At 33.7% G+C, this 144,179-nt stretch overlaps 1 pseudogene; it reads left to right on the top strand.

Moving 5' to 3' along the window:
• Positions 1-2,763: 2,763 nt before the first annotated feature.
• Positions 2,764-2,884, top strand: LOC143398733 (small nucleolar RNA SNORA40; annotated as a pseudogene).
• The last annotated feature ends 141,295 nt before the right edge of the window (positions 2,885-144,179 follow it).

Below are 144,179 nucleotides of genomic sequence, written 5' to 3'. Positions count from 1 at the left end.
GTACCATCAACTTTAGGGTTAAAATCCAGCCATAGCTTAGGTTCTTAAGATTCATAACCATCTCCCATATTATTTTTCATCTAAAACCTAGTCACATAACTGCTTCTGATATGGGGATATGTCAGTGTTTTGAGAAGCTGCTTTGATACCACATACCTAAAATGTTTTCCCCTCCCTCGATTTATAGCATGGAGGAAGGCTTTCTGTTTCATGTTAGTTGTCAATATTAACTGCAACATATTTGGGGGGCATTAATCTGCAAATTTGTAGAGTTCCTTTGAGTACCACTTAAAAATAAGATCCACAAGTAATGTGACTATTAGGTCAGCCTTTTATTCAACAACAAGGTTTTAAATTAAGGTGAAATTAGGGCATACACATTTTTACTCTAATCATTTTTTTTTCTTATTAGAACCTATAATATTAAATGACATTTATTTTTCAAGAATTATAATTCTGCTTGTGACTTAATTTTGACCATTTTAAAGGTAAATGTGTGGAAAATCTATCTAATACCTGATCTCTCTGGTTTGACCTCTCCTTCTTCACTGGTTTTGAGTTTCATCCTACCTCAATCATTCATTTCCATGGGAAAGTCCTAGAGATCCTGTCTTACCATAATTTAACCCCTGCAAATGTAAAAGCATGCATGTGTCCCCTTTCTAACCACATTCCTCTTTTATTCCATTTCATAATCACTACCTAGAACTCAAGTCTCTTGAAATCTAATCAGTACCTCTGTTCTGCTCCATGGGCACTATTATACTGTCCTTTGCCCTCCTGATAGCTTTTCCATATACCAAAATTAAAATCATGGTCTCTGATTTTGGTTCCTTTTATATATTCTCCATTCCTTTTTAAAAAACGTTACTCTTGCTTTATTTTATTCCCTTGGAAAAACAGAAATCTTTTCTAATTAAACTTTTCTCCTATACCAGGCTTACAACCATGCAACACCAGGTTGGAGGAAAATGCACACCTGAGTGAGTTAACTTGTCTCACTTTAAATGCATGACTTTTAGTACTTCATTGAGAAAACTGTAGCAATCATTAGCAAACTTTCACAGAAAGTCACTACCACGTCTAACCATCTACCAGTGTTAGCACATGCATGCTCCAACCATCCTACTTGTTAATATGAACTCTTAGTGATTCATTTTAAAGACAGCCCCTCTACTCATTGATGAATCCTATCATCCATCACCTATTCCATTTCATTGTTCCAGAGATCCTCCTCTCGCCATCATTCTTAATATTTTTTTTTCTTTTTTTCTTGCTATGAGATCAGTGTGCAAATATTTTGTTATTTCTTCAATCTGAAATATTTTCTTTCCTCACTAGCTCTCATGCCATTTTTTTTCTTTTACGTGGCAGGGAAACTCATCAAAATCTTTGTCTTTACTTGCTGTGTCCAGACTTCTTTGTCTCTTCTCTGAAATACACTCCAATCAGGTTACCTCCAACACTCCACCAAAATTGCCCTTACAAGTTCGCTAATGAACCACATCGACAAGCCCAGTGGTCTATTCTCCATCCTCATTTTTTCTGACCTATGAGCAGAATTTTTAAAAACTTACCATTCTCTTCTCATGACACTTTCTTCAGAGCACGCATTATGGGTTTTTGTCCCGCTACAAGGATGTCCTTTTCATCCCCTTCACCATTTCCTGCTCTCTTGTATTCTTAATGTTACAGGGTTCAGACTACTTTTCTCTGTGAACACATCCCTCTGGAGATCACAGCCAGTCCCCTGGCTTTAAGTATTATCTTTCCTTTGACAGTTCCCCTTTATTTTCCATATAAAAACAGAAATATTCATTATGTTTTTTATTTATTAGATGTTAACTAGGATTTTGCACGTGCTCATCTAAAAATAATGTAATCAACATTGTAAGACCTGCTCTCAAACAGCATAAGAAATACAGAGTCCATTAGGTCTGTTTCTGTCATACCAGACATTATATTAATTCTGTCTTCAACCTTAAAATTAGATTTTTTTTTTTTTTGGTAATAGGGATTTAACTCAGGGTCACTGCACCACTGAGCCACATCCCCAGCCCTACTTTGTATTTTATTTAGAGACAGGGTCTCACTGAGTTGCTAAGCGTCTCATCATTGCTGAGACTGGTTCTGAACTAGAGATCCTCCTGTCTCAGCCTACAGAGCTGCTGGGATTCCAGGCATGAGCCACATGACTGGCTTAAAATTAGATGTTATGATTACTGTTTTATGTGGACTGTTCCAATTGCATACTCAGACTACTTTTTTCTTTTCAAATTCAACCCACAGAAATAACTTAAGTGAAAGATTATCAGTGGTGATTTTTCTCAGTCATATGCATTTTTTTAAAGTATTTTTAATATTATGTATTTTTCTAAATGTGATGTTAGTATCAAGAGTGATGTTTATATTTATTTAATACCACTAGATGTCATATATTATGTAGGGTACCCAGTATGTAGAAGAAAGCAAAACAGAGGTTGTTTCTGCTCCATCAGTTTTAAAATAGCATGAAATTCATTATTCCAAATTAATTATTTTTTATAGTATATATAAAATATTTATATTTTATATGTACATATTTATAAAATGTTATATATGTACATATTTATTCTATATAAATATAAATCCATTTATATGTAAAAGGATTTAGCCTCTCATTTGCATATTTTTACTTTCTAATTGCTTTCTTAAATTTTATTACTTTCTCATGAAAAATGCTTTATATTCCAATTTTACATTAAAAACTAAAAAATGTGATTTAGCACTTGTGTGTGTTTAACTTGTGAACAAATATTTATATGCAGGTACAAGCATAAATCCTTTTTTTCCAATCCATAACTCATTGTTCATTATGAGTTTGGTACATGCAATCAGGGATATTATACATAAAACAGCTTGAAGTTATGGGGTTTGATAATTTAAAAAGTTGATTATAAGACTAAAGACTTGATAATCCAAAAGTACAGGTCATGAGCAAAAACATAATAACAATAACCTAATAACTATTCCATAACAAATTGGTAAACCTGATGTTGCATATTTATCTGGTAAAAAGTTAATTGTTCAAAGAATGTATTTGTCAAGACACTGTAAACATTTTATTTCAATCCTTATTTCTGTCCTCACATGTCCTTTTTCAATATGCTATAATGTATTTAATCCATCTGAAAATTTGTTAAAAATTTTGCTAAATATGAAAAGGAAGTTGATCTTAAGAATTACTATAAATGGGACACATTATTCTATAGAGAGGAAATATCTCATTTATGTCATGTGCCTGCTTATTCTATATATAATCAGAGATATCTTTGGTCTGCTCAAAATAGATTCTTGCTAACTCACAAATTAACAGTGAAAATGGGAAGAAAATATGGAATGGGCAGTTCCTGCATAATGGTAATGGAGAGTTATTATAAAGTTTATTTACATATGTTTGCATGATTTTTGATGGATTACATGCAACATATATTTGATATGCTTATTGAAACATTTAATTTACAAAAATGATGCCATGCTTAGAGTAGCCAGAGCTTCTAGTTAATAGAAGTATATTTGTTTACCTGGAAAATGATCTAGGTACTAGGTTTCATTAGATTATAATTTATAAAGTTATGGATTATTTCATATATATTTATAAAAAGGATGGTATGACATTTAAAATATTTTTAGTATCTTTTAAAAATTAATTTAAGATTCAAGTTTATGAGTGATAAAGAATGAGCCTGATAATTCTGGAGTATAATTCATTCCATTTCAGTGGTTTCTGCATTTTATACATATTAGGAAAACAAGGTATAATGAATATGTATGTGTATATGTATATGTATATGTACATATATAGGTCTATGTACATATATACGTGTATGTATATATATATATGTATGCCCTGTGATTCACTTGATTATAAATATGTCTGACTTTTTCAGCAATCACATGTAGTTTTATTTATAATTCTGACTTTTTTTTCTCAGAGACTAGATAAGAAGATGATATCACAGAACTTTTTAAACTGAAATAAAATAACTATGCTGAGTTTTATTTTCGAAAATAATCACCACTGGTGACTTTGAATTTATGTAAGTAACAGTCGTATTTAAAATATTCTAGAGAAATACTTTCAGAAATTTTTTAACAGCTAAATTTATGAATGATTGAAGAATTGGCTTTATATTATACTTCATATGTAGTGGAAATGTTGTGGAAATTATAGCTATAATTTTAAAGTTAAAAGAGATATATGAGATGTTAGTCTGGTGACTTTGGGCCACATATTAGTTTGAACTAAGAAAACTTCCAACACCACAGAGAAATAAAAAGATTAAAAACAGAAAGAAAAAAGAAAGAAAGAATCAGAGGAGGAGGGAGGGAAGGGAAGAAGAGAGGAGGGAAAGCAAGGAAGGAAGACCACTGAATTGGAGTTCCCATCAAATCCTACTAATTTGTGTGTGCATTGCTTCAGGAGGATAATTGGAGAACACTTCTTAGTGAACATCATCACCTTGTGTAAAAATTACCTGACATTATAATATAAGTGCAGTCCAAATCAGAATCCAGTCATCAGTTGTACCATATTTTCTTTTCAACCTATCCTAGGTTTGAAAGACCTCAATTAGCTATAGGCACTATCTATTGATTTCCATTTTCTAGAAATAAGTAGAATATTTCAGTCAAGCCAGTTCACCTTTACTAAACATGTTTTTCTGACACCTGGACAATATTCATCCTGGTTTATTTAGAAAACCAATTAAAGTTAGGTATCAAATCAATTGCTGATCTCTTTCTGTTGTATTAAAGTCAATACACTCATATTCCTCCTTTTATTTTTCACATTTTAATTTTGTTCCATAAGGGCAGTAAAAAAGAATATGTCGTTTCATCTGTATTTTCTTTTCATCCAAGATTCACTGGATCTTGGAAACAGGAAATAAATGAATGATCTTTAAAGAAAAGAGAGAAATTCATTAATAAAATTTTTAAGCCTGACATGTTGTTTTGATCCTGGGGACCTGAATTTTGGGGTGTGTCAGGGTGTTCTCTCTAAATTAAAAGACTCATTTCTGTACCTTACACAACACATCCTTTAACAAGAGGACAGCAACTGTTGAGGCTATTTAGACTGTGGTGGTAACTTCTTGCACATTTCAGTGTCTGCTCTTCCTGTTCTCTGAGTAATAATACCTAAGCTTTGAATGAGTTCCAGAGGGAGAGGAATCTGTGGAAGATGCACACTGTGAGGCTGCCAGTTTCGTCTCAAGAACCTTATGACCCATAAGATCCAATAATATCTGCCTCATTAACAAAATTTTCATGTCTTGTATTTGTGTAACTATGTGAGTTAAATTAAAAATGAGAAAGAGAAATAAACAGCAAAAATATTGGTTGAGTGCAAAATAAAAGAACAAGAAATTAAACCATTCTATACAATTGGTGAAAATGTGAAAGAACAACTTCTGGAAAACAGCATGGAGGTGCATGTATGTGAAAGAAATGAAATTAGGATCCCAAAGAGATATGAACATTTCTATCTTCATTATAGCATTACTCACAATAGATAATGGGAATAATCCAAATGTCCATATACAGATGAATGGATAAAGAAAGTACCCCCCCAACCCAAGTGTTATCAGTCTAAAAAAAATCAAAAGAAGGAATCTTATCATTTGCAAAAGCATAAATGAAACTAGAGGATATTATATTAAGGTAAAAGTCAGAGAAGGACAAATCCATCATGATTTCTTTTTTAGATAGGAGGTATCTAAAATAGTCAAAGTCATAGAAACAAATAGAATATTGGTTTCCAGGGGCTGATATATAGGGGAGAATAAAATAGGGAGCCCTTGCTCAGTGGGCCTAAAATTTCAATGGTGTAAGATGAGTAAGTTCTTTAGACCTATTATATAACATACTCTCTCTAATTAGTAATATGATATTATACACTTAAAAGGATAGATTTCATGTTCCATGTTCTTAATACATATAGACACATACACAAACCAACAAAGGGACATGAGGATCCTCTTGGAGGTAATGAACATGTTTAATATCTTGATTGTAGTTGATAGTATCATGAGTAAATGCATATTTCCAAGTTTATCAATTAAATAAGCACTGTTTAAAAATATTAACTATACCTCAATAAAACTGATAAAATTTCTGAAAAAATAAAACAAGAAGTGAATTTCATTTTTTGGAAATTATCCTGTCATAAGACATAGAAAATAGGTCCATAAAGAATTAAACTATTAGCTGGGTGCAGTGGCACATGCCAATAATCCTAGTGGCTCAAAGAATGAGATAGGAGGATCATGAGTTCCAAGCCAGCCTCAGCAAAGGCAAGGTGCTAAGCAACTCAGTGAGACTGTGTCTCTAAATAAAATACAAAATAGGGCTGGGGATGTGGCTCAATGGTTGAGTGCCTTTAAGCTCAAACCCTGTACCCACTCACCCCCTAAAAAAGAATTAAAATCTTTATATCCAATTAGTTAATTAGTCCATGGGATCATTAAGAACATGGTTAAATATTAGTCAGTTTCAACTAAAAATTTTGTTATCTATTCACAAATCATTTCAGCAGTACATGTTGATAAAGACTTAAAAATTTATTTGTGAGAGAGATTTCAAATGTCAACATTTTTTATACTTTTCTCATGCTACTACTGAATCCTTTTTATTGTGAGATATGAGGTAGTATGGTATACTCATTTAAGTTTTTAGGCTTTTTAGTTAACTATGTATATTTTGATAATAACCAAATAGGAACATTAAATCTGACCAAGGTTAAGTGTTGTGGTGTTTTGTAGTTTTCTTAAATTCTCTGAACCTCAGTTTTCTACTGTGCAAAGTGGAAATTTTAATGGTGCTAGATCAGAAATTGGTGTGAAGCTTAAATGAAATAGTCATGTTTAAGTATCAGCAACAGAGAAAACCTTCAGTAAATATTAAGTATTAATATTCTGGAGATTGGATGCCAGTTTCTTCAGCTGTAAAATTATAATTCTTTTCTAGTGTGAAAATGGTAGATTTCTGTCATTTAACTCATATGTACTAAAGTGAAATGAAGATTTAATCAGTCATTTTATTAAAGGTAAAAAACTACCTTATAAACAAAGCTTATGAGCAAATTGTTACAAACTGATTGTATATTAATGACTTAATGAATAAATTTTTATTTTTAAATGTAGGAAGTCAACCTGATTAAACATTCTTTAAAACCATTTAATTTTTCAAAGCTCTAGTTACATTGTACTAAATTGTGTTATTAGCTCCCAGCTACCACATCCTTCTTTTGAAATTATATTTTTCATGTGTTTTCACATTAAATATTTTGCAATTTAACAAACAATGTATATAATTAACAACATAATTTATGTTAGAATGCTATTTTCACTTGTGTTTAGTGAAAAGACAACTTTTTTATTTTCTAAAATATATTCTCTTTTTAATAATATTAAACATTTGTTAAAGATAATGACATTAATGAAAATAAAGATCCATTTTTTCCAATAGAAAAACAAAACATAAAAGTCCAAATAACTTTTGCCATTGATTGAGGGTCTCACAGTAGAAAATAACTGAGTAACTGTTTTGCTGGTTTAGAGATCACACAAAGAATTACAGCATGTGTTTCATTTCACTCTGAATTGATAGACTAAGCTATTTGGGGGAAGATTTTGGTCTCAAAATACACTGTGAAATTTCTCCATCAAAATCAATATCTCTAAAAAAGGTATGCATAATAAATGAAATTTTGTGCATTTCATGATAACCTCCATAGTTCTCAACTGTTCCTTACTGTGAAGGACAAAATAGTTATCATAGAATAATCTTGAGTCAGGCTTTCCATTTCTTTCTTCAAATTGTAGGCTAATTTCTCCCTTTTGAATTTCACTGCCTGAAACAAATTGGCTCATTGATTGTGATACATTTTTCTGTGCTTCTCCTAATAATTATTTGACAGAGAATGTGACTTAAAAGGATGAAGACATATCAATAATGATCTCAAGAATCAAGTTTATGGTATATAATAAACTATTGATAATTTTAAATAAATAAATAGCACGATGACTGGCAATATCCATTAAAATCCTTGTAATTAAAAGTGATCTTAAAGTCATGGTCATCCATAACTCAAATATTACTAAAAATTGTTATCCAAAATCTGGAAAACTTTAATGTGTTTTTTAAAGATGAAAGAAAGAATCAAAGATATTCTATTGTTAGAAAATCAGCCATTTACCTGAGATGGCAAGAAGAAGGCTTGTGGCTTCTCTCTGACTCTTCTGCCACTTTTAAATATGGACCAGAGCTCACAAACTTAAGTGCCTAGGGAATTGTACTGATTGAAGGACATCAAGCAATAAATATACTTATGCCTGATGTCACTGCTGCTCATATCAAACAACAAAATAAAGATCACATATGGGTTTAAATTAGTTTGCACAATGTGGTTTTGACCATATTTTTGTTTGTCTGACCTGTAGCATGTTATATCTCCGGCTTCCACTGCCAATAACTCTAGTACACACTGCATACAACTCTGCTGGTCCAAACTTCTCATATCCTTTTCTTATTCAAAGTGTTCTCTGTCTTTTTTCTGTTACTTGATGCAAACACCTCATTTTCCAAAACAAGTTCAACCTTTTGCTTCAATCTGGTGTCCTGTGCTCTAGCCATATTGAATGTCTTTCTGTAATCTTTCAGTGCCTCATGACTTTTATGGACTATTATATGCTTTTTAACAACTCTCACTCTTACAAATTGACAATTAATATTGTGAATCCTTCCTTTAAAATCAGCAGGTTTTCATTGAGGACCCTGCTTTTGACTATTCCCACCCCACCTCTTATATGGTATTGCAATATGGAATCTCCTATTTCCACTCCTTCAATTTCAGGACAGAGAAAATTCTTATTTATCTTTGCTTCAAAACTTTACAATACTTGCTAGTAAAGAGGTTTTCAAATAATGTATGAATGTGTGTGTGTGTGTGTGTGTGTAGAACTGCATGAATGAATAAGCTAGCAGTGTGGCAAAATTAAAATTCTAATACATTTCAAAGCATGATAAATGCTTTCTACAAATTTTCAGCTAGTGAAAAGTTCTTTCAACAAATGTGAGCATATGGATGAAAACAATGAATACATTGAGAATTTTCAAAAGGAAATGTATTTTCTACTTTCACATTAACTAAGATTATTCTGTACACAATCCATATATCTACGATTGTTTCTTATCCTTGACATAAGTGCTTTCCAGATCTGGTTCTCTGATGATTTGTTGCTTTTCTGTACAGTTTTCACCTGCTTTCCATTCAAAATAACAGAATAACTGTCCTTGAAATTTGAATGTTTTAAAAGAAACTCAGAAATGTGTAGCACTCTGCTTCTGAGACAGCAGACTCTTCTATGACACCCTGTACCTGGGTCTCAGAATCACAAGAAAAAAACAATGAAAAGCACAATGGTCTTCCATTTGGTGCGTACCTGTGTATATCACTGTGTTTAAATAGGATCGACTTGAGCTAGAAATTTGAACATTCAAAGCATAGCGTTCTACAACATGTATTATTATTCATGTATAGTATTTCCATGTTCTTTACTGAACATAAGTATTGCTAGTACCTATCTGATAATTGTGCTCTGTTGCTGTAATATAATGTTAATTAAACTACCCTAACATTAGTTTCAGAAAGTGATGGACGCACATATAATAATTGTCTACCTTTTTGAATGAAGATAATCACATATATGTAGTACATAGTTTAGAACTTTCTTTTTTTCCCCCACAGGTTTCAATATTTTTCCCTGAACTCTTATGATATATCTACATTTTTGTTAAGACATACCTTATTTTACTAAAAAATATTTTCATCTCATTTCTGAATTATTTCAATATTTCTCTAGCCTTTTCTATTTCTTTGGTGCACTGAAAAACTTTAACACTGTTTTCTGATTCCTGTGTTCACCGAGAGCTCAGGCTATGAAACCAGGCTTTGGAATTAGATCCAGCTTGAATAACCTTCGGCCGATTATCACCTCTGTCTTGCTAAAGTGAAGATATTATTCCCTTAGAGAATATGGAAATAATACTAATACTCATGTAATGGAATTGAAAGGATTAAATAAGACAGTGCATGTAAAACAGGGTACACGTTTTCTAGAACATGTTTAACAGTCAATAACTGTCAGAGATCATGGTGATAGTAATGATATTTTCTCATTGCCACTTATACCATAATCAATACAATTCAGGTTCTGCCTATGTTGTTTTCTCATTATATTCAGTGCCTGTGATGAGAAGTTTTCATTGACTCACTCAATAAGGTCTTCTGCAGTGTAACCAGGTACTGCTCCAGTGGATGGAGATATGGCAGTGTACAAAATATAGACACAAATTCCAGTAACTGTGAAACAAATTTGATGTTGGGACAGATATAAATAAATAAATAGATAAATAAATAAATGAGTTATTTTGTATTTTAAGTGATTATTGCTGTGGAGAAAAATAAAGGCTGATTAAAGTATAGAGAATTAAATGTATTTTAAATAGGGTAGTCATGGAAACTCTAAGATGATTTTTGGATAAAAACAAAAAGAGGAGAGAAAGCAACTGTCTCAATATCTCAGGAAAATGAAATCCATAGAGTCAACGCTTGTGAGGTGCAAAAACGTCAGTAAGTCCAGAGGGCTATAGGAGTGAGAAAGAGACCAGACATCACTGTAATGATACAGGTCATTATTGTATTTGCCTTTTCTCAAATCAGTGGAGGATTTTTTTTTGTAATATTCTTGTCAGATTAGGATCACTGTATATGTCTGTTCACAGTAACAATGGGGCAAATGTATATTAGGAGACAGTCAAGTGGAATGCACATTTTTCTGCACATTCCCTGTCCTCTTCTTGTAGAAGCAGCTGGATGAACTGCTGATTGGAGTCATCACCCCTGTCAGCAAAATGAGCTCTTCTTGTTCCCAGCTAGACCTTTGACACAGGAAATTCAAAACCCAGAGAACAGTCCTAACTTAGAGCTCAGTGGGCCACTTGTGTGTCTCTTAACCAGGGTGTTCCCTACTGGGGCTGGGTGGTCGACCACTCAAGAGCCCAGAGTATTGGAACCAGGAAGCACAAAATCCTCCAGTGGGTCTTTGGAAGAAATAATAAGTGAGGTCATTCCTGCTCCCATTTCTGATAGAAGGATCTGTATATCATTCATGCCATGAAAATAATACTATACCATAGTCTCTGGTTTAATGAACCAGAGACCATCTTCTATCTGGAAGATATAACATCATCTCTCCAGGTGGTTTCTTGAGTTAAACCTTCAGAAGCCTATGACAGCATTATGTATAGCTGTCTGCTGTGAAGTGAATCCCTTGGACAGGTAGTATGCCATGTAGATTCCATTTATATAAATTCCATAAGTTTCTTTGTAGTAGTATTGGCTGAGGCTTTGCAGAGAGGAAGAGAAAATTCACCTCAAAATAATTAGCTTATAGACTCTTCAAGGATGAAAGGGGCCTGGTGCAGCCAATTTGCCACCTACTTGCTAATTAGCCTTCTATCTGGAGCTCAGTGTTGGAAAGTGGTACAATTGGAGGTATAAACAGATGAATTTGCCTTAGAAATTAGAGCCCATAATTTTGGTGTTAATATGTACTCTTTGTGTACACCACTGTGGTCATTCTGATCCAGTTTGAACAGATGCGCTATTACCATCCTGTGATGGACTCTTGTTGCCAGGTATCTTTAATGACTTTAGGACTTGGCAGGCCTGACAGAAACCAATTTACAATGAGTAGTTCTGGACATATATTCACTTGGAATCCCATTGGTTAACCACTTACTTTCTACCAGGTCCCATACAAATGTCAAGACTTGCTTCTCAAAAGGCACATTGTTATTATCCTTCCAATACTTAGCTTTGTGGCCTGCATTAGATTCTTTCAGCATAGCTAACTGCAAACCCCACATTGTATTTTTCCTACTACTGTTATGTTTGACACCATAAGGTTTGTCAGATCACATGATGCAAGTTTCAGGGCTAACTGTACTAAGACCAGGACCTACTATAAAATCCTTTCTACCCCAGGTCTGCCTAAGTTTGGAAGTCTTAATTTCATAGGGTATACGAACCAGAGCAAAATTCCAAGCTATAGAATATGTTGGCTCCAGATCTAAAGAGGTTTATCAAGCACTGTGCTTCATTATTTGTATAGGGAATGAAGTAGATGATGACAATGACAATGATAACAAAGATAATGACAGAATCTCACCATGATTATGATATCTGGACACTTAAAATTTCACTGGAGTGACACTTCTCTGAAACTTCTTCAGGTTTGTTTCTTATACAGTTTCTAGCATACTAGCCATAAATTTCTCATCTTGCACAATCAACATAATGTCCACCAATGCAATGGTTGACTGAGATATTCTGTGAAATATACAGGTAGTACAGATCTTTTCAGACTATAACAGGATAGAGGGTGGAATAATTATCACTGCCTTCAAACAAAAGCATAACTGTAAATTATTATCCAGTCCATATGAGTGCCAACTATTTTTAACCTTATTCTTAATCAGAATACATTAACCAAATTATCTTAAAATACATTAAATAAATAAAATATCTTAAGTACATTCAGCAAATTATCATGCATCATTCATACCTGAGGCTTTCATAATTTGCACTAGCAATGATACCATGTACACAACTGCTACAACATTACAATTTTAAATCTGATAGAGTCTACATCTATTTTCCATATTCATCCCATTACTTCAGGGACCAGATTGGTGAAGCAAATGAAGATAAAATATGGGGCAACATTCTTGTATCTGTAATATCTAATGGCAGTGCCCATATCTGCCATAACCCCTGGAATAGAATTCTCATTTTTATATACTATCTTGGCTAGAGATAGATGAGTGGAGGGTGGATAGTTTCAAAGGTTTCCATATGGTCTTTCCTAAAATGATAGTTTTTACTATATGAACTAGAGACTTTGCATGGCCATGCATAACAAAACCAAATAGTCCCTCTGGTGCTGAGGAAATGACCACTAATTTGAGTCTCTGGGCCCACTAGGTACACTGTGAGCTGGAATGTAGACAAGTGTCCCTTCATTAGTTGCTTCCCAAAGATTTTCACTTTTAACAGGAAGGCTCTAATGCAACTTGGAACTTTCAGGCATTGGAGTCAATTTGGAACCTTTGTCTAATAGTCACAAAAAAGTGGTTATTTCTATTTTTACTGAGATACTTGAGTAAATGGTCATATGTAGATTTCTTTATAGAGAACTATCATTATTTTTTATTATATACTTGCATTGGTGTTAGTCAGATTTTTCTTCCTAGGGACTTGAACTTTCGTTCAATGAGTTCCAGATCTGAAAATGGGCTCAGGAGCAAGAAATGATAATTTTTATGGTGACAACTGTTCTCAGTCTCCTCCTCCTCCATTCTTGTTCCATTTTTTAAACCTTTATTGGTTTCCATTTATTTTTCTCCCTGGGACATCATATTCTGTTAATTATTTTTACAACTCCCATTGGTCAAGTCCCCTTACCTACTCCTAGTCTCAGAGGTGAAAGGAAAATTGTGAGGAAGAATCTTATTTCCTACTGAAATCTAAGAAATTTTAACAAGATCACCAACGTTTCTTGGAGCCAAAGCCAGCTACCAGAAGAGCTGTAGGTCTTTCAGTAATAAACCTGTTTCAAGATCCCTGTGTGCTCCATCATTTACTAGAGATAGCTAGTAAGAAATGTATGGTAGATTTAAAATTTGACAGTGATGCGTTTGGCCAATTAAAGTCCCTAGAGTTGGAGATCTGTAAGGAATATTCTCAGGATTGAAACATTAAATGAATAAAAATAATTGATTTTCCAGAAATAGGGAGGGGTGGGATGGAAATGCAAATAACCATAGGAATGAAGCAAGTGATATAAATGAACAAAATATGTGGCCTGGCTTCTGGAAAATAATATTGATCAAGCTTAAAGATAACTTGTCTCCTTCCTCCCCTTTGCTCTATCTAGAGTTCAATTAATCTTCCCATGCTCCCTGCCCCACCCAACTCCTTATATCAGAGAGAACATCCAGCATTAGGTTTTTGGGATTGGCTAACTTCACTTAGCATTATATTCTCCAACTCCATCTATTTACCTGCAAATGCCATGATTTTATTCTCTTTTAATGATGAATATTATTCGATTGTGTATATATACCACATTTTCTTTATCCATTAATCAACATCTAGGTTGGTTCCACAATTTAGCTATTGTGAATGTGCTGCTATAAACATTGATATGGCTGTGTCCCTATAGTATGCTGTTCTTGGGTATAGCCCAAGGAGTGAGATGGCTGGGTCAAATGGTGATTCCATTCCCAGTTTTCCAAGGAAAATCCATACCACTTTCCATATTGGCTGCACCAATTTGCAGTCCCACCAGCAATGTATGAGTGTGCCTTTCCCCCCACATCCTCACCAACACTTATTGTTGTTTGTATTCTTAATAGCTTCCATCTGACTGGAGTGAGATGAAATATTAGATTAGTTTTTATTTGCATTTCTCTAATTGCTAGTTGTTGAACATTTTTTCATATATTTGTTTGTTGATTGAATATCTTCTTCTGAGAAGTGTCTGTTCAGTTCCTTGGCCTACTTATTGATTGGGTTATTTGTATTTTTAGTGTTAAGATTTTTGAGTTCTTTACATATCTTGGAGATCATTTCTCTATCTGATGTGCTTATGGTAAAAACATGTTCCCAAAATGTAGGCTCTTTCTTCACCTCACTGATTGTTTCTTTTGCTGAGAAGAAGCTTTTAAGTTTGAATCCATCCCATTTACTGATTCTTGATTTTACCTTTTGCACATAGGGGAAAGAAAGATGGTGGAATGAGATGGACATCATTACGCTAAGTACATGTATGAGGACATGAATGGTGTGACTCTACTTTGTGTACAACCAGAGATATGAAAAATTGTGCTCTATATATATAAAATGAATTGTAATGCATTCTGCTATCATATATAACAAATTAGAATTTAAAAAAGTTAGGGTTGAAGCCATAAAAACAGAAAAAAATAGCCTCATGGGATTCAAGTTAAATATTGGAAGAAATAGACATCATATGTAATTTCTTATTCATTAACTAATGTAACAAAATAAAATGTTGATGTTAGCAAATAAAAAAAAGATAACTTGTCTCAGGTGTTAGAAAAAGAAACCTGCTTTGGTGCTGTGAATGAATGATTGCTTCATGAAAACTTGGAGTCTGACATTGCTAAATCTGATTTTTTGGAAGAAGCCAAATGTATGTTTATTACACAATGAAAACTAGTTTCTAAAAACCCATTGGAAACAAAATCAAATGCATCCAAAAGTTTATTTTGTCCTAAAATATGTGCTTCTCCATTTAACTATCTTAGTAGATGATCTGTTCTTTTCATCTTCTCTCCTTACATTTTATGGGAAAAAATGCTATACCCAGAGAATTCACTCTGCACTCCTAAATTCAAGATCTAATTGACTTTATTTCCATTTTTCTTCTCTTTGCCTCCGAGTACTTTAATTCTTGATGTTGCTGCTCAAGGCCAGGGAATGAAAAATCTTTATCCTTGTGTTGTACCAATATCATGGTCATTGCAAAGGATGCCTCCAGTAGTCCCTATTAGTTGCCACTCATACATTTGCTAATATCTTTACCAGTCCTATGGTACAACTTTATATCCATCACCATTTCAATCCTAAAACCAGTAATGTTACTTTTGCTCTTTTATTTATACAGAATACTTTCCTATAACTTGCCAATGCTTTTATTTTTCAAATTGGCATACTGAGAGAATTTAAATTCCTGAGACATTTTTATCCTTGTCATAGAATCTCAGTGTCAACATTTTTCTAAAGCCAGGGTGGGCTGAGAGCTGTGGTTTGCTACGTTAGGATGTAAGTAATTTTTTTAAATCTGAATTTTAAAGGAGTTCTTGACCTAAAAAGTATATGCAAAATTGTTATTTTTCTTCTGATTTAGAAACTCTTTTACAAGAAAAATGTTGGCTCAAGCACCCTTAGGGCATTTTTTTGTGTTCTCTATTTCAGAGCCATGATTTTCCCATGCACTAATAATAGTAACTTAAGGAAGTATGTTTTCTATCCCACATACCTGTTCACACCATGACCATTCCTCCCTTAAAATTAGTCTCTCTGAACAAGTATATAATTACATCATTTTTCCTTTCTTCACTTACATGTCAGTCCTACTAAAGAGCGCTGAGAAACTGGATACCATTCATGGATATTAATTCCAACCCTTAGCAATCCCATTATAACCTACTTATTTATTCATTCTCAGTGTAAAAGAAGTTTAAAATAATAAATGTTTTTATTGCAACATGTGTATCTATTGACAATTTATTCATCCATTTAAAAAAAAACAATGCCAAGGAGCTTATATTTACAGTAAAAATGTTATTGAGTATGTTGCTCAGGGTATTAAAGTGTCTTTTATGAGAGTCTGCAGAATAGATTTTACTGTAGTCTCAGAACCCGGAAGAGTTATTGCTCCCCTTGAGAAACTAGATGTTTTTATCTTAAGACATGAAGAATTATGTAACTGAATAAATACCATTGCAAAATTTGGAGCCAATATGTGAACCCTCCACTAAGGTTGATGGTATTTATTTTGTTTTAAACTCATTCTGGTGCCATTTTACTTTTCCATTCTTATTTCCACTTTGCCTTGTTTTTCTTCTCTTTTTAAAATTTAGTCTTGGCTGAATGACATACTTTTCATTGTATATGTTCTTAGAAGTCCTTTCTGGACAAAAAGAACATATCAATAAATTATACATAAATGAAGTCAGCACTCTTCCAACTAACAAATTACAAATTACATCGCATGACTGTAAAAGAGACCTAAATCAGGCAAGATTTCATGGGAAACTTTATCTTGTCTAAATTAAACACAGATAGGGTTAAGTTTAGAATTGTTTCCCAAGCATATAGTAATTTTTGAGAACAGTTTTCATAATGAATGTATGGGGTAAAGTATGGTTGTGTCTATTGGCAGAAAAGTTGGGAAGTATGGTTGCAAATGTTGATGGTCTCAAATCCCTGTGTGTCACAGTGTCAGGATAGTCCTGTGAAATGTGAATGTATAAAAATATAATTTGGCTTTCTTCTAAACCTAGACACTTTAAAAGAAGAGTGTGATTTGCAGCTCTTTCATCCAGATAGGGGTAAGGAGAAGAATGGCATGAGCGAGGCAGGGTTTCATTTGAATCTGAGGCTTAACACCTTCCTGAGATAAATAACTTCTCAAAGAATACTTGAAAGTCTACCCTAGTTGATGTTTTCTTTAAATGTTTTTTTTTTGCATGTAATATAATGAGTGTTGAATTCCTCATTTTTTCTGCAAACTGTTAAGTTTTCATTTCAATGTTTACAAATTTGTCTTTTTTACATTTGTTTTGTAATTTGAAGTACCATTCATTCATATGACAAAGTTTAGTCAGACACATTTAATTTAACACATTAAATTTTCCTGGAGAATTTTATTTTTTAAAACAACGGAAGTCACATCCCCATTGCCTAGAACCCTTCAATAGTTTCCTGTGAACTTAGAATGAGTTCAAACTCTTGTGTCATAACTTGAATTCTCCCCCATTCTAAGTCTGACCTCACTTCTTGCTACTCTCCCTTTCATTCCCTGGGTCCAGTAATCCAGGTCTTCCTGTTATTTTTCTAAGGACAAAATTGATTCCCTCTCCAGCATTTGCACTTAATCTTTCCTTTCATGGAAATTTCCCTCTGGATCTTCAAATGACTATTTCTTTTTCTTTATTCAAATTAAGAAAGAGGTATTCCTGGAACATCCAGGTTACATTATACTACCTCTGGGTCCCCACACAACTTCATTCATCACATCATTATGCTTATTTTATAAGGCTAGTTATACTAACTGGTTTATTTCTTACTTACTCATGCATTGTTCGATTTCCTGTGTTTGAATGTAAGCTCCTTGAAGAGGTGAACTTGTGTATCTTGTTGGTTTTGCTATCTTCTATGATAGATCTGGTACAGAGTAGATGTAAGTGATTTTTAACTATCTCAGTAGATGATCTTTAATCTTTATGAATGATGTAGAAACAGAATACACCGTCGTGTAGAAACAAGGCCTGGTATTAACTTCAGTGCTGTTTTGCCAGGCTGGTGAGTGGATGTCCTGTGAAGGTTTCTTGTTCTCCTCTCCAGCAACAGGGATAAAGAGAACTGGGAATGCTAGAAGCTTTTTTCTGCAGTGATTGTTTTTTTTTTTTTTTCTTGGAAAATTTGAATCCCTGAAACATCTCCACTGGCACCATGAGGCATCCTGTAAAATTTACTTTTCAATTTGTTGAATCTCAATGGTCATACTTGAAAATCCTTTGTACTCTCACTTGAGTCCTTTAATTAAAAATTACATAAATTTACTTGCATGCATTATCATAAAGTTAGTCTCAAAACCATCAAACCCTGAATCCTAGTATTGTACAATGTATATAAATTAGAAAATTACTTGGACAGAATAGCTTTCCAATTTTACCACATATTTGATGGTAAAACTTCTTTATAATTTAACCTTATATTTTTTCAATCTATATGGGAAATGGTTTGTGAAAAAACATCATGTGAAAATAATGTGAATTGAGTCTATATCATGTGCTTAGTACTTTTCTCATTTGATCTTAATCCAAACTCCTGTGGTACTATTGCTACTAATTCCATTTTACAAATGAGGGAACTGAGGCAAAGAAATCAGAGATAGTGTGGAGCAAGAATTTGTCTGATGACAAACAAAGCCTGTCTGATGAACCACCTTTGTGGATTTCAGAAAGAGAAGGAAGTGTGCTTCATCAATCTCAGCACAGGAGCTTGGTAGACACTTCTCAGATGCTGTCTGCAAGGGTCACAGTCTGCTGATTGTCAGGTCTTTTGCTCTAGGTGCATCCTCTAGGATCTCTCTTCCTAATTGTATTATATTTGGATATGACATCCAATTCTGTAATTCTTTTTCACATTTTTAATTATAAAAGTATTTGCACACTGGAAAATTTTGCAAATAGTAAAAATATGTTTTAAAAATCCCTTATAATCTCTATATAGTTAATAATTAATTATTCCTTTTCCTCCAGTTTCTCATAATATCTTTCCTCTATAATTATACCCGTGGTGCCAATGTCTTCTTATGTGTTTTCTTGGGTCTTCCTAAAAGCAAATGCAAGATGAGGTTAGATATGTAAAAAAGTTTTTTTTTAAATGGCAATGCCTGTACTGGCACAAAGATGCAAGAGCTGGAGAAGATGGGGAGACTCTTGAGATTGTGATGCTAGTCTGATCCCTTCAATCTAGAAATTTAGTGGTACATTTAGAATATGTCCTTCCATTGTTCCATGAAGCTAGTTATTTCTGGATGCTAAGATACGTGTTTTGATGAGTCCATGGGCCTATTCTCATGCCACTCTGCTACAAAGTACATGCTTCAAGGTTTGTTTTCGCATGCCTGTGGATCAAGTATTCTGTGAGCCAGGACAGTGGTAGTGATTGAGTCTAAGCAAGCAGGAAAGAAGAACTCAAACCCTGAGTAAATCTCTATGGAGATGAACCACTGCCCCACTCAGGATAAAAAGAGCCCATTGTAGGTGATTTTCCATCAGTGTATAGTGGTCTCTTAAGGAAAAGTGCTCATTGACTAGTATTATGATAGATTGAATTATGGTCCCCTGAAAATTTCTATATTGAAACCCTACCTTCAATGTAACTGTATTTTAAGATAAGGACTTTAAGGAGGTAACTAAGATTAAATGTGGTCCTAAAGGTTGGGGGTGTATTTTGATAGGATTAGTCTCTTTATAAGCAGAGGAAGAGATACCAGAGCCGTCTCTGTGTGTGTTTGTGCATGCACACAGAGGAAAGACCAGAAGGGATATAGTGAGAAAATGTTCTTTGCAAGCCAGTGAGAGAGGCCCTACCAGAAACCAACCCTGGTGGCAACTTGATCTTGAACTTTTAGTTTCCAGAACTGTGAGAAAATAAATACCTGTTGTTGAAGCTATGCTGTGTGTGGTATCCTGTTAGAGTAACCCAGCAGACAGATATGATTGCTGACATGATAGAAATTCATAGATTTGGCAACTGGGAATGTACAACAATGATGTTCTCCTCAGCAGAGGGTCTGAGTGAATAGTACATTTTCAAGCCTACTTTTTTATATTAACATTTATTTGACAGGCAATTTGGGAAGAGTTGGAATTGTTTTAACTATAAGAATAAACCATAAAATTCTAATAGCACACATTTTCCACTCAAATTCATATTGAATTTAAACTAAGTAGTAGGTAAGAGATGATTAATGTATTTTAGCCCTTAGAACTTATAGTACATTGTAAAGAATTCTAGCATGTTTCTGCAAGAAAGTATATTTCAACTTCAGCTCCAAGGGTATTTGTTGAAATTTCCAAAAATAACAAGAATCATCTTGAATCTGTTTTTTATGGTTTATTAATTTTTTAAGACCAATAAACATGAATTTGATGTTTTTCAAATGTCAAAATTAATACATATAAAAACTATTTTTTACTTTTTTGGAGTTGACAACTGCAAAACCTTTTTATTGTACATCTACTGTGGACTCACCTCTGTAGAAGGTGTGAATAAAATAAAGAACATGGGTGCTTATGCCACCCTTAAAGAAATTATAAGGTAATAGATCTCTGTCAGAGCTTCACTTAAGGTGTCAAGATCAAATATTTTTATGTCTACTGATGAAGCTTTTGAGGCTTGTGCATCTGCTTTAACTCCATTAACTTCTGATAGTCAGGAAGTATAGCATAATGAGAGGAAACAATTGCAGAGTGTCTGTCACTTTATTTAGCTGACACACATAGTGAACATAAATGCTATTTGTAGTGGAGTGAGCAAGAATGGGAATTGTCATTCTGCTATAGCACAAGCTGAAAGTAAAGGCTTAAGGCAGAAAAAATGTAGCCATCATAGCAAGCCCAGTTCCAACCTGATTCATGGCCTATAGAGATAGGATCTGGACACACTTTTCTAATTGCTTTATATTATTATTCCTATTATCTTAAGTGATTTTTAGACGTTTTCTATAATATGCTTTAATGTTGCAAGACCCTCTGTAAAATATAAATAATTCTTAGTGATGAAATTCTTATCCTTAACACTTGCCAAAGATATTTTAATTTCTTAAGGCATTACTATTATTTTTGCACTGATTATATTTTTTTTCTAGAAAATTACTGGTGTGGCATATGTGTGTTTGTTTGTGTGTGTGTGTGTGTGTGTGTGTGTGTGAGTGTATATACATGTGTGTTTGTGCAATGTGGAGTAGAAATCTTATATTCCTTGCTATATTATCTAGTTCCTCTTTTTTATACTCCATACATTCTAGAGTTTATGCTGAACTATTACTGTTCTATATTAAATTGCTAATCCTCATGAGGACATGTCTTTTCTTTCCCTAAATATATTTAATATTGTCGTATTAAAGTTTATTCCCAAGACCTTTAGCTCTATCCAATAAATATTTCCAAGTTAAAGCATGCATTATTTTTCATATCATCAACTCAAGGACAATATCACCAGGGCAATTTACAGAGTTCTTCAAAATTAAATGCATATAACTCTTTTGTTGCCGTTGCCTAGGAACGGATTGCATTTGAAAATGTTTCTAAGAGTCAAGGTAGAATTGAGGCAAGCAAAAGATTTCACTCTATAAATACAGTTAACAATAAACCCTTTCAAAAAATATACCATGAGATATGGTGGTAATTTTGCTTCTGAATTAAATTAGAAAAATCTTACCCCATAGTCATATTCACGAAAATACTAAAATTATCACATCTTGTCTCATGGGCTGTGGTTGCTAGATAGCACAGTTCATGATGTGGACTTTATGAAGCTGTGACAACTCTCTTAGGAACATGATGATTGTTTCAATTTTTTTCTTCCTTCTTATAATTTATCTCTTATTTTGAATGTGTGATTCCAGTAGCAAAAGGTTTATGAGTAAAAACAAACTCTACTATATGTGTTGCTTTCTAGGTGAGGAAAAGTGTCTGGAATGGGTAAAAGCAAAGAAATAGCTGGTGCTAGGGTAAAGTACCAGCAGGGCTAGTCCTGCTATTTAAAATGCACTTGCTTTTCTTTCTTTCTTTTTTTTTTTTTTTTTTTTGAATCATGTGAAAAAAAAATGTTCATTGCTGCTGTAATCTAACCTTATTACTTTATTATTAGTTAGAAAACACTATTTCAATTGGTTTATATTTTGTACAAAATGTTCTATTAACTAGTACTCACATTAGTGAAATAAAAAGTGATTCATATGTGACTTTAATGTAATTGGAGTTACATAATTATGTAATTAAAGTTCTGATTGGTTTATTTGATTTGAACAGGCAGTAATCCACAGCCCAAAGATGAAGGAAGCACAAACCATTCCTGCAGCAAAAATACTATTGTATGAGTTTTATATATCATAACTTATTTGTTCTATAGAATTAACTAACATGGAAATAAAACAAATTCTGCAGATGAAATAACCCAAAACATCAGACACATTTGTCTTTTATCAGTAAGCCAGATGTTTTCTTGATAGAGTTCCCTGCTTTTTTGAAATTACTTGAGAGGGCTCCAAGCTCCAATTTCATGACCTGTGGAAATTTTCACCCTTTCTCCAAGAGGTATGTAAACTCACCTGGGTCTCTTTAGGTTCTCCTAGCTTCAGCTTGCGCTGTGTATCACACCATTCAACTCATAAGTGAGACTCATCCCATGCATAAGATTTAGGGGGGGAAATCCTATAAGAAATCACTTGTAACTGGGGTGGTTCCCTGGAATATTAGTTAGGAAGGATATTATAATTAGGTGTAGGCGTTGCAGAGGTGAGTCCGTGTGTTGAAGTGATACCAATAACCAGAAAGAGGACAGTTTTGAATGGAATATTGTGTATGGAATCTTGTGTATTCCAGTTATACCGCATCTCTGCTTCTTCTGAGTCTCTGGTTATTCTCTATTTGCCTCCATGTCCTTCCCTCTCAAGAGCTGAACAAATTCCTGTCCATGTCTCTTAGAGAAGAGTTTAGTCCTGATTCTTTAAATCTTGATTTCCCCTCATCCTAAGGTCCATAAGACTCATCCTCTGCTGAAAGCGGCTTAGCCAGTTAGTTAACCCAAATACATTTTTTTTCCTAAGTTCTTTTTAAATGGAAAACTTTTTATGAAAACTTGTTCCCATGCAATGGCTGAGTTTGATGTCTCCAGACTAGGAAGGACTACAAAAGGCATTTTGAGGCTAGAGATTGACACAGCTCTTCAGAGTGATGGCTGGGTGTTCCAAGTTGATCTGATGATACAGCTATCTCTGCAGAAATAGAGCAGCATTTTCACAGGCAAATAATTCAAAAGCTCCTTCCTCTGGCTAAAAAGGACCAGATTCACTACTCATGTTTTTATAAGAAAAACGTGTGTTCTCCTTTGGTTTAAAAAGTGACGAGTACGTTCCTCGATTTTACTGTTGTAGTGAAAACCTACACTAATTATGTAATAAATTACTGTACTTTAAATGTTGGATCTTTATAATAAAATTGTACTAATTATGTGATAATTCCTAAATTGTCCTAAATTTCCATATGTTGATGTCAATTGTTGCTTTCTTGTCATGTTTTTCCAGGCATACTATCTGTAAAATGCCCTATTTTCAGAGTAGGTTCATTATCCTAGAAAAGCTGAATTGCTCTCTGTTTAGAAGTGCTTCAAGAGTGATCCAAATGTGATTGAGATTGTTCTTACTATTTCATATTGTATCCATCTAATTTCTTCTAATACACACACTCACATACAAATCTAATCTTTTATTTTAAAAAAGAAAATACAGAAAAATTTTTTTTGAAAAAATATGGACCAAGTGAAAATATATATGAGTATGCAAGGTCAAGTACCTTTGACCTTGCATACTCATATTTTAAGGCTGTTCCCACGTTTAAAATTTTTCATCCTTTTGTTTAGCAAAATTATGGTCATTTAATTCAAACGCTATTCCAAATTTCCATAGCCTTTTGTGAGAAATGGAATCAAATAATCTGATGTTTTTCCTATACATGAAAAAATGCAGAAAAAGTCTTCTGGTTGCATAAAGAGACTGTAGCATTAAAGTCTGGGAAATAAGGTTCAGACTGATTCATTTGTTGTGATCATAATTTTGTTTGTTTTTTTCAAGATATTCATAACAATGGAGTTAAATAGTCTTTTCTCTGATTTTTTAGTTCCTGGCTAATGTAGCATCCAATTAAAGTCCAAAAGGTTAAGTGAATATAGGAGCTAATCTTTTAAGAAATGCCAGATAAAAAAATTTTTCCTTTGTTTTTATATTGCCTGAGGATGAAAAGTTAATTAGGGGACCTAATATTTAAAGAACATATGTTATAAACACAAGGCTAATGCATCTATTATAAACACTGCATTCTGCCTGCTATTGGAATTTTATACATATTTGATCACCATATTTTTGTCTGTACTCATTAAAATCAATTGCTTTTTTTTAATGTTCCAGAATACCCATTCTAAATAGTTATTTATATATTCATTTACTTTTGTGTTGAGGACATTTCAAGTATCCTTATTCATCTTTGAGTAATCTAGTAGTATATTATTTATAACAGGCACTTCATAAATGTGTCAAGTTAAATGTATTAATGATAGTAGTAACAATAACATTTTGAGTAGTTATCTATGCGTTATATAGTTTATCAAGTATTCTATTTTAATGGTGAGGACAATGATGGTTATTTTTAGTGTTTCTATTAAGGACAAAGAAGAAGGAATCTTAAATTACAGTAATTGTAAGGAAGAACACTGAAGTAGGTGGCGAAGGATTTGCATTCTTCCATGTTAAGATAAATAAGGTAAACTGAGATGTTAAATTTTAAGTATGAATGAGTTTAGTAATTGTCTCTCACAAACAGATTTCAAAGAACATCAGTAATAATTGGTCATATTTTATTGTAATGATGTCTGCTAATTTGACCTGTGCTATGCTTGTTTTCACTTCTAGTGACAATACTCTATTTATTCCCCTCTTGGGGCATCTCTTCTCTGCCACTCTGAGTTCATGTGGGTTATAATGGGACAACCCCATGCCTTCATTCTAGGGGAAGAACATCATTCAGGCCTGGTTTATGATAGTGGCCTTCTCTTTGGCCATGATAATTCAGTAATACATGATTCTAGAAAAAGAAACTATTGACAGAACTAGATCTTTTGTTGCAACCAGAGAATGAGGTGTGCTCTTTTTATTGAGATTGCTGAGCTTGTTTAGATGAAAGTTAGAGCGACTTAAGGTCATAATTTCTTTGGCAAAGTCTTCCTGAGAATGCAAGTAACATAGAAGAAACAATTGAATAAGTGTTATATACAATATCCACCAACAGATGTGAAGACCGCTGGGTGAAAGTTTGAGGAGAAAACTGATATTGGCTTAGTCTGTGTGTCTTCCCCAAAGTGATTTATCAATTGCAAAGGGAAAATTCTAACTTTACAGTGTAGGAGTCTGGTAGCAGAACCTCAACAAAATGATCATTGTTATCTAATTATAGGAAAAAAATCATTATTTCTGCTATATTGTCAAAAGTGTATAACTTCAATTCAAGCACAAAGAAACATCCAACAAACTCAAATCAAGATGCATATACAACATGACTGATCATTACTCATCGGAAGTGTCAAGGTAATGACAGACAAGGAAAGAGTTTAGAATTGTCACAAGCAGAAAGACTAAAGATACACATCAATGAAATATGAGGATGTAAATGCAATACAACAGTCCAGAGTGATCTAGGGGGAAAAAAAAGTCTTTAGGAAAAAATAAAACTTGTGAATTCAAATAAAATCTTTAGTTTAACTAGTAGTATTGTACCAATGTTAATTTCTTGGTTTTAAACATTGTATTTGGCTATCCAAAATTTTAGCATTAGAGAAAACTGAGCATTCTATAATATTTCACAAACATTTTTGCAAATCAAAAATTATCTCATGCTAAAAATGTTTTTAAAGATACAAAAAGGTAAGAGTATGAAGATTCCTAGCAATTCTGTATACCTCTGTCCAGCTATGTTTGATCAAAAAACCTACCATGGACTTTTCAGATAAATGAGTCAAAATATTGTTTAATCATTTTAGTTGTATTTCTCTTTCTTCTAAGCAAAAGAGGTAAATATATGTTTTGGTTTTTTTCCCCCAGTGAGTTAACTCTGGCATGTCTAGAAAATGCCTCAAGACCAATGAAGTATTTCACATAAGGAATTTCTCATATTACTTTTATACTCAAAGCAATACTTTTGTTCATTTTAATGATTCTGCATGGGCAATTTTCTATAATATACTTCATTTTCCTGTCTCTATTGTAGAGTGTATGGAAGAAAATGTTTTGTTCTTTCAATGACTCTGAGTCATTATGCTGAACATAAATCACTTTGCATAATAGCATGTGATGGCATCATGATTGATCGAAGTTTAGAAATGTATGGTTTTACATTAACTGACCTCTGATTGCTAAGATGTTTTGTCTATTGTTATAGTTATATGACTATAGTTTTACGCACATATTTCTGCTTTTAAACTATTTATAACAGCTTCTTACCCCTTCAGAACTTGCTGATGTAAATCTATTGTTGGAGAACACAATTCTATTGAAACCACAATGAATCAGAAGTCACACTCTGAATGAAAATCTCTCAGATGATCAGATTTCATGGATTTTGTGATATGTATTTTGTTTAAGGAGTTTTATTGGTGTTGTTTCCTCATACTCATAAGAATGCGCAATGCTCAATAGGGGTGAACTCACTGAATGCATGCCTTTGGGACATGGTATTGTGATTAAATTAGAAATTAGAGTTTATAACTTACATTTTAATTAATATTTCTAAGCCTTAGTTCTTAATAAGCCATCAGTACTTCTGTTCACCATAATACTTTTCTCAAAACAGCCTAGGAAAAATGCCCATCACCCGATGATGAAGAGAAGAACTAAGGGTAACTCCCTTAGGCAGATTACATATTTATCCAGGTGCTGGGGACTGTGATTACTTCTTCCTGCTTCAGAACTTTCAGTGAATCTCTCTCATGACAGGTCCTTTGTCCTTGCTGTTATGAATATAGAGATTTTTCTTTTTTTGCTTAAATATGTCAACTACCTGCAGCCCTAAATGCCTATCCCCTTTTATCTTGGTCTCCTTCAAAATTTGTCCCTTGCACGTGTATCCGATTTGTAATTAATCTGAGCTGATTGCACTTTTCTTCATTGCCCATATGAATCTATTATTATCCATTCTTTCTTTTTGTTCCCCTTCCTTCAAGTCAGCAGTAGCTCTACTATGTTGTCATTGCCTTGGCTTGGAATCAATTCTCTTTTTCTGCCAAGTGCCATAGATCCTACAAAGTGCTTCTGTTGCAGTAGTAATTTCGTTACCTAATATAAATGAACAGCCAAGCTTCAGAACCTTTGCTATTAATAGCATGGAGTTTCTCAAAGGTCTCCCACTGATTTTTCACCAGACTGATTTAATCTGTACTAATAGGCTTAATTCATAAATTGACATTTTAGCATTGTTTTCTGAATTTTTTCCTAATTGTGTCTACAGCATTGGCTATTCATTGTTTGTTTGTTTACAGCACTTACACATACATATGTATAATCTCAAAGAAAAGGAATAAGTAAGAAGATTTGGGATTTTCTATTGTCTCTTATTCTTGCAAACTATTTGTCTATCAACCTTCTGAACAGGATATAATTTGGAGGCTCTCTGGTATATTTTGTCACTTGTGATCATCAGTTGGTAAGCAAATATGTTGATCACTGACTGGACTCAGAAGATTCAGTAAAAGGGAAATGATGTGGGAATGTAATAGCAAAAGCCCTGGGCAGTGAGCCAGAAGAGGAGTTTGGTCACAACAATGTCAGTGCATTTTTGGGTGCTAATATGTAGGTTTAGCCCCATCTTCTAAAAATAGTTATGTTTGATTATTTGAATTTCAACTACTTTCATTTATAATACTTTTTAAGATATAATACTATGTTTATTTAGGAATTCTCAATTTAATTGAAATGGAGAATGAGAGGAATATCAATCCCCGAATTTTCCTATAAGAGTTTTGAGTTGCTGTTCCAACTCCAGGCATAGTCTTCCATTGAGATTTCAGTTTTTACCACAAAGACACAAATTGCAGATGACATTAATATTTGCAACACACACTCATAGATCTGCAGAGTATTAGAAGCCCATCTGTGATCAAATGGTAACTTTCACCTCTCCTCTGTCATTAAATTTCAATGATACTATCGAATCTGCTTTTGTTTATTTAAACCTCTTTTTCAGGTATAATGGATGCAAAATAAACTGTACATATTAGAAAGTACAATTTAATAGGTTGGCGTATGTATATTTCTGTATAATTTTTCCAACAGTCAAGATAATGAACACATCTGCCAACTCTTACTATCTCCTTCTCAAGCTATTTTGTGATTACTCGGGGGTGTGCTCCTCCATCATCCTTCTCCATCCACTGTCACCTATTTATCTGATTTATGTCAATAGAGGTTACTCTGAAATTTCCAGAATTTTAAACAAATTAGATCAGGGAACGGGAAGATACAGGGGGATCCAGCATTTTGTTTTGCATAATTATTTTGATACACATCTTCTAGTGGGTCTAAATATTTTGTTACCTTAAAAGAAAAAGACACGTTTTAGAGTAGTTTTAGGTCCACAGCAGTACTGAGTAGAAGGTATAAGGATTTTCTGTATCCTCCCTTCCCTCACACATGCATAGCTGCTTTCATTACCAACACCTGCCACCAGAATGGTACACTCTCGAAACATCACTCAGTTAACTCTGGTTACCTCTAGAATTTATTCACGGTGCTGTACATGCTATGAATTGGGACAAATTTATAATGACCTGTTTTCATCATTATAGTGTCATAAAAGGTAGTTTTGTTTCTCTAAAATTCTTCTGTGACCTTTTTATTTATCCTCATCAACCTGTGGTAACCAATGAATATTTTACTGTCCCCACAATGTTGCCTTTTACAGTATGTCATCTAATTTGAGTGATATAACATGTGGGGATTTTACACTGACTTCTTTCAGTTATTAATATGCATTTAAGTTTATACCATGTCTTTTAATGGCTATGAACTACAGTTTGTTTTTTACCTACAATTTACCTACAATTATGAGTAAAGCTGTTGTAAATATTTCTCTGTGGGTTTTTGCATGAAGATAAGTTTTCAATTCCTTTAGGTAAATACCAAGGAGTACAACTGCTAGATTGTGTGTTGGTGGTTGTTTAGTTTTGTAGGGGAATCACAAACCTGCCTTCCAAAGTGGCTGTAGCAGTTTTCATTTCCACCACCAATGGGTCTGTTTCTGTTGCTGTTAAGTTCTCACTAGCATTTGATGTCGTCAGTGTTCTGCATATCTATGTACTTTGCATACTGTTATGGTTTGGATGTGAGGTGTCCGAGGAAAGTTCATGTGTGAGACAATGCAAGAAGGTTTGGAGGAGAAATGATTGAATTATAGTCTTAACCTAATCAGTGGATTAATCCCTTATGGGGTTAATTGAGTGGTAACTGGAGGCAGGTGGGTTGTGGCTAGAGGGAATTGTTCATTGGGGACGAGGCTATAAGGTATATATTTTATATCTGGAGAGTGAAGTCTCTTGCTCTCTGCTTCCTGATCATCATGCAAGCTGTTTCGCTCTGCCACACTCTTACGCCATGATGTCTTACCTCATGTGAGCCCCATGGAGTGAAGCATCTATGGACTTAGACCTCTGAAACCGTGAGCACCTAAATAAACTTTTCCTCCTCTACATTTTTTTCTGGTTGGGTCTTGTAGTCGCTGCAGAGGAAAAGCTGACTAAAACATATAGAAAGGTTATGGTGATTTCATTATTTTTTAAATTTTCATTTCTCTGATAATGATGTGGTGTATCTTTTCATATTCTTATTTGCCATTTCTCTATTGAGGTACCTGTTAGGGTTTTTTGGCCCACTTGTTAATTTAGCTGTTTCATTGTTTTTTAGTTTTAGAATTTCTTTGTGTTTTGAGTCCTTTATTAGATGTTTCTTGAACAAATATTTTATCCCAGTCTTATGACTCGTCATTTTTATCTTTGCAGAGAAGAAATTTTTAAATTTAATGAAGTCCAGCTTATCATAGTCTTCATTCTTTCATGGATTGGGTCTTTGTGTTGTATCTAAAGAGTCATCACCAAACCCAGTCATCTAGGTTTGTTTCTATCTCATCTTCTAGGAGTGTTTGAGTTTAGATTTTACATTTATATCTATTATATCTGAGTCAATCTTGTGAAGGGTATATGTTCTGTATAAACATAAATTAACATCTGGAATGTGGGTACCATGTTGTCCCAGCTCCAATTTTTAAAATTAGAGCTTTATAGTTATACATGGTAATTGGATTCATCCAGATAAACTCATACATGCATGGTAATTGATTTGTTAATGATTCCCCCTTTTCCTTTCCCTTTTCTCTCCCATTCTCCCTCTTCCCTGTTCTCTTTCCTCCACTAGATTTCTCTCACTTGTCTATTTATTTATATTTAATTGGTTCTTTTTACTTATACATAAGGGTGTAATTCCCTCTGGTATATTTATATGCTCACGTAAAATGTTTTTAAAGAATTCATTCTGCATTACCTCCTCTTTTCTATCCCTCTACTCTGCCTCTCCATCTTCTTCTACATTACTGATCTTTATGACATTCTATTCTTCTCTCCCCCTTTCCTTTTTGCATTTTTTTCTTGTACCAAGGATTAAACCCAGGGGTGCTTAATCATGGAACCACATCCCCAGTCTATTTATTTATTTATTTTTATTTTGAGGCAGGGCTCGCTAAGTTGCTGAGGCTGGCTTTGAACTTGTGATCCTTCCACCTCAGTCTCCCAGACCACTGGGATTCCAGGCATGCACCACTTGACCAAGCTCCAGCCTCACTCATTTTTTAAAGACACTGTATTGCAGTTGCTCTTTTTTCAAAGATCATTTGAATATATAAGTGCATATATTTCTGGGTCCTCTATCCATTTCATTGACCTCTTTATTCTTTCACTCATACCACACACATTGTCTTGATCACTGTAGATTTATAACTAGTCTTGAAGTCAGGAAGTGATAGTTTTCCACTTCAATATCATGTGGACTATTCTAAATGTTTCACAACTCAACATGACCGACAGGACCTTTAGAATCAGTTTGTTGAGGGGTGGGAGGAGAAGGAAGGGGTTAGAAATGATGGTGGAATGTGATGGACATCATTATCCAAATTACATGTATGAAGACACAAACTGGTGTGAATATACTTTGTATACAACCAGAGGTATGAAAAATTTGTGCTCTATATGTGTAATATGAATTGTAATGTATTCTACTGTCATATATAAATTAAAAATTAATAAAAAGAAAGAAAGAATCAGTTTGTTAATATTCACAAAGTAACTCCTAGGATTTTGATTGGGATTGCACTGATCAAGCTGGAAAAAAACAAACATCTTGACCACACTGAATTTTTCTACCCACAAACATGATCTATTTATTCATTTCTTTTAAAATTTCTTTGATTGAAGTTTTGTTGTTTCCCTCATATAGAACATGTACATATTTTGTTAGCTTTATGGAAAAGTATTTTACTTTGAGGGTGCTAATGTAGGTAATATTTTAATTCCAATTCTACTTGCTTATTCTAGTTTATGGGAAACTGGTTGACTTTTGCCTCTATTCTATAACTTCTATTCTAGAACCTTGCTATAATCAATTATCAGTTGGTCCCTCTTAGTCTGCCAATTGTTTCCCTTTCTTATTATTAATTAGTTAGAATTTATAGTAAGATGTTAAGAATTTGAAAAGAACAGGTTGGCGGGAACAACCTTTCCTTGTTCCTGATTTTAGTGGGAAGGATTTGAGTTCTCACCACTAAATATGATGTCACCTATAGACCTTTTGTAGATATTATTCTTTATCAAGTTGAGGAAGTCCCCCATTCTGGCTTAATCTTATTTTTTTGTGGAGCTGGGAATCCATCCCAGGCCTCATTCATGCTAGGCAAGCAAATACTCTTCTACCATTCAGCTACATCTCCAGCTGAGAGGAAGTTTCTTCTTATTCCTAGTTTACAGAAAGTTTTTTTTTTTTTTAATCATCGATCATTGTTGGATTTTGTCAAATACTTTTCTGTCTGTTGGTATTATTATGTGATTTCTCTTCTTTGAACTATTGATTTGAGAGATTAAATTAACTGATTTTTTCTATCGACCCAGCTTTATATACTCAGGAAAAATTATACTTGATGTATAATTCTTTTTTATATATTGTTGGAAATTTTTTAATTTCTATTGTTGAATAGCATTATATTGTATGAATGTACCTAATTTTTAAAATCCATTTCTCTGTTGGATATTTGGTTGTTTTCGGATATTATTCTACTGTAATATAAAGTTCCTGTGGAAATTTGTGTATAATTTTTGTATGGACTTAAACTTTCATTCAGCTTTGTAATTGTCAGAAAGTAGAATGATTTGATCACATGCTAGGTATAAATTTAATTTCTTAAGAAATTAATAAAACTATTTTCCAAAGTAGTTATTCCATTTTATGTTTCTGCTAACAGAGCTAAAGATTCTCTATATCTTCATCAACATTATGGTCAGTCATTTTGATTTTACCTACTCCAACATCATCTTGGTCAATTTGCATTTTTTTTTTTTGTTGGGTGAGGTACTGGGGATTGAACCCAGGGGCACTCCACTACTGAGCCACATCCTCATCCCTATTTTTGTATTTTATTTAGGGCTGAGGATGTGGGTCACTGAGTTTCTTAAGGTCTCACTTTTAATGAGGCTGGCTTTGGACTCACCATCCTCCTGCCTCAGCCTCACAAACTGCTGGGATTACAGGCATGTGTCACCACGCCAGGCTGCATTTTCTTAAGCACTAGTAGCAAAGAGTATTTTTTTATACTAGGTACTTGTGGTAGTTCTCTGATACATCTGATCAAATATTTGACCATTTTTTGAAATTTGTTTCTTGTTGGATTTGTTATTGAGTTTTGAGTATTCTTCCCATATCAGAGTTTTTTGTCTTAAATTACATATCATATTTTTTGAATATATTTTATGATTTAAATATAATTTATAAAATTTATATTTAATGTTTTTATCTTCATTTTTATAGTTTCCTGAGGAGTAAAAATTTTATCTTTATTTATTTATTTGTACTGGTTCTTTTTAGTTGTATATGATAATAGAATCCATTTTGAAGTACTTATACAAATATGGGATATATCTTATTCTAGTGAGAATCTCATTCTTATGGATGTAAATGGTTGTGAGATTCACCGTGTTGTTTTATATATTTACATGGATGGAAAACTATGTCAGATTCATTGTACTCTTTCCTTTGCTTGTCTCCTCTACCTTCCCTTCATTCCCCATTATTTAGTCTACTGCACTTATACTCTTTCCCCTTACCCACCCCCCTTATTTTCTTATTTTGGATTAGCCTCCTCCTATCAGAGAAAACATCTAATCTTTGTTTTTTGGGGGATTGGCTTACTTCACTTAGCATGATAGTGTCCAGATCCATCCATTGATGGCAAATGTCACAAACTCATACTTCTTTATAGCTGAGTAATGCTCCATTGTGAATATATATCACATTCTCTTTATCCATTCCTCTATTGAAAGACGCTTAGGTTGGTTTCATAGCTTATCTATTGTGAATTAAACTTCTATAAACATTTATGTGGCTGCATCACTTGTAATGTGATGATTTTAAGTCCTTTGGCTATAGACCAAGGAGTGGGATATTTGGGTCAAAAGGTGGTTCCATTCCAAGTTTTCTGAGGAGTTTCCGTATTACTTTCCAAAGTGGCTGCATCAATTTGCAGTCCCACCAGCAATGTTTGAGTGTAACTCTTTTCTCCCACATTCTTGCCAACATGTATTGTTACTTGTATTCTTGATAATTGCCATTCTGACTGGAATCTCAGTGTTGCTTTAATTTGTATTTCTCAAATTGCTAGAGATATTGACCGTATTTTCATATATTTGTTGACCATTCATATTTCTTCTTCCATGAAGTGTGTGTTCAGTTCCTTTGCCCGTTTGTTGACTGGGGCATTTGGTTTTCTTTTGGTGTTAAGTGTTTTGAGTTCTTTATATATCCTGGAAATTAATGTTCTATCTGAGGTGCAGGTAGCAAAGATATTCTCCCATTCTGTAGGTTCTTTCTTCACTCTTTTGATTGTTTCCTTTGCTGTGAAGTTTTAGTTTAATGTTATCCCATTTATTGTCTCTTGATTTTTACTTCTTACACTTTAGGTGTCTTATTAAGGAAGTCAGTTCCTGTACCAATATGTTGGAGTGTTGGGCTTACCTTTTCTTCTATAATGTGCATGGTTTCTGGTCTAATATCTATGCCCTTGATCCACTTTGAGCTGTTTTTGCAGGATGAGAGATATGGGTTAAATTTCATTCTGCTACATATGGATTTCCAGTTTCCCCAGAATAACTTGTTGAAGAGGCTATCTTTTCTCCAATGTATATTATTTGTGCATTTGTCTAGTGTGAGGTAACTGTACTTTTGTGGGTTTGTCTCTGTGTCTTCTGTTCTGTTCCATTGGTATTCTTGCCTATTTTGGTGCCAATACTATGCTATTTTTGTTTCTATAGCTCTATAGTATATAGTATAATTTTGGGCCTGGTATTTTGATGTTTCCTGCTTTTTTTCCCTAAGAATTGCTTTGGCTATTCTGGGCCTCTTATTTTTCCAGATGAATTTCATGAGTGCTTTTTTAATTTCCGTGAAGAACATCATTGGAAGTTTTATGGAAATTTGCATTGAATCTGTTTAGTGCTTTTGGTAGTATGGCCATTTTGATAATATTAGCTCTGCCTATCCAAGAACATGGGAGATCTATCCATTTCTAAGATCTTTCTCAATTTCTTTCTGTAATTTTCTGTAATTTTCAATGTAGAGGTATTCCACCTCTTTTTTTAGATTGATTCCCAGGAAATTCTTTTTGAGGCTTTTGTGAATGGGATGATTTTCCTAATTTCTTTTTGAGCTTATTTGTCATGTTAACATGAGTGTTGGTTTTGTATCCTGCTACTTTGCTGAATTCATTTATGCGTTCTAGAAGCTTTCTGGTGGAGTTTTTTTGGGTCTTCTAAATATAGAATCATATCATTGGCAAGCTCTTTTTTTTCCTATTTGTATCCCTTTAATTTCTTTCTTTTGCCTTTGACTAGAGATTCTAGAACTATGTTGAATAGAAGTGGTGAAAGTGGGCATCCCTGTCTTGTTCGTGTTTTTAGAGGGAATGCTTTCAGGGTTTCTCCATTTAGAATGATGCTGACCTTGGGTTTTTCGTATATAGCTTTTGCAATGTTGAAGTATAATCTTTAATTTCAAGTGTTTTAAATCATGAACGAGTGCTGTATTTTGTCAAATGCTTTTTCTGCATCTATTGAGATAATCATGTGATTCTTGTCTATAAGTCCAATGATGTGGTGAATTATTTTTATTGATTTTTTTTTGTTGTTGTTCAATCAACCTTGCATACCTGGGATGAACCACTTGGTCATGGTGCAAAATCTTTTAAATGTATTTTTGTATTCAGTATAGGAGCAGAAATTCTAAATGTTGTTCTCTAAGTTATTTTAAGGCAACAAACATTTTCTCAATCCTGGAATTTTGTTAATATTGGCAAATAATTTGTTGCATGTCTTACAGTAAATCATGATGCACAAGTATGTACTATGCAAGAAAATTCTGAGATAGTGGAGTTCTTGCTGGTGGTGAAGTAATGATTAGACAACCCTTTATAGAATTAAAATATTAAAATTTGTACTGGTTACATAAGAATTTCTATTAGTCCATAGCCTCTTAAGAGGCCACTTAAAAATAGCTTAGGATAAATGTTGGAGTAGATGAAATATACAGATTGTGTAAACCTAGCGTGCACATATGTCAAGGGAAAGGGTATATAAATACTTCCTTCATAAAATGGTAGATTCAGTACTTTATTTTTAAATTATATTGAAATGTAAAATTTTCCTTGTAAGTTTTCTTGTTATTGGAAAAATAAGCAATTATTCTGTTTGTTTTTGTTTTTAGTTTTCTTCTTTTTTGGTGCTGGGGATGGAACCCATGTCTCTGCACATTGGAGGCAAGAGCTTTACTACTTAGCTACAACTCAGCCCAGAAATTATTTTTTTTTTAAGAAACAAAAGTTGTATATATTTTTGTCCTATGCTGTGATATTTGGATAAATGTGTGCATTTTGAAATTAGACCTAACTAGTTAACATATCTACCACCTAATATAGTTATTGTTTATATTTAATAGTCAGAATATTTAAGATCTACTATTTTAGCAATTACTAAGTACACAATACATTATTAACAATAGTAATCATGTTTTAAGATCTCTATAACATGTTAATCCTATCTATATGAAACTTTGTACCTTTTTTTATTATTGGTTGTTCAAAACATTACAAAGCTCTTGACATATCATATTTCATACATTTGATTCAAGTGGATTATGAACTCCCAGTTTTATGCCGTACACAGATTGCAGAATCACATCGGTTACACATCCACGTTTTTACATATTGGCATACTAGTGACTGTTGTACCAGCCTCTGAAAACTACTATGTTACTCTACTTCTAAGAAATCAAATTTTTTAGAGTCCACAAACAAGCAAGATTATAGAGAATTTGTCTTTCTATGTCTAGTCTATTTTGCTTAGCATAATGTTCTCCAGTACCATTCATACATATAGTCCATATTTTCTTTATCCATTCAACCATAGATGAACACTAAAGTTGATTCCCTGTCTTTTCTATTCTGAATAATGTTGCAATGAACACAAGAATACAGATATCATCTCTTGGATATACTGATTTCATTTTACTTGAATATATACCCAGAGTGGAATTTCTGGTTCATATGGGAATTTTAAAGAAATTTTGAGGACCTCCATACTGTTTTGAATAATGACTATATTAATTGACATTCTGACTAACAGTGTACAAGTATTCTCTTTTTTGCTACATGCTCTTTTGCATGTACTATGTTTTACAGTTTGGGTAATAACCTTTTTAACAGATGTGGGATGACATCTCATTGCATTTTAAATTTGCATTTCTCTAATGATTAGTGATAGTGAACATTTTTTCATATACCTATTGGTAACTTTTTTTTGAGAGAGAGAGAGAGAGAGAGAATTTTTTAATATTTACTTTTAGTTTTCGGTGGACACAACATCTTTATTTTATTTTTATGTGGTGCTGAGGATCGAACCCAGCGCATGCCAGGCGAGTGTGCTACTGCTTAAGCCACATCCCTAGCTCAATTTTTTTTTTATGTCTCTTTTGAGAAGTGTGCACTCAGCTCCTTTGTCCATGTTTTAGATGCGATTTTATTTGTTTTCTTCCTGTTGAGAGTTTGAATTCTTTATATATATGGAAATAAACTCCTTATTAGATGAATGTTTCACAAAAATCTTCTATCCTGTAGGTTGTTTCTTTACTCTGTTGATTGTGTTCTTTGCTGGATAGAAGCTTTTTTTGTTTGATAACATCCCATTTGTCTATTTTGTACAAGTGAGGGTAACAATTTTGAACTTGGCCTTTTATAAGTGCTGGCCACCTGGGTTCATGAACTAGTCAGGTTACCACACTTTATGAAGGCCCTTTTCATAGGCTTTTGATAATTTTTATTTAGGTGAGTGACTTTTATGCAAGCAATTGGCTGTTTTTACATCTGGAAGATTGTGGCATTGCCTTCGAAAATGCTCGTGGATAGTATTTCCCTTAGTAATTTGGCATAGAAGAAGCAAAGATGCAATTAGAGAAAGAGAGTGTATTAGTTTTCTATTGGCATTATTTTGGTTTAGATTTGGAATATTCCAAAGGCTCATTTGTTGAAGGCTTAGCACCAACACAGCAATGTTCTGAGGTGGGGCTTCAGGGAAGTGATTGGATCATGAGGTGGCTAACTTCATCAGAGTGTTAATCCATAGAGTAATTAATAATATGAATAGACTACAGAAAAGTGATGGAAACTTTAGGAACTGGTGCTATTTGGAGAAAATTTGTCATTGGGAGCATGCCCTGGAAGTGTGTGTTTTATCTCCGGCCCCTCCCTTTCTCTCTTTCTCTGCTTACTTGCTGCCAAGGGCTGAGTAGCTTTCCTCTGCCAACCCCTTCTATCATGATGTTCTTCCTGACTTCAGGCCCAAAGCAATGGAGCTAGCTGGCCATGGACAGAAAACTTCAAAACCATGAACCAAAATAGATCTTTCTTTCTCTAATTTGGTTTTCTCAGGTGTTTATCACAGCAATGAAAACCTAATACAACTATGTAATATCAAAAGTACAAAACAAAATATACAAACCATCCCAAATAACCCAACTAAGAATGGGAAAGGTACTTTAATGGACATTCTTTCAAGAAGAAACACAAATAGTGAACAGGTACATGAAAAGATGCTCAACATCATTCGTTATCAGGGAAATGCATATCAAAAAGCACTATTAGGGATCACTCACACCTGTTAGAATGGCTATTAGCAAAACAAAACAAAAGAAAACAAGTGTTGGTGACTATGTGGAAGGATTGGAATATTTGTACATTGTTGCTGAGGAAAAATGGTACATTCACTGTAGAAAACGGTATGGAGTTTCTTCAAAAATCGAAGAATAGAATTACCATATGATATATGGTAATGTATATCCAAAGTTATTGAAGTCAAGATCTCAAAGAGATGTTTTCACTTGTATGTTCAGTGCAGCATTATTTACAATAGCCAAGGCTATGGAAACACCCTAACTGCTCACTAATGGATGAATGGATAAAGATAATGTACTATATACAGATGGTATTATTTCATCTTAAAGGAAATGTGTCACATTATTTTTGGAAGGAAACACCTTTTAGAGAAGGTATATACACCAAGGATTGAAAATTTGGAGAAGCCAGGACAACTTGGCATTCTGCCTGTATCAGGAAATCTTTTTTAAGCAGGCTTTTAGACAAAGAAAAGAAATTATTTTAAGCCATTTTAAATTTTTTTAGGGTGGGGGTTAGGCTTTTCTCAACCCAAAGTGTTGAAATCTATCTAATGACAAAGAACCTAAGTGATTAAAATAATTCATGCCAGGCATTCAGTGCTAGGTAGGCTGCTACTAGGTCAACAGTCACCTTCAGCCAATTCTTTAAAATTGCTTCTGAAATTTTTAATTACCATATTCTGAAATTAGTTATCTAAATTACAGTATGTCATTCTGGAAATAGAGTAGGAATAGATAGATATTGGAAACAAATAAAAGGGAAGTATTTGTTTATTATAAAAACAACAATTCACCTTTTCGTGGTTTTCATAGCAGAAAAGACACAGTCAGCTTTGGTCAGCCCCAAAGAGTAGACATGGGCAGCTCTGACATAAACAAAATGATAAAGCAGTCAGGAGCTTAATAGAAACCCTGGAAGGAGACAGTCAAATGGGACCCTCTTAGGATCATAGAAAACTCCAGGGGTTGGGAAGACTCTGCCATATACCAAGTTAAGACTTTAAGAGGCAATCAGATTAAAATGGGGGTATTCTTGAAAGAACCTCTCAAGCCTCACACAAATCAGAACCTTTCTGAAGCTTCTCTAGCAAGGAAGCTTACACACAACCTCATACTGAACACCAACAGAGCAACAAGCTACTTTGACTCAGGGCGATTCCTGAGAAACCAAGTGTTCAAATAATATTATCATCATCCCAGACAGTCTCAAATATCATGTGCCTGCCTGAGGCTATCCTCTCAGGAGTGACCAGAGTGAGAGCTTCTAAGCTACTATCCCTGATGAACTGGGGGAAACTGTAAAATCCTGGCACGAAATTCCAAAGTACATACATACAAACATACCCAATGGTAAAGGACCAGAATCCAACTGAGAAGGAGGCTTAAAGGTAAAAACAAAGGGAGAAATTAAACAGTGACATCAGAGGCTTTCCATGGAAAAGAAAAACAACTTCATAGGATTACTTCAGCCAGGTCACTAATAAATTAATAAATCACAAATAAACAATAAGAACAACCCCCAGGAAAAATCAGTACAAAAAAAAAAAATGGTGCCTTGTATTATCTTAAGTGACCCCCCCCTTTTTTAAACAAAAATAAAGGGACAAACCAAGATACAAGGATATGTTACTCATACAAATGAAAAAAATTGGCAATAGAATCTGTCTTTGGAGTGGCCCAGATGCAAAGATTTAAAGCAGCTATTTAAAGTAATTTCAAAGAACTAAAGGAAATTATGCTTAAATAATTGAGAAAAGCAATGATGACAATATATCATCAAATATATGATACAAGTAAAGAGTTATAAATTATTAAAAAGAATCAAATTAAAATTTGCTGTTGAAAAGTTAAACAGCTGAGATCAAAGAAAAATGGTAGACTAGTGGCATCCAGCGTACTGGCTGCTCCCTGGGATAGAATCAAATCAACAGTTGTGCAGCTGCATGATGAAGTAGGGAAGCAGTGGGAAATGGTGAAGTCCAATTCAGGGAGTCAATGACCAGACAAAACACAAAAATACTATTTTTCAGAATAATAACAGAGCTAGAAACAGAAGGAAAATAAACAGATTGCAGCAGTACCAGCACATGGGTGCTCAGTGGGGGAGAGAAAGGGGAAATCCCTCTGCAGAGCTGAAAGAGGGAATAATAAGGATTTCCACCATCAGGCAAACATGCTGTCTGAACAGAAAGGAGACTTCGATCCTATGAAGCAAGATGTGGAAGAAGAGGTTATCTGCATTTCCCTGAAGATTGAGTGAGAACTGGGAAGGGGAGCCATCTTAAAAGGGACTTGACTTTCCAGATGTTCTGCATCCATGTGAGAAATCCCTTCATTCTTTTTTCTTCCTTCTTTGTTTTTAATCTCCAAGATCCAATGGCCATTTTTTTATTTGGTCAGTAGGGACCTGAACCAAAATCAGCCACACACCAAAAGCCACAGGGAGTGAACCTCCCGGGATCTCTGGATGGTGCCAGGCATGATGGCAGGTCATTTAAATTGTTGATCTAAGCTTTGTGACAAGGTCCGAGAGCAGCTGGGTTTATATCTGAAACAGGTTTGAATATGAAAGTGCTGAGACTGGGTCTGGTGCAAATCATATTTCCAGCAGCAACCCAACCAAGCGTAGACCCCTGATTCTGGCCACATTTTTTTTTTTTTTTTTTGGAGGAGTTGCTCCATGACTTAAATACTTGCCAACCCTCATTCCCCAGTGCATGAACTGAGGTTTGATCCTCAGCACCACATAAATGTAAAATAAAGATATTGTGTCCACCTAAAACTTAAGAATAAATATTTAAAAAAAAACTAAAACAAACATGTGGACAGAAGGGCACCTATCAATAATAGTGAAGAGTGCATGGACAGGGAGGAGCCAAGGAAAGGAGGGAATTCAAGAGACCCTAAAATGAATAGGCCCAATCTCCCCCATTGGGTTCCCAGCTCTGGGGCCCTTTCTGATTGGAGAAGTTTATCTCTGTGCCTTTGTTGCTTTTGTAATAAACCTACTTCTTGCTTGCTCTTTTTCTGTCCTGCTCTTCAATTCTTTGCTGAATGGAGACAATGAACCCAGCACCCTTAGATGGTAACATAATGTTCCCTCACCACCTCCTGGCAGGCAAGAGTGAGTACAACTGAGCATACAAAATCCAATAAAAGGTTTGGCCTGTATGACTTGGAGCTGAGAAGAAAAAAAACTGCTCTGAAATTGTGTCCCACAAATCTCCATATAGGTATGAATCCTGAAATGAAAGTCTTAGAAAGTAGTGTCTCCATTCTATCACCTCAGCAAGGGAAAATTTCAAAATTTTGGTTTGTTTGTTTGCTTTCACTTTCTAAAAAACTTCTTTTTGTTGTCCTTCATTATTTCTATTTTCATATTTTGAGTTTGATGTATTTTATCAACCAATCGTATTTTTCTCAAAATTTCTTTTTCTTCTTTCTTACTTGTATTCACTTTTCTTTTGCTTCCTTTCTTTTTCAGTAGCTCTTTTCCCCCCTTTTTTGCTTTGTTCCTTTTCTTATATACATTTTGCTACTACATATACTATCACAAATGCATAATCTTTCACCCTATTCCATATTATTCATCTTCTGTACTCTTTGTTAATGGAGTTGTAGAGATAATATTTTTTAAAGTTTTTAAAATTATATGCCGATATGTGGTTTGTTCTTAAAATACAACTGTAACTGAGGTTTATTCTGTCCTCTCAAAGTGGTGTTGGCAGATAACTTAGCACTTATATTATGCTGAATGGGTACTTCAGTGCTGAGATATATCATCAGCCCAGGGCATGCTGTAAGAAGATAACTGACCACTTAAAAACCCCTTATATAATTAGGGAAGAAAAATATTTCAACACGAGAATAAAAGCCAATAAGATCCCTCCAAAGGTTCATAACTCCTCAATAACTGAATCCATTGATAGCTAGATGGATGAAATGCCAGGCAGAGGATAAAAAAAATTGTTAAAATAGCTACTAAAATCAAGGAAGATGCAAAATAAACAGCTGAATTGTTTATGGGAAAAATACAGGTTATGAATGAGAAAGTCAATGAAAAGATAATGGTATGAAAAAAGAAACAGAAGAGTAAACTCTTTTCAGTGTTTATTGCAAGTCCTGAAAAAAAAAATACTGCCAACATAGATTGTTATAACCAGCAAAGGTAACTTTCAAAATTTATGGTGAAATAAAAAACTTTCCAAGATAAAACAAAAACTAAGGAAACTCACGATCACCAAGACACTATTGCATAAAACACTTAAAGGAATCCTATAGTCAGAGGAAGAAGACAAAAACAACCAAGACAGCATAGGAAGAAATAAATTTTATTAGAAGAGCAAATCAACAATTAAGAACAAATCAAACATTAGAAATAAAACAAAATTACAGGAAGTAATACAGAGCTGTCTATAATAACACTAAATTTAAATGGTCTTAATTATTCCATTAGAAGACACAAAATAGCAGTTTGGATTAAAAAACAAGACCCAACTCTATGTTGTCCGTGAGAAATACACCTCACTGGCAAAGATATCTATGGACTAAAAACGAAAGGATGTGAAATGATTCTTAAGTCAAAAAAAAAAAAAAAAAAAAGCAGATTTTAAATCAAAATTACTCAAAAGAGACAAAGATGGTCAGTACATATTGGTAAATGGAAAAATCCAAAAAGAAGAAACAATGAATGTAAACATTTAAATCCTGACTACTGGCACATGTAATTTGATAAAACAAATCTATTCAATATTGAGGGGCAGATGGACCAAAGTATAGTAATAGATGACTTTAATGCACTATTCTCACTACTGATTCATCATTCAGACATAAAATTAACAAAAATGCATTTAAATTAAATAATACATTTATTTAAATAATTTAAATTAAGTAAGTTAAATAATATATTTGATCAAATGAATGTAACAGACATGTACAGAATATTCATCCAATAACAGATTTGTTTTCATATAGTCATGGAAAGTTCTCTAAAAAGTAATACATTTTAGGCCACAAAGAAAGCTTAGCAAATACAAAAAAATATTGAAATAATCCCTTGTATCTAATTAGGTCACAATGGAAAGAAGTTAGAAATCAAAATCAAGAAAAACTACAGAAACTATATAAGTACATGGAGACTGAATAATACTCTTTTTCAATCACGAGTAGGTCATCAAAGAAATCAGAGAAGAGATTAAAAATTCTTATAATCCAAAGACAATACAAATACAAGAAATTATGACATATAGAAAAGGCAGTTCTGGCTGGGGATGTGGCTCAGGTGGTGGCACGCTCGCCTGGTATGCGTGCGGCCTGGGTTCGATCCTCAGCACTGCATACAAACAGAGACGTTGTGTACGCGGATGACTAAAAAATAAATATTAAAATTCTCTCTCTCTCTCTCTCTCCCCCTCTCTCTTTAAAAAAAAAAAAAAAGGAAAGGCAGTTCATAGAGGGAATTTTTTAACTCTGAAGGTATACATTTAAAAAAAAAAGACAACCAGGAGAATGTCAAATAACTAATGATGTATCTCAAATTCTTTGAAAAACAAAACAAAACAAAAAAATAAACAAAAACACCAACCCTAAAGCCAGTAGAAGAAAATAAATAATAAAGATCAGAGCCATAATTAATGAAATAAGGAATATAAACACAATACAAAGCCTTAATGAAACAGGGAGTTGGTTTTTGGAAAAGATAATCAAGATTGATAATCCTTTAGCCAAAATAACTTAAAAAAGAGAGAAGACCCAAATTAATAAAATTAGAGATTAAAAAGGGAATATTACAACAAAGAATCATTAGGGACTATTTGAAAAACTAATATACCAATAAATTTTAAAAACCTAGAAGAAATGGATAAATTTCTGGGTAAATATAATTTACAAAAATTGAACCAAGAAGTTATAGATAAAATAAATACACCAATAAGGAACAATGAGATTTAAGCAGCAATAAAAAGCGTCCTAAGAAACAAAACAGCATACAACCAGATGGATTTAGAGCTTAATATTATCAGATGTTTAAGAAGAACTAACACTAATGTTTCTCAAGTTATTCAATAAAATAGAATGGGAGGGACACTTCAAAATTCTATGAAGTCAGTGTCACCCTGATAAAAAAACCGAATGAGGAAATGTCAAGAAAATAAAATTATTACGTGAAATTTTTGATGAAAATAGATGCAAAAATCCTTACTGCCATACTTGTAATGTTAAATCAGCAGCACATTTAAAAGATCATACAACATTATCAAGTTGCTTTCATTCCAGGGATGCAAATATGGCTTAACATTCACAAATCAATAAATGTAATACATCTATAAATAGAACCAAGGTTAGAAAAATACCCACATGATCATTTAATAAATTCAGAAAAACCTTCTGGAAAATTAAACAGCCCTGCATAAGAAAAACCCTAAAATAACTACGTCTAGAAGGAATTTATATCAATATTATACTGAATAGAGGTACACAGAAAACACACCTCTAACGTAAGAAACAAGACCGGGATGTCCAATCTTACTATTATTTAATATACTACTTGAAATTTCAGCCTGAGCAATTAAACAAAGATAAAGACATAAAAATGATACAAATAGAAAAGGAAGAAATCAGATTAGCTCTGATATGCTCTTAGAATTAGAAGATCCTAAAGGCTATAACCAGAAAACTTCTAATTATGATGAGCAAATTCTGCAAAGTTGCAGGACAAAAATATATCAATAAAGAGAAATCAATAACTTTTTTATATTCCCAAAATCAACCAATTGAAAAGACATCAAGAAAATAGTTCCAGTCACAATGACTTAAAAAAAACCTATGAATAATCTAAATAAGATGGTAAAAAGACCTATATAAGGAAAATTACAGAACACTGACAATAAAACAATTAAAAAATACGAAAGAAGATGGAAAGACCTCAACTAGGCAGAATAATATTTTCAAAATGATTATATTAGTGTTTAAGTGATATACAGATTCAATATAGCACCCATCAAAATGTTGATGATGTTCTTTACAGGACTAGAAAAAACTCCTAAAATTCACATTCAGGAACAAAAAACCTAGAAGAACTAATGCAATTTTGAGCAAAAAGAGCAATGCTGTATACATCACAGTACCTGATTTCAAATTACAGTACAGAGTCCTAATAACAGAATCTACATGATATTAGAATAGAAACAGACACATAGACCAATGGTATAGAATGGAAGACACAGAGATAAATCCACAGATACAAGCATCTGATTCTTGTCAAAGGTGTTAAAACCTATGTTGGAGAAAAGACAGCCTCTTTAACAAATGGTGCTGGGAAAATTGGATATCCTCATGTAGAATTAAACTAGATATGTACAAAAAATTCAACTCAAAATGAATCAAATACCTAGTTTATGTTCTTATAGAACATAAACTTGACAACTGCTAGAAGAAAACAAAGGCGAAACCCTCCAGCATATGGGCACAGGCATTGCCTTTCTGAATAGGTCTTCTCTAACTTAGAAAATAATACTAAGAATCAACAAATAGAATGTTATCAAATGAAAAAGCTTCTACAAGCAAAGGAAACAGTGAAAAGTGAAAAGATAGCCTACAGAATAGGAGAAAATCTATGTTATCTACTCTTGAAGTAGAGAATTAATACTCAGAATGTACAAAATGCAAAACACTCAACACCAAAACAACAACAACAACAACAAAAAACCCAACAAAAACTCCCAAACATCCCATTCAGTAAGTGGGCAAATGAACCAAACAGACAATTCTCAACAGCAATACAAATGGCCAAATATTGTAAAAAAAATTCAACATCTTAAGCCATTGGGTAAATGCAATTCAAAACTACATTGAGATTTTGTGTCACTGCAATAAGGATAGCAATAATCAAGAGGACAACTATCAATAAATGCTAGTGAGGATGTGAGGTAAAATCAATTTTTATACACTATTAGTAGAAAAGTAAATTAGTATAGTGACTATGAAAATCAAAATGGAGGTTCTTCAAAAACCTAAAACTGGAAGTACCACATGATCCAGCTATACTAGTCATTGGTATTTATCCAAAAAAAAAAATAATAATAATAAGCATACTTCAGGGATACATATAATTCTGTTTATCGCAGCATAATTTACATTATCCAAGTTATGGAGTCAGTCTAGCTATCCATCAACAGATGAATGAATAAAGAAATTGTGGTATATATACTCAAAGGAGTTTCATTCAGCCATAAAAAGAATCAAGTGGATTAAAAAGAGATGGAAATGTAGGGCTTTATGTTAAGTGAAATCAGTAAGACTCAGAAAGACAATGTCATATATTTTCTCTAATAAATGGAAGCTAGAGAGAAAAAAAGAATCACATGCAAGTAGAAGGGAGACTCTTAGGGCAGAGGAAGGGAATAAAGGAGAGGGAGAAGCAGGTAAAGTGAGGTATTAGGGATTGAAATTAATCAAATTATTTTATGTGTACATATGAATATGTGAAAATAAAAACTTATTATTCTATGTAATTAATATGTACCAATAAATATATAGCTGAAATGAAAAATTCATTAGAAAGATTCAACAGTAAATTTGGGCTTGTGGAATAAAAAAATCCGTGGATTTAAGGGTAGAACAACTGAGATTATATAATCCAAAATGGAATAAAAAAATAAAAATTAACTAATCCTCAGATAAGTGTGGAACAATGTTCAATGCATCAACACACATGTAATGGAAGTATCAAAGCAGATAATAATCAAGTTTTGAAAACTCTCCAAATTTGATAAAAAAAAAAAACGTTTTTGTTAGCTCTCTGTCACTGTAACAAAATACCTGAGATTATCAGAGATGATCAATTTAGCTCATGGTTTCAGAAGGTTCAGTCCATGGTTGGGTTAGTCCCATTGTTTATGGAACCTATGGTGAGGCAGAACTTTGTAGTGGGCAGTGCATGATAGAGCATAGTTGCTCATTTTGTGGCAACCAGGAAGCAAAGAGGAAGGGCCAGGTTCCTAGTGTCCCCTTTAAGAGCATGATTCCAATCACCAAACTTCCAATACTAGGTCCTACCTATTAAAAATTCCAACACCTCCCAATAACACTGTAGGCTGGTAGTCAAGGCTCTAAGTACACAAGCCTTTGAGGGACATTTAAGATCCAAATAGTAAAACATTCACGTACACTGCTAAGAATCTCTATAAACTCCAAATAGAATATGTACAAAAAGCAAACACCCAGACCATCATAGTAAAAATGTTGAAAGATAAAGACAAAGAGAAAATCGTGAAAAGAGCAAGGGATAAAGGAATCATTGCATCAAACTGACTGCTCATCAGAATTAATAAAGGCTAAAAGGCAATGAGATGTCATGTTCAAAGGACTGAAAGCAAAAACTGTCAAAAAATTTAATATCTACCAAAACTATGGTTCAAAAACAAGTGTGAAATAAGATGTCAAATAAACTAAGACAGAAATTTTGGCTAGTACATTATATTTAAATCAAAAGCATTAAAAGTTCTTCAGAGTGAAAACAAGTGTCACTAAATAATTACACACACACACACACACACACACACACACACACACAGAGAAAAATGTGCCTATAATATAATTATTTAAGTAACTTAAAATAAAACATTTGACTGAATATACTTTCTTCTCAGCTGAAAACATGGATCCTTTTCTAATATAGATCATGTTGTAGACCATATCATATATATTGTAATACAATTGCAATATTTCCTTAATATATTTTTAGCATCTGTTATTTTGATAGCTCCCTTTCCATTGAAATTAATTTTTGTGTTCTTGTTATTTTCTTGATCAGACTTATTTGATTTTTATCAAATTTTAGCTGTATTATTTCTTCTCTGTCATATATTTCTACTTCTACTCTTATTTTTTTCTTCCTACTAGACAATTTGAATTTATATAATATAATATATAATATAATATTATAATATATATATAATAATTTTCAAATAGTTATTGTTATTCTAGCTTTTTTCTGATACAAGTATTTTAAGTTGTAAATGTTCATCTGAGTACTGTTTCATCCCAGAGATCCTGATATTTTCAGGTATTATTATCACTTAATTCAAAACACTTCTTATTTACTTCTCTTGTGCTTTCTAACTTGACCTCTGAGATATTTAGGAGTGGTCCATTTAATTTTGAAATAGTTGACATGTGGGGGTGGGGTTCTATATATCTTAAGGTGATTGATTTCTTTCTTTCTTTGGGGCAGAGGGGCAGGGATTGAATCCAGGAGCACTGGACCACTGAGTGACATCCTCAGCTCTATTTTGTATTCTATTTAGAGACAGGGTCTCACTGAGATGCTTAGCACCTTGCCATTGATAAGGCTGGCTTTGTCTGAGGCTCTAGACTGCTGGGATTACAGGTGTATTCCACCAGGACCAGCATGGTGATTGATTTCTAATGTAATAAATTATGCAGGAAACACAGTCTGCATGATTTCAAATTTTAAAAAAATGGAGATCCTTTTTATATTGATCATATTGGTTACCTACATGTCAAAACTGATCAAATTTCATACTTCAAATGTTCATTATATTGTATTTCAAGTTTACCTCAATAAAGCTATGGGAAATAGAGTTTAAAAAATAAAACATTTTATCTAGTTCTGATTTCTTTGCTTGACCAATTTAAAACTTAATTATATACTACAGCAATTAGTCATATAAGACACAGAGATGTGATAGATTTCACAATAGGAACACAAAGGAAGTGGTTGGGAATGTGGTTATGTTTAAGAAAATGACACCAATTGATACCTCAAATTCCACATTAAAAATAAATCGACCGAGATAGAATAATTCAGACTGCTTCCTGGCCAGGCAAGGTGGCACATGCCAGTAATTCCATCCATTTGGGAGGCTGAGGCAGGAGGATCGTGAGTACAAAGCCAGCCTCAGCAAAAGTGAAATGCTAATCAACTCAGTGAGACCCTGTCTCTTAATAAAATATAAAATAGAGCTAGGTATGTGATGTGGCTCAGTGGTTGAGGGCCCCTGAGTTCAATTCCCTGTACCCGCCACCCGTGAGAAAAAGAATGCTCCCATAACAAATTGTTTTGTTTTAGTTTTTAAGCCTTTAAAAATGTCTGATTATATAAAATAATTATTATATAATACTCAGTTTGTAAAGTATGTATATTTAGTATATATGATAGGGCAGATGTATTTCTAGCCACATAAATAATTTCAGTATATATAAATGGCTTATACAATTGAAACAGAAAGTAAAGATTATCAGATTGGATTTAAAAAGCATGATCCAAGGGCTGGAGTTGTGGTTCTGAGGTAGAGAGCTTGCCTGGCATGCATGAGGTACTGTGTTCAATCCTCATTACCATATAAAAATAAATAAATTAAATAAAGGTATTAAAAAATGATCCCATTATATTTTTGTCTAAGACACAAAGACACAAAGTAACAGGATGAAAGCAGATATACCATGTAAACAACAAAGGAAAGGAGGAATTACTCTCATGTTCTTTGAATAACAACAATATTGATAAACCTTCAGTGAGACTAATAGTGGGGGAAAAAGAGAAGATTTAAGTTACTGACATCAGGAATAAAAAGTGGACATAATTACTGACATTACAGTAACAAAAGGACTATAAAATAATATTATTATGACCCCTGTATACCAACAAGTTAGATAAGTTGGATGAAATGGATTAACTCATAGAAAGACACAAACTACTGAATTCCAGTGAAGAATAAGTAGGAAATGTGAATGAGGCTAACAGAATCTCGAAATGATCAAATTAATCATATTAAAATGTTCACTGGTGATATTCATCAAACACCCAAAGAGAAATAACTATAAATTCTTCACATTTTTTTTTCAAATTAGATAATTTGGAACCACTTTCCACTTCATTCTATGAGGCCAGAATTACTCTGATAGTAAAACAAGACAAAAATTATAAGAAAATTATAGTATAATATGCCTTATGCATACATTTGTAAAATCAATTAGTATAACAAATCCAACAACATATTAAAACTATTATACAACACGGACAAGTAGGAATGCATGGTTGATTCAACATCTAAGCATCCATTACTGAAATTCTCCATATTGATAGAATAAAGAACAAAAAAGCATATAATCATCTCAAAAGCTTTTGAAAATTTAACTGCATTCCATGATACATTCAAGAAGTAAAAGGGAGCTTTTCCAAAATGAGAAAGAGTGTTCACAAAATACAGTTAAGCTTAATGATAAAAGAAGAACACTTTAAACCAAAGACCAGGAAGCAGGCAGGAATGTCAAACCTCATCACATTAACATTGTAATGTGTCTCCTGCCACACAATTAGATAAATAAAAGTATCTAAATTATAAAGAAATAAGTGAAGGTATCTTTATTTGCACATTTCATAATTTTATACGGAGAAAATCTTAAGGAATACTTTAAAAATCTGTTAGAAATAATAACTTCATTAAGTCTGTAACATATAATAATAACTTCATTAAGTCTGTAACATAATATTCATTAAGTCTGTAACAATTACAAAATTCAATTATCTCTTGGGGTTATCAGTAAAAATTTACATAAATAAGTAATTTCAATAATTTATAGTAGCATGAAAAATAATAATAATTTTAATAAAAGGGATGTGAGAATTAGAGATCTGCCCACACCAACTTGCACAGGACCCAGGCCTAGGTCTATCCTGTCACCAGCAGACACCGACTAGAGTTCAGGCTAAGGCATAGAACCACCTCTGCAAACAAGCAGACCCTTGCCAGAGCTCAGGTCTGACCCAGATTCACCCACACAAACATACGCAGGACCCAGGCCCAGGGTAGGTCCTAGTTTGCTACACCCAACCCCAGCACCTGGGAGCCCAAGCCTAACCCAATTCCATCTTTGGACACTGCAGACATTACCATAGGCTTTTCCACACAGTAGCCCTTACTTTTTTGACAACAGACAGGGCCTAGAAGCAGCTACATCTCAGAGCAGGCATCCCAAAGACAGTGTAAGGCTCACCCTTTCAGCCCCCTCTCTGTAAACATTGCGTCCATCTTGGGGCACTTCCACTCTTGAGTTACCTTGGCTATTGCCCCCAACACCGTTAGATGCAGTCTAAATAGAGGGGCACCAGCAGGGTCTGGAAGTCCAACATCAAGGTGAGGTATAGACAATCTGCATGGGTACTACAGGAATATAGGGAAGAAACTGTAATCTCTCAGATCCACACTGCAAGAAAGGAAGTCACATAGACAACATGAAAAAACAAGGCAGGAAAGTGCCCCCAAACAAACCAGGATACTATAATAAGAAAAAACCATGGACACCAAAATTGATGAAATGTCAGAGAAGGAGTTAAAAAGGTTCAAAATTAAAATGATCTGTGAATTAAAGAATGACCTAAATGAGAAAATAGAGTCAAAAATTGATCACTCCAACAAAGAGCTAAGAGACAAAATACAAGTAGCAAAAGATTACTTCAAAAAAGAGAGAGAGACTCTGAAAAAAAAAGTCAGAAATCCTTGAAATGAAGGAAACAATAAACCAAATAAAAAACTCAATAGAAAGCATAAAGCAACAGTCTAGATCACTTGGAAGAAAGAATGTCAGATAATGAAGACAAAGTGTACAGTCTGGAAATAAAGTTGACCACACAGTGAAGATAGAAAGAAACCATGAACAGAACATCCAAGAAATATGGAACAGGATCAAAAGACCAAATCTAAGAATTATTCGGATAGAGGAGGGCACAGAGTTTCAAACCAAAGGAATGCACAATCTCTTTAATGAGATAATATCAGAAAATTTCTCAAGCATGAAGAATGAATTGGAAAACCAAACACAAGAGGTTTACAGGACACCAAATGTACACAATTACAACAGATCTACACCAACTCACATTATAATGAAAATGTCTAGTATACAGAATAGGATACAATCAAAAGCCACAAGAGAGAAGAATTAGATCACATATAGGGGGAGAGCAATTCATATCTCAGCAGATTTTTCAATCCAGATCCTCAAAGCCAGGAGATCATGAAACATATACCAAGCTCTGGAAGAAAATGGATGCCAACCAAGAACCTTATATCCAGCAAAATTAAGCTTTAGATTTAATAAATAAATAAAAACCTTTCATGATAAACAAAAGTTAAAATAATTTACAACTAGAAAGCCTGCACTACAGAACATCCTTGGCAAAATATTCCATGAAGAGGAAATGGAAAATAATGATGAAAATCAGCAGAGGGAGGTATTACACTAAAGGAATCAGAAGAGAAACAAAATCAAGTTAAATACAAGAAATAAACAAAAATGGCTGGGAAGACAAATCTTGTCTTAATAATAACCCTGAATGCTAATGGCCTAAACACACCAATCAAAAGACATAGACTAGCAGGTTGGATCTCAAACAAAACAAAACAAAACAAAACAAAAAACCAACAATATGCTGACTCCAAGAGACTCATCTCAGAAAAAGATATCCACAGACTTAAGGTAAAGGGTTGGGAAAAATCATGCCACTCACATGGACTGTGGAATCAAACAGAGGTTTCTATCCTCATATGGAATAAAGTAGACTTCAATCAAAAGTTTATCAAAAAGGATAAATAAGGACACCACATACTGCTCAAGAGAACATACACCAACAAGACTTAACAATTACAAATATATATGGAGAATCTACATTCATCAAACAAGCTTTTCTCAAGTTCAAGAGTCAAATAGACCACAACACAATAATTTTGGGTGACTTTAACACACCTCATTCACCACTAAATAGATCTTCCAAACAAAGGTGAACAAAGAAACTATAGAACTCAATAATACAATCAACAACTTATACTTAACTGACATATATAGAATATTTCATCTTTCAATGAGCAAATATACTTTCTTCTCAGAAGCACATGGATTCTTCTCTAAAATAGACCATATATTATTCCACAAAGCAACTCATAGCAAATATAAAAAAGTAGAGATACTACCCTGCATTCTATCAGATCATAGTGGAATGAAATTAGAAAACAATGCTAAAATAAGAAATAGAAGCTACTCCAACACCTGAAGACTAAATAATATGCTACTGAAGGAACAATGGGTTGCAGAAGACATCAAGGAGGAGATTAAATAATTCTTATAGGTGAATGAGATACAGATACAACATATCTAAATCTCTGGGGCACTATAAAAGCAGTTCTAAGAGGAAAGTTCATTGCATGGAATTCATTCCTTAAAAGAAGAAAAAGTCAACAAATAAATGACTTAACATTACATCTCAAAGCCCTAGAAAAAGAAGAGCAAATCTAAAGTAAAAGCAGTAGAAGACATCAAATACTTAAAATCAGAGCTGAAATCAATGAAATTGAAACAAAAGAAACAGTTGAAAAAATTGACAAAACAAAAAGTTGGTTCTTTGAAAAAATTAAAGAAATTGACAGTCCCTTATCCATGCTGATGAAGAGAAGGAGAGAGAAAACTCAAATTACTAACATATGTGAAAAAGGAAATATCACAACAGACACTACAGAAATACATAAAATAATGAGAAATTATTTTGAATACTTGTGCTCCAATAAAATAGAAAATATTGAAAGCTTCGACAAATTTCTAGAGTCATATGATTTGCCCAAATTGAATCAGGATGATATACACAATTTAAACAGATCAATTTTAAGTGATAAAATATAATACACCATCAGAATACACAGCTGAGTTCTACAAGACTTTTAATAAAAGCCAATACCAGTACTCTTCAATTTATATCATAGAAAATGAGAGAGCACTTTCAATCTTATTCTATGAGGGAGGCCAATATCACCCTGATGCCAAAACCAGGCAAAGACACATCAAAAAAAAAAAAAAAAAAAAAAGAAAACTTCAGACCAATATCTCTAAGGACCATAGATGCAAAAATTCTCAATAAATTTCCGGCAATTCGAATACAAAAACACATCAGAAATTTAGTATAGAATGATCAAGTGGAGTTCATTCCAGGGATGCAAGTTTGGTTCAACATATAGAAATCAATAAATGCAATTCATCACATCAATAGACTTAAAGATAAGAACCATATGAAAATCTCAATAGATGCAGAAAAAGCTTTTGACAAATACAGTACCCATTCATGTTCAAAACACTAGAAAAATTAGGGATAACAGGAGCATATCTCAACATCATAAAAACTATCTGTGTTAAGCCCCAGGCCAACATGATTCTAAATGGAGAAAAATTGAAAAGCATTCCCTCTAAAAACTGGAACAAGACAGAGATGCCCTTTTTCCTCACTTCTATTTAATATAGTTCTTGAAACACTGGTCAGAGCAATTAGACAGACAAAAGAGATTAAAGGGATATGGATATGAAAAGAAGAACTCAAATTAGCAATGTTTGCTGACAATATAATTCTATACCTAGAAGACCCCAAATTTTTACCAGAAAACCTCTAGAACTTGTGAATGAATTCAGCAAAGTAGCAGGATACAAAATTAATACCAATAAATTAAAGGCATTTATGTATATCAGTGACAAATCCTATGAAAGGGAAATGAGGAATACTACCCCATTTAATATTGCATCAAAAAAAATACTTGGTAATCAACTTAGTGAAAGAGGTGAAAGACCTCTACAATGAAAACTACAGAATGCTAAAGAAAGAAATTAAAGAAGACTTAGAAGATGAAAAAAAAATCTACCTTGTTCTTGGATAGGCAGAATTAATATTGTCAAAATGACCATTCTACCAAAAGAACTATATAGAGTTAATGCAATTCCAATCAAAATCTAAATGATATTCATTCCACATAGAAATAAAAAAAGTAGTCATGAAATTCATCTGGAAAACAAGAGACCCAGAATAGCTAAAATAATCCTTAATATCTGAAAAGTGAATCCGATGGCATCACTATACCAGAGTTTAAACTACACTACAGAGCAATAGTAATAAAAACAGCATGGTATTGGCACCAAAATAGACTTTTAAATGAATGGTACAGAATAGAGGACACAGAGACTAACCCACATAATTACAGTCATCTTATTTTTGGCAAAGGCACTTCTTTAACAAATGGTGCTGGAAAATTGGAAATCCATATGCAACAAAATGAAATTAAACCTCTATCTCTCAACATGCACAAAACTCAACTCAGAGTGGATCAAAGACCTAGGAATTAAACCAGAGACACTGCATCTATTAGAAGAAAAAGTAGGCCCATTTCCATCATATTGGATTAGACCCCAACTTCCTTAATAAGACTCCTATAGCACAAGAATTAATATCTAGAATCAATAAATGGATAGATTCAAATTAAAAACCTGCTTCTCAGCAAAAGAAACAACCATTGAAGTGAATAGAGAGCCCACTAATTGGGAACAAATTCTTACCACACACAAGTCAGATAGAGCAATAATCTGTAGAATATATATAGAACTCAAAAATCTTAAAACCAAAAAAACCAAATAACCCAATCAATAAATGGGCCAAGGAACTGAACAGACACTTCTCAGAAGATGATATACAATCAATCAACAAATATATGAAAAAATGTTCAACATCTCTAGCAATTAGAGAAATGCAAATCAAAACCACTCAGATTTAATTGTACTCCAGTCAGAATGGAAGCTATTAGAATACAAACAACAATAAGTGTTGGTGAGGGTGTGGGGAAAAAGGTACACTCATACGTTGCTAGTGGGACTGCAAATTGGTATAGCCAATAAGGAAAGCAGTATGGAGAATCCTTGGAAAACTGGGAATGGAACCACCACTTGACCCAGCCATCCCACTCCTCAGTCTATACTCAAAGGACTTAAAATCAGCATATTCAGGGACACAGCCTCATCAATGTTTATAGCAGCAAATTCACAATAGCTAAACTGTGGAACCAGCCTAGATGTCCTTCAGTAGATGAATGGATAAAGAAAATGTGGTGTATATACACAATGGAATATTATTCAGCATTAAATGACAATAAAATCATGGCATCCACAGATTTATGAATGGAGCTGGAGAATATAATGCCAAGTGAAATTAGCCAATCCCAAAAAACAATTGCTGAGTGATTTCTCTGATTTAAGGATGCTTATTCATAATATGCTGCGGGGGTCAGAGGCGGGGACAATGGGAGGATTAAATGAATTCTAGATAGTACAAAGGGGAAAAGCAGATGAAGGGAAAAAGAGGGGGCATAGGGATAGGAAAGATGGTGGAATGCGATGGTCATCATTACCCTAAGTACACGTATGAAGACATGAAGGAGGTGACTCTCCTTTGTGTACAACCAGAGATATGAAAAAAATGGGTTCTATATGTGCAATATGAATTGTAATTCATTCTGTTGTCATATATAACAAATTAAAATTGAAAAAAAAGTCAAAAAATAAAAGGGATGTGAGAATTATACTCTGAAAAATACCAAAAAGAAATTGCTGAATGATATTTAAAAAGACTTTAATAAAAGGAAGATACTTCAGGTTCATGGACTAGAAGACTTATTGTAAAGATGACAATAGTTTCCAAATTGTTCCAAAATTCAACATAATCCATATCTAAATCTCTGCTGACTTTTTGGAAGAAATTGACAAGTTGAAGTTAAAATTCATGAGGAACTGCAAGGGACCTAGAATAGCCAAACAATCTTGGCTCATGTTTCCTGATTTCAACCCTTCCTGCAAAGCTACAGTAATCAAGACAGTGTGGTACTGTCATAATTACAAACATATGGTCAATTTATTTTTGAAACTGTACCAAGAAATTTAAATGGTGAAAAATAGTCATTTCAACAAATGCTGCTGGGGAAACTGAATGACAATATGCAAATGAATGAAGTTGGAACCTTACCTCAAATCATATGCAAAATAGAAATCAAACAAATAAAAACAAACAAAAAAAAGCAAAAAAAAAAAAAACCTACAAACCTCAAAATGGATCATGGATTATAAGCCTAAATGTAAGGACTAAGCTTAAACAATTCTTAGAAGAAAAAAAAGAGTAAAATCTTAATGATTGTGAGTTAGGTAATAAATTCTTAGGTAGCCCATCAAAAGCAAAAGCAATGAAAGAAAATACATAAATTGGAATGTATAATTTTAAAACTTTTGTGATGCAAAGATACCATCATGAAAAGTAAAAATAAAAGAAAGAATAACCAAGAATGGGAGGACATATTTGAAAATCCCGTATCTGGTAAAGAAATTGTGTCTAGATATTTAAGGAAGTTTTGTTTTTTGATAATAAAAAGAATAACCTTAAAAATGAGCAAAGGATTTGAATAGACATTTTCTCTAAAAGGATGTGCATGACCATTTAATGCATGCAAAGATTCTTAATATCTTTAGTGAAAATAAAATCAAAACCTTAAGGAGATGCCACTTTGTACACTAGTATGACCATGATAAATAATGCAAGCAACAAGAAGTTGGGAAAGGATGAGAAAAAGAAGAAAACTCGCACATCACTGATAACAAAATGGCAGAGTCACATCGAACATCTGTTTGGTGGTATCTCAAAATTTAAACACAGTGTTACCTTACAAACTTACAATTCCACTCCAATGTATATATCCAAATGAAATGTAAATATATGTCTTCACAAAAACTTACAAAATGAATATTCATACTAGTTCAAGAGTATCAACCAAAATGTCCATCAACTGATTAATATATAAATACAATTTGGTATGTCCATGCAATCAAACATTATCTGACAATAAAAAATGAAATATTAATTCATACTTTGACATGGATGAGGCTCCACAAAACATTCTTAAGTTTGAGAAGGTAGTTACCAAAGAACACATATTAGACTATTCCATTTACAGTAAATGGCCAGAATAAGAAAACGTAGAACGAGGGAAAATATATTAGCAGCTGCTAGGGCTAGAGTAGAATGCGGGCAAATGGGGATTGCTGCAGATGAGAACAGATTCCTTCCTTCCTTCCTTTCTATCTTTTTCTTTTCCTTCCTTCCTTTCAGCAGGGTTCACAAAAGGTTCTGAGATTTGATTGTGATAATGGTTGCACAATCCAAGGAACATACTGATTATATGGTGTGTGAATTCTACTTCAATAAATCTATATGAAACCAAAACAACAGAAAGAGAAGTGACACATAAGACCCAGGACTTTCAAAAGTTGGCAAAACAGCACATTAAGAAACATATGACAGAACCTGGTTGATCTTAGACCTCTGAGGTTAAAAGTTACTGGAACAACCAGAGCAATTTTACCTCGGAAATATGCTGAAGGTGATTCTGAAGTTAAAATAAATGAGAGTAGAGGAGAAACCGTTTTTATGTCATTAGAAGAAGGTAGCAATAGCTCAAGTGTTGTCATGAGGCTACAACATGAGTATGTGGATTTCCTTCCAAAAAAACAATTCTTATTTAAAAATAATAACTCCTCACTGAGAACTTTCTCCCAAGTGTGTTTCACACGTGTATATTTAAGTAAGCCCTACCATTGAGTGCATAACATCCACTATGGCCTCCTAATGTTGTTCCTCATTTTGTCTCCTTTTCTCAAGTATCATTAACTTTCTGCTATGGCCTAAGGCAGAGAGTTTTAACTCATGGTGGGAAAATGAAAAATATCTTGGGCCAAAATGTCCATCAATAGGTGAAAAGATAGACAAACTGTTCATCCATTAATTGGAATATGATTTGGTAATAAAGAGAAATGAACTCTCAAGCCTCCAAAGGCACAGAGGAACCTTAAATGCATAGAGCTAAGTGAAAGAAGCCAACCAGAAACAGCTACATATTGTATGATTCCATCTAGTGAATTCATCTGGAAAAGGTAAAACCTTGAGATGGTGAAGAAAAGAAAGAAAGACCAAGATTCAGATAGTTAAGTCCCACAAGTCTCAAGTAGAAGGAAGAAGCAATGAATAGGTGGAGCACAGGGGACTTACAGGTCAATGAACCTATTCTGTAAGTTACAATAATGTTCAATACATGTCAATCTTTGACGCATTTATCAAAATTCTTAGAAAGTATAGCACAAAGAGTGGACTTTCATGTAAACTTACTTTGTAAACTATGTACTTTAGTTGATAATTATATATCAATATTCTGTCACCAATATAACAAATGTTTCACACAAATGCGAGATGTTAATAATAGAGGGAAAATTGGGGCAGGCAGATGAGGATAAGGACTTATATGCAAACTCTCTGTATTTTATATTCATTTGTTCTGTGAACTTTAAATTGTTCGGAACAATAAATATATTCAGCTTATAAAACAAAACAAGCAAAACAACCCTGGGGAGCTTTTTTTAGAAAATACATTTACACAACTCCTCATACAGAGATCATGTTAGTTTTCCATTGCTGTGACAAAATACCTGACAAAAACAACTTAAAAGGAAGGAAGATTTATTTTTGCCTCTTAGTTTTAGGGTTTCAATTCATGGTCTCTTGGCCCTATTGTTTTTCGAGCTGTGGCAAGGATGAACATCATGGTGGGGAGCCAGAGGTAGACAAAGCTATTTACATCATGGCATCCCAGAAGTAAAGAGTAAGAAAGAGGAAGAGGTTGGTGTTCCAATATGCTCTTCAAGGGCATATTACTAATGATCAACTTCTTCCAACTAGGTGTCACCTTCTAAAGTTTCCACTACCTCTCAATAGCACCAACAGCTGGGTCCCTACCTTTCAAAGCATGGACTTCATGGAGACATCTGAGATCCAAACTATAATAGAAATACTTATTTAATTATTTCTGAATAAGATATCAGTATTTTAAAAAAGAACTCATGATAATTATAATATACATTCAAGGAATAAGAACAGCAGGTGAATGACACAAAGTATTATAACAAAATTTCATCAGTTCTAGGTGTTGAGAACTGGTTTTTATCTAAATTTGTCAGGAATAGTCAAGTACTATTAAAGTATGGTATGTGCTATTAATGATTTGATTGTTTATGAGGCACATTAGACACTTTGGCTAAGTTTAACTTTATTGGGTTTTGGGATTTATAGCTTTACCAATGGGTAAATACTGATACTAAGGTTGTAAGTATTAAAGACCTCTTATGAGAAGTCTTTTGAGAGATTAAATAGAATGAGGAAATGGAGGATCTTTAGGCTTTAAATTTAGGCTTTAAATTCATTAGGCTTTAAATTCTTTCACTTGAATAAGATATTTTATTTTAAATGTGAAATTTCTTCAGACATTTTAAAATGACTTCCTGTGACAATATAATGGAAGGGAATTTATGTCCAAATATGGAGCATACCTAAGGTGTTACTTTATCATTCTATACTTTAAAGTTATTTAATCTTATTGCAGAAACTATAATTAGCTGTGATGAGCATGGACTGACATAATTTGGCTAAGACAAAGTAAAGGGTATAACTTGAATTGAGCAAACCCTGTAGTTGATTTTTTTGATGGTTTGTGGAGCTTCCTGTCATACTAATCAGAGGATCCCAGTAAAGAGAAGCAGTTGTTTTTATTTCGCTTTGGGCTTCTTGAGTATGGAAGCAGAATACTCCACAAAATGTAATATGATTCCCTGAGAGAGACAATCACAACCCTGAATGAATGACCAAGAGTCAGATAATTAAGTCCCACAAGTAAGGGTTCAAAAGACTTGGATGTTTGACAATGGCCATGCCCTGGAAAATCTTATCTACCCAGAGAACCTTCTGATAGCTTGCACATTCGAGTCAACTGGGGAGCTTTCAAAAGTCACCAAAACCAATTACATGAGAGTTTCCATGATGAGAGCTAGAATCACAGAGAAGGCATGATTCATTTGGTGATTTGAAGAATGCCATTCTTTTCTGCTCTCATTTTCAGCTTTGCCTAACGGCAGTGTGATGCATTACCTTTGCCTCTTTGCTATGATCTTTACTGGGAGAGACCATCCTGGGTGAGACCTACAGTATTCCTTCTGGGTTTGTGACAATAGGTAAATCTGAAATTTTATGGTAAGTCATTAGCAACTTGCCCTTGTCCAACTTAGCTTGTCACTGATTAAAGCTGACAATTTGAACTCTGTCAAACTTCCAAATATGTCTCTCAATTGGGTTAAAAATAAGGACCTAATTTATAAACCCTGTACAATCCTTCACAGATATTATGTCTGCAAAGCATGTAAGAACCAGAGAAATCTCTATGAATCTGGTGGCTGGAAATACAACTGGGGTTCATTTGCACTGGAAGGTTAACAAGCAGCCTTTGTCCTGTTCTGTTGTCCACTCTCTTACGCTCGAGTTCCCGCTTGGTCAGGCTCATTCTCTAGGCCACATACTGCATATTCAGCCTCATTCTCTTTCTTTCAATAGGCCTGTCTTTGAGTCTCTTGATGACTCATGGTGACACCAGTTTCCTATGGCACTGATTCTAACACCAATTGAACAATACCTTGTCACTCCAAAAACCAAGGTCTATAAGCGTTGTCACCAAATCTCAAAATATAAATTTCCAAGACAGAACAGGATTATCTTGTCTTGAAATACATGCTCAATTCTGTTCCCATCACTTATAATTGGGGGAAAGTCACAAGTTTCACAGAGGGCAGCTGACTTTGAGGATTTAGCTGAGAAGGATGTTGGCTAGGAAGACCTCCTGACATATATTCACTCATTCACCAGCTTTCTTCTGTTTTTATATTTATTCTAGGTCTCCTTCAAAAAGTCCTTGATACCTTTTTTTAAATATATATTTTTTATATGTTGATGGGCCTTTATTTTGTTCATTTATTTATATGTGGTGGTGAGAATGAACCCAGTGCCCCACACATGCTAGGCAAGTGCTCTACCACTGAGTCAAGGTATCCTTGATACCTTTATATTCCTTAATTGTAAAATTATCCAAATTCTCATTGTGAGAGTAAGTAAGAATTCTATGTATCTTTTGAGAATTTTAGATAAAACAAAATTCATGGTACTTTTAGGTGGTTCAAATGTACTTGTCAAACATCAGGTAAAATAAGAATGGTGGTTTAGACTCCAAAGTTGTTAATATTTTCAATATAAAATAATTACTGTAAGTTATGCTACCTTGGGAAAAAGAATAATACCAATCATTTCATTTGTCTAATGTTTCTTTAGAAACTAGTAATGATTCTACAACATTAAAAAAAACCTCTTCAAAACACTAATGAATATTTAATTTTGTTTAAAAACAGTCTCAACTGAATTTTGCCTCTGGAGTGAACAAACTAAAAGTTGATTTTTGCTTTTCAAGAAGTGTTAAAAATGTAGCTTGTTAGGGAAACATTGTTCATTTTGTTTTCTTCTGTATTTTCTTGTGTTTGGTTTAGATTTCTTTTCATTTAGCTTTACTTTAATGTAGTATAATTTGAACATTTCCTACAGAGATGAAAGTGCACATTTTGGCTTACCTTCCTATTAATGAAGGATTGATGACAGACAGAACTATTTTTAAGTGGCAGTAGCACTGTGAGAGTTTTAGATCTGTATTTTTTTTTTTTTTGGAGTTGTAGATTGACAGCATACCTTTATCTTATTTGTTTATTTTTATGTGGTGTTGGGGTTGGCAATGACATTTCTGAACCTGTCTTCTTATCTGTGAATAGAGGTAGTCTGAATATATTTCCTTCATTAGTCTGCATGCATTTAGTCTCTCTCTAGCTTCAATATATTCTTCTATGAATGACCATGTGGTATGATTATTGGTCCCTGGTTATTATGGTAAACTATTTCATGACCATAGAATTATATTTAAAATTCCTATGCAACACCATTCAAGATTCCAGATAGAGTCTTGTACCACAAGAACTTGACAGGAAATTCTAAAATGCATTAGTATATTTTTACTTATTCACACACATAAGCATTTGCTTCTGATCCCAATAGTCATCCAGTTTTCCTGAAGAATTGGAAAATGATGGCAAAATGATAAAGGTGGATAGTGGCATGTATACCCATGAATGAAGAATATGAGATTTGACACTACTACAAAGAATGGAGTTTTTTCTGAGGAATCTGAAAATAAGTCCCACAAAATTTAGGAAAGCTTCATGCTTGTGATCAATTCCAATTTTCTTCCTTGGTTTTGTTGATTTGCTTTGACTGATGGGGATATGGTAGGAGTAGTGCAAAGACAGATGGTGAGGCTCTGCATGGTTTGAAGGTCATTCCAGCTGTGTTTTATTGGTCAAAGGAAGCCACAGGAACAAGCCTTGTGAAGAAATAGCATTCCTCTGTTGGAAGGAGATGAAAAGTATAGAAGCCACTTTTGAAACCTTTCACACCCTCGCGTTCTCATAAAATTGACAAAGAATATATACTTCGCAAAGTTTTCATGAGGTTTGAGTAAAATACAGTATGTCAATTCTTGGCGTAGAGTAGCCACTGTATAAGTAATATCTGTTTGTCAACTAAATAGTCATTTTTAGAAAATCATAACTGAATTTAGGTCACCAGAATGACTAAATCTTGTAACTATTCCTATATTAACAAATGAGTACATTTTTTCTCTACCTCAGCTGCCACTGCTTCAATTTGTTCCTCATCACTTCTGACCATGATTATTGAAAACCTCAGAGCTGTTTTCCTTGGCATAAGCAATTAACTATGAGAGGGATTAGAAACTCCATGTGGACAAGTACCCAGCTTGTCATTTATAGCTGCATTTTTTATTTCCTGATATAGTACACCGCTCACAGTAGAAGCTCCACAAATATTTGTTAAATATATACATAGAATATATCAAACTACACATGTAAATAAAATTTATAAAAATGCCAATCTTATTACTATGCTTTCTTGTATTACTTAAACTGCTTCCCATGTTGTCAAGATAAAATTAAGGTTCTTAGCTTAACTGAAAGGACTCTCCAAGATCTGACCCTTGCTGTTAAAACTTCATCTCTCATTTTTCCAGTACATGGAACCTATCTTGTACCTGTCTCCTATTATTCCTAATTGCTGGTGACCTCTCTGGAGGAATGACTTGAGCGCCTTTCTTTACCTGGCTTAATCCTCCATTTCTTTAAGAATTTGGTCAATATTCTTTTTCCTCTGAGACATGTTCTTTCGTGTTTCTGGAATTATCCAGAGATGGCTCTTTGCATCTTTTGGTATTCTGTTCACAACTCTGTCACAGTAGCTTTCAACCCATAGAGCAGGCACTACATCTTTCATCTCCACAACACCAGCAAGTGTCTGGCATGTAGTAGATGCTTTGTAATTATTGTGTGAATGAATTGAGGCAGGATAGCACTGGTGAAGGAATGGTAGTTTAAAATTCATTGCCAGGAGTTTGATGGAGTACTCCACTTAAGCCTGGGGACATTTATTTCTTCCATTATTAAAGTCTCATTAGAGTGTTCTTCCACTAAATGGGCTAAATTGCTTTTCTTTGTTCTCAAAATAATTCTCAGTAGTGAGCTTGGTGTTACTCTATCCCCAGATGACTACTGTCCTACCCTTTCTTTTCACTGAAGCTTGACTTCATTTCTCTTTGATTGCTTTTGTTGATTGAGCAGGTGGCTTATGTTTTATTCCTGAATGATCTCAAAAGACTCAGGCTAGTCCAAGTAAAGCTATGTTTGTAAAATGCTAAACTATTCATTTGGCGGTGACTAAATTATTTTGGCATCTTGAGCACAGAAACAGTCTCAGCTTCTTCCATAATAACGATGATATTGTGCTAGTATAATGGCCTTCAGGAATGAAGAGAGATCCAGCATCGATTTGACAAGACTAATGTTTAAGTGGATCCTGCTGCATTTGCTTTTGAAATAGAAAGAGAAAAAAATGATAGTTATATACCCTGTGCCATGTGAATCTTGTGTGTTCCATTGGTGCACAAGATAAAGTAGCCCCAGGCAACTTTTTTAGTCATTTTTCTTTGATTTACTCTCTTTCCTAAAATGGAACACAAAGCATTCTAAACAATTTGAGGTCACCTAGTGCTTTTGCTTATTTGCCAACTATAGACCAATTCCCTTAATTCTTCACTCTTTATGGGAAAAGAGAGAAGCAAACAAGACACAATTTATTAAAACAAAAATAACAATGCATTAAATCATGACAAACCACGATGATTTACTATTTCTTAAGAGTAAACTAGGAGTACACCTTCATAAATATGTTTAATGATTTCAGAGGTTAAAGGAATTCTTTTTAGAAACAAGGCATCCTTTGTTTTTCGTGGTAATATTGCCTAAGGTTGAGCAGGTGCTTTCATTATATATCAATTAGTTCCTATCCTTATTGCACTAAATAATAGCTGACATATTTAAAATGAAACTAGGAGTAAGTAGAATTTGCTTAATGAAAACCAACATCCTCTTTAGCCATGTGGGAAAACTAAAGCCCAGGGAAAGAATGACAGGGCCAAGCTCATAAGGCTCATATAACTTTCATGTCAATACTAAGCTCAGGGCAAAGATTTCTGTCTCTTCACTGTACTTTTTCTATTCCATTTCTATAATTTTTCTGCTACTTGTGCTTTTGGTGCTATCTTTGTGAATGAGTATTTATTACTAATTTTTTAAAAGACATTAGTACATTCAAAAAAAAAGGAGTGAGATTTTTAGCTTAATGAACTTGGTTTTGAAAACATTGATTTGAAGATGCCTAGGAATTTTCATCCTGCCCTAATTTTATGAGTTGTATTTTGTTCTAAAGCATTTTACCTACACAAAATTAATTTATATTTAATTAATGAAGATTGAAAGCCGTAGGTTATTTTGGGATGCATGCTGTAGGCAAGATGTATGATAGAGGTAAAGTATATTATCGATCACAAATTTAATTTTTACTTGATTCTCTAGGAATTGCTTAAGGGTATTTCAAAGCATTTTTCTGGATCTGCTTACAGCATCTTATTATGTTCTACTCAGTATTTAACATACCACCTACATATACAAATGGGTATACTTATGAGCAATCCAATTTTGCATTTCCAAATAAATCAATATTCATGCACTCCAGACACAAATATGTCTGGGTAGTATAGGAAAAATATCTGTGTTAGTTTCTTCTTTACATTAAATCCTTTGTATGCATGTCAAGGTATGTAACACATACGAATTCTGTGTAGTCTTGCTCTATTATATACATTTATATGAAAAGACTCTTCAGACATTTATTAACAAACCTCTGGTCTGGAGAAAGAAGAATCCAATTACTCTGTATATATATATATATATATATATATATATATATGTGTGTGTGTGTGTGTGTGTGTGTGTGTGTGTGTGTGTGTGTATACGTGTGTGTATATGTAGTATATATAAATATATATTCTTTATATATAAATATATATTTCTTTTAAGAATTCATTTATTTTCTTCTTTTAAGAGAGAGTGAGAGAGAGAGAGAAAGAGAGAGAGAGAATTTTAATATTTATTTTTTTTTAGTTTTCGGTGGTCACAACATCTTTGTATGTGGTGCTAAGGATCGCACCCGGGCTGCACGGATGCCAGGCGAGCGTGCTACCGCTTGAGCCACAACCCCAGCCCAAGAGCTCATTTATTTTCTATTACCTAATATTCTTTCATTTTATTATATATCTCTCATTTAAGATATCCTAAAAAAGCATTTCTCATTTTTCACTTTCCAAAACGTTTCACAGTTTTTACTAGTAAGGCTTTCATAACAACATATGAGGAGCAGATATAATTATTATTAAGGAAGAACTACAAAGCAGAATTTTTTTAAAAAGGTGTTTTTCTACCTAGATTTCTTATCAAAATAGGCAGGATTACATCTCAGATTTTTTGTATTGTTTCATTGCAAATAATACTGAAGTTCTCTTCCTTTCCCTCTCTCTTACTCTCTACTGAAACTGGAGGTCGGTGTTGGGATTAATTCTGATAGTTACACAAACTAAACTGTTTATTCAGAACAAAATGATAATTAATACTTTGAGTGTTTTATTTTTTTAAATTTTTTATTTGTTTTAATTAGTTATCCATGACAGTAGAATGCATTTATGCACTTTGATATTTCATACATAGATGGGATATAATTTCTCATTTTTTGAGGGTACATGTTGCAGAATCATATTGGTCATGTAGTCACATATATACATACAATAGTAATGTCTGTTTGATTCTACTATCTTTCCTATTCCCACATTCCCTCCCCTCCTATCACTTCCTTCTACCTAATCTAACACTATTCTTCTCTAGTGCCCCACTCCCGCCTTATTGTGAATTACTATCAACATATTAGAGAAAACATTTGGCCTTTGATTTTGTGGGATCAGCTTATTTCTCTTAGAATGATATTCTCCAACTCTAATCATTTACTGGCAAATGCCAAAATTTCACTCTTCTTTGAAGTTGAGTAATATTCCATTGAGTATATATACTACATTTCCTTTATCCATTCATCTATTGAGGGACACATAGATTGAATCCGTAGTCTAGCTATTGTTAATTGAGTTGCTATGAACATTGATGGGTCTACATCACTATAGTACGCTGATTTTAAGTCCTTTGTGTATAAACCAAGGAGTGGGATAGATGGGTCAAATGGTGGTTCATTGCCAATTTTCTGAGGCATCTCCATACTGATTTCCATAGTGGTTGCACCAATTTGCAGTTTCTCCAGCAATGAAAGTGTATCTTTTTCACCACATCCTTGCCAACATTTTTTGCTGCCTGTATTCTTGATGATTCATTCTGACAGAAGTGAAATGAAATTTTAGAGTATTTTTGATTTGCATTTCTCTAATTGCTAGACATGTTGAACACTTTTTCATATATTTGTTGATCAATTGTATTTCTTCTTCTGTGAAGTGTCTGTTTAGTTCCTTAGGCCACTTATTGATTGGGTTATTTTTTATTATTATTATTATTATTATTATTATTATTATTATTATTATTATTATTATTTAGTGTTAAGTTTTTTGAATTCTTTATATATCCTAGAGATTAATGCTTTATCAGAAGTGCAAGTGGTGAAGACTTTCTTCCAATCTCTGGGCTCTCTCCTCATGTTATTAATTGTTTCCTTTGCTGAGAAGAAGCTTTTTAATTTGAATCCATCCCATTTATTGATTCTTGATTTTACTTCTTGTGCTTTAGGAGCCTTGTTAAGGACATCAGATCCTAGGCCAACGTGGTGAAGATTTGGGCCTTCTTTCTTCTTTTGTTAGGCACAGGGTCTCTGTTCTAGTGCCTAAGTCTTTGATCAAGTTTGAGTTGATTTTTTGTTCAGAGTGAGAGAGAGAGATTTAATTTCATTTGCTACATATGGGTTTCTAGTTTTGCCAGCACCATTTGTTGAATAGGCTATCTTTTCTTCAGTGAATGTTTTTTGGCACCCTTGTCTAGTATGAGATAACCATATTTATGTGGGTTGTCTCTGTGTCCTCTATTCTGTACCATTGGTCTACAAATCTATTTTGGTGCCAATACCATGCTATTTTCATTAGTATAGCTCTGTAGTAGAGTTTAAGGTCTGGTATTGTGATGCCTCCTGTTTCACTTTTCTTACTAAGAATTGTTTTATCTATTCTGGGTTTTTTATTTTTCCAAATAAATTTCATGATTGCTTTTTTTATTTCTATGAAGAATGTCATTGGGATTTTAATAGGAATTTCATTAAATCTTTATGATTCTTTTGGTAGTATGGCCATTTTGACAAAATTAACTCTGCCTATCTAGAAGCATGGAAGGTCTTTCCACCTTCTGAGGTTTTCTTCAATTTCTTTCTTTAGTGTTCTGTAATTTTCATTGTAGAGGTCTTTCACCTCTTTTGTTACATTTATTCCCAGTTTTTTAGGCTATTGTGAATGGAGTAGTTTTCCTAATTTCTATTTCAGTGGATTCATCGCTAATGTATAGGAATGCATTTGATTTATGGGTGTTGATTTTATATCGTGTTACTTTGCTGAATTCATTTATTAGTTCTAGAAGTTTTCTTGTGAAATTTTTGGCTCCTCTAGGTATAAAATCATATCATTGGCAAATAGTGATAGTTTGAGATCGTCTTTATCTATTTTTATCCCTTTAATTTCTTTCTGTTGTCTAATTTCTCTGGCTAGAGTTTCAAGGATGATGTTGAATAGATGTGGTGAAAGAGAACATCCTTGTCTTGTTCCACTTTTTAGTGGGAATGCTTTCAATTTTTCTCCATTTAGAATGATGCTGGCCTTGGGTTTAGCATATATAAGTTTTACAATATTGTTGTATGTTCCTACTATCCCTAGTTTTTCTAGTGTTTTGAACATAAATGGGTGCTATATTGTCAAATGATTTTTCTGCATCTCTTGAGATGATCATATGATTCTTGTTTTTAAGTCTATTAATATGATGAATTATGTTTATTGATTTCTGTATGTTGAACCAATGCTGCATCCCTGGGATGAATTCCACTTGATTGTGGGGCACTATGTTTTTAACATGTTTTTGTATGCAATTTGTCAGAATTTTATTGAGAATATTTTCATCTATGTTCATCAAGGATATTGGCCTGAAGTTTTCTTTCCTTGATGTGTCTTTGTCTGGTTTTGGTATCAGAGTGATAGTAGCCTCATAGAATGAGCTTGAAGGGCTCCCTCCTTTTCTATTTCATGGACTACTTTGAGGAGTATTGGTATTAATTCTCTTTTGAAAGTCTTGTAGAACTCGGCTGAGATCCATCTGATCCTGGGCTTTTCTTGGTTTGTAGGCTTTTGATGGTGTTTTCTATATCATTACTTGAAATTGATCTGTTTAAATCATGTGACCTCCTCATTCAGTTTGGGTAGGTCATTTGTCTCTAGAAATTTGTCAATGTCTTTGATATTTTCTATTTCATTAGAGTATAAATTTTCAAAATAGTTTCTAATTATCTTCTGTATTTCAGATGTATCCATTGTGCTATTTCCTTGTTAATCTTGTATTTTAGTAATTTGAATTTTCTCACTTTTTCTCTTTGTTAGCATGGCCAGGGGTTCATCTATTTAATTTATTTTTTCAAAGAACCAACTTTTTGTTTTGTCAATTTTTTCAGTTGTTTCAATTTCATTGATTTCAGCTCTGATTTTAATTATTTCCTGTCTTCTATTGCTTTTGTTGTTGATTTATTCTTATTTTTCTAGGGCTTTGAGATATAGTGTTAGGTCATTTCTTTGTTGGCTTTTTATTCTTTTAGTGAATGCACTCAACGCAATAAACTTTCCTCTTAGTATTGCCTTAATAGCGTCCTAGAGATTTTGATATGTTTTATCAGTGTTCTCATTTACCTCTAAGAATTTTTTGTTTCATCCTTGATTTCTTCTAGTATTCATTCATCATTCAATTGTGAATTATTTAGTCTCCATTTGTTACAGTAGCTTCTATTTTTCATTTTATCTTTGATTTCTAATTTCATTTCGTTGTGGTCTGATAGAATGCAGGGTATTATTTCTTTTTTTTTTTATTTATTAACAGTTGCTTTGTGGCATAAGATATGGTCTATTTTAGAGAAGGAGCCATGTGCTGCTGAGAGGAGAGTATATTTGCTTGTTGATGGATGAAATATTCTATATATGTCTGTTATGTCTAAATTATTGATTATTGTTAGAGTCTGTAAACAAGTCAGGATGGCACCTGGTATTTTGCCAGAGAAATATTAGAGTCTGTAAACAAGTCTGGATGGCGCCTGGCAAAATGCCAGAGGGAGTGGTTTGTGAAGTAACAAAAGCAAGCCATTAAGTGTGGAGATTCCTTATTGGTCGACTGCTGTATCTATTTTATGCTAATTAGATAAGCTGTGTAAAATGTATAAATATCGCTCAGATCCTACAATAAACAGCTCCTATTCCTGCTGCATCAACGTACACAAGTTATTCGTCACCCCCCGGTTATTTTGCCCAGCCAGCCGGGCTGCGGCAGATTATATTATTTAGTTCTATAGTTTCCTTAGTTAATTTTTGTTTGGAAGATCTGTCCAGTAGTGAGAGAGGTGTGTTAAAGTCACCTGGTATTATTGTATTGTGATCTATTTGAAATTGGGAAGGGTTTGTTCAAAGTACAAAGATGCTCTGTTGTTTGGGGAATAAATATTTATAATTGTTATGACCTGCTTATAGGTACTTCCCTTGAAAAGTATGAAATATCCTTCTTTGTCTCTTCTGGTTAACTTTAGCTTGACGTCTACTTTATCTGAAATGAGAATGGAAACCCCTACTTGTATACACAATGCATATGAGTGACAAGTTTTTTCCCATCCTATCACCTTCAACCTGTGGATGTCTTTGCCCGTGAGATGAGTCTCTTGAAGACAGTATATTTTTGAGTCTTGCTGTTTAATCCAATCTGACAGTCTATGTCTTTGGATTGACTAGTTTAGTCCATTAACATTCAAAGTTAATATTATTGAGATACGATTTGTATTTCCTGTCATTTTATTTATTTATGGTTTTTGATTTGTCTTAGTTTCTCATTTGGTTCAATGTACCTTGAGTGTATATCCTCTCCTTGCTGTTTTTCACTTTTTTTTCCCATTTCATCTTCATTTGTTGAGAATGTTCTGTAGTGTAGACTTTCTAGTTGTGGATTATTTTAATTTTTGTTTATCATGGAATGTTTTAATTTCATCTTCAAACCTGAAACTTAATTTTGGTGGATGTAAAATTCTTGGTTTGCATATGTTTTCTCTCAGAGCCTGAAATATATTATTACAAGACCTTGTAGCTTTGAGGGTCTGGACTGAGAAATCAGTTGAGATGCAAATTGGTTTCCCCCTATACATAATTTAATTTTTTTCTCTCACAGCCTTTAAGATTTAATCTTTATTCTCTGTGTTAGTCATTTGCATTATAATGTGTCTTGGTGTGAGTCTGCTGTAATTTTGTACATTTGGGGTCCTATAAGCCTCTTGTATTTGATTTTCCATTCCATTTTTTAGGTTTGGGAAATTTTCTGTTATCATTGAAAAGTTTGTGGTTTCCTTTGTTTTGTATCTCTGCTCCTTCAATTGTTCTGATAGCTCTTAAATTTGGTCTTTTCATGTTATCCCATAATTCTTGGATGTTCTGTTCATGGTTTCTTATCATCTTCTCTGCATGTTAAACTCTACCTTCCAGTTTATATATTTCGTCTTCATTTTCTGGGGTTCTGTCTTCCAAGTGGTCTAGTCTGTTGGTGATGCTTTCTATTGAATTTATAATTTGTTTACTGATTCCTTCATTTTGAGGATTTCTGCTTGTTTTTTTTTTTTTCATGATTTCTCTTTATTGAAGTGGTCTTTCACTTCCTGTATTTTTTTCCCTTTGATTTCACTCCTTATACTATTCTTTACTTCACATCTATTTAACTATATACAATCTGAACTCCTTCTTGGACATCTTCTACTGTGTTATCAGTGGCTTCTGTTGTTGAAGCATCTTGGTTTGTTTGGGGCACTTTATTCCCTTGTTTTTTCATGTTGTTAGTGTGTTTTCCCACCCAAAAGTATGGATCTAAGTCAGGATAAATTCTACCCTGTAGACCTAGAGTGTCCCTGAAGGTTTTCCAGTGCTTCACCTTTACTGGTTGAGACCATTCTCAACAGCACCCAGTGTACACAATATATAGCCTTAAACCTAATAGCTCCCACTAAGGCATCTACTGCTTTCTCACCTTAAACCAAAATGATGAGTTCAATAACTATCTATAGTACAAACAGAATATTTGTTAAAATGATTTACAATTTCAAATGGTGGATTAGAGAACAGAGGTAGTGTTGTATGCAATATTTGTGAGGGAGGAAGAGAGAAGCTAGAAGTAAAAATTCACAGGAAGAATGGAAAAGAAGTTGACAGAGATTGGCTGTTGGTTGTAGAAAAGTTGGAAAGAAAATAGACGAGAGAGAGGAAGAATATGAACAAACAGAAAAAATTAAAGACATAAGAATACAACAAAAATGCAAAACATCATTCATGTATCATTGTCCTCCACACATTGATGCATAAAAAAATCCTGTTCCAAATATGGTAGAGAGATTAGTAACTCAAAAAATAAGATAAAATAAATCTTGCTGGAAAGTTGAACTGTCTCTGTCAGTGTTCAACAGATTCTCAGCTCTGTCACTGACATCCCTAGGGATCGCCAAACCCAGCCATCGAAAACCCAGTCTCTATCCCACCGATCTGGGCTTCAGATACCTCAGGTTCAGCTATGCTGCAGTCCCAAGATCCCAATGCTTGCAGAGATACCACCAGGGGATACACTCATGCAAAGGAGCAACTCTGAGATGCAGCAGTAAGACAAAGGCCACAAGCACTTTCAGCAGGTAAACCTCAGGCTCCTCCAAACCTGCAGGCACCCCCACACTGGACCTGCAAAGCAGCTGGAGTCCCCAGACAGAGGTTCTTGTGGTGGTAAACTTGCTGGCACCCAAGCCCCAGGTTCTGGCTGGTGTCCCAAAATGGGTGCAGACATGTGCAACCAAACCTAGAAGCAGTCCTCTAGGCTTTGGTAGTAGTGGTAGTGGTAGTGGGGGTGGTTGTTGGCAGCAGGCAGCGGTTCAGCTGTAGCAGTGGCTGCAAGGGCAACTGCAACAGCAACTATGGGGGCAGCAACACCAGGTGATCTCTGGAGGTCAGTAGCAGTGTCAGTTTCAGTTGCATCCGAGGCAGCTGTTTCTTCCTTGGCAGCAGCACGCAGAAAGACCTCTAGGCGATCTCAGGTTGGCAGCAGCTGAATCAGAGGCAGCATCAATGGAGATGGTGGTGACAGAAGACTTCTGGTTCAGTGGCATCAACCATGGAGGTAGCAGAGGTAGTGTCGGAATTTGTGTAGGAGGTAACTGAGGCTGTGTTCAGAGAAGAGAGACCTCCAGCAGTGACTTATGCAGCAGCCTGGAAAGAAGAACTTCAGGCAACCTCAGTCTGGCAGCAGCAGAATCAGAGGCAGTAACAATGGCTGTAGCAGTGCAAGCCCTTGAGTGGTTTTTTGTTTTTTTTTTTGTTTTTTTTTTTGCAGTGTGTGCATGTTTACATTAATTTGGGAGAGCAGAATGATGATAGTGAAATGGTGAGGAAGTTTCTGGAAGAGGATGAGAATCGTTTGTGGGGTGCCATTAGGCAGACTGTGAGAGAAAAGGAAAGAGTTGACCAAGAAAGTATTTGTGAAGAAGCCGCAAGACAGAACACTTAGGAAAAACCTATGTGAAAAAGAAAGAAAGAAATCTCTTTCAGTCAAACAAATCAGTCAAACATTATTGCAGTTCCAAGTATCATAAACCCAGCTCAATTTGGCTTAAACATGATGGATTATTATTACAAAAAAACCTAGAGGAGATTTGGTTTAGATCAGCCAAAAATCCAGGGCTTTGACACTTCTGATGTCATCAAGGTTTTTCTCTCCCTTCATCTCTCAGATCTGTGTCTGTGGTGTTTTATGAGCCACACTTAGGAGTGAGAAATGCAAAAGTGGTGTAGATTTGGGAGTCATAATCAGATAACTGCTAACCACATCATTGGGAAAGGTTAAAATAACCTAAAGGAGGGTCTAGGAGTAAGAAGGGGACCTCAAAGAGGATCCTACTATAGTTTGGATGTGAGATGTCTCCCAAAATGCAAGACAAGGCAAGAAAGCTTAGGAGTGATTGGGTTGTGAGAGCCTTAACCAAATCAGTGAATTAATTAATACCTTGGTAGGGATTAACTGAGAGGGAAGAGGTGGGTCATTAGCAGAGATGTGCCTTTGGGGTATGTATTTTCTATCTGGCAAGTGGAGTCTCTCTGCTTCCTTCTGCCACACTTTTCTCCATTTTGCCTACCTTACCTCCAGCCCTGAGGAATGGAGCCAGCTGTGTATGAACTGAAACTTCTGAAACCGTGAGATCCCAAATAAACTTTCCCAGCTTTAAAATTGTTCTTGCCAGGTTTTGTATTCAAAGCAGCAAAAAGCTGACTAAAACATTTGACAAATGCCAGCACGTGAGGTGGGGGAAGAGGAGCCCAATAAGGACGAGAAGGAACCACCTGAACAGGAAGAGTATCAGGTACATGGAGGCTTTGGGAAAGGCTGAGTGTGTCATAGAGGTACATTTGTTTGACTCTCTGACTCCTGACAATTTCCTCATTCCAAGAAGTGATCTATTCTTAGGAATGTCCTTCTGGATCCCATGAATCTGACTCATGTTCACCACTGAGTGTTTCAGGTGGTTCCAGTTGAGCCAAGTTGGTCCCACCAGGTTCTCATTTCTAAGAAACTGAAACTTAGGACCAAGACTTAAGACCAAGAAGGGGAAAGATTCCCCTTCTTTCCTTGCCCCACACATGCACAGAGACTATATCTGGTAAGTTTTCTGGTAGGTTTTGTCAAAGCAAAGCAGTAAAACACATTAAATAAAACACAAAGCTATGGGTAAATCAGCAAGCAGAGAAAATTTAAGGGTCTCAGCAGAAGAAGGAAAACATAGGATCTGGTGGAAAATGGTAAGAAGCCAGCCTGGGAGTGATTCTGCTTTGTTTTGTTTTTAAGGTCTTAAAGATTTGAGTATGTTTGAATGTATTTGCTTTCCCATTCTCATCAGATGAGCTTGCATTCTAATTCATAGAGAAAATAGAACTCATTAGGCAGAAAATTCCTCAATTCCTTGCCACCAAAGCTGCAAATTATCAGCATCTGTGCTCATTCCTTTTCCTTCTTTGCATTGTATCACAATGGAAAAGGATGCTACTCGGGTAAATTACCCTACCATAACATTATAAATTGGATCCAAAAATTAAATAACTGAACATGTAGGGTGACTTTATTGCATGATTGGTAAAATGAGATCTGAACCTGCACAACTATTCATCCTGAATTCTAGGGATCTGTCTGCCAGGTCCAAACCCATCTCGTTCTGGCTATACTTTGACACCATCTGACAGCAGGTCTCTCCTCTGGTTTAAATATGCATGGAGAATATTCTAAAACCTAAAGCTGGCTCTGACTTCCAGGACAACATTTATAATCCTAGGACTTTTATTTTATACATGAGATATTGGGACTGGAAAAAGACTGATAAAACAAAAATCTCTTTCAGTGCCTGTACTTTTCCTATCTGATTTTACCCCCTCCCATTTACCCCATCTTCCCCCAAAGTAGAAGCTCTAATTGTGGCTACTTTGACAATAAGCTGGAATGGAGGACAGGGGCTCACTGCCAGGTTACACAGTTCATCAATTTCTCCTCTCTTCCTAACATGTTCTCTAGTACTATTGTATTCTCAATGAGTAACACAATGCTCAGGACATAGCAGATTCTCAGTACAGTATTGTAGACTATGTGAATGGATGCATAAATAAATGAACAGATGGATAATTTTTACAAGATGGATGAAGCCAAGATCCAGTGTACAAGAAGAAGGATAGATTTTAGTGAAAAGAATCATCATTTTTCTATTGGAATCTCTAGTCTGCTGGGAAGAGGCAATATGGATTGCATGGCCTATAGGGTTCCTCATTTTTCTACAAAGAAAAGAAAACATCAGATAATTGATATTTAATGTTCTTCTTTTAAAGACAGATTTTGCTTATTTAAGCAGTTTTAGGTTCAGAGCAGTAGTGAACATGGGGTGCGAGATTCCCCTTCTTTCCTTGCCCCACACATGATTTTTCTTCTCAATTAACAATATCCCCCACCAGAGTGATACTACTGATGAGTCTACTTTGTGGATGTTCTTTTAAATTCTCAGAATGGTCCCCTCTGTGAACAAAGAATTATAAGTGATTGGGGATATGTTTAAATGCTTACTTCCGATTTCCATTTCCAAGTGAACTAATTGAAGTAGTTTGACACAATTTTCTTATTTTGGAACAACCACAATTATTAAAGTAAGTTATCATGGATTGAACAACTGCAAGTTTTAAACTAAGCATGACTATTAAAGCAATGTGTCTTGGGCTTGCAAACAAAGTGCTTTATTGTAATTGCTGTTAAAATGTGACTTTGATCAAAATCTTTATTTAGTTTGTTTTTCTATTTTTTTTAAAAAAAAGATTATGTATATACACACTTTTACAAAGTTTGTCTCTGATTTTCTTCACCATTCTTTCTTAAAATAGGCAGAGAACAACTCCTATTACCCATTTCTTTTGAAACCCCAAAGCAACTCTTTAGAATGGCTTTTGTTTTATGGTATGTCTACATTACCTTAGTCCTAAATTTTTTCATGTGGTATAATTTTATCCTCTGTTGTTTAAAAAACACCTTGGAACTCTTTCTGTTTAACAACTTATTTTTGATGAATGAAGAAATGCAAATCATCTTGAAACTTCCCCTCAGATTACAAAGATTTGGAAATACCTAAATATACAGAAAGGTTAAAAAGAAGCATATTTACTTGAACTGTACTTGATCTTCTTACTTAGAACCCAAGCCAAAGTTATCCCAAGTAGCAGGTTTCATAGGGCACCTGTCAAATATAGCTTACCTTTATCTTTCTTAGAAAAAAAAATACATAGAGTTAAGGAAAGAAGTTTGCAATTAATATAATTATTAATATTTAATATGATTTTGTGAGGCTTTATTGCACTAAACCTCAGATAGGCTACTGAGATTGCATTCAGTGCAAATTACCAAGATTTTTGTTCTCATCTTTCTGCACACAGGGTAGGATTATACTTCTGAGCATTTTTGAAGATAGGCATGGCATGTTACTTCTCTAGGCAAATAAAGTGTGAGCAGAAGTGACATTTGTTGCCTAAGAGTGGAAGACTTTGAGGACTGATGCTTCATTTGTCATGTTCTTTTCTTCCTACTGTTGCAAACAACATCTCAAGAGGTGAAATCTCTAGCAATCTACTGCCTGAAGAGAAGATCAAGTAGAGCAAAATCTACTGCTGATCCAAAACAGACATGTAGCATAGTGAAAAACAAACCTTTGCTTTAAATAACTGATTTGAGGGTTCTAAAAAAATCAGAAATTGGGGGCTAAATTAAAGCTAAAATGATCTAACATTCACTTGGGAGCTAGTGGCTGTACGGAAAGTAATCTGTGTTATATTGTAGCAGTCCATATTTTACTGTGGCAAAATATTGGGTAAATCTGTCTTCTGAGATAACATGAGAGAAAGATCATGATCAGTTCATCAGTGAACTTTCAGTATTAAGGAAAGAAGTTGGAAATAGAATGCCAATATTTATGTTGGTTACTATTGATTGTATCTGGCCAGGAATTACAGAAAACAATGAGATAAAAAAAATCATTTGCTGGGCTTGCAAACAAGAATTGATATGAGTACACACTCTAGAAACTCAGGGCAATAGAATGTTGGCAGAGACAACTAATTTTAGAATCTAACCCTGGGAGATAACATTGAGAAATACTTTAAGCAACAAGACTAATTAAAATTCAATCACACCATGCGATGCATCTATTAGAATGGCAAAAATCCAAAACCCTCAAAACTTCAAAAGCAGGTAAGAATATGCAGCAATAGGGACTCTCATTTGATGATAATGGAATGCAAAATGGAACAGCCACTTTGGAATACAGTTTGGCAGTTTCTTACAAAAGCTAAATATAGTTTTACCATATGATTCAGCAATCCTTTCTATGCATGTATCCAAATGGGCTGAAAGTTTATATCCACACAAAAACCCAGACATGAATGTTTTTGGCAGTTTTACCCATAATTGCCAAAAAATGGATTCCACAAAGATGTCCTTCATTAAGTGAATGGATAAAACTGTGGAAAGTTCATACTATGAAATATCATTCAATGATACAAAGAAACAAACTATCAATCCACTAAAAGACATGGAGATACCTTAAGTATGTATTGCTAACACCAGTGAGATAAACCAGTATAAAAGACTGTATTCTATATATTTGAATTCAGTTATATTCTGTAAAATGAAATACTATGGATAAAACAATAAGATTGGTGATATGAGAGGTTCAATGAAAACACACATACATACACATATATACACCCCTACCTGAAAGCATCATGGATAATATAGTATGATTTTGAACAATAATTTGAGTTTTGAATGGAATTTTCCATTGCTATTTGAGTAACCTTGAAGAAAGAAGAGGTTTATCATCTGTTTTTTGTTTTTATTATAAGAAAGGCCAACAAAATGCCAGTTGACATAAGAATAAGACTCTGAGAATTTTATACCAATAATTTGCATAATTATGAGCACTAATCTCATGTAAACTTTGGGAATCTATAGGAAATATTTCCCTCTTATTATTTTATTTTTCAGGACACATATTTACCCTTTGAAGTATTTCTGTATGTGAGCATATGTTTATCCATATTTATATGTTTTGATCCAGAGTGTATTATTGTAAAAACAAGAAGTCTGGCAAAGAAAAACAGATTTGGGTGGCTAAAGTAGAAGTTAGATATTGTATATGGTAGACCCAGGCTTTGAAGTCAGGCCAACTTGGGTATAATTCAGGTTTTGCTACTATTGGCTCCAATAGAAGTTTTGTTAACCTCTGTTGAGTCTTGCTTTACTCATTTGTAACATAGGAATAATAATTAATAGAGCATAAGATTCTTGTGATGATTTAGAAAGATGATTTATATAAAGTACTAGTTCTTTATATAAATATAAATTACTAGTAGAATCTCAGTAAATTTTAGTTAGTTTGATTTTTCTGCTATTCAAGGACCTTTGAAATTACTTGAATGAATAGTGGGGAAGTGAGAAAGTATATATAAAGAGACACAATTTGCCCAGAGCACTGTGCAGATCTTGGTTCAACTTTAATATCTATTCTTAGATACAAATACGTAACTTTCCCCTATATTTAATCTTCATTAGCAAATATTCACTAAGTTACTATTTTAAGTCCACCATAAAGCAAATACATTTAAAAAAATACATTTTTTTCCTTAAGTACATTATAGGGAGTTGCGAGAATGATATCGATATATCTAACAGACTAGTCATTGTCATAGTCCTAGTCAAATAGAAGAATGCTAATGGAAACATGAGATTAGTTGGCCAGGATGTTAACAAAATCTGAGCAGAAAATGAAAATTTTGATTTGATCCTTGAAAGAGTAAAATGGCTTACTAAATGAGAATATGTCATCAGAACACAGAAGAATAGTAGGTGACTAGTATTTGTTGAGTGTCTGCCATGTTTCAAGCACTTCTACAAGTATCAACGTGTATAATCATGGCCTGATTTAGTGTTTGCCTGAAAAAAAAATTTGGGTGGATGAGTAGATGGATGAATAGATGGTTAAACAATTGTAATTTTTTAACAGAAATAAAACTTTTTTCTATTACAATAAATTAAATTTATTTAGCGTATAAGGCCTTTCTTTTTGTCTCAATACCATGGGTTGTGCAGCATTAACAATACAATTTTGTCCTCTTCTGCTGTACAATATTGAGGTACACCAGTTTATACAGGAATAATTAATAATGAGAATATTCTGTTTTGTCTGTTAAACACTTACTGGAATATTGCCAAGGTCAGTAATAAGAGCCATAACTTACTGTTACAGTGCTTGAACACATAGTGCATGGCTTTCATTTTTATATTCTCTGATGAGACATCTTCAAAAGGTGAGTGTATATAGACTGAGAAACAGTTATTGATGTTCTACATCATGAGTGAGACACTTTGTCAATTTTTTTGTATTGTTTGCTTCTTCATAGTTATTTATCACTATCTGTCAGCATCAAAAGAATACTGTTAGAATCTCCTTTTCTTTCTCTTGATGGAAGATTTTTGTAGCAATCAAATCTTCTGCAAGATGCTGTGTGACATATTCATTGTCTTTCATGTCAGACTTATATATAAAATTTGCTTATATCATCATTGGATTTTTCTCTAATAAGCTTAATATATCATATTTGATGTGAGGTTATTATTTTGTTGCTTAAATTTGTAGTTTAAAAGTATGCATTTATTATTAGATTTTTCTAGCAGTTGGCAAACTGTCTCATGTCATATGTACTACAATTTTGAGCTAGTCATAATATTTGCTGTCTGCTGGTGTTATATGTAAAAAAATTAAAACAATCCACAACATTTATTAATAATAAATGCATATATAAAGAAGAAAGTGGGTCACCAATAATTATATGACTAAGGGAAACTACCAATAGTGTTATATGCATTCAGAAAGAAAGGAGGATATAGATATATAGATTAAAAATTCTACTAAAAAGCTCAATTTTCTTAGGGAGGTTACAATCAGAAGCACTGATGGTCACCAAAATTTATCTTTGCAGCAGGGTATGCCATCAAATTAGGAATGCTCCTAAAAATCATAGCCAAAGATAGTATAGAGATAAAGTCCCAGGAAAGCTGAAGATCAGAACTGAATCTAATCTTATTTCCTCAAAAGCAGATGGGGGTGTGTGAATGCATCAGTTGTAAGATTTAGGCAAATTCACTAAACTCTAAGATATTAAGATTCTCAGAAAATAAAGTTAGTGTTCTAGATTCTTGGTGCTATTTATATTTTCCTAAGCCAAGGAAAATATATGGTGTTTAAATTTTTAAAATAGGATTTATGGCCAATTCACTAAAATTTGGATGATTATCCTATACTTTTAAAAATGTTCTAACATGATCCATTGGATGTGAGACAGGCAGATAGCAACCATTCATGGAGAGATATAAACTCCTCTTTCTTAAGTATAACCTTTCCTCTTTTTTTTTCTATCTTTATATGAATACTGTATTATACTCCTTTGAAGAAGAGTTTTATTGCCAGCAACATATATTTGAAAACTTTTGCATCTGTAGTTTGAGCAGCTCTTACTAATTCCTAGGCTGACAGGATTTAATTGTTTGTTTCTCTGTCTTCTTATAGTAAATTTGTGATTAATGTCAGTTTTATCTTTTTTCAGTAAATAAGCTCAAATTAGCACATTCATTTAATCATGGTATATGGATGAGGTAATGAACCATGGAAGATGAAAAGAATCATAGATTCTTCCATCCATTATTTGAAAAAAATAAACTCACGAAACTATGAACTCATGACAATAAGATATTTATATGGGACTTTAAGGCTATCAGATTCTCCTAAGTTTTATCTATTTTCCTCTTTTCTGAGAGCATTTCAATTTTTGCTGAATTATCTTTTTCTAATAATGTGTTCCATTTATATAAGTTAAACACTTTTATTTTAACTACTTAATGGACTTCAGGTTTCTAGTCTAACATGTAAAAAAATTAAAAATTAATCACTCCTAGCTTGATAACTAGAAAAATACTGCAAAAATGGAAACCATCACTCTTAGAACCACCAAAGAACCAAGGTCACAGTGTGAATTACTGCTATGAAAAGTAAAGACACTTGAGTATAGAAAAACCATAATTTACTGGGAACAGAAGCCACTACTGGGGCCCAGCAACTGGCAGGGAAACTTAAAAATTGAATAACTGCTGGACACATAACATGGACTAGCTGGAGAGACAACTCTCCTTAAAGGGACTACATTTCCATGGATTTTACCTTCAGAAGACATCCAAGTTCTCAGAGTAAACATCTGGGAATAACACCCCCATGTTTGTGCCCAGAGGAAGGAGAAATTAATGTTTGTGACATGTGACCCACACATACTATTTTAAACAAAGTCCTGCCCTCAAGGGAAACTGTTTATCCAGAGTCTAATATATTTAGATTTTTCCAGAGCACTATTGTCCTGGGGGAAGGGAAATACCCAACTCCAGCCCCATGTCATCTTCCTTTCACACATAAAGGGTTTGGAGAAAGCCAGGAAGCACTTGTGGAGGTCACATCCCAAGGACTCTAGAGGTTCAATGAAAGATTGAGCACTAATCATGGGATTATGAAATTCTTTCCTCCTGTGTTAACTTTCTATCTCTGTGACAAAATACCTGAGAAAAGCAACTTAAAAGGAGAAAAGACTTATTTGGCTTACTATTTCAAAGATTTCAGTTCATGGTCACTTGGCCTTGTTGCCTCTCGGCCTGTGGCAAGGGAGTAGTACATCATGGCAGGCAGATGTACATCTGTGGCATGGCACATGGTGGAGAAAACTGTTCATTTCCTGCTGGCAAAAAAGCAGAGAGAGAAAGAGAGAGGAAGAGGAAGGAAGAACTGTGTTCCAATATACTCTTCAAGGACACACTCCGCAATGACCTTCCTCCAGCTAGGCTACACTTCTTGAAATTTCTACCACCTCCCTGTAGCACCATTGGATGGAGACTAAGCCTTCAACACATGCGTCAGGAGTACATTTAAGATCCAAACCATGACTTTCCATTTCTAACCCCAAAATGCTCATTTTTCTCTCATAAAACAAAATGCACTTGTCCCCAAGAGTCCTCACAGACTCATCAGTTCCATTATTGCTACAAGTCTAAGCCCAAGCTCTTCTGAAACTCAAGGCAGACTCTTAGGTGTGAGTCCCATAAAGATTAAAAATCAAGTTATAGACTTCCATGATAAAATGGTACACAGTTAGCATTCCCAACTTAAAAGGGAGGAATTAGCAAACGGGATGGAGGAATTACACCAAAGCAAGGCTGAAACCAAGCTGTATAGATATTAAATTCAACAACACCATGTCTAGCACCTGGGACACCTGGTGGCATGATATGGGCTCCACAGGACTTAGGAAGTCCCACTCTATGGCTTTACTGACTATAGAGTGGGACTTCCTAAGTCTCACTCTATGTGGCCTTTTTATGTGGCCTTTTTACCTTTTTATGTGGCCTTTTTACCAGACTCCTGGCCAGAAACCTGAATCTACGTTACAGTGACTGGATTTAGATACCCACCTGCATCTAGGATAATAGAAAAATTACATAAAAAAGAAAAATGAATTAATCACAGTTTGGACAAACTTGTAAGACAACTAGTCTATTTTTCTCCAAACCAAACTACAGAAGAGTTATAGTTTGTAGGAGAGATGATTTATGGAGAACAAAGTCAAAAAATATGTATATGTAGATTTAGCAGGGACATGTTGCAATTGTAGTTTTCTGGGTTCTGTTGCATCCTCCTGGCAATAGGGCTTTGGGGAACAGTTTCAGCTTCTGTTTTCAGCAGGGGATGATTGCACATAGGAAGTTGGGATGAAGAAATCGCTTAGAAAAGGTTAGCAGGACAATGATGGGGACTGGGAAAAAAACAATTTGAGTCTTCTCTAAAAGATCCTAATTTTAAAGGATACCAATTACAAGGTGATAGGTATGTTAATTAGTTTGTGGTAATTGTTTTATAACATACATGTTTAAAAACCTCATATTACTTGATCACCAGTACTGCAAAAAATAAATAAAATAAAAACACCATGTTACATACCACTTGGAGTACATACAATTTTTATTTGTCAATTTTGCTTCAATAAAGCTGAAAAAACAAAATAAACAACAACATGACAAAACTGCAATATCAGCTCCTGAATCTCTAGCCTGATGGTCTGCAAGACATGTTTCAGACTTTCCCCCACACCTGCTGGAGCCAATTCCTAAAGTGAATCTCTCAATTTATGTGAATATACATGTCCTATTGGCTCCATATCATTTAACAATCCTGAAAGATGAAACGAGCTTTTAAAATTATTTGTCTCAGCTTGTCTCTAACATGGGAATAATAATAATAAAAAAAGAGCTGTTATGAGTATAAAATAAGACAGTGCAATCATATTACTTAGAAAAAGATAAATAATAAGTACTTGTTATATATTAGTCTCAATTCTTTTTTTTACTATCTGAATTTCCAACTCAAATAGTGCAGGTATGAGTTTCTTCTAATTTCTGTTTATATCTCAGTTTGTTGTAGTTTGTAATAATTTTACTAAGGTTTCCTCCAGCATGGCCAATGAAATGTTAAGATAGCCAGATATTAGAAGGACCAATTATTCTTTGGCAAATATTCACTAATTCAGCACCCAAAAACAGACTGAGTACACACTGTATGTGTATGAAACCATTGTGCAGCTATGATTATTTTGGGGATAATGTCCCATAAAAACACTATGATAAAGGAAAAAAAATGGAAGGTGACTCACATCCCTTCCCAAAAACATTTGATCATTTTAGTCAAGATATTAGTCAAAAATATTTAATGAGCATGCACTGTGTTCCAGGAATTGTCCTAAGGGCTGATTAAATAGGAGTAAGCAAAGCAAAGACAGGTCCTGTCCTCATTAAGGCTAGATCCTAGTGGCTTTAGTGGACATTGTAAAGATCTTAGTTTTCCCTTGGGAGAAAATCAGTAGCCATTGCAAGGTCTTGAACACAGAAAGATGTGTGTGAAAGCAAATGTGTCCTGCTTTGATAATGAATAATGTGCACAATACATTTTACTTTAATTAATTAAAAACAAAATTTACACTCCAGGATAAACAAATCAACACAAATTGGATCTCCCCTTCTGTTTCTAATCCACCAAATAAATGTGAACATTGTGCTTTTCCCATAAGTTATAAACTCCATAGCAAAAAAACTTACAAACTCATGAGCCAAAACATCTCTATCTCTGACTTGCATTGCTAATGTCTGAACATCTGTGGTGATTTCGTTATATAATCCCCACATGCTTGAATGCTGTTTTACTATCTAGAACAGATTAATATAAACTTGATGAATTTAGTCAGCTTGCATTTTTTATTAAATTTCTGTTTTGTTTGTTTTTTGTTTGATTAAAATTGGATGAGGAAGAGAAAGAAAAAATTGACAGTACCATGTCCTTGAGTTAGTGGCACATGTGTGGTTTTTATGGACCACCAGCTCTCTGGGGAAAACCCTGGTGTATAGTGTTTGCCAATATTTGTGGTATAAAAAAATTACCTCCTCCACATTTTCATTGTTTTGTCCAATTTAACAGTAATCATGTCCAGGAGAGGTAAAATGCCTAAAAATTATCTACCTAAAAATTATCATTCATACAGAATTAGTTTGCTCCCATTATATTTTTTAGAAAATCATAAATGCCTGTCATCGACATTACTAGAACAATACTCACACACCACCTCTTTTAGGATAAAGCAATATGCATGTACTCATCTGTTTTTTTAAAGTTTCAGTAATTTTCTCCTTTCTCCATTCAAGTAGGAATAATAGAAATACAATAATAAAGCTATTATATTCATAATGAAGGCAATAAGAGAATTGACTGGAATGGTGTCATTAAATTCAGAGTCATTTCACTCCAGCACACCAGAATTTAAGTTGATTGAAAATAAGCAACACAGGCTAATTTAGGGACTCTTGATATAAGGTACTAGTCAATTCTAATGGTCATGAAGTCAATCTGTAATCTTCCCACTTCCCTCTGGATAAAAAGTGGATATTAAGCTTTGTGTTTTGTAAAACACTAGTAAAAATTAAAATAAACTTAGATGTTAATCAAAACAATCTCTGCTTTCTAGTTTCATGAATAGAGGTTTTTAACTATTGGTGGTAACCAACTGTAATTCTCTCTATTATTTATATTCATTTCCTGAACACATTATATGCTGTATGCATGTGGCATGCACCCTTGAGATAAACTAGCAAATCACATGCATGTAGTCTCAGTATTAGAATGCATTAGGGAGATGTAGTCTTACTGTTTACTAAGTTTTAAAAGAACACATATAAAGTCTCATTCATGTGTGTGTGTTTAGAAAGATAAGTAAAGAGAATGTTGACAGATGCGGCAGGTTGAGCTCCCCAGGGGGGCGTCAAAGCAGGGTTTTGAATGTGAAGTTTATGAAGATGTAAATCCATAACTGTGTAAGGAAGGCAAGAAATGAAGATTGGCCAAAGGAATCTTGGAAGTCTCAAGAAAGGCTTCAGCCAACACCAGAGAAATTCTAAAGTTGATATAATCCTTCAGAATTTCCCCAACTTGTATCAAAAGATCAGGCTTTCATAGACTTGTGCTGATCAGTCACTAAATTCATTTGTTCTGGGAAGGGATCATATTTTCAGAGAAGGAGACTGTTCAACTGTGGCTGTTCTTAATAGTGAGGTTCTTGTATCCACTTGGGTAGAGTATAGTCCCTAGCTACATAAACACCAGTAGTTGTTTCTGTGAAGATAATTTCAGTTGTCTTTAAGTAAAGGAAATTATTTTTTGAATAATTTGGTAGAACAGAACTGAGGCTTCTTTGAGGAAGAAGAGATTCTACTGATGAGTAAGAGATTTCCCTTGTTCCCTTGATGATGGCCTGCCCTGCAGATTCCAGACGTGCCCCGCCAGCCCCACAGTTATGTAAACCAAGTCCATGCAACAAATCTCTTTATTATATTCTCTACTAATTTTGTTCATCTAGCTGGGCACTGATATAGGCTGAGGGCTGAGAACATGTAGTAGCAGAAATTCCAGTAGGTGTTTGATTAACCCTTCAGTACATCAGGGCGATCTTAGCTGGACATCAGTGTTCACTACAAGGTAGTTAAATTATTTCTTGTTCTCTACATTTTGCATCAACTTCATACTTCTTTCCAGACAGAAAATATGGGAGAAGACAGAAAATAGCTATTATGCTCTTGTGCTACTTATGACTCTTTATTTGGGTTGCAGAAATCCAATTCAAGCAGACCTTAATTCATAAATTCAAAATGAGGGCCATTAAATATGGGACTACTAAACCTAATAACTCAAATAAAATGATGAATTTTGGATTTATATCCTCTATCTCTTACCTCTGCTTTCCTCTGGGTTAACAGCATTCTTTCAATTTGTTGGTCCTCCACAGCTGAGGCCTTTATAAGCCTTATACTAACAAGTCCAATATAAATAGACAAAAAATCTATTTATCAAATATTATGATTTTACAACTACAATTAGGTTTTATTTCTCATGCTCGGATGATATGACAAATCTTGAACCAATCACTAAGAGCAAGGGAGACAGAATGTGAACCTTAGTCAACAAATCCCAGGTCACTTATTATCATTGGAGACAGTTTTTACGTTTCGTGTAAGGGAAGAAGCTCGGGTACCTGATTGACCAGTGCATTTTCAAGTTATGTTGGGACATAATCAAAAGACCACTGCCCACAACTGGGTACAATCATTATAAAGATAAATCAGAACAACATATAATCCAGTACCAGGAAATGGCAATGAGATTTGTCTGTCTCACCCCAGACTGGGGAAAAAATTAATCTCACTTATGTTCCTTTATTCATACTAAGTATTATTTAAATTTAGTCTACCCAAATTATCCTGGAAGAAGACCTTAAATTAAGGGTGATCTCAGGGCACCCAGACAGAGCAAAAGCAAAGTTTATCAATGTAAAATTTCATGTTGCTCAGGATTTCATATAAGCAAAACTGAAGCAAAACTCAGTATTCAAAATTATAAAACCCAAGAAATGAGTAAGAATTTGATGAAATAAACAGAATTGTACACGGGAAGTTCAGATAAAAAGCTTACCAGATATCTAAATTATAAAAGCATATTTGAAATAAGACATAAGATATAAAGCAAAAGATAATATAACAATGTTCTTCATAAAATCTTTGATTTTAATTAAATGTAAAACATTATTTCTCAAGTAGTTTCAGTAAACTACAAACTTAATAGAAACATTAACAAATGTCACTTAAAACAGAAAGTAGTGTAAGAATAAAGTTTTTCAGGCTCAGTTTTATATGAGGAATGTTTGAAAAGAAGTAAAAATAATTAGCCCAGAGGGAAAAAGTGGATTATATTAGCTGTCATCAAAGATTTGAGACCTGTCATATGAATGAGAAATTACTATGGATTGTGAGAAGAGAGGTTTTGGTTACTTTGTGGCAGAACATGTTTGATGATAAGTCATCCAATATTGCAATTACCTGCCTCAAAGGAAATAGTTTAAATGATGGCTCAATATGTAAAGGTCTGACATAAAGATGATTCTTGATTTTGATGAGGTCTGGAGTTAAGAGTATAGCAAAGATAAATTGTATCTATAGCAAATTTTTAGTTTTTTGCGCACAGGAAAAGTCAGAATTGATGCAGAAGGAAAATGTGAGTCAAGAGAAATTTGTTTTTTTACTTTAAAGATAGAAGAAAACAGCATTGTTTATGTTAAGAAAAAAGACGGGAGGAAAGGGAAACAAAGGAGAGATTTCAAGAACAAAAGTCTAGATTAGGGCTAAGCAAATGGGATGCAGGGAAGGCAGCAGGTAGGAGGTAAGGCAGGGAATGCATCTTGGTGCAGTGGATGGGGATAGATCATGATGAGAGAATAAAAGGATTCTAATGACATCTATCTTCTTTCTATTCCCTGAATATTTTAAAAGCATCTGATTTTTGAACTAAGATTCTTCTTTTGTGAGGAAGGAACAGAAAAAGAATGGGAAGGATTCCAATATTTACCGAATATGAACTGAATTGCAGACTCTCTTAAGAAACTTATCACATTTTATCCTCACAAAACCCCGGAAATAAAGGCGCTATTGTAATTTTTATAAATTAATGTAAGAATCAGAAAGATTACACTCCTGCCTAAAATAACACACTGCTAGGAGTGACAAAGTCCCTGTTGAGAATGCAGGTCTAGCTGATTTTAGATTCCATGTTCTTTTGGCAACTCGTCATTGCCTGAATAATTGAAAACCAAGTGTAAAAAACCCCATGCAAGTTCATTATGTTTTTAAGTCTTTCCTAGAATAAGGGTAAGTATTAGGATAATAGTATAAAGCAATTAGTTCTCTTTATTTTCGGTTTTTAAAAATTTAAGACCACACATTAGCACTAGTAGAATTATTTAACAGGCAATTTCTGAGAAAGGAAATTTAGAAGCTAATATTTATGTATAGAGTTCAAATGTCTTAATTTGCTAATGCCATAATTTTGTTGTATAATTTTGATAACTGATATTTATTTCTAATTTTTGAAATTGAAAACACACCATATATTTATTATTCAATACTCAGTACTAACCTCACAAAAGTTTGAATTTCAGGTTAAATATTTTGCATTTTAAAGACAGTGCAGTGTGAGAAAGTAATCACTGAGATAGTGTGGAATATTAGTGATTCTTTTTTTTTTTTTAACCTATAATAGGAAACATGGCTGTGCGTCTTGTCCTTTCATTGGTACACGTGGTCATTTATAAATCAATGACTCACCTTAACAAATTATGAACTGTGAAAAATAATTTTCTTTGTTTTCCTGTTAAGCATATAGCATTAAACTTCTGTTCTCTTTCTTTTATAATGCTAACATGTAAATATTTGATGTCATTCAAATATCAGAAATTCAAGAAAAATTGAGAAATATATAAATCTGAGACAAGAAACCTTTACTCTCTTTGTCTAATTATTATTTAACAAACCTCAGTCAAAAATGAATCAGAAATATGTACACTATGAAAAAGAGTTAGTTATAAATAAAGGCAATACAATGTGAAATAACTTCATCAAAAGTCAATGGAACCAACAAAATGGACACTAAAATTATGTTAATTCCCTCCCTTCTTTTTAACAACTGAAACAAATAGCCTAGACAGAACAGGTCTTTGAAATGTAAAAATGTTAAGACTGATGGATGCGGGGGTGCTAGAGAAGAATAGAGCTACATTAGATTAGGTAGAGGGGAGTGAGGGGAAGGGGTATAGGGTAGGAAGGATAGTGGAATGAAATAGGCATTATTACCCTAAGTGTGTGTGTGTGTGTGTGTGTGTGTGTGTGTGTGTGTAATATAAACATTATAAACATTTGTAATATAAACAAAATCAATGTGATTCTACATCATGTACAACCAAAAGAATGAGAAGTTATCCTTCATTGTATATGATGTATCAAAGTGCAGTCTACAGTCATGTATAACTAATTAAAACAAATTAAAAACATTTTTTTAAATTTTAAGACTGATAAAAAAGAAAAATTTTAAACAGCATTATTTTACAATATGTGGAATGAGGGGGATGCTTTTTAATGCAGAATTTATAACAATTCGAATCACTTTCATATTTTTTATGAACAGTATGGATAAAACTTTATAGGGAAACTGTATTATGTTGAGTTTAGTTTAAGGGTATTGAGATTTGTTCTTACAGCAGTTAGAAGGTATTTTTGATCTTACAGTTTTTATTTTGTTGTTTGGTGATTTATTTTAGTTTTGTTTGTACTTGTAGGATGTGGTTTTTACTCTGTGCAAGTTGTTGGGGACATTCCAGATCAAAACTGTAACAATCTTCTACAGGACAACTGATCCAATTTCTTATAACAGACATTGACTTGAACAATATAGGGTGGGGGGAGAGGAGACTGATCTGTATTAAAAAATAAACAGGATGAGGGGAGAGAAAAAAAATTGAACAATACAATTACCAAACACAAAGAATGAATGCCCTGTTCAGGTTGCTTTCTAGTTCAAAAGGAAATTTAAAAGATATTTTTTAGACAACTAGGAGCATTTAACTGATAAGCCATATTTTCAATTTTGTTGCCTTTTCAAAGTAATCACAAAAGTATCATTCTTTTCTTTTTTAAAAAAAAATTTGGTAAGAAATCAACTTTCTTTGCCTTTTATGTATATTGATATAGATGAAAATAATATCCTGTTTGGTATTAACTTTAGTGACTCATAAAGAAATAGAATATCTGAACAGCTGATTAACAAGTGAAAACTCTGAATCAGTAATAATATTCTCCTATCAGAAAACAGCCTAGACTTTGGAGCTTTCAAGAATGAATTCTATGAAACATTTAAAAGAACTAAAAACAGTCCTTTTCAAACACTTCCAAAAAATTGAAGAGGAAGAAATATTTCAAAACTCTTTATAAAGTTAGCACTACTCTGATAAGCCAGACAGGATATTGTGAGAAAAGAAAGTAACAAGCCAATATCTCTAATGACATAAGTGTAAATATCCTCAACAAAATATGAACAAACCAAATTCAACAGCACATTAAAATAATTATTCACCATGTCCAGTGGCTCATATAAAAAGAACTAAAAACAATTTTAGCAAGAATGTAGTTGTCTAAGAAGGAAACTCTTTTACATTGTTGGTGGAATATAAATTTGTGTAGTCATTATGGAAAAGATTACGGAGGTTACTTAAGAATTAAAAATAAAATTACCATGTGATCCAGTAATCCCACTTCTGCGTATATATCCTAGGGAAAAGAAGTCAGAATATGGGGTAGACATCTGGACTCCCATGTTTATTGTAACAGTATTCTTAATAGCAACTTTTGAAGTCAATTTAACTGCCCATCAACTGATAAATGGATAAATAAAAAGTGTGTACAACATGGAATATTTTTTAGCCATAAATGGAGGGAAACTATGTCATTTGTGGAAAAATGAATGAACCTGGAGAGCATTATGTTAAGTAAGATAAGCTAGGCACACAAAGACAAATATAGCATGTTCTCATTGATGCATTAAATCTAAAGCAATCCAATTGATAAAAGCAGAGAGAAGAATGATAGTTACCAGTGATTGGAGAAGGGAAATTAGAATTTGGTCAAAGGGCACAATGTTTCAACTAGTACAAAAGAATAAATATGTATTTGAGGTAATGGATATGTTAGCTAGCATAATTCAACCATTCCACACTGTGTTCATATATTAGAGCATCACTTTAAACCTCATAAATGTATACAATCATAATTTGTCAATATATGATAAAACACAATATTTCACAATCCATCACCCTACTACCACAAACAAACAAAAAGAGTAAGGAAAATAGATTCATGTAAGTAGAGAGAAATATGATTTTTTTAAAAAAAATCTGAATGGTGGGGGTAATAGAGTTTATTTACCCTACTATTGGAATATTTGTAAATATTTGGAAATTTTATTAATACAAATTTATAAAAAGATAATAAAGATGCCTGTGAAGCTATATTTCACTGTCTTTGAGGAACAAGGATTACAACAGACTTTGCTTAAAACATATTATCAGTTCTTCCAAATGCCCAAGATCGCAACTTGAACTCAGTTCATATGTAGCACTGATATGCTACATACTGTGCTATGCAGTAGGGGAGTAGATGGCACCCTCAAAGAGAGCAAAAGTTTAGTGGCTGAACTATGTATAGAGGTGAGTGCAGAGGAAAGGAAAACAAGGGATGGTGAAACCTAAGGGACTTGGAGCCATTATAGTTCTAGACCTAAAGGGAAAAAGGTAGTAAACAGAACCCTGTTCCTGGAAAGTGTTAGGGCTGGAGCCCTGGGAATGGGCCACCAGAGAGGAGGTAGAGCTGAGGAAATAATTCACATGCAGGAGAGAACATCTAATTGTTTACCAGTGTCATCCATCAGTGAAGCCCAAGTAGAAATTAGAGTCAAAAAGAGTCTGCAGCCCACAGACAGAGGGCTGCAGGGGCACAAAGCAGGGTAGAGGTGGTCAATGAGTGAATGGTGGTCTCGGGTGAAGGAATGTACAATGGATACATTATTAACCTTAAGTTTATACCTCTAAAATTGATTTGGAATAAATGTAAAGTGAAAAAAAAAATTTGTACAAGAGTTTGAACCCAGGGGCATTTAACTACTGAGCCATATCCCCAGCCCTTTTTGTTCTGAGACAGGTTATCACTAAATTGCTGAGGCTGGTCTTGAACTTGCAATCCTGCCTCATCCTCCTGAATTGCAGGTATATGAAACTAGAGCTGGCTTATAAAGTGAAATTTTACAAGATTCCCAAAGATTACATTGTTACAACTAACATTTTTCAGATTTCTTTTTTCATAATTTAGAGATTACCTATTGCCTCAAGTTGAATTAATTATGTTATAATTTAATAATATTTGATCACTATCTTTGCATTTTAAAGCAAAACTTCACTATTAACATGCTATTTTCTCTCTTATTTTCAAATATTTTAATTCTTTGAATATAAGGCATGCTTATCTATTTCTAATAGCTACAGTTACTTGAAAGACAAGCTATTTGATATTAAAATAACTATTGATTTTAATTGTATTTATAATTTATGTAATTTTATAATAAACACAACTAATAATTACATCTAATAATTTTTAAAAATATACTTTGTATATAACAAGAATTTAAACACAAGAACTTAAAAGAGGGGTCAGAAACTACATTTGGAAAAATGGTATGATCCCAAACATACTATTTCTTTTAGTTTCAAAACTAGAGTGAGATCATGAGAAGACAATAAATCTGATCAAGAACTCTTGAACATCATATGCTCATTCAATTTTTCATCTTTACTACTTAACTGAACGAATGCTACATTATGATTGTTCATCTGATTTGAAAATTCAGAGATTTTACTATATTAAATCAAAAAAGCACCAGCTCATTTAAACAGTCAGGAAAGACTTTTTCAAGATTACTACAATAAGGAAGAAAAGCTAATGAAATGTGGAAGAAAGACTTAGCACAACTGACTGAATTAAAAAGGCAGAAGAGTAGAAAAGTACTGAAGAAATTGTTGGATAGGGAGATGGATCAGCATGGCATAGGCTACTTAGTATTTATAGTGCTTAGATCCTCAACTCCAAGGGAGACAGGGAGGTAGAGGTTCTAAGTTTCTGGGTGATTACATTATATTTTATTTATTTAAAATATTGGTGAATTATAGCTTTACATAGTAATGGGATTCATTGTGTTATTTTTATATCAGCACATGGCATAATTTAGTCTATTTCATTACCCTGTATCTCCCTTTTCCTTCCTCTCCTCCCACCTTCTAACACCAATCCTCTGTAATACTGGTTTCCCTTCTATTTTAATGAGATTTCAACTTTTATTCATTTTTTTATTTCTAGATTCCATATATGCAAGGAAACATAAAACCTTTAACTTTCATAAGTCTGGCTTATTTCACTTAATGTGGTAATATCAGGTTCCATCTATTTTCTTGCATATGACACAGTTGTTCTTTATTGCTGATTAAACCTCCATTGTGTGTGTGTGTGTGTGTGTGTGTGTGTGTATGTATGTGTGCATGTGTATGTGTGTGTATATCACATTTTCTTTTTTATTTATTTTGTATTAGTTGCTCAAAACATTACAATGATCTTGACATATCGTATATCATACATTTGATTCAAATGGGGTATGAATTCTTATTTTTCCCACGTGTACAGATTACAGGATCACATTGGTTATATAGTCACGTTTTTACATACTGACATACTAGTGTCTGTTGTATTCTGCTGCCCTTCTTATCTCCTTCCAATCTCCTCTCCCCTCTCCTCCCCTCCCATCACCTCTCTCTGCCCCATCTACTGTAACACATTTCGCTCTCTCTTTTTTTTTCTTTCCCCCTCACACCATCTTATATGTAATTTTGTATAACAATGAGAGTCTCCTTCCATCTTCCAGGCAATTCCCCTTCTCTCTCCCATTCCCTCCCACCTCTCATCCCTGTTTAATGGTAATCTTCTTTTCATGCTCTTCCTCCCTGCTCTGTTTTGAGTCCCCCCCCCCCCGCTTATATCAAAGAAGACATTTGGCATTTATTTTTTAGGGATTAGCTAACTTCACTTAGCATAATCTGCTCTAATGCCATCCATTTCCCTGCAAATGCCATGAATTTGTTATTTTTTAGTGCTGAGTAATATTCTATTGTGTATAAATGCCACATTTTTTTTTTATCCATTCATCTATTCAAGGGCATCTAGGTTGGTTCCACAGTCTAGCTATTGTGAATTGTGCTACTATGAACATTGATGTAGCTGTATCCCTGTAGTATGCTCTTTTTAGGTCTTTTGGGAATAGTTCTAGAAAGGGAATAGCTGGGTCGAATGGTGGTTCCATTCCCAGCTTTCCCAGGAATCTCCACACTGCTTTCCAAATTGGCCGCACCAATTTGCAGTCCCACCAGCAATGTACAAGTGTACGCTATTCCCCACATTCTCGCCAGCACTTGTTATTGTTTGACTTCATAATGGCTGCCATTCTTACTGGAGTGAGATGGTATCTTAGAGTGGTTTTAATTTGCATTTCTCTGATTGCTAGAGATGGTGAGCATTTTTTGTGTATTTGTTGATTGATTGTATATCCTTCTCAGAGAAGTGTCTGTTCAGATCCTTGTACCATTTGTTGATTGGGTTATTTGTTTTCTTGTTGTTTAATTTTTTGAGTTCTTTGTATACTCTGGAGATTAGGGCTCTATCTGAATTGTGAGGGGTAAATATTTGTTCCCAGGATGTAGGCTCCCTATTTACCTCACTTATTGTTTCTGTTGCTGAGAAAAAAACTTTTTATTTTGAATACGTCCCATTTGTTGATTCCTGATTTTAACTCTTGTGCTATAGGTGTCCTATTAAGGAATTTGGAGACTGACCCCATGAGATGGAGATTAGAGCCAACTTTTTCTTCTGTTAGACAGAGTTTCTGGTTTGACTCCTGGCTCTTTGATCCATTTTGAGTTAACTTTTGTGCATGGTGAGAGAAAGGGATTCAATTTCATTTTGTTGCATATGTATTTCCAGTTTTCCCAGCACCATTAGTTGAAGATGCTATCGTTTCTCCATTGCATGCTTTTAGCACCTTTGTCTAATATAAGGTAGTTGTAATTTTGTGGATTGGTCTCTGTGTCCTCTATTCTGTACCATTAGTCTACCCACCTGTTTTGGTACCAGTTCCATGCTGTTTTTGTTACTATTGCTCTGTAATATAGTTTAAAATCTGGTATTGCTATACTGCCTGTTTCACTCTTCCTGTTTAGAATTGCTTTTGCTATTCTGGGTCTTTTATTTTTCAGATGAATTTCATGATTGCTTTTTCTATTTCTGTGAGGAATGCATTGGGATTTTGATTGGCATTGCATGAAACCTATAGAGTACTTTTGGTAATATCACCATTTTAATGATATTAGTTCTGCCTATCCATGAACAAGGTATATCTTTCCATCTTCTAAGGTCTTCTTCTATCTCTCTCTTTAGGGTTCTGTAGTTTTCGTTGTATAGGTCTTTCACGTCTTTTGTTAGATTGATTCCCAAGTATTTTATTTTATTTTTTTGAGGATATTGTGAATGTAATGGTTTTCCTCATTTCCATTTCAGAGGATTGCCACTGATATACAGGAATGCCTTTGATTTATGCATGTTGATTTTATATCCTGCCACTTTGCTGAATTCATTTACTAGCTCTAGAAGTTTCTTGGTAGAATCTTTTGGGTCTGCTAGGTATAGGATCATGTCATCTGAAAATAGTGCTGATTTAAGTTCTTTTCCTATCTTTATGCCTTTAATTTCTTATGTCTGTCTAATTGTTCTGGCCAGTGTTTCGAGAACTATGTTGAATAGAAGTGGTGAGAGAGGGCATCCCTGTCCTGTTCCAGATTTTAGAGGGAATGCCTTCAATTTTTCTCCATTTAGAATGATGCTAGCCTGACGCTTAGCATAGATAGCTTTTACAATGTTGAGGTAAGTTCCTGTTATCCCTAGTTTTTCTATTGTTTTGAACATAAAGGGATGCTGTACTGTGTCGAATGCTTTTTCTGCATCTATTGAGATGATCATATGGTTCTTATCTTTAAGTCTTTTGATGTGGTGAATAACATTTATTGATTTCCATATACTGAACCAGCCTTGCATCCCAGGGATGAATCCTACTTGATCATGGTGCACGATCTTTTTGATATGTTTTTGTATCCAATTTGCCAGAATTTTATTGAGGATTTTTGCATTTATGTTCATTAGAGATATTGGTCTGTAGTTTTCTTTCTTTGAAGTGTCTTTGTCTGGTTTAGGAATCAGGGTGATGTTGGCCTTATAGAATTAATTTGGAAGTTCTCCCTCTTTTTCTATTTCCTGAAATAACTTGAAAAGTATTGGTATTAGTTTTGTAAAACTCTGATGTATACCCATCTGGTCCTGGAGTTTTTTGGTTGGTAGGTTTTTGATGGCTTCTTCTATTTCCTCACTTGATATTGGTCTGTTTAAGTTGTGTGTATCCTCCTGACTCAATCTGGGCAGATCATATGACTTAAGAAATTTATCCATGCCTTCACTATCTTCTATTTTATTAGAGTATAAGTTTCAAAATAATTTCTAATTATCTTCTGTATTTCTGTAGTGTCTGTTGTGATATTGCCTTTTTCATCCCATATGCTATTAATTTCAGTTCTCTCTCTTCTTCTCTTCGTTAGCATGGCTAAGGGTCTGTAGATCTTATTTATTTTTTCAAAGAACCATCTTTTAGTTTTGTCAATTTTTTCAATTGTTTCTTTTGTTTCAATTTCATTGATTTCCACTCTGATTTTAATTATTTCTTGCCTTCTACTACTTTTGCTGTTGTTTTGCTCTTCTTTTTCTAGGGTTTTGAGATGAAGTGTGAGATCATTTATTTGTTGGTTTTTTCTTTTTTTGAGGAATGAACTCTAAGCAATGAATTTTCCTCTTAGAACTGTTGTCATTGTGTCCCGTAGATTCCAATAAGTTGTGTCTGTGTTTTCATTTATCTCTAAGAATTTTTTAATTTCCTCCTTGATGTCTTCTGTAACCCATTGATCATTCAGTAACATATTGTTCATTCTCCAAGAGATGCAGGATTTTTCCCTCCTTCTTTTATTGTTGATTTTCAGTTTCATTCCATTATGATCAGATAAGATGCATGGTATTATCTCTACTCCTTTATAATTTCTAAGAGTTGCCCTATGGCATAATATATGGTCTATTTTTGAGAAGGGTCCATATGCTGCTGAGAAAAAAGTATATCCACTTGATGATGGTTATTTCACTTAATGTGGTATTCTCAGGTTCCATCTATTTTCCTACAAATGACACAGTTGTTCTTTATTACTGATTAAACCTCCATTGTGTGTGTGTGTGTGTGTGTGTGTGTGTGTGTGTATCACATTTTCTTTATCCATTCATTTACTGAGAGACTTCGAAACTGGTTCCATAATTTGACTATTGTGAATCACACGGCTATAATGTGAGTATGCATGCATCATTATAGTATGGTAACTTTAATTCTTTTAGATAAATACTGAGGACTGAAGTATTTGGGTAATATGATGATTCCATTCATAGTATTTTGAGGAAACTTCATACAAATATCCATAATGGTTTTATTAACTTATAATCCCACCAAGTTCCTTTTTCCAGCATTTATTATCACCAGCATCTATTACTTGTGTTTATAATGATTGCCATTATAAAAAGTCAGATGAGATCTCAGTATAGTTTTGATTTGCTTTTACTTAATGCTAAGAATGTTGAACCTTTTAATATATTTTTGATTTTTTTTAAAAAATTACCTTTAATTTTGTTTTAGTTTGTTTATATGGTGCTGAGAATCGAACCCAGTGCCTTATGCATGCTAGCCAAGTACTCTACCACTGAGCCACAACCCCAGTCCCTTTTTAATATATTTCTTATCCATTTTAACTATTTTTTTGAGAAATATCTGTTTAGTTTATTTGCCTTGTTAAATTTTTTTGTTATTGTTGGTAAGTTTCTTAGTACTTTATACATTCTCTTTATTAATCCAGTGTCAGAAGGATAGCCAGCAAACTTCGTCTCCCATTCTGTGGGCTCTCCATGTTCTTAATTAATTTCTCTGTTGTGCAGAAGTATTTTAATTTGATGTCATCCCATTTGTTAATTATTGGTTTTATTTCCTGAGCTATAGGGGTTTAATTTGAAAGAGTGTTTGCCTGAGCCTATATGTTGATGCTAGGTTTTCTTCTAGCCCTTGCAGAATTTCTGGTGTAATTCCTGGGTCTTTGATCTACTCTGAGTTGACTTTTGTGTAGGACTGTAGTGATCTAGTTCCATTTCTTCTACATTTGGATATCTATTTTTTCCAGCACCATTTGGTAGAAAGGCTGTCTTTTCTCCATTGTATGTTTTGATGCTCTTATCAAGGATCAGATGATTATAATTATGTGGGTTTGTCTCTGTCTCTTCTATTCTGTTAAATTGTTTAAGGCTATTTACAATAAATTCAATGCCCAACATTACACTGAATGGGAAAAACTGAAAGCATTTATTCTAATATCAAGAACAAGGCAAGGATGCCCCCTCTCACCATTCCTACTCAAAACATACTTTAAATTCTACCTAACTAGGCAAGAGAAGGAAATAAAAGAGATACAAATAGGAAAGAAAGGAGTCAAATTGTCAGTGTTTGCTGATAATATTCTTTCAGGAAAGAGGCCTTCCATGAAGCTGAGGGAGTTACAGAGATCCCCTCTTCATATCTGATTTTTGCAGTCATGCCAGAAAGATTTCAGATGTGTTGCACAGTGTAATAGTCATGAGTTTATTAGAAGGGATAGGAAAGAAGAAAAGGTGACACTCTCAAGGGAAAGAGTGGGTCCTCTCAGAAAGAAGAGGGATGACATACTCCTCTTACCCTCCAGTTTTACTGGGGGCCCCAGAGAAATTTCCAGATCTGCCTCTTGATTAACAGCGTGATGACATCAGACATTTGAGTCTACACCACGCATGTCAACTCTAGGTCACTTAGACTCAGGCTGACTGGTTCTAATAGGAACCTGTTCTTAAAGATTTTGTGATTAAGAGGGAATTATCCTTATCTTCCAGAATTCTGGGATCTGGTTTATCCTTCTTCAGGGAAACTTGTGAACTTCTTATTGGCATTTTGGGCCTTCATTTTTCCTGCAGGTAACAGGCAGTTTGCTGAGGAATGTAATATATTCTGTTGACTTAAGCCAGACAGGGCTGGCTTCAGGGTAATTGCTTTTTAAAAAATGAAATCATGTAGGGGTCAGCCCAGTAAGCCCAGTTCATAGAATTATTCCCTTAGCCTCTTGTTCTCACTGCTTACATCTCTCTGTTCCTTATCTATATCATCTTACATTTAGAAGACCAAAATACTCCACCAGAACACTGCTAGAGCGGATAAGAAACTTCAGCAAAGTATCAGGATACAAGATCAACATACAAAAACCAATAGCTTTTCTATACACTGAAAATAAATCTGAAAAAGAAATCAGGATAACAATTCTGTTCACAATAGTGAAGAAGGAGGAGGAGGAAGAGGAGGAGGAGGAGGAGGAGGAGGAGGAGGAGAAGGAGAAGGAGAAGGAGAAGGAGAAGGAGAAGGAGAAGGAGAAGGAGAAGGAGAAGGAGAAGGAGAAATACCTAGGAATAAATCTAACCAAGGAGGTGAAATACCTTGTTTTAGTCAGCTTTCTTGTTGGGACCAAAATACCTAACAAAAACTACTTAAGGGAGGAAAAGTTGATTTGGTGCTCACAGTTTCAGAGATCTCAGTCCACATTTGGCAGACCACATTGCTCTCGGCCTGGGGTGAGACAGAACATCATGGTAGTGATACCGCTGGTTATAGATGATGAGTTCTATCCCCTCACATGTCAAACTATAATATTAGAGAAGCACACCGAGGCAAGCATATAAAGCAGGGATTACTTAAAAAGGGGTGACATAGATTTCTCCTGGGAGGGAGAAGGGGGCCATAAATGGTATCCGGGTATCCCAAGAAGTGAGGGGTTTTGCCTTTTTTCATATGTCTTAGGCTTCCTTTGTTGTGCTGCGCTCTTCCCCTTATCTCTCTTCTTCCTGCATACCCCACTAGGCCCAGAGGTGAGAAGCAGATGGGCAGGAGGGGCCAACTTGGAGTGATCTGGGAGGATGGAGACTTAATTAAAGACCTACTCTGTAGGGAGGGACAATCCCTGGGACAGGTTACTTTAGCAACAGATTGGATCAGGGACAGGTTATCTTGATAAGAGTGGAGGAAGGGCTCTGAAGGAATTAGTATTTCAATCCCTCTCCAACTTTCTGGTCTCAATCAAATTGGCCTCCTTGATCCTACCTGACTCAATTTATCTATCTGTACTGATACCTGACTCAATTTACCTGTCTGTACTGACTGCCTGACTAATTCTGGCATCAATAGAAGGGAGTGGTAGAAGAAGCAGCCAGAGCTCCCCTCACCAAAGGCATGCCCCCAGGGACATAGCTCCTTTAGCAATACACTGTCTGTCTGCAGTTACCACCCAGTTAATCCACATTAGTAGATTAATCCACTCTTAGTTTAAGGCTCTCATAAGCCAATCATTTCACTTCTGAAAATTCTTGCATTGTTCACATGAACTTTTAGGTGACACCTCATATCTGAACCATAACAGAGCTCTATAATTAAAATTATAGAACGTTGAAGAAAGAAATTGAAAAAGATCTTAGATGTTGGAAAAATCTCCCATGTTCTTGGATAGTCAGAGTATTGTTAAAATGACCATATTATCAAAAACTATCTACAGGTTCAATTTTATCTCCATCAAAAAGTACTAATGACATTTTTTCACAGAATTAGAAGAAAATAGTCCCACAATTCATATGGAAGAATAAAAGATCTAGAATAGCCAAAGCAATTGTGGGCAAAAAGAGCAATGCTGGAGGCATCATAGTATCAGATTTCAAATGGTGCTACAGAACTACAGTAACAAAACCATCAGGGTACTGGCATAAAAAACAGATATTTGCATTTTTTAAAGGTAGTATTGAAGAAAGGTATTCCAGGCTATGGAATATTTACATATCAAAGGGGCAAAGAAACAACTTATAAGTGTACCTTTTCTAAAACAAATGTTCTAAGAAAGAAGGTCAGAGTCCATTGACAGGAAGAAACCTGTCTAAAGTCCAGTCAAGCTGAAGGGAATATTTAGGAAGACTATTGGTAAACTATATCAATATTCTAATTACTGTACCAGAAATGAAGATTTTATAAAACAGGATATACCCAATCTTAAAATGTTTGGAGGTAAGCATCATATAATTATCTCACTATTAACCTTCTCTTTAACTCTGAAGAATTCAGCTCACTTTGAAATTCATTTTACTTTAAAGAATTATGCATCCACTTTGTGGATTAAGGTTTCCATATAACTGGAAAGTGCTTTGAGGAATTTATGCGAGGATAAATGTGCAGTCATTCTGTTGTCCTAGATAATGAGGTACAATGAGTGCTGCCCGATTGTTGAAAAAGTAATAAAATTTATCTGTTCGATAAACAGGAACTTAATATTCCAGTACTCCTTTGTGGGAGGATTGGCATAACCATAAACTGTTGTAAACTAAGGCATAAGGAACCATTGCTCAACAAAAAATTCTTTCAGGCAATCCAGTAAAAAGCATATACCAACAAATTATTCTCTTCTCTCTTTCATGATTGAAATGCACTTTACATTCCAAAGGACACTAGATTTTTTTGGCTCAAAGCTTTATACCCACAGCTTCCTTCCTGAGTTAACTAGATTTTTAAGCCAAGTGAAAACACATGGAGGCATTTCTTGGGAGATTATTTAAGACAAAAAGTATGTGAAATCCCCTGGAAAAGATAAGCAGAGAAAAATGATATTTTAGGACAAAATCTAAGGTTATCTTGTCTTTAATATGACCAAAGGACTAGAATTAAAGACATTTGGAATATATATGCCTTTAAAAAAAAACAAAAGAATGACTGAGTATAGAAAGAATGTTTGCAAATATCTGAAGGAAGTAAGAAAATCAACAAAGGGTTATGATGAAAATTTCTGAAGAGATTATAAACTGTATATTTTAATTAGCTTGCTTATTTTTTCATGGACCCATTAGAACGTAAATACCCTGCCTGTAGAAATTTTGCTCGATATACCTCCAATACTATGGAGCCTCAAAGCAGTACTAGGGTACATTGCTAGATATTCTCCATTTGCAGCAACAGATCTGTTTTAAGCTCTTTTTCTTCCTAGGCTTCACTATGTCCCAGTAGCTCACTCTACAGGTTGTTTATGTGGATGCCCTTGTACTCTGGCTTTTGACTTTCAGAAGTTTGTCTGTGGAAGCACTTTCAAGTATCAGAGGGGAAGGGAAATTTACACTTTATTTTACTCCCCTTGCAGCATCCCAGAATTGGCTGTGTTTTTCTATTTAAGGTTACAGTGGTCCTATAATACCTTTTCAAAGGCTGTAGGATTCCCAGCTTCTGGTAAATCCTTCCTTGTATCCTGTTTTGCCCCTTAGTAGAAAGTCTTTTGTTTTGATTGCTAGGCTTAATTCCTCTTCCTTTGATTTCTTCAACCATTCCTACATCCTTGTATAGTTGGCACTCTATATCCACAGATTCTCCTTTCTTTAATTCAACCAATCACAGATGGAAAATATTAGAAAAATTCTATCTGTACTGAGCATCAGACTTTTTCTTTTCTTGCCACTCTAAACACAGCATAATGAACAACGATTTACATAGCGTTTACATTGCATTTGGTGCTATAATCTAGAGATGATTTAAGGTATATGAGAGGATGTGCCTAGGTTATATTCAAATACTACCAATTTTATGTAAGGGACTTGAGCAACTATAGATTTTGGTGTCCTCAGGGAGTGGGGGGTGGTGGTGTTTCTGGAACCAATGCCCAGTGGATACTGAGGGACAAATGCAATTTTGTCCTTCACCAAAATGTCCTCAGTTATCCATTTGAATGTGCCATCTTTTTCCTTCTGGGACCCTGACAGATACAGTATATATTCAACAATAAATTAATAAAACTATCTTTCAGGAAAATCAGGAATATAAAACAGAGTATACATTTTTAGCACAATATAAGTACTTAATACATGGTATTTATCATAATTATTTGGTCAAGATTTTTCTCAATTTTTGACATCTTAATAGAATTCCATATAACATTTTGTATATAGTATAGTATTTTAGCAAATGCCATAGCATATAAGTGAACAGCTTACTGAATCCATCTACCCTCTCCCAGAATCAACTATTTTATCAATATCTAGGAAGTAGTGCAGCAATAATTTTAAGCAGTGAGTCTTTATGATTAATTTGTTATTATTTTGTAAAAATTCAAATGCATCTCCCCAAAGTTCTGTAGTAGCAGAAATACACCTACTTTATTTTATGCCAAATGGGTGACTCCTCTGTGAACAGTACTGTAGTTCAAACACAGCTTAATTTATGATGAGAACAAGAGGATGATAAATCATAGAATAAGGATTCTAAAAATAGCCAGAGAGTACCTGTCAACTCTCTGAGTTTCAGGCTGCTATAGTAAATGGCTCATTTCTACATAATTCGGACAATAGCCATAGAAACCAAATGACCAAAGATAAACCTCTGGTGTTGATCAATTAATTTAGGGAGAGGCTTTAAGTTCTTAGTTGTTATAATTAATTTTTGTGCATGTGTTTTTTGAAGGTAAATCTACCTAATGATATTAATGCCGTTTTCATTCTCTGTTGGTAAAGAAACCAGCATTATAATCTTTCATTTGAAATCTCTCTTAAACTCACACATGAGCATAATATAGTCTCTGTGACAACCACTTGGAATCCCATAAGATGTTTAATGAGCTGGCGCAGAATTCCTGGGAAAAGAATTGCTAAACCAATGCTGCAGGAAGTCCTGCAAGCTCTTTGTGTCAAGAAGATAAAACCCCCAAATAATAACCATAATTTTTGGTTGAGATATAAGGGCAAAAGAAACATTAAGAATATTTATTTCAATATTTTTATTTATAATTATCTTATACCATAATTATAAACTATTAAGATGTATGATTAGTCATTTTATTTTAATAATTTAGGCTAGAAATGTATTTCATCAACAATACAAAATACATGATACCAAATAAAAGTGATTTTGTTAAAGACCAAATTTCCTTTGACACATACCAATTAAATATGTGAAGTTTATTTTTCTTTTAGTCATGCCTACCAATACTACAAAAGGTAAAGCTTACATATTTTAGGAATTTTTTTAATTCAAATGCTGTGCCAACTACCTATGGCACTTGTGTTTCGGATGTATATTTAAGCCGTGTGTTTCGGATGTATATTTAAGCCGTTTTCTAAAACATCTCACCCCTGGCATATAGCACTCAACCTATTCTTTTCAATTCCTATCCCTTCCACGCCTTTTGGTTTAGTGATGCTGCTTCACCTCCAAAGATACACAGCCCATGTCCACATGGTGCAACTACAGGGCCTGCTTAGTGTTCCTATGTTCCTCATATCTAAACCTATTATGGTTTAGATATGAGGTATCCCCCAAAAGCTCAAGTGTGGGAGGATGCAAGAATTTTCAGAAGCAAATTGATTAGATTAGGATTAATCTAATCAGTGGGTTAATTCATTTGTATAGGTTTATTGGACAATAAGTAGGTAGTAGATGGTAGATAGGCTGTGGCTGATGGAAGTAGATCCCTAGGCATGGCTTGGTAGTTTATGTTTTGTTCTTGGTAATTAGAGCTCACTCTCTTCCTAGTTGCCACGTTCTCAGAAGCTTTCCTCTACCATGCCCTTCTGCCATCATGTCCTGCCTTACCTCAGGGCTCAGAGTCAGCTGGGCATGGACTCAACCTATGCAACTATGAGCCAAAATAAACTTCTCCTCCTCCACATGGTTTTTGTCAGGTATTTTGGTCACAATGATGAAAAAGCTGAAAACAGTTAGGTTGATGTTGTGCTATGCATAAAGTTTGATTTTCCTGTGTATAGGAAAAAGAAATAACTCTAAAACTTCAAACTTAAAAAAAAAGCTTAATGAAGAAATTTGTTAAGAACACCTCTAATACAGAGGAATGAATATATCTGAGTACAACTACAAAGGCCAAATGAACACCCATAATATCACACCACAAAAGAGTACTTCTTGGAATGAAACCCTATCCTAAGTTCCACAGCCCAATGATAAAAATGCCCAAAAGAACAGTTTTATTTATAGATCACTCAGAACAAAGAAATGCCTGTATTTCTGAGAGTTCAATTTTGAGCTGCATTTCCCACTCTAGAGTAAAATAAATGTTGACTATTGTGGATGTTTATTTTCATTTATCCAAGTTAGTTACATTTTTAAAGACCTAAACATTAAGTTTTTAGAATTTAATGAAAATCTATGTGGAAGATATTAAGTTGAAATTAGTGTAATTTTATTGATACTTAAACTAATGAGCTTGAAAATATAGGCACTAAAAAAACTAACCTTTTATTCTTAACGCAATAAGATTTTATTAATCAGATTACTTGATTTTTATTTTTTCTTTCATAAAATTAAATTTCCTGTTTTGGCAATTCCCACCTTCTAGTTAGCTAGTCAGTGTTCGAGCTGTGTTGACACATCTTCATATCTCTGCCTCTTTGTGTTGTAAGAAAATGGTAGTTGAGCTGGAAAGAGCAAAGAAAAATGAAAAGATGATCTCAATGGTGTCTCTAAGAGTCTGGGGCCTGTCATTGCAGACTAAGTTACTCATGTAATTTCCATTTCCACCTAGATAATACCCTTTGCATAGATATCCAAAAATGGTAACAAAATTAAGTTTTGTGATATTTGCTGCAAGAAGCATATTGAAATATTTAATTGCAAATTTTTTTTTGGTGAATTTTCTCTCCAGTGACTAGTCAATGTCCTCCTAGTTTTGCTTTTATGTAAAAATATTTATGAAGGTAATTTGGGCACACAGTTTAAAAAATACAGAATTTTGAGAATTCTACTCTCTACTGTTAATCTCCAGTGACAATCTCTTGGCAAACACCCTTAGTTGTTTGTCCCAACTTTACCTGAGCATCTTTATGTGATGTGCTAATGTTGCTAATTAATTTGAACCTTGGTACAACAAGTATCGACTTCTTTTTATGGGAGATAGGGACATTACTTTTCTTCTACTCAATATAGAAATCATAACTTTAGTTAAATTGCTCACAGTCTTTAGATTATCATGCCTGTATTAAAGTTACTTATTGTTGAATATATCATGATTTTACATTTTCTTTTAAAAATATCTTTTTGGCGCTGGGGATGTGGCTCAAGCAGTAGCGTGCTCGCCTGGCATGCATGCGGCCCGGGTTCGATCCTCAGCACCACATACAGACAAAGATGTTGTGTCTGCCGATAACTAAAAAATAAATATTAAAAAAATTCTCTCTCTCTCTCTCTCTCTCTCTCTCCCTCCCTCTCTCACTCTCTCTTTAAAAAATATCTTTTCATAAATTTAATATGTTTTTTCTTTTGCAAATATTAACTTCTCTGATGAAGGCCTATGGTCACAAAGATGATAGAAGAATAGGAAAAGAAACATCAATGAAGATTCACTAATGGAAAATTTAAAATGTTGATAGTTCTTGATTTAACAAAGCACAGTGTTATAGTTAGTTGTGGATCAAATAGTCTTAATCATATAGTCTTCCTATATTCATGTCCTGGAAATTTTTGAAAAGAAAAATGGTCTTCTCCTTATATTAGTATTTATTTGAAGTCATAATTGACTTTGCTAGTAAAGTTTGCTCTAAGTTAAGTCTGATTTTTTCAATCAGGTTTTATAAGAGATCACATAAAAAATATGAGAATTTAGTGATTGGGATGAAAGTAGAGGGAAAGAGCTCAGCTGTATTTTTTTTTTTTAATTTATGCTGTTGCTGTCAGTAATTTTTATTCACTTTTCCCCTAATTTTATTCTATCATATACTTCCCTAAGACCTGTGCTATCCACTGTTGAAGCCATTAGCCTCTTATAGATCTTTAAATTTAAAAAAAAAAACTTAATATTAAATACAAGTAAACATTCAATTTCTTATTTATACTAACCTTACTTCAAGTGCCAGATAGCTGCACATTGGCTACTCTACCACACGAGGCAAATATAGACCATTTGTATCTCACAGGATTTTTGACTGAACAGCACTGTCCTAGACAAATAATATAAAATTATTAATTGTGAGCAAATGTATTGCCCCCATTTTGTAAGAGGATTAATATACAAATTGGATTTACAAAGGCTGTTGGATTCTCTTTTCCATTCATCAAATCTATTTGTGCTTCAACACTAAGACTTAAAAGAAATCTTACCTTTAAAACACTCTGTTGGTTTTTATAACTGGACAGATAATGAAGACCAAAACAAGAGAGAAACATGGTGCATTAAAGGCAGAGCAATACGTATTGTATTTAGGAATATAGCTCATGAAAGGAGACTGTCAACATATCAGGGACAGGTGGAAAGTTACTGTCAAAAAACATATAAAACATGTTTAGATGTTCAGGTTTTTTGTTTGTTTTTGTTTTATTTTTGAGAAAAAGGAAAAAAAAAGTTTTATTGTTTTGCTAGCAAAGGAGAAACACAAGGGATTCCTGTCCCAAAGGTTCTGATTCTGCTTATTAGCAGGTACACAGGACTTTTAAAGAGTGTTTTGAAGACTATATTCTAGGTGTTCTCTGTTGGAGTTGTAATTCACTTGTTAAATGGGGAGATAGTCATTTCTGCTATCTTCGAATGCCATCCTCAAAGTCTGGATTACTTTGTTCCTATGGTGGGTGTGTACTCAGGGACAGATAACTCTGTCTAGGATGGGGAAGAAAGGTAATCTGTTTTCCCTGATAATAGGGAGAGGGGAAGATTAGGGAGAAGCAGGAAGAGAGGAAGAGAAAGAAACATGCTTTCAAAACTAGGTTGCAATGGCAGAGAAAGAAGGGCTATATTCAAAGCATACAGTGAACCACTGTTGTATTTCCCCATTTCTACATTCCATTTCTATGGAAAAATGGATGATGACATCTCCAAACTGCTTCCTGCTGAAAGAAGGTGAAGTTGGGGGAAGTAACCCAAAATCCTTGTCCTCTATCAGGAGAGATGTGGACAGTGAAGGCTATTCAGTGTCAGATCAGTCCAGAGGTCCACAGTGGCAGACAGCAGATGACTGGACAAGCTGTGCATAGGACAGGGAACATGCTAAAACAACAATAAACAGACTACAAAACATTACATTTTAGTAAACAATTATCACAAAAGCAGTTAGTATTTCAGCCAGTTTCAAAACCATGAAGACATTACCTCATAATCATATCAGTGAAAAACAGATCAAGTTTATCAATATAGAAGGTCAGGAAGATTGTTAGGTCTATGAGATCAGGCTCAAATTAACTCAGGATAAATTTGCAACTCTGGAGTCCTTTGTGATTGTTATTATCAGGTATTCCCACACAAGAACTCTTTCCTTGATGGCCTCCAGTTTATTACTTTTAGTAGGACTGACACAAGTGTACATTTTAAGTTACATTAATAAAAACATTGTTTTTTTTTTAAATTTTAAATGTCCATGTAGGGCTGTGCTTAAGGTATATTATCCTGCCAGGTATTTAAGACCAAGTTGGTCAAAACCAACCTTGTTCCTACATAGCTACTTTTAAGAGTCAGCTAAAATTCCTCAGAGATCATTCTTGGGGACATGTACAAAGCCTCTTCATTTCTTTAGCTTTCCTCTCCCAGTGGTGCCAACTTCCAGGATGGGTCAGAGTATTGCTGACCACATGTGACTTCCTTTGGGAGCATCAGGGATGTTACATCTCCAATGACCCTCCTCTTTGCAGAATGTGTACTTGTTAGCTTCCTATTTTCAAGGGTCAACTCCATCTCCCTGATGGCAGATTGAGTGACTCACCAGAGTTGTAGGTCCCAGAGAGGGGTCCTATCCTTTTCTGTGTCCTGGTGGACCTTACAGGGCAAGAGTCAATTGTTGGCTGCTTTTTCCTTGAGCCTTTTGACTTTGGCTTCCAAGTGTTGTGTGTTAAACACCCATCAGGCCAGTTGCACTGGTCTTAAAGTGGGAGTAACAGGTTATAACTTCAATATCTATAATTTCACAGTTACCCCTTTCATGTAATTAGGGTAAGTATTAGCATTGTAAGTTAGCATTATATACTATCTATTCTATAGATGATGGCTTATTATCTCAAATTAACTCATGTTGTTTATTAGAAGCAGTACCTCTACAAAACACTAATGGGCAGTTTATAAGGAAAATACAAAGTGAAATTAACAAAGAAAAACATTCAGTTTGTGTAATAGCTATAAACCAAGTAAAATGATTTTTATAATCTTAAACCTTTACACAGTTACATATTATATCCCCTGTTTAAGATCAAATAATCTTTACAACAAAATTAGATCTTTTGAACATAACTCTAAATGAGCTGAAGTCTAGCCTATTTTGGAGCCATTCTAACATGGAGCAAGGTGGGAGGCAGAACCTTATCTCAGGTAACGTGTGGCTGTTTACAAATAATACAATACAACATTACATCTAAAACATGAATCAAATGAAGGCTAAGAGAGCTTTTAACTTTCTTGTGAAAAAAGTGAGAAAATGCTTTTATGTTTTACATTCTCACCTTTAAACAGATAAAGCTCTCCTTTTTACATTTCAAAAATAAATTTAAATTCCTGTTCCAGGGAGAAGAGTAACAAATAATTGCATATAACTTATTGACAACGGGTTACTTCATCCAGCTATATAAAAGATCAAATGACATGAATTAGTAAGAACAAATTTGTTATTTCTATACAAATCCAAGACTATTGCTGCATATTTTCCTGTACATATAGATTCTCTTTCATATACTTTACCCCTGACAGACCAATTTCAACATCAAGATTGTACAATAATCCAGAAGAATCATTTAAAGATCAGATTCTGTTACAGTAAATCCTCTTTTTGTTAGACAGGCTTATAACTCTAGGTTGCCCATTCAGCCAAGTTCTTTCTGCTCAAGAGTCTACTAGGGTAAGATCAACACAGCATGAAGGGCCAGTAACATAAACATAGACTAGAGAGAATCACCAAAATCAGGGCTGACATACAGGAACCCTTAAGACAGACAGATCTGCACGTACAAATTTCTTCCATTCATTTTACCTTTGAAAGACCAACTCTAATTTCAAGATTCAGAAAGCTATTCAAAAGCCAGATCATTACAATAAGACATCATCTTAGACAGGCTTATACCTGTACTTGGCCCTTTCTTCAACTTTACCTCTGATAGACCAACTCCAATTGCAAGATTGTACAAAAAAGAAACACAGAGAGACAACAGGAGAGGAGCCCCAAAACCGTGACTGACAGATAGAAACCTTTAAATGACCAGCCAATGTCTTTCCCAAGAAACTACCTATAGGATCAATATAGTATTGGCCATGTGTTAAAAGGGTCAGTAACAGAAAAATAAAACAAAAACATAAGACAACTAGAGAGAATTCCCAAACCAAAAGCCAACAACAGATGAGAACATAGAACAGTGAATATCCCTAGATTCCCAAGTCCCATTTAACCATGACTTCTATACCAGTGGCACCACAGATGTCCCCACAAAGAGGGACCAGATGTTCCTATGAAGATGAACCAGATGTGTGGAATCAAGTGTCTCGGTATGGACACCAGGGAGCTTACCAGATGGCCAAGGGTTTTGTGACTTTACTGAGTTCAGTTTCATTCTTCTCCAAGTGGACCATAATAAAGCAACGTGTACCATTCAGGGAGAGAAGGAGGGAGTTCTTTGAGGCAAAAGGAGCTTCAGCAGCTTCTGAGAGGATCCCTCAATCCCTCCCTTTACTGGCAGGAACAGCTTCTCTGGTTCAACCTAAGGAAAACTCAGCTGTCTCCTAACTCTTCAGCAGTTGGCTCTCAACAAGTTTACCAGCCACCTTGCATCCTCAGCATGATGGTGGGGTTGTTTGGAGAGCCAGGCCTACACAAGGAAGCTGGAGCAGAGGCTGCTCTAGAGTCCAACCTGTCGTACCAAATTTGTTACTGAAAGCTTAGTCCTTGTCCCCAGTGCCAATCCAGTAATAAGGACACAGTTTTGAGAGAAAAGAAAAAAAGTTTTATTGCTTTGCTAGCAAAGGAGAAGAAACACAGTGACTCCTGTCCCAAAGGCTGTGATTCTCTATAGAAATTCAATTTCTTTCTTTCTTTCTTCTTTATTATTTTTTTTTTTTTTGTCGTTTTTTGGTACCAGAGATTGAACCCATGAGTGCTTAACTACTGAGCCACATTTCCAGAGCCCTTTTTTATTTTTTAATTTAAGACAGAGTCTCACTAAGTTGCTTAGTTTCTCACTAAATTGCTCAGGCTGGCTTTGAACTTGTGATCCTCCTGCCTCAGCCTCTGGAGCCACTGGGATTACAGGCATGTGACCCCAAACCTGGCAGAAGTTCAATTTTAATGCTAAGGACAGTAAAAAAGACATTTAAACATTTAAATACTGAGATAGCTCACACAGATTATATTAGAAACAGCTCTCAGTTTTGTGAAGAAAGCAAGCTAGAGAGAGAAAAGGATTTAGAGTCAGTCTTACGTATTCACATTATCTTCCATTTGTCATAATCTGAATGGTTTGTACTGAGTTCCTTAAATTCTGTGCCTCAGTATTTCATTTGAAAAATGGAGCTAATAATACCATGGAGTTGTTAAGATAAATGAATGGGATAAGATATATGAGGTGTACCATTAAATGTATAGCATTTGAAAAGAGTTTTTCAATTTATCAGTCAATAGTCTTTCCTTTATTCATTTATGTTTATATTTAAATTAAGGAGATATGAAACAGACATTATACAAGTTTATACTATACAATGTGTAAATAGTCTATTTCCACATGGTTTAATTGCTGGGAAGTAAAAGAAGTTTCAGATCTAAAAATAACTTGTCAATCACCCAGTAAAAGCCCTGAGTGAAGCAATATCAGAATAGAAATGGAAACCTAGTAATCAAGTGGAAGTAGACATAGGGCAGACATACTAACCAAGTAACAGTTAGTTTGAAACATGTCAATATAGCATTATATGTGACCATAAATAAATGCAAAGGATAAAGTCAGTTTTATCATACCAAAGAGGTCCTTCAGTTAGTGTTATGGAGTACTGGTATACCACAAATGTTTGGAGATACTCTGCTGATCAACAAGAGATGTACATAATTTATATATTTCACAATTAAGTATAGAAATTAGGAAGATTCTTATTTGTGCACTCATAGGGATACAAAATCTTCCTCCCAGAGAGTCATATAACTTATTATTATTTTTTTACTTCATCTGGTTATTTGCACAAATGTCACCTTTTCCAGCAGGATCTCCTTGACCAGGCCATCCAATATATTAGTTTTCCAGTGTTCTAAGTGTCACTGGAAGGATCAAGATGAATCTTTGGCAAAAAATGGTGTCAGTTGTTTTCTTGAAGTGACAGGATCATTCCATTCATTTTAACTAAATGTCTGCCAAGTCTCTAAGTCTGAATAACTATAGTTTATTTTCCAGGTGTTTTTCCAAATGAAAATGTTGTTTCATTAATAATGAAAATAAATCAGCTACTTTAGACCTTAAACAATTATACAAGTTTTTTTTTTTCTCTTAAGACTACCATTGTACTTTAGGCATGCATCAAAATTATACTATATATATATTTTCCATTTCATAAAATAGAATATTAGATGTGTACTCAGTGGTCAAGATTTAATAAAGTTAACAATTTATACTGCTTCATTAAAGACTTTATTAAGTGAAAGTGTTTCCTACAAGTACACTGTAGTGAAGAATGCAAGGATTAGTAGTATTGCTTCTCTTTGTGTTTAAAGCACATAGTTTTACCCACCATTACTTTTCTACCTAAATTTTTACAATATTTAATTAGAATATACAATGAACACTAAAATTAATTATAAGGACATGCATGGTGACACACAATGTCACCATCAGATATAATCCCACTGGATCAGAGGCTGAGGCAAGAGGATCGTGAGTTCAAAGTCAGCCTCAGCAACTTAGCAAGGCCCTAAGCAGGTTAGTGAGACCCTATCTCTAAATAAAGTACAAAAAATATCTGGCAATGTGGCTCAGTGGGTAAGTGCCCCTGAGTTTAAGCCCAAGTACAAAAATAAAAAAAGAATTATAAAGTAATTTTATTTATAATTCACAAAATAAGTTACAAATCATCTTGGGTTTTTTATATACTCTAAGTATTAGATGAAAATTACATAATGAAAATTCAGTATGTTACAGGAAGAAAACAGACACACAGGATCTAGAATCAGAAAGAAATGTAATTAATTTGTTTAAAGTTGCAAGACTTTACAACCTCCAATAGTATTTCAATCAATTATAAATACTTTATGAAATAGATGTTAATCTAGAAAACTGTGAATTAGCAAAATGTGTCTTGTAGAAGATATAAAAAACTTAAGCAAATTATGAACTATGTAAATTATATAATTATCCTTGATTTCTTATGGACAAATAAAGTGGTGATGATAAGCAAGAATATATGGATTGAAAACAATAGCAGTGGGTTCCATTGTGTAATGGTGAGCACTCTGGACTCTGAAAACAATAGCAATGATTGACTTTATAGGTCCAGACATTAAAATGTATATAATAAAGAGCTTTGTGGAAAAGAATAGAAAGTGCAAAAATAGACACCTTGCTTTCATCATTATCATCACCATTAACACCATCATACTATCACAGTATTTATTCATTACTTTCTATCTGTAGGTACTGTGCTTAAGTCCTTAACCTGCCTTAACCTAAGATCCTCACAATAGTATTCTGAGAGATTTCTGATAAGGAACTGAGAAAGAGACACACTCTATAAGGGTATTTTTTTAATGATAAAGCAGTAGGAAATAGGTAAATTCATTCATAAAATTGAAATAAAAACTAGTTATATATTGTTAAATCATTTAATTAGTTTTATTAAATAAATTTAAAATGAAATAAACCTATTAGAAAAAAAGTGGAATTGTGATAACTGTTAACAAAAATATAGTTACCCTTTTCCTCATAATTTCCAAGAAAATGAATTAAAGAAAGATGAAAGATTTGACTGTAAATATCATGAAATATAAATATAACAAAAACCATCAACATGAATATATGGACAAATACTTTTATATTTGGGCAATAGAAATTTTTTTAAATTGTGTTGCAAAGACTGTATATAAATACGGAGATTTATAAATCTGACTACATGCAAATATATATGACATGTATAGCAAAAACAAAGATAAAGCCTCATAAATAGCAAAAGACAAATTGTAACCTTGGGAAAATATTTGCAACATATATAATATGCACAGGGTGAATAATATAAATATACAAGAGCTCCTAAAATCAATAAAACAACAAACTCAGAAGTCCAGTCTAGTAAGACAAGATTTGCAAAAGAACAGAGTGTGGTCAATGGGCATTGGAAAACTTTTTGTTTTGAAAAGCAATATTAGTATCGTGTTTTTTCACAATAAGTAATGATAAAAGAGTAATGTCAATATGGTGTGATCAGCATGTCTAGGAAACTATCATTGGGGAGGTTAAATTGGTAAAAATTTTCAGAAGGAAATCTGTGTATCAATAAGTCTTCAAAAGACCCATACAAATACCCACAAATTGTTTATCACATTTCTAAAACAACAATAAATCATGTTGTATATATAAGTTTATAAATACTGAAGTTCCATTTTTAATAGCAAAAATCAAAATTAGTTATAAATGTGTATTAATTAGGATTTTGTTTAAAAACAATGGTATTTTTTGATATTCTACCCTTTCAAAAAAATGACTATATCGCTATTTATTGACATAAAACAATGCCAATATCTGTATCTCTGTAGATCACATAGAAGTTTCTAAACATGAAGTTTTCATTATCATTTCAAAATTTTTGTTTATTAATTTATTTTAATACTTTATAAAATGAAATTTTATTCATTTTTATATACTAAAATTAATTAGCATTTAAAGTCACTGAAAGAGAAAGGTTTTTTTGTAAAGATAATGCTTATTACTAGTAAAAAATGATGTTGGTATGATTAAACTGGTGTGAGTGCATTCGAATATTACATAACTTATTAAACACATTTCAGTTTCAATTAAAGTATAAATATGTAATTTTGGAAAATGAGCATAATCTTTATCAACTTAAAGCATGAGGTGGGAGAATTGATGATTGAGATTATTGTCAAATGTGCCTCACTTTTTGATGTTGTTTTTTCACTTGATGGTTTAATTATTCTGTAGACAAATCTTTTTCTTGTATTTTTGATTTAAAACAAACTTTATTTGAACATTTATTTTTCTCTTTTAAATTCTCATAGCAAACTCAAACTTCTTATCCACAAATAGTTTCAAATAATCTGAAGTGGGCCTGAATCAGACTCCTTACTTCAGTGCTTTAGTTGGAAATTTTCTGAACCTCAACATATATTGGATTAGAAGTTAAAGCCTATTCTTCCAAAAGCAGAATATGCTTGGCACAATTTATGCCATAGAGGTTGCAGATTGGATGCCCACTTTTCAAATCATGCCTGGAAGCATATTTTCTTTGGTGTACACAAAGTTTCAAGGGTGGTAAATTATTTAACAATTTTGAAATGTTTGATTTTGCACAAAACTCTGAATCTGGGATTCTAGGTTTTATTTTGCTGTGCTGCATGGTAAAATCTTCTGGACTGGAGTCACTGAGGGACTCCTAGATGCTGCCTTTGCACTTAAGTTTGTAATGTGAGACCTGCATTGCTCATGAATATTACTTGTCCAACTCATCTATAGAGTTTGAATTTATAATCACTTCTTCAGGCTATGTCCAAAATCATAGAATGATTTTCTAACATGCCAACTATGCTATCAGATTCCTAGAAATAGTTTGGTTTACAGAACTCTACAATATGTCTAGGCGGGGAGCAGATGTATATCATGGTCTACCATTTATAATTTATAATTTCTTCCTCACATTAACAAAGATCAGGTAGGAAATAGTGTTCTGAGTGAAGGTGATGCACAGGTTTAATATGTTTGTGGAGGACACAGTCAGAAGCAACAGGTACCAAACGTTTATAAAAGTCTGAGTGCTCAAGCTATGGAGAGGAGATAAAAATGGACATTCTATAGAAAGCAGCAAAATTGACCTACTTTTAAAGTTAATGTGTAAAAAGAAATCCCTTATCCAAAATGAATATGCAGTTGCAGTTGTAAAAACTACTCACCTTAGTTTTTAAACAATTATGAATCTATTGAAGAGTTTTCAGTATATACTTAAATGTCCATATTTTAAAAAAGAAAGTGACTACTATGAAATTTGTTAATATTCTGTGAAAGTTTATTTTCAGAAGTACTTTTTAAATTCTCATGCTTTTCTTGTTTTTCATGAAAAATAATTTTGAAAGCTGTTGTTATCTCTTCAAGACACATGTAATTAATCTATTTTTGGCATCACTCCAAGATTAAACATGACTAAAATTGTAATGGAATTATTCATAGAGCCCCTAATAAAATATGGATTAAATCCATATTTCTAAAACTCCATGCAATTCTTTTGTAAATCTATTCAACTTTTTGAATTTTGTCTCAGAAAATTTTGTAGTTGAGATTTACTAAGGTTGGTACTTGGCTGAATGGTTTGTCACCCGTTAAGGGAATATAAAAATTGAGCCAGAAAATTTAGGTTTAATTTGGGCAATAGAGTATATGTTCCTTTTACTCATTCAAAAAATTTATTAAGATGAGATTATATGTTACTTATACTAGTCTTTGGTGGAGCTATAAAGTATAGAAGACATAGTTAATGCTTATAAGCAGCTTGCAAATTAAGCAGGTAGAGAGACAGCCACCTACCACAATGTGATTTGCGACCATGGCAAAGAGAACACATAGTTTATTGTGAATCAGAAACTCTACAAAAAGGATAACAGTGAGTGGAATTGAACCAGAACTATGATTTTATTATATAGCAAAGGGATACATGAAAGCATATGGCAGGTTTAGGAGGTCACAAGTGAACTCACAACATTGGAAAATAAGTCTGATGAGAGATAAGGCTATAGAATATTGAGACCAGATGGTGAGTGTTCATACTAAGGCATTATCCAAGGAAAATTGAAGACAACTGGGATATGTGTAGCAAGAGTCTGGAAGTAACATATGCCTTGAATAATTTCTTGTCTAGGACCTTATTCTTAGAAAAGAGTATGAAACTGACAGTGTGCTCTAGTAGTAAGGACGGTCTTCACATCATTATCTAGGATACAAAATAATTGAAGACATCGAAATGAGCAATGAGAGCACCCAGCTGGGGATAGATATTGACCTCTAAAGTACTCACATTATAATCTGTCAGGATTGGATTCTGTGGTTGAAATGAGCTCTTTTAGACAATGTCCAGCTTCTAACATCTCTGATTCTCTCAAGATTTATTCTGTTTCTCATAGGAGAAATACATTCTGGGAGAACCAGTGGCTTCCACACAGTCAGGTTTTCATATTTAAATACAGGTCTTCATTCTCTTCCCTGAGCACCCATTGTTCACATGCTTTCTGTATATTTTTTAAAGTTAGATTCATCACTTTGTTCTAAGGTGCAAACAATTGTAGCATGCCTCGTCTATGCTGAGCTGGAAAATTCCTATCAAAGGCAGTTGTTTTATTCACCCCTTTTTTCTCAGTTAATGATGACTTCCTAAAGAATGGCATATGGAGCTAGATCACCTGAATGCAAATTTCAATTTCTCCAACTTTCTATACAGATGAACTTGTGCAATTAATTTAGCTCCTTTCATCTCCAGTTTACTCAACTGTAAAAACTGGATTTATAAATAATATTTACCTGTATGAATTAAATTGTGTCCCACCCCCAAAATATTCATTTGTTGCAGTCCCAACTCCTAGTACCTCAGAATGTTATCTTATTTGGAAGTAGGGTCATTAGAGATGTGATTAGTTAAGCAAGGTCATTCTGGAATATGGTGGGCCCCTATTCCAATGTGCTAGGTATTCTCATAAAAAGAGGAACCTGAGGCATACACATGAATATAGAAAGAATAGTACATGTGCTAGTGGGCTAGTCAGGTTTTCATCACCATAAATGAGATGATTAGTTGAGATAAAGAAAAAATTTATTTGAATCGTGGTTTCAGAGTTTCCAGTTCACGGTCTAGCCCTGTTGCTTTTAGATCTGTGGCAAAGCAACACATCATGGTGGAATGTGTGGAGGAGCTAAATTGCTCACTTCTTAGCTGGGAAGTGAAAGAGGAAGAGCCCAGGGTCCCACCATCCTTTTAGAGGGCCTGTTCTCAGTGATCCAAAACCTACCAATAGGCTCCACTTCTTAAAATTTCCACTACCTCCAAATTAGCACCACGCTAGGGACCAAGCATTTAACACATGGGCCTTTAGGAGACATTTAAGATCCAAACCATGGCACCATGTGACAGTAAAGGCAGAGCTCTAGAAGACAAGGAGGAACAAAGATACCTAACAAACCACAGAAAGCTTTAGGGGAGGCCAGGGATAGATTCTTGCTCACCATCAACAGAAGGAACCAATTCTGCTGACATTTTGACCTTCAAATTCTAGCCTCCAGGACAATGAGAGAATACATTTCTGTCAAGCCATTCACATTGGGGTGCGTTATTGTGGCAGCTCTAACTAATATGGGTTACTAATCAGTCAGTAATAATTCAAGTATAACCTCTTCTCTTAGACAGCCCCCTGTCCAGGAAATGCTGCCATCTTCCCCAACCCTTCACTTTTTTAAACACAACAACTGTATTTTATTTATTTATTTATTTTTATGTGGTACTGAGGATAGAACCCAAAGCCTCACAAGTGCTAGGCAAGTACTCCACCACTGCTACAGTCCCAAATCTCCCCACCCTTCATTTTGATGCAACAAAACTTCCAATTCATTTTTAGTTTCCATGTATTCCTCATTTTTTTGTTGGGAGGTGATGCTAGGGATTGAACCCAGTGCCTTGTGCATGCTAGGTAAGAACTATTTTGCCGAGCTATATCCCTAGCCCTGTTTTACTTATCTTTACATGATTTTTTACGTGGCCACAAAATTTTCTTTTTTGTTTGTTTTCAGATTTTTATGAAAAAAGCACTTACAGTATCTTAATGGTCTCCATATTGTTTTCCTCGTCTATTTTACACACTGTTGCTCAACACATTATCCTGAAATACCATTTGAACATGTTATCTTCTTCCTAGAAAATATACAATGTTTTTAGAATCTGATTTACACTGTTTCCCTTGACACTCAAGACTGTTCATGTTTAAACTACATTTAATTTCCCAAACTCCAATTCTCATAAAGTTGATTTCCATTAGCAGTTATCTGCAGGGGAAGAGAGACAGAGAGGAAGACAGCAGAGAAAAAAGCCTTCTGATTTTGTGCTTCACAACTCAAGATTCCAGAAATGGGAATTTTTAAAAAGGAATAATCTAGCAAAATGAAGAGGGAGCAACATGAAATAAAATCAACAACTGATTTTGTGTAATGAAAACTGATGTACAAACAAATACTATAGTTTAATTTTCCTATAAATTGTCCTCTGTATTTCTTGATTTCATCACATTTAATTTTTAACAATTAATATTAGACTTAGAAACAGTTTAGGAAACAATATTATAACTACCCAGGAACCCATAACCCAGAATAAAAGATAGGCATTTAACATAAAATTATGTCAAATAAGCCCCAATATTATATATATTATAATATAATAAAACTAATAAAATATACAAATCATTTAAAAGACCTTGGAAGTTAATTATGTGCACCTCCTTAATATAACCTTTCTTCTTGAATCTCAGAGAAAATTAGCTCTCTAAATCTCTTTCCTATGTTTTTATCTCAAGATGATGTATAATATTGTTTTGACTTTTTATTTTAGTTTTATGCTCTATGTATCATTCTGCAATTTGTTTTTATCCAGTATTATGCCTCTGAGACTCCACATGTTGATTCATATAAATTTAATTCATTTATTTTCCCTTTATTATAGATTTTTATATTTGTTTTATAGCAAAATGTATACTTTGTTCTATTGGTGCACATTTTGTTGCTATTTCATTTTATTATTCATTCATTTATGGAATGAACATTTATGAATCATTGATACAAGAGTGAAATTCTATGTTCTTCTAAAGTTCATGTTCTAGGATAGACTCAAAGGACAAAGGACAGGTGTTTCTCTGGAATTAATTAAAAATATTGATGGACAATTGGTTATTCACATCTTTAACATCAGTAGGTATTGTCCAAATTTTCTCCAGAGATTGTACCAGAGCATCAGAATGTTGTTGGATCTATATCCTCACCAATAATTGGGATTGTCAGGTTGGACCAATCTAATGAATGTGAAATAGTATCTCCTTGTGATTTTAATATATGTTCCCAAATCACTGGTGATACACATGTTTTACTATATTGGTCCTTTGTGTTTCCTGTGCTTACACCCATTTCTCTGCTGAATGTTTACTTTTTAAAAGTTGTTTGGTATTGCTTTGTATTTTTGTACGTCAATTATAATACCTTTCAATAGAGTTTTATGATTTTTCCCTACAAAAATCTTGACACTTCCTTTGATACATTTGATCATATATTTAAGTTGTAGTTGGACATAATATCTTTATTTTCTATGTGGTGCTGAGGATTGAACCCAGGGCCTCACACGTGCTAGGCGAGCACTCTACCACTAAGCCACAATCCCAGCCCTACATTTGATCTTATATATTAACTTTTATAAACTAATAAATTATTTTTTCTAATTGTTTGTGGTTGTAAATGGATTTTGTTTAGATATCTCAATTCCTTTGATACATTTGATCTTATATATTAACTTTTATAACAGCACTTGTAAATCATTTTTTCTATTGTAGTTTAAATGGATTTTGTTTAGATATCCAAGTCAGAGGTCAGCAAATTTTTCTATTAAGAGTCAAATAGTAAATATTTTAGGCTTTGTGTGCAAAATAGCAAAATCCAGCAATTGTTTTTGCATAAAGACTGAAAGTCTTTTTCACATGCGAAATCACTTTTATCTCATGGATTTTAGTGAAACCTGAAACCAAATAAAATCTATGAAATCTATGGTCTGCAGGCTATAGATTGCTGATGATCTCCGATCTCAATTATAACATACTTTTCTAACTCTGTTCTTAAATATAATAATTTGTAGATTTTTGTGAGTTTCCTACTTTGATGTTTGTATTATGTATGATATTGGACAGGCAAAATTATTTCATTTGGATAGGGATTTCAGAAAACTATTGAAATATAATTATTGATCATAGGCATGCTATTCTTGTTTTTATATGAAAATAATCATTATAATATTCCACAATTGGGTATGATTTTTTTAATGATAAAAGCTAAAAAGTTTATTTATGCATATCTTATCTTACTGAGCCCTGCTAATTTGAAAGGTTATATTTAGGTATTATGTTTTCTATGACTTGCATTAAAACCTTCATCAGTTTAAAGGATTGTTTTTTTCCCAAAGTTTGTTATTTATTTATTTTGTTATTCTGAATGCATGTTTTATCATGTTTGATATTTTTCATTTATGTATTAAGATTATTATGTTTCGATTATTTCTAAAAGCATATGAAGAGTTTATCTGATATTTAATAACTTTGCATTACTTATGTTGAGTTGCTGCATAATTTTGGTTCTGTCCTATTCATAATTTTTGATGACCAGATATGAGATTGACCTGTAAATTTTCTTTTTTATGCTGTTCTTCTCTGGTTTTCTTGTCTGTGCTATACCAGCTTCATGAAGTATGTTGGTGAATATACTCACTTTCTGAAATGATTTGCAAGAAATTGAAATCATCTGATTTTAAAGTATATTATAGGACTCACCTGTAAAACTACCCAATACCACTAGATTTCAGTGTGTATGGTTATATGTTTAGATTTTAAACTATTGACTTCACTGTAAATGTTATTATAGATCAATTAAGATTTTTTTTTAATAGTAAGATCTGGCTAGGTGTGGTGGTACATGCCCATAATGTCATCAGATAGAGAGGCAGAGGTTGAAGGATCACAGGCTCAAGGCTAGCTTTAACAATTCAGTAAGACCCTATCTCAAAATAAAGAATAAAAACAGACTAGAGGTGTAGCTCCTTGACAGAGTGCCCTTGGATTCAGTGGACAGTACAACATCAAAAGTTCTGATATATTCTATAAAACTGTCCTTTATACCTAAAGATTTTTAGTTCACTGGCATAGTTTCTTGCTAGTTTGAATTTTAAAACATTGTACTATAAAATTTTTCCAAACATACATAAAATAGAGAAAGTAACTTAAATAATCTCTCTCATAACTACCATGCAACTTCAATTATATTAACATTCTGCTGTTTTATTTATCTTCCTGATACTAATTTTTTGGGATATAACTATTTAAAGTAAATACAATAAATCCTATAATTTTACCTATGAATATTTATTATGTATTTACTATTAAATTAATGTTAATCCATAAATATCTTCTAATACTCTGAGTACATTTAATTTTTTTCCTGTATTTTAGGAATGTGTCCTTTTGAAAACATAATTAAGCTTCTAAGTTCAGACTGATTTTTTTCTGTATTTTCTCACTTAGAATTAATGAGATGGAATGCTCATATGACCTTGTTAAATATTTTCTGTTTGTGGCTAAAACTATCCTGTGATTATAAGATAATGTAGTATCATAGGGAAAAAATTCAACATGGAATCACAGAACCTGTATTTTATCTCCCACTTACCATTTATATGAGATCTGGCAAGTTATTTAGGTCATTTGCATCTCCATTTCCTTAATTGGATAAACAGTAAAAAATACTTAGCTCCTACTGAGAATGCAAGAATTTAAGTATATATTAACGTGCTTATAAGTTTTTAAGTGCTATAGAGAACATTATGTGCAGAACACACACACATACACACATGGTGTGACTGATAATTCAAATTTCTATTTCTGGATAGATAACCCAATGTATGTGGTCTCCCAAAGGGTTACTAATAGTTCTATTTCTGTGTGTCAAGGCTCATATTTTAAATTTGGCCTATGATATTTATGTATATAATTTTTCAAATTATATATATCTAATAAAAATCTCACTGCTACTTGACATTGGGTGGGGGGGTGATGATATTTTCAGATCTTCTTTAATAGATTCATTTTACCCAATGATGAAATAAGAATTCCTTATTGGCCATGTATGTATACTTTGATCATTATAACAGGAGAGCTCATGGGGTATACATATATCTATGCATTTTCTATTTACCACTTACTATTTCCTTCTAGTATTCTCATGTTGTCCTATCCTTATATTAAAATTTTACATTGGCTTCTAAGCTTAAGCATCAGACAATTTTTAGTTGCTAATATGAAAATGAGTGAGAAGTGGAAATAGAAAGAAAATATGTTTTCTTTTCCTACATGCTTGTTTAATTATGGCATTGAATACATTTGTGTGATGCTGGAGTTAATTTATCTTAGTAAAAAAGAAAGAAATGGAATGTAGGGTGGTTAGATATCCTAATTGAGCTTATTCTATAATTTTAAATGCTATGAAAAATCTGTTCCTATTTCCTGGTTCCTTTCCAATTAGTTTGCGTAAAGTGATATGTGGAGATGTTTATTTCCCAAGGACTATTTATAAATTGTTAGTGTATGTGCATGTTAATACACACACGTGCACACACATACACACACACACACACACACACACACACACACACACTGCCTAGTACCATTCTATCTCTGTTCCAAGAGACATGATTTTTTGTCTAAAGAATTATGAAGAAATTGTCTTAGCAAAATAAAATGACATAGATATGCTGTTCTTTGTGTCTTTGGGGTAATATTTGAATCTTAAATGCCTATTTCCCATAAATATTTATAATACCAATCAATGCAACAATGACAATAGTCGAATTTTTCATGTCTGCTGGTGACCAGAGAATATGTAACTATCACCCACCATGATCACTAAAAATTGAAAAAGTTCTTTTATCACACATTGACAGTGAATAAGAAAACAGTGATCATTTTGAGTGTTGCCTTTTGTTTCTACAGAAAAATATAACACTATAAATTTGACTCAATTGTAAAAGGCTCCCACTTCTGCGGATACTATAATATTGTGACTTTTTTGTACTGGTTCTATAAATCACTTTACCATGAAAGAATCAAAAACTCCTGACTTCTCATTTTGACAGCACAAGGGAAGCTAGATATTGAACCATTAACAATGAAGAGAAGAAAACTGTGTAGGGTAAGAAAACTATGTAGAGCAATACAGTGACAACCTGCTCAAGATGCTGTAAGGGGAAACCTGACTTTGTTAATACTTATTTATATGTATGACTCAGAGGCTGCACGCCAATATGGCATAACAAATTTGTATCTGGATTATTCAGGCACTTATTATGATTGCCCAGGTCTCATGACATGCCAATTACTGGAAATATTAAACATGATCATTGTTTAAAGCTCGTCTTGCTTTTAAGTGATGTGTGGTTAGGAACCGGACATCATAAATGAGGGAGAGAGGAAGGAGATTTTGCAAGAAGCGTCTGGAGGAAATTGTAGAATAGATGGGGAGAAGGAACACAAGATAGTTTATGCTCAAACTTGTTTCTCTTTAGTAGTTTAGAAATTTCTGGAAAGAATACCATAATTAAAAATTGGAAGCAAATGTTTTCAAAAGAGTTTGGAAAATACAGGAAATAAATGGCACTGCCTCGGGGCTTAGGGGCCAAAGTGTGATCTTGACTGGTCCAGTAAGTACTATTTCAGCTTCTGTGAGGAGTACACTGCCACTTTTGACCATTAGAATTGAAGACTCATAGTGTCCAAGATAGTTTCAAATCTAGGAGGAAATAAGTAAAACATTAAAGATTATCCTTGAGATCATATTAAATGCATATTGGTAACCTCTAGAAATGACTAGAGATTGGGGGAAGGGTAGAGTGAATGCTATAGCCCTATTTCCTAAGTTTAAGATAGAAAACTTTGTATAATGATAGTAACCTAATTTGCATATGTACCAATTGCTTTAGTATGAAGGCATGGTGCTTCATGATTTGATCCACATAGTAGATGGTATGGAAGGAAAAATATTTTATAAGTTGAATCAGGTTTAGGAATAATCTTATATCTATGATTTATTGAGCTTTAAAACAAAAAGCAAAAGAATTCAACTTGTGACACCCTATCTCCTAATAGGAAATTTAACCAAATTGCATTCATTATAATAAATAAAATTTTTATCTCTGTTTGGGTTATTTATTTTATGCTTAATATATATCTTTAAATATTATCTTTTGATTAGTATTTATTGAAAATATTCTTTTTTAAAAATTATTTTAAAGTTTCACTACTTCCTTAAAAAATAAACAACTCTTCTTCTAAAACTCCAATCAGATTATTACCAGGTCTTAATCTTATGTTACATACTGCACTCTATACTTCTTCATTTTTTCTTTTCTTTTCTTTTCTTTTTTCTTTTTTAATTTTGTACTGGGAGTGAACTCAGGGGCAATCAACCACTGAGCCACATCCCCAGCCCTATTTTGTATTTTATTTAGATACAGTGTCTCATTGAGTTGCTAAAGGCCTTGTCATTGCTGAGGCTGGCTTTGAACTCTCAGTCCTCCTGCCTCATCCTCTGGAGCTGCTGCGATTCAGGTGTGCCCCATCACACTCAGCCACACTTTTTAAATTTCTTCTAAATAAGTCCATTTCTTTACCTGATGACAGTCCTTTCTTGGGAAATATATTCTAATTACTCTCTTTTTGGCTAACTTGAATCTATTATTTAACCTACCCAATAGTTCTTTTTATTTAAAATTCATATATTGTTATTTCTAATTTACACTTTGGCACTTAAATCTTTTTGTTCTTTATTACTTCATCTGACTCTGACTTGTCAATGTTGATTTCTTTTAGTGATCATCAATCTATTTTACATTTTACTTCTTCATCATATTCATTTGAGAATCTGGAAAACACTCAACTGTCTATTTCTATAATGAAATACCCGAGGTAATTACCTTATAAAGAGAAAAAGGGGTTTTGGCTCACAGTTTTAGCAGTTTGAACTATGATTGATTGTCTCCATTGCTTTGACCCCATGGCAAGGGAACATACTGTGGTAGAAATGTATAGCAGAGCAAAACTTCTTATCTCATCAGCCAGAAACAAAAGGAGAAGAAGAGAAAGGGATTAGGGTCCCACAATCCCCTTCAAAGGCACATCTCCAATGAACTAAGGACCAACAACTAGGCCCCACTTCCTAAATATCTGTAGCATGTCCACATAGCACTAGCATTGGGAACAAGTCCTTAACACATGGCCCTTTGGGGACAATTTGCCAAACCATAAGAAACACTGATTGAGAAATCTTTCTTTCAGAGAGGATTGGTTCCTGCATTTGCAGGTATCCCCACTGAGATCATGTCAGTCTCCTGAGGATCACAGTCAATGGGAAAACAAGACTGTTGACCCACTTCACCCCATTTGAAACTGAATGTTCACACAGCAGTGTTATTACTAGCAAGCCAGTTATTGGGGCTATGTACTATTTCAGCACCAAATCATTCTTTATCCATTTTTTTAATTATCTTTTTAAATTTTGATAACAGTCTTTACTACCTGTTGTGACATCTACTATACTTTATGGGAAGTTTCTATTTAGGATATTTAGGATATAATCAATGACAATGATCTTTCAACACACTTAGTCATTTACAATGTGGAAAGCAAAAAACACATTAACTATATAGAGTTTTTAAAAAATTTTCTATTGAAATCTTTATTGTTCAAGTTCAAGTCCACAAAATCCACTGGAATATCTGTGTACTATTCTTTCATCTCTATTTAACAATAGTTCTTGCCATTTTTAAATGGAAGTTGGAAGTTACCAGTTATAGACTTCTCAAATATCCTAAGAAATTATATCCCCAGGAGTTCTTGTTGTTTTTTATTTTATTTTTAAGTTTATATTTTTTTCATTGTAAAAAAAAATTTCCTTCCTGAATAACTATTTGTCAAATATATAAAAAAGAAGAAAATAATTTACAGTTCTCTCAGTTACCTTGGAAGAAAATATTATTTTCAACTATTCAATTTCAGTACTTGCATACATATTTACTAATATATTTGATTTTTATATGCTTATATACTAATATGTTTTCTTTTAGGGAATATGTATTCTTAAAAAATTATATAAAATTTTGAAATTTTAATATTTTTAAAAAGAAGAAAAAGTGGCAAAAAGTGAACACTGATATAGACATTACTAATACTTTGATCAACACATTTTAAGATCACTGAGTACACAAACACACACACGCACAATTCTCGTATAGAACATATTATGTAATTTCATGCTATACATTCTCTTCTATAAGTACTTTTCAGTACTTTTTGACTCAATTGTATGTTCTAAACTACACAGAAAACAACTTTTTAAATAGTAGTTGAATGATAAAAGATAAAACTCAAGAGAATAGCTGAGATACAGTGAAAGTTTAGATTTTTAAAAATAGTGGAGCCAGGTATGGTGGTGGCACATACTTATAATTCCAGTGACTCAGGAGGCTGAGGCAGGAAGATCACAAATTCAAGGGAAGCCTCAGCAACTTAGTGAGACCATAAGCAACTTAGCAAAACCCTGTCCCCAAATAAAATATTAAAAGGATTACGTATGCAACTCTGGTAAAGATCCCCTGGGTTCAGTTCCTAGTACCAAATAAATGAAAAGAAAGAAAAGGAAAGAAATAGAAGATGAAAATCACTGTTCTTATCTTTTCATGAGATCTTTCAAATGTGTGCCTTTATAAATAATTACTATCCATGATTTGGTTTACTCACATTCATTCTTGCATACATTATCCTTTCAATAGTAATCCTATTATTGAAAGAGCTCTAGTTTGAGTGCTAGAAGTAAATGCTGGGTAGTAAATGCAGCACTGCCCTTGGGACCTATCAAGCCAGTGAAGAGGAAACAGAATTAAACATTTTAGCGACCTATATAGAAACCATCAGGGCTACAAAGCGGACTGGCCAGTACTTCCTGGGAGGAAAATGTTCAAAAAACATTGCAACAGAATATATTGAAATGAGTCTTGGTACAGAAGGATATCTCTCTATCTAATGGACTTGAACTTGTGAGACTTTGGGTGAGGGAGAAAAAATGTGAGGTAGTGTCTAATATTCAAATACTAACAAGTTCAGTAGATTTACTAGAACAAGTATGTAAAAATATTAAATTATAGGTAATAGTGAGAGAACTAAGTTAACCTAATCAATGAAACAGTTAAGCTGCTGGAAAAGACGTTTTTCCAAGTTTAATTCATTTTCAGTGATATGTACTCCTTATATTATTAGACACAGCTACATCATATGCCCTTGTGCTATGATTGTGAGATTAGATATTCATTTCAGTAAACATGAGTGTGTTTTAATTAAAATGCCTTCTGAGAAAATGGAATGTCACATTTTTAAATAGATTTTTAGGTTGCTATAGTAACTAATAAAACTGTCACTATTTATTCTAAATAACATAAAAAAAATCTTTAAAGATGGTAAATCATTTTCAAAATAGCCTAACCATTAGTTACTGATTTAAATTAAATTACATTAGTAATTAGATGAATGTTTCTTGTGTGCAGAAAACATACAGGAACAGAGGAAATAGAAATATCTTTGAAAAGCTGGATGGGTTAGATGGAGACAAATGTTTGATGCACCTTCTACAAGAGAGGAGCCAGTTTCTCTTCACTGATCTGATCATCTGTTACATTTAAATCATCCAGTAAAAATATCTTTTTTTCTTGTTCCCATGGAAGTGTGCAAGACACTGGAGCACAAGGGTAGCTTAGTGAGGGAAACAGTGAGCATTAGGAATAACACATCTTGGAACCACAGGGCTCCTGGGGCCACATCCCTGTAGGAATCCTTGTCTCTTTCTTGCAAACCTAGTGACATTGGAAACAAAAAATGTGAAATAGTGTAATTATTTTAAATAGTGTAAATATTTTAAAAGTATTTTAAAAACATAATTAATACAGAATAGAATCTCAGAAGCATCCTATGTTTTGAAAGCTTCATTAGTAAAACTGAACAATAGATATATATGTCCCTACTTACCTGACAGTGGCAGAGAGCTTAGAGCCACTAAAAGAAACAATGTCATGAGCTATGGGCAAGAATTCAGATTTAAGTGTTAATAAATATGTCAAGTAAAGACTTTCAGGGCAAGTCCAAAGTATAAACATGGATTTCAAACTTCAATGGCATACATAGTACTAATAGTCATCACGCTGCTTTCCCTTCATTAGAGGAAACATTGCAGTTGCTGTATCATTCTGGTTCTTTCTCTGGCCTCAGTTATCTCACCTATTGAATGGGGAAAGAAATGTCTATTGCAAATGAATAAAAATAATTTTAAAGATTCCAGCACAGCATCTAATAAACCATGGTTTTCTTCTTTTGCAACCCTTTCTAAGCTAAATATAGACTACTTTGCCATGGAAATTCATTTATGGTTAAAATTCTGAAATAGTGTAAGAGTTAAAAGTTCTTCTCCCCCACACTCAGAGGAGAAAACCATGTAGGACAAAGCAAAGTAATTGGTTGCCCTGAAAGAACAATGCACAAAAAGATTGCAGGAGCTCTTTTGTCATTAGTGGTGCTATGATCCATTATGTCCATTAAAGATTTCTATCATGGTTTGGAAAAGTACCCAATGGCCAATGATGGCTTTGAGTACCAGCCTGTGGTGTGTGCTATTGGTCAGTGGAATCTTGAAGAATTGATGCCTAGTTGGAGAAAGGTAGATCATTGGGGCATGACCTTGAAGGGAATATTGGCACCCTCTCCCCTTTCTCTTTTGCTTCCCAGCTGCCTTGAGGGGAACAGGGTTCCTCAGTCACAGACCCAAAGCAAAAGGGCCAAAGAACCATGGATTAAAACTTCTGAAAACATGAACCAAAATTATGTTTTCCCTTTTTAAATTGATTTATCTAAGTAATAGAAAACTGACTAACACAAATTATCCTCCATAATATTTTGGTTTTATCTCTTTTATATTTCTTAGAATAATAAGATAAAGTATAGTTTTCATCCATTATAATATTTTATTTTAGTGTTTAAATGACTTGAAAATTAAGTTGAAAGTCCTTTTTGTATCTTAATATCTTCCAGGATCAGGCATTTTTCTGTGAAGTTTCCTAGAATATTTTACGGCAAAATGGTACAGATGTGTGCATTTCTTTTTGAGTATATCTCTGTAAAACTATTTTGCATAAAAATTTGGCATAGGAATTTGATTTTTAAATATAAATTTCTCAAATTAACAATTTTTCTCATTAGTTTTGTGAAAATAGTGTATAGCATGTGTTTTCTTATGAGTTAGAAGTATAATAATAATGATAATAATAAATTTATTCAATCACCAGAGATTAGAAACAATTGATATAAATAGGTCTGAAAATTATATTTTAAAATTAGGATTATATATTATTAATATTTTAATAATAGTAAATTAAATAAATCGATGTGTATTAACCCAAAATGGCCCAGTATACAAATGGCAAATAAAAAATTATTTTGTACATCAAAAATTAGTCTATGTTCTAGCATTCTAAAGGAAAGAAATTTTTTTTCTAAAAAATGCTTTTTGCAATATTAAAAGTAATTACCATGATGTTTATTGTAACTACAGAACATAAAAATTAGATGCTAATATTAGAAAGATCTGAATTTTAGTCCTATAACTGTTGCATATATTTTGGGTATATTACTTAATTTCCTTGAATATAAAATGAAGATAAATGGTTAACAATTTAACAATTGTAAATAAATAATGATACCTTTAGCAAACATTTTGTAATGTTAATGGTAAGCTATCGATCAATATTTTCATTACACTTATATTATTTTTCTTTTTGCATGCAGTGCTCTATACTCAATATAATTAAGTGTATAATTGATTTCATATTTCTACTTCCCTTGCACAGTTTACTCACTACTGATCTCAGAGGCAGAGATAAGGTTTCAGGAAAAATACATGGTTTTCATCTCCATTTATGCATTTCCCTAAATGAGCAAATATTAACTTTTAATAATCATTTGAAAAATATAAAATATGCATTCATGCTTTCCCCAAGGCAAATTATAATATCCTAAATAATCAGCTTTTACCCTAATACTGTACTGTATCAAAGGTAATTTTACCATACTATAGAAATATTTCTAAATACCATGTAATTTGTAATTAGAAACTGACATCAACTAACATGAATAATTATATGTTACTCTAGATTTATATAATAACCATTTTTTTCTTTGCACTTATATGATTTCAACATATCAAAGGAAATGCTAACAAATTGCTGAGTGTTTTAGTCTTGTTTTAATGTTACTTGGGAAAAGGCTTGTTAAGACACCAGAGAAAATCTTTTCAGAAAGGATTTACTATATATTTCTCTCACCATTTGATCCCTATCAGCACATCTTTATCACAATGGTGTACCTCTGTTTCTATATAAGTTAATATAACTAAATATATGCTGCATACTTATAAAACTATCTTCTGGTTTGAGAATGAGTTTATGAATCATGCTATTAAATTTGTATGTTGTTTTTTCTCAAAACAGATTATAAATTCCCAAAGGACAAAATTTGTTTTATCTAAATTTGAATAAATATCAGTACCTGGTACTTGTGGCTACGTGATTAAATTAAACAGAATTGCCAGAAAGTCTTCTGGAGTCTCATTTTAGGAGATTTAAGTTCACTGTCTAACTCTACTATTAATAGTCAGTGGGACACTGTGCCAGTTGACCGGGGATTGAATTTAGGGACACTTAACACTGAGCCACATACCCAGCCCTATTTTGTATTTTATGTAGAGACATGGTCTCACTGAGTTGCTTAGTACCTCATCATTGCTGAGGCTGGCTTTGAACTCGTGACCCTCCTGCCTCAGCCTCTCAAGGTGCAGGGATTACAGGCATTCACCACCATGCCCAGCTCATCATGTTCTCTACCTCAGTCAGAATATCCAGCAACTGATATTAAACTGTAAAGTACAGATTTTTCATCGCCAGTCTTTGTTGGCCAAATGAACAGTCCCTTTCCCACTAACTTTCTTGTTAAAAACAACACAAACATATGTCCACAAGTATTAACTGTGTCCTTTATTTTATTATTTATATTATTGTATAATAATATATTATTATATTTATTATTTACATTATTTATTTTTATTAGAGCATTATAATTAGAAATAATAGGTGCATTCATTATGACATATTTGTACATGTGTATAACAATAAAACTAGTCATCTAATAAAATGAAGAAGGAGGAAAGTTGGCAAAGATAGGAGTAAGGCAATGTCCATTAGTATTTTGAGCATAATATATAGCTATGGTTAATTTTATTAGTCCAATTATTTATCTTTAAATTGCCTTTTGCTTTATCAGGCACAATCACTTGCATATGAATTGGGCATTTATACCTTGCCTGAATTGTATTTGGATCTCAACCGGGCAGTCTGTGTGTGTGTGTGTGTGTGTGTGTGTGTGCGCGCATGTGTGTGCATGTACACACATGTGATTTAACATAGGAAACATCATTAACCGTTCATAGACTTTTGTGAATTTTTTTTAGTGCTGTTTCTGGCAATTATTCTTCTGAATTATTTTTACTATGATAAGTTAATATGCCTTTTATTTTTTTAAAAACTTTTCAGATTACCCATGTACTGTCTATTTCCTAATGGACTTGGCCAATGCAGAGTAGGGTCACCACTAAAAAGGGAAAGGAAGAGAAATTACTGGTTGTATAGGATTTTCAGTTCACTGAAGGAGTAAGGACTAATATGCTTTGGGGGTCCACTGACGGTTTTTAATGAGAAGAGTAGCATGTTCTAGTACTCTGTGCATCCTCAGAGTAATACCCCAAGTATTGTTGCAATACAGTACATCAAGAGATTCTGAAATATCAGATTTGTGCTTGAGTCCAATGGCTTAAACAAATGAACAAAGAGCTTGCCTACACCAGTTTATTCAGTTCTGTCAACATACATTTCATCTAGATGGGCAAGGGCATCAGTATTAGTTTTGCCTCCAAAACACCTTGAAACTCCTCATACAAACTTTATGAATCTCTATTCTTCGCTGGCTTTGTTGAAGGGGCCCATGATTATCATCCCTTATTTGTCCTGCTATCTAAAAAGTAACAACTCATATGCCCTTGACATCTTACTTTCTCTGAATTTGCAATATTGTTCTTGTTTCTGAGAGATGGCAGCAACCTTTCTAGCCTCTTTAACTTTTTGTGTGATTTTCTTTACTCTTTTCTGTCAATCAGAGACTTCTCCAGCTTACTCATAGACATACACTTGCTATCTGTTCTTTTCAAGGGTGTTAGCATTTTTCTGCAGAACCTAAAGTAACTCAATTATAAGTCAAAATCTCCATTCAAAATTGTGTGAATGTGGTTTGTAGAAGGCCAAAAAAATTTATTTAAAAAAAATCAGATTTTTTTCCAAAGCATAGTGTGTCTCCAGGTGTGGGGGGGAGGGGAAGGTGGAGGAAGCTATTTCGACAGCACAAATAAGAATAATTAAGTAACAGAGGATGATGTGTAGGGAAGAGATTTAAAAACTAGTCATAAAGTAGGCTTACTAAATTGGGAAGATTATATTATTAGACGAGAATGGTTCTAACCTGAGTGTGTGGGTGAACTGAGAGAAGAAATACTGAGAATGGAGTAGGTTTTAGAAAGATTGGTTTCACTTATTGTTTCAATGTTCCAACTTGATGTGACTGATACATACCCAATGGATAGTTGAAATATTGTTACGGAGCTGAAGAAAGAGATAAATCCTAGAGTTATGAATCACATTGGTAGAGACACTTGAATAAATGACATTTACCTGAAAGAGGATATTTAATAAAAATAGTGCTAAGGACAGAACATGAGGCATCACATATATTAGTGGTTCTTTCCATAAGTAGTTATAGTGAGAACAGAAAATCATCAGTGAAAGAGGAAAGAAACCAGAAAAATGTGTTTTTGTGGAGAGAGGCTTTCGATAGTGTAGGTATGCTAGAACACAGAGTTTACAGGAGAAAGAAACGGAAATGGATTTCAGTATAAAATGTGTTTATTACAAAGAGGGCCTTTGGAGGGACCCCTGTGGCATGGTTCTAAATTGGATGGAATAACAGGTATGATCCTTCCATGTTGATTAGCTATTAAATGTGCATGATCTGGGACTCTGCAGTTGAGGCATCCATGAATGGGTCACTGGTCACTGGAGGTTGTGTGCCAACCACATTCCCAGGATTCACAGTAACAAGCCAAATCCTTCTTTGAAATGAGATTGATACTTCACAGTGTCCATCAGAGAGGTAAAAAAATGAAAACAGTGAAATTGAAGATTGTGTTTTGGATCATGACATGAGAACTAAAGCCATAATTTGTCAACTGCTAAGATAAATACAGAAAAAGTAAAGGTAACAGTTGAGAAGATTTATTTGAAGGAGTGAAAAGGCACTGCTATCAAAAGCAAAAGCAAGCCTTGGATAGAAGGAAAAAAGATTTTATGAATATAGAATTATATTCACGTAAACAGAGGACAAGGAAAATGATGAACAGAAACTAAGTAATTATAAACTCAAGATCATAAAGTTATTGGAGGAAGGGAATGGGAGTTTAAAACTTGTTATCTGTCCACTGCTTGCTCACCAAAGTCATTGTTCCTACCCTGATTTTTCCTGCGTTTTAGGTCTTATATTTTTCCTGCTTCTTAGATAATGTTTTTCAAATTTTAATGATGACCAACTCCAAGAATTTATTACAAATTTTCTAATCCCAGTCTTCATCTTCCTAGCCAATACTTCTACACAATTCTTAACAATCATAGTCGTCTTGCTCATCTACTTCCACATTCACAATTTCAGTTTGGAAATAAACTCCGAGGCTTTATGTTATTTTACTCACACCTGTGCCCACCCTCTTCCTTATCTTATGACACAATATGGCTGAAACCCTTCTGCTTGTAGCTTCTGGGACGGAATAAAGGAAACAGCTATGTAGCACCTCCTATGTGGTTGGAAAAGTAGTTGAGGTTCTACATTAGTTCTCTCTTGATTTATGTCTTTTTATAATTTATAACAGCCATAAGAATTATTCATTGTTCCCCATTTTATGGATGAGAAACTTGAGATACAAAAATACTAAGTTGGCCCACATTATATAATTCCTGTTGCTATCATATATGATCAAAATGGTAAGTGATCTATTTCCATCATACTATGTTGTGGAGGATAATAAACTGGTATTTCTTTTATCCCATTCTTTCATATATCTTTCCAATTCAGGCTGCACTTTCACTACTCCCGTAAAAGAACCCTTGTTAAGGTCATAATACGGCTTGACCCTTATGAAAAATATCCAGTTTTCATTTGATGTGACCTGTCAGCAATATTGACGAAATTGATTATTATATAATCTTTAATATGACATAGTCATTCGTTTTCTGAATACCATACTCACTTTTTTTTTCTTACCTCTCCAGTTAAGCTTTTCCTTCTTACTAGTTTCTCCTCCTTGACCTTTAAATGTTTGAATGCCCCCAAATCCTTGGTTCTATCAGCTTCCTCCCTGTGATTACGTCTGGTGTTTTTACCCAAGACACTCTAACTTCTCCTAGATGTATCTCTTCAGCTAAGACCTCTCCAATTCCAGCTATGAGTATAAAACTGTATACTTAACATCATTACTTAGATCCCAAGTAAATACTTAAAATTTGAATAAGCACATCTAAAATTAGGCTTTTGATGTTTCTTCAACCATTTACATTCTAGACTCATCATTTATTTTTGGTGATGTCAACCCAAATTTTTAATTGTTCAGGATAAAAATTCTGTAGTTATTTTTATTTCTTACTATATTAACACAGTATATATATTCTCTTAGAAAATTCTTTTGTGTCTACCTTTCAGATATTCTAAAATCCAGGCACTTCCCTCAAACTTTATTGTTACCAACCAGGTCGTAATTTTCCATTCACTCTTACCCAGGTTGGTGCAGGAGTCTTCTTATTGTGTCCAGTCTCTATCTTTGCCCTTCTGTGGTATATTCCATCATGGTATATCCAATGAGGAATTGATCCCTCAAAAATAGTAGTCAGAAATGCCTCTCATCTACTCAAAATATGTTTTATGCAGTGTAAGATCCAAAAATCCTTATGATGACCCTTGGGTTCCTTTATGATCAGTACAACTTTAGATTTCATCATTTTTCTGACTTTATCTTCTAATTAGTCACTTTGGCAGCCACAGTGACATCTTTGCACAACATAGATTGCCCTGTTTTCACTACTTGAAAAGTTCTATTAGATATCTGCCTGGTTAAGTTGCAACCTGACCCTGTTCAACAGTTGTCCTACACTTAAAATTTTTAAATACTTTTTCCCATAGTAATTACGATAATCTAACATACTATGCAATTTAATTGTGTATACTATCCATGTTCTTCACCTAAAATGGAAACTCCATGGAGGTAATGCTATTTGTTTTAATTCATTATTGGATTCTAATAATCTAAAGCAATACACACCATCATATTTAAATATTTTTTCAGTAAATAGTTGTTATGCTTGGATGTGAGGTGTCCCTGAAAGCTCATGTGTGAGACAATGCAAGAAGGTTTAGAGGAGAAATAACTGGGGTGTGACAGTCTTAACCCAATGAGTGAATTAATCCCTTGATAGAGTTTAACTGATTGGTAACTGAAGGCTGGTAGGTTGTGGCTGGAGTAGGTAGGTATTGGGGCATTGCTTTAGGGAATATATTTTAGATCTGGCAGTAGCATCTATTTTTGCTTTCTGATCATCATATGAACTGCTTCCATCTGCTACAGTCTTCCACCATGATGTTCTGCCTCACCTTGAAGCTCAAGGAATAGAGCTAGCCTTCCATGGACTGAGACCTCTGAAACCATGAACCCTTAGATAAACTTTTATTCCTCTACAATTTTTCTGATCAGGTCTTTTAATCACAGAAGCAAAAAAGAAAAAAAAAAGCTGACTAAAACAAGAGTTAATGAATGAATTGATCATCTTACAGGCCAATTTGGCCTCGTGTTGCGACATTGAACCTTCACTTTTATCATACTATTTCTTGATAATTATACCTAAAAGAAACTAGTATATTTGTACTAAGACATATGAACAATCTAAAATATCTAAGGAACACTTACCAACTCAGTGGCAAAAAAAAAAAAAAAATCCAAATAATCGAATTAAAATGGGTGACAGACTTAATAGACATTTCTCTAAGGAAAACATACAAATGACCAACAGATGCTCAACACTGTGAAAAGATGTTCAACATCACAAATAATCGAGAAAATTCAAACCAAAATCTCAATGAAATATCACTGCAAACCTGCTAGAATGGCTGTTATCTAAAATCAAAAGCTAACAAGTATTAACAAGGATGTTGAAAAATTAGAACCTTTGTACATTGTTGATAGGAATGTAAAATGGTGCAGCTGCTGCAGCAAACAGTATGGAATTTCACAAAAAATGAAAAACAAAGCTTTCATATGACTCGTACTCCCTCAATACTTTTTATATTACTTTAAAATAAACTCCATTTATTCTCAGAGACTATTGTGAAAATAAAAACAGATTCTCTGGTCTGAAATAATTAGAAAAAGTAGAAGCATGAGTAAATAACTGTACTGATGAATTAAAATGAAAATAGCTGGCACTGTTATTGAATAATATTTAAAATCAACTTGTTTAAATTATGTTCAAATATCATTTGGAACATTTTCCCACTAAGAATTCTGATTTGACTATCCAAATGGAAAATTTGTTTTCTGCTTTGAAAATATTTATGTGTATTTTAAAATTTAGCAGTATCTTGGCTCCTGAATTTTATTTTAGCTTATATACATAATATAATAGATATAATATAATCATATTTTTTAGCTATAATACTTTCTGAAAAAGATGAATTTTTTAAAAATAATCATATCATAGGTATAGGCACTGCAACACCAATTAAAGATGAAATCTAGATAAAATAATTGGCATAGACTAGGAAAGATCTTTAGATTTTATTAATAGACATTTTTTTCTCTTTGGAAAACTTAATGGAATATTTAATTAGTATTCATAACTGTCCCAAAATAGTAGAAAACTTGCATTTAAAACATGTTTAGCAGTACATGAATGGTATTGTTACAATATCTAACAATTATAATTGTTTTAAAATAACAGGGTGAAAGACAAATGAGAAAAGTCAAGATTTTGTTAACTAAATATTTATTCATTCCATAATGGGATGGAAATATAGCATACTACTTTCCTGATTCTTCACCCTGAAAAGGACTGGATAAAATGAAAAACATAAAAGAATTGTTTCTCTTGGAAACAATATAAATATTATTGTTATAGATTTAGTAAAATTTTAATATTTGATATAATTTTTATAAAAAAATGTTAATTTTCACATGAACATTTCCATTTTGATTTTAGACTACAGACTAAAAGAGAGTGAGTTTATATATAATTTTTTTTAAATCCAGTCATTTTTTTACACAAAAGCCAATGCCAAAAATAAAATTCATGTTTCTTTGTTGTTCTTTCCTAAAGATGTTAGCCACAACTGGCTTTTTGTCTTCATGATGTTGTAATTAGTTTAAATAATGGAGGTAAGCAAATCAACATTAAAATAATTTCTCATGTTAAAAATGGTTTGTTGGGTTAAATATATGCCAAACTCAGACTCTTATAATAAATATGCTATTTTTTCCTTGTTCCTATTTTATGAGTTTAAAACTTTACAGCCTTTCACAGGGCATAATCCACTTGATATTGATAAATAATCATCTGTTTTTTCCTCTGATTGGAAATAATTCCATTTTGGTCAATGAAAAAGCTGTACCCCTCTTGCAAAGACAGAAGAAAACTTAATAGTGGTGAGTTAGCTGATTTGCTTGCTTGGGGATGTGACCAGATGCTTGTCTTAATAATAAATGAAGTCGGCACTTTTAGAAACCAGGAAAATAAACTGAAATAATTATGTTTTCAGTTTTGATTTAAGTGAAAAGCAGTTAATGGGAGGGGCACAAGCATTCTCTCAACTGAAACAAGCTGTAGTTCACTGACAACCAGGTCAAGTGTGTATTTTTCATAGTGGCCTAATTTATTGATATAAATATCCACTCAAGTGGAGAAGACCTCAGAGAGCTTTAATGCAGAAGCACCAGAAGAAAATCCTAAAAGCTCAGTGTTCATAGTAAACATATGGCACTCAAATTTTGGGCACTGGTTTGATATTATTACTGATTTCTGACCATGCCTCCTATTAAAAGCTAACACTTATTGAGCACTTAAATTCTTGCTTGCTTTCTGATTATATTAAATATTACTTTTAGTCCTGAAAATATACCCGAGAGAATACTGATGCTATAATTATCCCTATTTGAAACATAAGGGAACTGAGATGTATTCACTTTCCCAAAGTCACATAGTAAGTGACAGATCTTAGATTTCTATAGTCATTATGATTCAAACCCTTAGGTTTTTTTTTTCTTTTAATCCTGTGATACTGATTTCCTGTGGAATCATTGTTCAACCCACTATTTATATAAAGGAATTCATACTTAAACTGCATATTTGATTTAATAAATATTTTTATGAGAAACAAAGCAATTATTTATATCTGCATATAGCATAGCAGCCTCAATCCAGTACCTACCTATTTAAGATCTTAATATCCCACAAGGCATCATTAAATGTACCTCATAAATAAGAAGTAATATTTATTTTTTTCTGATATTATAAATTAGTAGTTGGATACCAAATAATAACAACTCTGGGTCACAATGCACAATTGTGTATTGTGGGTCTGACTCAAGTGGGAACTATTGATATTGCTACTGTGTAACTGAGATTATACACTATTAAATGGTAAGCATCAAACTTCTGTGTACATGCTTCCAGGAATTTGTAGGGTTTGGATTTAAAAAGACAACTGAAGCATATATCTTTTCTATGTATTTTATAATGCATGAAAGATAAAAAAAAGTATTTCCCATTTCTAATTAGGGGATAGAAGTAAAAATTAAGCACAGTGTAGTTCTTCATAGTCAGGGCTTTAAATATCAAAACCAAAAGCTAAGTGTATCAGTTGTGAGGTTTTAGATCTTTCTGGGGAAGTTCCAGTCAATCTGTTTGATTTTAGAATCCTGTTTTTTTAACTAGAAGGACTTAGCTAGCTGTTTTATATCACAGTTTCCTATTTATAAAATGAGGGTAATGAAAGTACCTATGTCATAATTCATTTTGAGAATTTAGTACTACATAAACTCCTTAGCACAGTGCTTATGACATAGGATAGTAATTAGTGTTCAATGACAACTGGTTTTAAAACAAAATTACCAACATGGCAAAAGTAATTGCTTATTTTATTAATAATGTTTATAACGATGAAGAAAACTCACAGCAAAATGTTACCAAAATGAAAACAGACACAAAATAAATAGGAAAAATAATGAGTAGCTAAATGTGTTGAAGCAAAAAGATTCAATCTGTCACAAAATAATTAAAAATAAGACTTTTTAATGCATCCACTAAACAAAATATGATTTAATAACACTTTTATTAGAAAGTGTTGAATAATGTGATTTAAATTTTTTTTTTAGTTGTTGATGGGCTTTTATTTTTATTTATTTATATATGGTGCTAAGGATCGAACCCAGTGCATCATACATGCTAGGTATTATTGAGACACAACCCCAGCTCCATGATGGTGAACTTTTAACTGTATAACTGCTGGAAAAATATTAGGCAATCTGTATCAAGATCCATTTTTTAATTAACTATCTTTGATCCAGTAATCCAGCATTGTGGATCTTATTTAATGAAATTACTCCCAATATAGAAATAAATGCAAAATCATACTTTAATCAGGGAATATTTACATAAATGAGTTTATTTACAAATGAATATTGTACCCACTAAAAACAAACAGTACAAAATATTGAGACTCATAAGGAAACTCTTGAGTTTTTAGTAAAAAGGGAAATAAAAATTGTAAGTTTGTAAAGAAGGCAAAAGGAATCTTAGAATGAGGTAAAACATTACATCATAGTGGATTTATTAAATTGATAGCATTGTGCGTGACTTTTTTCTTGTTTTTGCTGTCTTCTGTGATTTTCTTTCAATATTTTTAAAAGTTGTTTTAAAATTATATCAAATAAATTTTTAATTATTTATTTATTTTTCATTGAAAAGTTATGAGAAAACACAGTGGCAACCCAAAGAGAAAGTCTAACCCAGAATTATCTGAGAACTAGTTTTTAAAATCTCAAAACTAATCATAAATTCAAATCACAGATTTTTGTCCTATATTTAGAGTATAATATGTTATGAATTGAAATTATTGACAAGAAATGCAAGACTTTTACGTGAATTGAAAGTAGGATTATATAAGAACAAGCAAGGCATATGTATTAAACATGTTATGTGTGAGTAAAAATGATGTAAAATAAGATTTTATTGCTTGAGAACTCTTAAGTGAAAACAATGTGTTCTTTCATTTAATATGTCAAAAATAAAGCATTATGCTCTACACAGGAGACAAAAATTTAAAAACTTAACAGTGTACTTCCAATTAATTTGGGGAACACAGGAGGGAAAATTTAGCTCAGTTTAACATTTAGATACTACTTTGTGGAGGTGATGATACCTTGGCCAAGTCTTTAAGGATGAGAAAAATTTTCCAAAACAAAAGTACTAAGATGCAGAGAACACAGCGTGAACAGAGACATTGAAGAAAGCAGCACCATAGAGTACTTCCACAGAGAAGAAACGCCTCAGGATTACCAAAGGTGACACTGGGTTCAGTATTACCTAGAGATAAAGGCAGAGAGAGAGAGAGGTCATGGGAATGGTGACATGAAATATTTAGGAACATAATCTCAGTAGTTCCTGTCTTGCTTTTGCTCATAGACCTCTAATTACCTCATGAAAGTAATTAACATTCTCCTCTCCAAATTATGTATAAGTCAAAGCACTTTGTTATTTTGAATACAATTTTTAAAAGTTTGCTGAGCACCTGAAA

Source organism: Callospermophilus lateralis, chromosome 4 (assembly GCF_048772815.1).
Source record: "Callospermophilus lateralis isolate mCalLat2 chromosome 4, mCalLat2.hap1, whole genome shotgun sequence".
In the NCBI taxonomy this organism is placed as follows: domain Eukaryota; kingdom Metazoa; phylum Chordata; class Mammalia; order Rodentia; family Sciuridae; genus Callospermophilus; species Callospermophilus lateralis.
Note: the sequence above shows the minus strand (reverse complement) of the source record. Positions and strands in the feature narration are given on the sequence as shown.